The sequence below is a fragment of the Populus trichocarpa genome, chromosome 10, assembly GCF_000002775.5.
Source record: "Populus trichocarpa isolate Nisqually-1 chromosome 10, P.trichocarpa_v4.1, whole genome shotgun sequence".
Classification (NCBI taxonomy): domain Eukaryota; kingdom Viridiplantae; phylum Streptophyta; class Magnoliopsida; order Malpighiales; family Salicaceae; genus Populus; species Populus trichocarpa.
Genome location: NC_037294.2, coordinates 11,537,388 through 11,640,780, shown reverse-complemented (window position 1 = coordinate 11,640,780; position 103,393 = coordinate 11,537,388). Strand labels below are relative to the sequence as shown.

The window sequence follows — 103,393 nt, the reverse complement described above, 5'->3', positions numbered from 1 at the left end:
GTTTTATAGCAATGCTGTATAATTAATTTATTTTCTAATTTTTAAATTTAACTATTGGTTAATGTTTTATAATAAAAATGACAAGTAAAAAAGTGAAAAAAAAATAATTTAAAAAACAAAAGTAAAAACCTAAAATAAATTTATTTTTAGACCAAAGTAATTTTTTATAAAAAAAAACAAGAGGTGTAATAAAATATATTGACAATTAAAAAGAAAACTAAAGGATATGAGAGTTTTATTGTAGCTCTATACACAAATTATTATGAATTGTTATAGTTAAATTATTTTTTTACCTTTAAATTACTTAAATTTAAGCCTTTTATTTAGGGTTATTTTGGTATTTTCCTCCGGCTCGGTGGTCATTAGAAGATTGTTTAGGGGTGTATATGTCTTTTCAGATTTTTTAACACGATAAAAATACTTTTTCACCCTTAAAGTCAACAAAAATTAGAATTGTTGACCAATGACTTTCCTAACTTTTCACAATATTTGTAATTGTAAAAATTCTTCTTTACCTCTAGGATAAAAAAAAAAAAAGAACAATGTGTTGTTGGACAAGGGTATTTAAGGTTTTTTTAGTTTCCATGTATAGAAAAATAGTGTTTTTCGTTTCAGAAGAGACAGAAAATAAGCTTTGTCTTTGGGGTATTCTAGTATTTTCACATGAGTTTTTTTATGTGTAATTGAGAGTACCATAGAAAGTGTTTTGGTATTTTCATATTTTATTTTTATTTTTAATTGAAAAGCTGTTAGCACGCATTCCACACACCTCATCGAGTAGACGGCGTTACGCGCTATTATATGGCGCGTGTATCTCTATCCGGTGATCAAATATGATCATTCACTGTCTTTCTGAATGCACAGTTTAGCCCAAATTAAGTTGCCTTCTTTGAAGAAAACCACTTCCTACCTTGCATTCTTTAAAGAAAACCATATCTAAAATACCAAAATTCTTGCCATGATTGAACTACTAAAATCCAATGGGTGCAAAAATACAAGCATTTAAATGTGGAGTGAGGCTGAAATAATACCCAAAAAATAAATAAATTAATCCAGTGATATCATAACATACTTATTTGGCAAGCGGGCAACTACGAGTAAGATCTTCTTTATAGAAAAATGCCCTCATATGGACTTTCTTTAAAAGTGATATCTGGCATCGAGAAAGATTACACCAGGAGAAAAACTACACTAAAAAAAATCGTTAAGGTACTAATAATATTCAGTGCAGTGATCTTATAGACTATTCACATGGCAAGTAAATCACTGGTATAAAATTATTTATCACTTGTGCCAGATTTTATTGTCTGCGTATAGTTTTCTAAAATTTAAATACCGAAACTTTCTCGGTATCCGTAGTCTCGTGATCTCCCACTTATAAATATTCTCTCTCCATGTATGCAATAACATCACGCAGGCTGGCAGTTAACTATTCATGCCCTGCATCGAGAGAAGTTCATGTTCATATTTTAGCTGAAGAGGAATGAGGAGAGCTCGACATTTACGCACAGGAGCCTTTTGGGTATGAAAAATAAATAAAAACAACCTTGTATTTCTATTGTCTTGGCTTCTAGTTATCATTCTCTGATCATGAGTTAATTAGTAAATTACTCCATACATCTTGCCTGTTGCTCCTTTCCTTTTTCTTGCATATAAGTAGTTCTTTTAGCGTAAGCATCGTGCATGTAGATTCTGGATCGAGGGAGCGAGGAAAACTTAGCATCAACAGGGTATTTGAAAGTCTAGTAACGGTTATTTTTAGAAATATTTTTGTTTGGAAATGTATTAAAATAAAAAAAAAAAAAATTTAAAATTTATTTTTAATATCAGCACGTCAAAATAATTTAAAAACATCAAAATAAAATATTAATTTAAAATAAAAAAAAATTTAAACAAATCGAATCTCGCTTCACTCTCCAGGTTCATACGGTAAAGTAGGCCTGCTAGGATTTACTTCTGTATAATTCTTATCAGGCCCAGCCAGCTGAAAATTCTGACCCCGAGCCCAGGTTCTGTTCCGGCTACATTATGTAGTGAAAGGGCAGAGGCAGAAACAAATTGAAATTCAATGAATACCAATTTTAACTGAATTGTTAAATGAATTTTGTTAGATAGTTATTTTAATGGATATTATAAATCCGAATTAGTGTGTGTGTGTAAAATATTATATATTACTCTTTTATTTTATTTTATTTTATTTTATGTGAAGTAATAAATGTTATCTAGGAAATGGATGCTGAAATTCAATTAATAAAATATAAATATAATAAAAATTAAACCTATTAATATTCATTACCATTCCTAATCTCAACATCCTGTGATGGATTTATGTAGACTAAATGCTCCCACCTATCCGTTAACCATAAAAAATAAATAGAAAGAAACAGACAACACCTTCCAGATTAGGGTGTAGCTACTGCCACTGCTAAGAGCAGTTAAGGTTGTGTTTATCACACACACTTTTAAAAATTTATAATTTTTTTCAGTTTTAAGCTATTATGTTTTTTTGTATTTTTATTGTTTTGATGTATTGATATCATGAATAAATTTTTAAAAATAAAAAAAATATTATTTTAATATATTTCAAATATAAATTATTTTAAAAAACAATATTTACTACCCTTTCAAACAAAACTAAGAGGCCCGAATACCCTTACACATGTAAAACCGGCTTGCACGTGATTGCCCGTTGAACGAGTTGAGGGAGGCCCAGTTACAACCTACCCATCTTCGAAACCCGAAGTATGGCGGCACTGTCCACGAGGTAGCAGATCCGCTACCAGACAAAAATAAAAAGCTTAGAATATTCCACCCATTCATGTGCTTAACATTACATGAACCCAAATCTAAATTGTCTAGATTTTCAGTTTTCTAACATATAAATTATCATTTGAAAATCAAACATGTTTGTTGAGTAAAAATTAAAATTTATTCATTTTAAATAAATTTAAACAAATTATTGAATTAAAAAATACTATAATTTAGTTTAATAATACACATACAAAATATGTTTCAAATAATCATAGAAAAAATTAGAAGAAATAGAGATTTTGCTATGCAAAAATCATTATGTGCTTACTCACGAATCACCATGAATTTCAATAAAATTAAAACAAGGTTGAATATCGAAAATAAAACCTAAAACATGAATAATAATAAAATAATAATTTTTAAAAAATAATTGTTAAATGAAATCATTACTTAAAAATAATCATTGGTCGAATAACCCATGATGTCGTCTATTTTTATATTTTTTATCCATGTTTTTATTTTACATAACATTTATTGTACATAACTAATAACAAATACTCGTGTTCTTTAGAATTTAAAATTATTTTTTAATTTATTATAATTTTTTATCAAAAATCATTGATTTTATTATTGGCGGGTCTCTAAATCTCATGGAAAGGTTGAAGGAGGATAAAATTGAAAAAAATATACAACTTCATAAATTATTTAAAATAAAATAAATAATAATTAAAATAATAAAGATAAAATCCGAAGGATAAAAAAATTGAAAAACAATAAAATTAAAAAAACATAATTTTATAAATCATTTTAAATAAAATAAATACAATAAAAAAGAATGACATAATATATAATAAATAAATAAAACAAATGAAAATAAAAATATAAACAATATAGATAAAAATACTTAGAGTTACATACATAAAACTGAGACATTTGATTTATAAGTACATGGCAAGTGTCACACGCATTTCACTTACTTCCATTTAATGTAATTCAATTTTTTTAGACAATAAACATACCCACTCACATCAACTTTCATCTATATTTTTTCGTATTTCTTCCACTTGGAAAAGATAATAGAATTAAACCTCATTATATTTCAATTGAGTTACGGGGAATAAACTTTTTCATACGTACGTGCTATTTTTTTTCAAATGATACACGCTAGTTCATTCCATCTCTCCACTTGCAAAGAAAAAAATTCTTCTTAGAAATGTAAAGAATGTTTGAAAGTATGGTGATAATTTATTTTTAAAATGTTTTTTTATTTAAAAATATATTAAATAATATATTTTTTTAAAAAGTTATTTTTAATATTAACATAATAAAAAATATTTAAATAAAAAAATTTAAAACTTAACCCACTCGGGCATGTTTGAAAGTATGGTTGTGGTTGTTTTTTAAAGTTTTTTTCACTCAGAAAAGTATGTCAATAATATTTTTTTATTTTTTAAAAATTATTTTTGAAATTAGCTCATTAAAATAATTTAAAATTATAAAAAATATATTAATTTAAAATAAAAAAATTAATTTTTTTAAAAGCATTTTTCAAACATAATGATAAACTCCAACGCAAAACAAAACGGTGCTTTAACGGCATATGTTTACAAAGACAGCAGGGGAAAAAAGAAAGAAAGAAAATACTACTCGCACTACCATATAGCGTATGCTAGTAAAAAACAAAGAATTAAATAAATAAACTAGAAGGGGAGCGTGTGAAAGTGCGACCATTTCAAAGCGAGGTTCTCGCAAATCAGGAGTCCAATCTCTAATCCTGTCTAGGGAGACAAGAGAGAGAAAGACATGAGTATGGCGATGATGTTACAAGGGAGCACTGCCGGTGTCTTTCTTCCTCTCCTTATGCTGCTTCTGGTCATTCTCCTTATCCTCATCGCCTGTAAACCATGGCGTTTCTTCTCGTCCCTTTCTTCTCCTTCTCGCACTCTCAAGGTACAACAACAACAACATCTATAATCTAATTCTGTTCTTGCTTCTTCGTTTGCTTAGGTTTTTCCTTTTTACCACAAATGTGATGTCCGGTTTGGTTGGTGGGGAATCGTAGGGGTTCTGTTAGGGCCGACTCGACCTTACTTTTGTTTATTGCTAGATCATTTTTTGTAAGGATTTGAGAACGAAAATAGAAACCAGTGCGGAGGGTTTTAATTTTATTGAGGTTTATTTTTTGTAAGTGATGCTGGCTAATATTTGGTCTCACCAGACTCTTTTTAAGAATTAGGGGTTTGATTGACGCTGGAACTTGTGCTTGCTTGTCTATACTCATTTGTTTAAAGATTGTCCATTAGTTTGAGTAGGATCTGGTCAATTGATGGTTGAGCAATCCGTCCACTGTGCTATCAGTTAGTTGATTGTGTTTCAGGCAGCGAATACAGCAAGCATTTATTTGTCATGACCATTATATATTTTCTCTATTTCTCGGACGAGGATTTTAATTACTGCTTAAATAAATGGGATTTGATTGATTTCATATCGGTGTTACTTATATATGGTGTTTTGCGAATGAGCTTGTTAATTTTAGTAATGGTTGCATTTGTTTGCTTGTGTGGAGATGATCTTTATGGGAAGAAGGATTATAATCGTTACGGTCTCATAATCTTACATAAACTTGCAGATATCTATTGTTATTGCATTTTACTTTAGCTGACAGAGTGTGAATGTGATGAGTGCGGTATTAAATTTTTACCTTGTGGGGCATCAAACTTTATGTTTCGGGACATTTTTTATCAAGTAGCTGATTAAACTTGTTTAAGGTAATCATATCTGTATTCAATGAGGTATGTATAGGAAACTTTTTCACTTATAATACCTTTTAAATATTTTAGATCTAACAAGTTTATCTTATCCTTGTTTGTGCTCATCTCAAATATGAGAGTCAGGGCTTTTCTTTAAACACTGAAAAATGATGTACTAGTAATTGTCCATATGTTGATTTCAACGCACATAGTATCAATGCACTAAGGCTGATGAAATATGTATATATTTCAGTCAATATATTTGCACCAATACTAAAATCTTGTACTTACTGCATGCATATCATCATGCATCTCACTTTCTGATTGGCTCTGCTCATGCCTCGAAACATCTCCATTTTTTAGGTTGGTGAGTTAGAGAGGCCCCTTGTCTTGGATGATGCAAATGCACGTGATCAAGGCAATGAATTAACAAGAAGTAATGATCTAGAGGGAGCATATAGTCAAAATGAAGGGCTATCGCGCTCACCTTGGACTCATGGACTTGTATATAAGCAGAGGCTTCCTTCCGCTTCTCCCCAGTTGAACCAAGGTAAGTTTTATGGTGTGATTCCTATTCCTTTATATCAATTCATGTGCTTATTTAATTTTTCTTCTATTCTCTAGGGCTTAAATTTTATTCTCTACTACTCCAGGTGATAGCATTGTTTTAGATGTAGTTTCGGACCAGATAGAGGAGCTTTCAACTGGCCAAACCTTCAGGTGCCTTTCATTGACAGAGCCCTTAGCTGAAGTGCAAAAGCATGCTAGACTGGAAGATCAGAATCCTAATTTGAAATATGGTTTGGAAAATGATTTACTTCAAGAGTTTGTGCCAAAGGTCATCACTGATCAAAGTAATTTTTTTCTGTCACTTGTGGGAAAGAGGTTACTTCTTGATACGTTCCTTTATTTGTCCAAATGTGAAAAACATGTTATCATATTTTTCTGTTAGAAATGCAGGAAGTTGTCTCTCTCTGGAAGTTATCTCCGGTCCTTCTAGTGGGCTCCGTTGCTCTGTACAGTCAATAAGTGGCCCACTGACCCTTGGGAGGGTTTCCAGTGACTTGCTATTGAAGGATTCAGAGGTGTCAGGGAAGCATGCTATGATCAACTGGAATGCGGATGTAATTTCTTGATAACTATTCCACTTTGATTTTAGTTTGGATCTGTGCTTTGCATGTGGCACACTGCTTATCATAGACTTCCTTTTGGGTTTTCAGAAAAATAAATGGGAATTGGTGGACATGGGTAGCCTAAATGGAACGCTTTTGAATTCTCAGTTGATTAGCCATCCTGATTCTGGAAGTAGACTTTGGGGTGATCCTGTTGAGCTTTCAAATGGAGATATAATAACGCTTGGCACAACCTCAAATGTTCATGTAAGCCAACCTGCTTGTTTATCAAGTTGCATTTTAGCATTTTAGCATCTGTGATATGATGCAGATTGAATAGTTAAATTTAACCATGCATGAATAACTGAATTTATTTTAGAATCATGAATTCATAACACTTACGTCCCTCGTGATTTCTCGAGACACCATAACTTTACCCAACTTGATAGGATTTAAAAATCTTGCTATTGAAATTCCATAATTTTTCTGACTAGAGAAGAGAATGAAATTCCAAATTTTACACACCATTTCCAAACTCCCCACTACCACCTGACTATTAGATTATGCTCTTACATAACTATCATGAGTTTCCAAAACAAAGCATACATGAAGCCTCACGATAACCTCAACAATTTCCGTAGTTCCCACTGCTTCATTGCTGTATGTATGGCAGTGGCTGCTTCATTTATGTTTTTCATGATTTCTTTTCTGGTGATGGATGTGATATGAACCTGAAATCTTGAGGAACTACAAATATATATAGCCTGTTTTGTGTTGAAAGAACAGTTCTTGCTGCATATTCTCTAACTGTAAAGATATCTTCTCTGTGCCAGGTTCATGTGACCTCTAAATTTGAGAGCCAAACACCCTTCAGCGTGGGCATGGCATCAGATCCCATGGCTTTGCGACGAGGAGTAAAAAAGCTTGCCATGGAAGATGTGTGCTATTACCAGTGGCCCCTTCCTGGCATTCCCCAGGTATTTTTTATTTTTTGATCTTGCATATGAAGCAACATTTTAATGTTTTTTTTTTGCGGGGAGAAGGGATGTATAAATATTTTGTCAGGAAAGTTAAAGGATCTAAATGCCTACCTTGCAGTTTGGAGTATTTGGTATCTGTGATGGACATAGTGGAGTAGCTGCTGCAAAATCTGCTAGCAAGTTAGTGTTCTCGTTTCAGTTTTAACATATTACCTTGATGTAGATTAAACCAAGATCATTTTCCTATTGTCACCTCTAACTGTGAAAGTCTGTGAAAGCAAACTACCTCGCACACTTGCACGCTTTACTTGTTGTTCTTGTACAAGAAGGTGGCTGGTTGAGATTGTCATTTGATGTTCACTGGTTTAAAGAATATGCTCTAAAAGAAACCACTTTTCTATTGCGTCTAATATCCTGTGGTTTTCTTTCTCTTCTTTTTCCCTTATTCACTACTCATGAGTCCAATCTTTGCTATCCTTGTCTATTTTATCCCCTGATTCTGCATTTATATGATGAATTGGCTGCTTATCATACCTTTATGGTAATTTAGTAATTACTTTTTCATTATGTTTTTTTTTCCAGAATGCTTCCTGAGAAGGTTGCCAGTATTCTGTCAGATTCTCTTGTAAGGGAGAGGGTTTTATTGCAATGTGATGCCTCAGATGTTCTTAGAGTTGCATTTTCTCAAACTGAAGCTGATATGAATAACTATTATGAGGTTTTTCCCCTGGCTTTTCTTGTTTTGTTTGTATCTACTGATTATGATTTCTTAAAGTCTTAATTTAAAAAGCTTTTCATGTTTGCATCCAAAAATTGTTTGGGATGGTTGAGGAAGGTCGAAACAAGTTTACTCCAATTGCAAATTAACCCCATTAGGTGACTTGAGCTATACCACACTGCCTTTGTGATACAGGATGGCTGGTTTTTGAATTTTCAAACAGCCGCCTTAGTTGTTCATCAATGGCCAAGTCTGATCTGCTGCTTTTGATTGTTTCTTGAATTGTGACAACCACTATGTAGGTGTCCCTGCATAATAAAAAGTAGCTAAATGAAGTAGGCTAATCAGAGGCTAGTGGATGACCAGTTGGTAAGCAATGCATCACAATTACTATTTTACGATACATGATGTTTTGGGATCAAATTGCAGGCTAGCAGTATGGTTTATGTCTAGACACTCACTATTGCTCCTCTTGCTGTATCTTGGTTTATTACCTGGTGCAGGAGAGCACATGTAGAATTCAGCTAGAACTTCTAACACATTCATATCTGCTTAATGATGAAACCTTAACTGGTTTCTTATTTTCATGTACCTGTTTTGTGGAAGGTCATATTTGGGCAATGTGTTGTTTTAACTCTTAAATGAACCGGCTAGTTAGAATATGAGCATTTTGTGGATTGTCAAAAGATCATTACCGGGGTGTTTTGTTCAAAGATAACTTGGATCAATGAAGCACCTCAGGTCCTTGGTGATGATGCACTTGCACACTTTTTTTAATAGAAATAAAAGGGGGATTGAACAAATTATGTTACTAATTTTTATAAGAAGGCACTTTCTCTTCTTTATTCTTGTATCTTTATTCTTGTATTTGGAAAGCATGGCTGGTTGAATTCAGAGCAACATTGCACTTAAGTGGATTTAACTCTTGTTAACCTGTTGATTTTCTAGTTTAACTTGTATCGTTTCCTGATTCAAGTTAAGAGAAGAGTGGTGAAATTGTAGATTGTTTACTGTCACCACTGTGAAATGATTTTATTACCTACTTTTGAACCTTTTTTGTGCATCAAAAACTTAAAAGATTATCATCTTGCATATTATAATGGCCAATTCCCTGCAGGGTTGTGCTGCAACATTGCTTCTGGTTTGGGCTGATAGTGATGAAAATTTCTTTGCACAATGTGCCAATGTTGGAGATGCAGCTTGCATTATGAAGTATGTTTTTATATTCTCATTGTAATTTGAAGAGTGCCGACAAAAATCAAAATCCCAAAAAAGCTGTAGAATGCTTCGATTATAACTTAAATCTATACGAAAATGGAATCTTACAACTCACAATCAGGCCTTGATAAGCTATCAAATAGTGGTCCTTGTTTAACAGTCATCCTAAAAAAAGCTTATCAGGAGTACCAATTTTCCTTGAAAAGCTTTTAACTCTGACACAGAGTACTCACCTTTTGAAAGGGACTGCCCTATTGGCTGCTGTTAATATGAAGCTACACCAATCTGATTTAGGACATACCAAAAGTTATGGATTTCTAAATATAACATGAAAAACAAAAAAAACTTTATTTTTTGCTATCATAACTGCATCTTTAATACCATATTTTCAGTGTTGATGGGAAGCAGATTAAGATGACAGAAGATCACAGAGTAAGTAGTTACTCTGAAAGACTTCGACTTAATGAAACTGGAGAACCATTGAGAGATGGAGAAACACGGCTTTATGGTAAGTTAAGGGGTGACATTTTATGACATGTTTCATATCGTTGTGTAGATAATAACTCACCCTTACTTTTCCCTGTTCAGGCTTGAACCTTGCTCGGATGCTTGGTGACAAATTTCTGAAACAGCAGGAACCCCGCTTTAGTTCAGAGCCTTATATAAGTGAAACTGTACATGTTAAGCAAGCGAGCAGTGCTTTTGCACTATTGGCGAGGTGATTTCTGAACGGAACTTACAAATTTTGCTGTCTATACAAATTCTGTTTATTATATATTTACTGGAAGTGTGAATCTGGATCCTTCAAAAATTGCAGCGATGGCTTTTGGGATGTTATTAGTTTAAAGAAGGCCGTCCAGCTTGCCATGCAGGTTAGCCTCCTTTCATCTTCTCATTCTAACATGATACATGTTACTTATGAGTTTGTGGAAATTTTTATATTCTAATGACATTTTGCATTTTTTTATCTATACAGGCAAAGCAGAAGTATTCTGCAGATGGAGAGAATGTAGCCGAGAAGGTTGCAAGCATTTTGTTGACCGAGGCTAAAACATTGCGAACAGAGGATAACACCTCTATAGTTTTCTTGGACTTTGACAGAAAATTTAGAATATCTTGTAAAGTTGATTCTTAATGTAAATTACAAGTTTTAGTGTACATTTAATTTTTTTTTTCCTGGAGTCGTTTTTCTTTGAGCTGTAGTCTCCATCTATATACACTGTTTCCCGTCAGATGGGTATATGCATCGAGATAATGTGTTCAGCAAAATTTTAGCTTCTCGACTTGAAGTTGGTGCACAACAGGCTATAAACACGCTGGTCTCATCACTTTGGGAATAAACTAACAGTAACAGTGTCTCGACCCAAATTAGCCTTGGTAACTTGCATGGATCCGCCTCTACCCTAATCGCTAAGGACCAATTCCGGAATTTCTGTGGCTTTGCAAGGATGTTGGAGTTCGCCATAGCTGGTTTTCTGAGTGTAATGTTTGAAATAATTTTGATTTTTTTTTTTTGAAATCAGCACATTTAAAAAAAATTGGAAACTAGTACAGGCTGAAAAAGACTTTGGAAAATAGTAAGGAGCTATGGCATTTTAGTTTTACACAAACAGCAAATAGGGGAGATTGAGGAAAAGAGATTAAAAATATAATCTGATGACATTTTCATACCATTGAAAAAACTTAATGGGATAAATCCATAGGTATCAAGAAAAATTATTAATAATAATTGGATGTAAGTCACATGTATGATGTATCACATGTATGATGTAAGTCACATGTAAAGAGAGGTTATCGTTGGAAATCTAGTGACTCTCAAATCTTTTTCTTTTTATTTTCACTCTCTTATCTTCCTTAGTTGTTTTTTGTTAAAATTAAAATATAGCAGTTCCTGAATAAGTATTTCCTGAATTGTGATATTTCAAAAAAATAAAATTCTAAGATCTTTTTCCTCGTGTTGTTTCTTCAAAATTTTCTAACACGTGCTGGAAAGGAAAAATACCCTAGAATTTCAAAAGCCATATAACATTATGTAATTAGGGCACGTGACTCTAATCCGAGCGTAACTCGAGGAGCATTCACTTTTGGCATTGCTGTTGTCTGGTCCACGATGGAACGTGCAACAAGCAGACAGATTAACCTTACGGGAAAGACTCTCTTCTCTGATATTTGTTCACCGTTTCCTCCCATGACATTGTCTTTTTTTCAGACAAGTGAGCAGAACATGAACCGTGCGTGTCCACTGGGCCAGTCAGAGTCGGACCTTCCAAGGAAGTAGTACAATGAGTAGAAGTGATCTGAGATACGCAGAAAGGGTGACTTTGTATTGCGAAAAGAGTCGCTCTCTATTCGTCAAACGTGGCTGAAATTGGTTTCGTTGGTGTTCGTAGGAAAAAATAAAAGCGAAGAATGTGAATATGATATCGGAGGGTGATGTTGGTGGCACAGTCGGCTTTGAGGTTAATGGCGAGTTATTGAATAAAATTATAAATAACATGTTTTAAAAATATATTTTTTATATTAATAATTTTTATTTATATTTAAATTCTTTTATTAATTAAAGATTTTGAGTTGTTGTTCAAATAGTTTTTAGCTTAAAGTGGCTCTAAATAATGAACATAATGCATGTTGTGATAGCTGGTGTGATATAATTGAATTGAATATCAAAAAAGAAAAACTACAGGATTATTGTCTTGTTTTCAAAATAGTTTTTCAGTTTTAAAAATTATTCAAAGAAAAAAAAAACAACAGCCTTTTATTTTATAGACACACACAAAAAATAAAGGAAATGTGTCAAAAAAACCAAACATTTTATAATAAAGGAAAATTAAATTAAATTAAATTAAATTAAGCATGATATCAAAAAATTAGAGAAATAGTTTTTAAAATAAGGGGAGGTAATTAATTCTTTTCTCGAAAATCAAAACTACAATTTAATTAAGTTTGCCTTTGCATTTGCATTTTAAAAATATTTTTAAAAAAGTTTGAATTTTTAATTTTATTTTATTTTAAAATAATATTTTTTGATAATTTTAAATTATTTTAATGTATTATATTAAAAATATTTTTTTAAAAATAAAAAAATATTATTTTATATATATTTAAATAAAATATATTTTAAAAAACAACCGAAAAAAACGTTATAAGTTAAGTTAGCTTACTGCACACCACAAGCAAAGTACAAACTGCCCCAACCTCTAATAAACCCTTGCCAAACGCGCGTCCTGTCTCTACTCTACTCTGTATAAACCCCAACGAAACAAAATGGAGAAGAAGCAGAAGAGAGCGGAAGCCGAAATTCAAGCAGAGAGAGTTGAAAACGACAAAGCAGAAAACGAGCTCGAGCTCACTAATGGCGATTCTCACAAAAAGAAGAGGAGGAGGAGAAACAAAGAAAGAAATGAGAGGGATAAAGAAGCAAAGGAAATACCTACAGTCAGCATAGCCGTTTCTGGTTCCATCATCAATAATGCTCAGTCTCTCGAACTCGCCACTCGAGTACTTTACCCTCTCTATTTTAGCATTTCTATTTTTTCTTCTATATTCAATTGTCTTTAATTTTCTGTTTTCGTTTTCAGTTGGCTGGTCAAATTGCTCGTGCCGCGACTATATTTCGAATCGATGAGGTTTCTATATTGATTTTCAATGGCTTCACCGTCTGTTTATTAATAAATAATGCATACTCATTATTGATTCTTTGTTGAGAAAACTAAGCAATGGTTATGTTATATAAACAGGTGGTGGTGTTTGATAATAAGAGTAGTTCTGAGAAAGAGGATCCTACTGTTACGACAAACAACAATTCCGATGAGAATGAGAGTGGTGGGGCTTTTTTCATAAGGATCTTGCGGTATTTAGAGACTCCGCAGTATTTAAGAAAAGCTCTCTTTCCAAAGCATAATAACTTAAGATTTGTGGTGTGTGAGGGACCAATTCATTATTGAATCCTATTTGTTTCGCGTCAAGTATTTTTCCTTTGTTGCTTGTTCAACTAATGTTGTTTGTACTATTGTTCTTGTGTTTTCTAGGGAATGTTGCCCCCGCTTGATGCTCCACACCATCTGCGCAAACATGAATGGGCTCCGTTTAGGGAAGGTAAGCTTTCCCCATTTTCCTCTTATTGTTTTCAAGGATATTCACTTGATACTTCTTTCCCCTTCTTTTTGTATTTGTGTTTGATCTCCGGTGATCTTTATTTTTTTTTTAGATTAACTTCATCTGTGCACTGTTTATATTCGTACTCTCTGTTTAGCGCCAACTTTTGACGTGTCTTACAATAACATTGTAGGTGTCACGCTAAATGAAAAAGTTTCAAACTCTGGGGAAACACTAGTTGATGTGGGTTTAAGTAAGGTAATGCTCTATCGAAGTTTCTGCAGGCTAATCTGTGGCTTTCACCGTTTTTTGTCCCTTTTGGTTGAAAAAAAATAATTTGAGGACCCACAAATCATGCATGCTATCAGCTGTCTATCATTCACATAGTCAGAGTTGTGTAGTTTCTTGGTGACGGTCTTCTTTCAATTATACTCAAGTCACTTTAATCTTGATAAGAAAATATGTGATCACAATCAGATAGAAGTTTAGATGCTCCACCACTCTTTGATCTTGACAAGAAAGTTTTTGATCACCATCAAATTGAAGTTTAGATGTTCCACCACTGCTTGACACTCTTGCTTTGATTTAATTTCATGATGGAACTCAATTTTGTGCAAAGAGGATGTAAACACTACAAAGTCAATCCTTCATCACTACATATCTTGACTGCAGTTGCTAAGAACTAATGTGAGTGACGAGAGTGTACATTATAAATCCTCTTTTTCTATTTATCTTTATAGCATTTTCAATACCTGATGTTACCTTCTTATGTTTCTGGGTGTGCTTTTTCCATTTTCTTCATTTATATTTTATTTCGTAGTACTAGTTTTATGTCTTATGGGTTAATTTATTAGTCTTTTTTCATGCTGATTTTAATGCTTTCCCTTTCAAGTCTAGATAGGCAAGTGGTCTCCGGTAAGTTTATGTCTTATGGATTTGAACTAAATCATGCAGAATGTTGTTGTAAATCAAGCGCTTGAACCTGGAATAAGAGTAACTGTGGCTATGGGAATCAACCGCAATTTGGATGATGGTAAATGGATTTCTGTCACCTTTTCCCTTTGCTATAAAGTTTTGAACTTTGGCTGAGTTGTTTCCCATCGTTATTTGGGGATATTTCTGAAGAAAAAGGTAGAAAACTTATTTCTGATTTTTAATTTATTGAACTGATGTTTTGAGCATCAAAGATAAATTTAGGCGCAGTAGATACAGATCCTTTTCTTTATTTCCATGTTAGAGCCCCTTTGATTCAGAAACCTATCCTTTTTTTTTCTTTTTCTTGGTTTTTGGTCCTTATAATGACTCCATGTTTTATCATTAACCTATATTAAGCACTAGTTTGCTGTTTATGTTAACTTTGGTACAATTGTGAATTTTATATTGCATTTATCTAGATTCACCACGCCAGGTTGTCTCATTATCGAAGCCAAGGGAGGAAGCAGGATTGTATTGGGGGTATAGAGTGCGATATGCTTCTAATATCAGCTCAGTATTTAAGGATTGTCCATACAGGGTATTGATTCTTTAATTTTTTAGCTTTTTTTTTAGCTTTTTTCTGTGTACCTTGGTATACCTGCACATTAGTTTTTTGCCTATCATTAATTGAAGGCTTTTATCAACTTCTATGATGTCAATCACAGGGTGGCTATGATCTTTTGATTGGTACCTCAGAGCATGGTCTCATTATTAACTCATCAGAGCTTTCTTTACCAACATTCAGGTATGCTCTTGTTCTACATTAGATCCTTGGTGTAACTTTCTCTGGTTAGCTGCTTCTTGGTGACTGGAGGGGATTTCTATTCCCTGTGCAGTTCGTTTAACTTGTTGCTTCTGAAGAGCCTTTACCTTTCTCCTAATAATAAAAATGCTCCCATATAAATTAGAAAATGTGCCAACACGATACCATTGCTGCCTAGAGGATTTACTGTTATCAAACAGGGTAGGCTGAATAGTAAAGAATAAGAGATATGGTTCTCAGTGATTTTTTCTTGTAGAATGATTGGACAATTTTACTGCTGATGCATTGACATGTTTAATGCTCAGCACTCAGAATTGTATGATGACTTTGTTTTTAGTGCTTGAGACAGCAGGCTGAATTGTGATTTTTGTAATATATGGCTGCTTCTTTAGGTTTTCAGATAACTTAGCATATGCCTTTGGAGGCAATCATTAAGTACTGATGGGCACACCTTACATGTCCTGTTAAGAAGTTTTTCGAGCGTGATCAACCTGCCATTTCTTTCCTTTTTTTGGGGATTTATTTATACATTAAGAGAACTTGAGCACAAGTATACAGTGCATATGAGGGTTGCATAAACATAAAAATGTTCCAAGAAGTTCTTGAAATTATCCTGTTTAATTGTTTTCAGAGCAAAACTTCACTACTGTTAGGGTATGGGATGTTGACTGTGTATTCCTCTATCTTGACTGTGGGTCAATTTAAGGCACTTAGCTTTTTAATAAAATGATTAAATAAGGATTCGCTTTGAGATGCAACCAAAATATTTAGTTTGGCAAGTGATAGGCATGCCCTGCCTTTGGAGGATTGTGATCTCCATTAGTCATATTCTTTTTAGCTCTGCCATATGCTGGTATAAAGTAGGAACACCTATTCATTTTATTCAAATGTGATCCATTGATAATTTCGTTGTATTTTCCATCTGTTAGGCATCTGTTGATTGCTTTTGGCGGGCTTGCTGGATTGGAAGAGAGTATTGAAGAAGACAGTAACTTAAAAGTATCGCTTCATTGGAACATCCATTGCCATTAGCTAATCATTTTGTTCCTTCTTCTTTTCCTTTTCCTTTTGATTTTATTTCTTTTTTTCCTTTTTTTTTTGGATAGGGGTTCGGGGGGTTGTTGATTTTTCTTTCAGGGACATGTTATTCACCTCTTCTTCCTTGGTATATGGTTTTCAAGGAATAAAATTTTATCTGGGAAAAAAACACCTCACTTCTTCTCATACATCCATGCTCCTTGTACTCGATTCAAATCTGTTTGATGGCATATGCTTAAGCTGGTCATCGCCAACCAATGGTTGATTCAACATTTTTGTGAGAATTGTGTACTGAATACTGGTTTTGGTGTTTCTTATTCTTTCAGGGTAAAGATGTTCGTGAAGTATTGGATTCATACTTGAACACGTGTCCCCATCAAGGAAGTCGGACTATTCGAACCGAGGTGGTACTCTTTGATTGGCCTGTCGTCTATGTACCCATATACGAAACATGTGATCTAAATAAAATATGTATCTTCTTAACATGAAGCAATTTTCATATCACTTCAGTATTTCCAAGAACCAATCAGCCGAGCAATGCAAAGAGTTCAACATTGAAGTTACCAGAAGTCAGCCAGGTATAATGGCCATTCTGCTCTTGACCCTTTTGAGTCTTCTAAAAACAAATTTTGAAGATCCTGGAATTAGCTGCTTGCAATGTGGAAGATTGAAGAGTTTTCATTTCCTTACTCTAGTTTAAGCTGTATGGTTGCAAAAATTTGTAATTTCTTTCTAGTATCTTATCTGAAAAATTTTGGTGATAGTTGTTCAATCCTTCAATGCCAATATTCTTAATTTCAACCAGTAACATGAATTACAACTGATTTATTACATGCTATGCTTTGATGAGGTTTCTTTCAAGCATTGGCTAGTGTTGACTAGCAATTCTACCAACAACCTGATTTCCTACTGTCCAGTTTTACTTGGATCGGCTTCTCATTTTCATTTTAATTGCCACCGTCCAGTTGTACTTGGATCGTGCTTCTCATTTTCATTTTGTAGATATTTACTTATTTTGGCCTGCTTCAAATCTTTCTCGTTATTACAAGAGATTTATCTTAAGTTATGTTTATTTATTGTTAATTAAGTAGGAAATATTTCTTGGACAAGTGAAGTCTCAAAATACTGGGGTTTGCTTCCCTTATTTTCTCCTCAATCTCTAACTCAAACTGTTACCATCTTGATAGAGATTGCAAGCATAACCATAGCAGTGTCATTCTTACAATTTTACAAGGGCCACAGCTGTATTCTGTTGGTGGTGGTTGTCAAGAAGATTCGTTTCAAGTAGCTGTCGACTTTTAGTGACCGTTTGTGTAAGTAACAAAACTCTTTCAGCTTCAGGACAAGGAGTAGCTGCTGTGATGGGATGCTCCGCTTGTCCACTGATTATGATGCTCGCCTTCTTCTGTTCGATCCATCCATTGGAGAGTACAGGGCACTGCCTCTCCCTATGTATCCAGCTGGTCTATGTGTAGTATGTGGTCATTATAATTATTTGGGATTGTTATCCTGACCTGATTGGTCAAATTTGAAATTTTCTGATCAAATTGTTTATCTAGTTTGTTTTGTTTTGAAGTAACACGGGTAATTTGATGAATTCAAAAACAACTTAAATAATCAGTAAAAAATAACTTTAAAAAAAATATATATAATATTTTTTTTTAATATTAAAAAAATAACATATTCAATTAATTTGAGTTTCATAATTTAACTTTTCAAGCTTGCGATGTATATTATAGACTCGACTAGGTTTAACAATTTTATTTTTATAAAACTATTATCTATTTGATGATATGATAATAAAAATAAGAATTTGTAAAATTAAGCTCCGATAAAATATTAGGGTGATTATTTGTGATTGTAAGAATTTCTTGGAAAGTAAATCAAAATAAATTTTGAATGTCAATTTAAAATTAATCAAATATTGAAAGATAAAATTTAAAAAATAAATTTAAAAATTATTCAATTGAAAAGGAAAGAGAAAAAAAATAAAAGATGAAATTATATATATATAAAAGACTAGCTACTTTAAAGTTCATATTAATATTAAAGAAACCCTGTATAAACAATGAAAGAGCTGGGAAAAGCCCCAACTCTTTTAGTTGTATTGATAATAAAGTTGTGAGTGTAGCTGACAACACAAAACAAAACAAAAAATCATACCTTCAGTTAAGGAAACTCGTGGAGAAATCTTGGAGATTTCCCTTATTTCCATTTTTCTGAAGGGATTTCCTTGAATGGATGTCTTGATTGGCTAGCAGTGGCAAGACACGTGTAGTTGCCACGCAACATTTATGCTTTGATGAATCTGGAGACAACTGGGGAGGTTTCAGCTCCTCCGTTGTTACTGGGAGGTGCAATTGTTTTTTTTTAAAATAAATCAAGTACACTACCTTGCAATATATTTTTTTCAGGGGTGCTGTTTTTTTATAAAAAATAAATGTGTCTTGTATCTCAGTTTTTTAACATAAGCAATGATTCAAGTTTAAAATATTATGTTTTCCGGATACGATATTAAAAAATGTTTCAATTAAAAATTCAAAATAATTGTATTTTTAAATTTAATAAAAAAATATACATTTAAAAAAAAAAATCAATCCCTCGCAGCATAGCTGGGGTAGACAAACCAATCAGTTTTCTATTTGTGCAAGTTGTCTTAAGCATGCATCCTAGCAAAAGGTGATTTATTATTCTAATTTGACTCTTTATTCGATTTTAGTGTTAGTTATGAACCTGGTTTACTGTGAATTAATCTTGCTGGAGAATATTGTATTATCAAGTTATCTTAGTTCATAAAAAAAAAAAAATTTCATAATTTTAATGAGTAATCTTCTATTATTTGTGGGTTTTCTCTCTATTTAATTTATTAATTGTATTAGGGTCTGTGGTACTGTGAAAGCAGCTCCATTTCTTTATATAAATAGCATTTATAATAAGGAGATGATATGAGTATTTTTTAAAATCCAAAACTTTTTCTCAGCTATATAAATATTGATATAGCGGACTCAGAATTACTGAAAGTTTATATAATTATTAACTTTAGAATTTATAAGATTAGTCGAGATGAATATAAACTAATCTGAATACTCATATTAATTTAAAAACAATATTAATACAGCGAAATCAATAATTTGTAGTCTCGTGCGGTTATTTTTTAACAGAATAAATGTTCTAATTCAAGACATTTTATAAAATAGATTTAGTTCTCGTAGCTTCTTTTATTAGACTCCAGGTGATAGTGTAGAAATTAAACTTAATTATCATCAGCCTAGCAAAGCACTCGGTCAGTTTAGGTGTCTTTTTGGATTTTACTCCAAACGATTCCATCGAACTAACCATATAACATATCCAATATATAGTGGAGTTTTAATAATATTGACACATATCCCAAGTAACCTTTGGAAGTATATCGCTATATATTGACAAAAAAAGGTACCATTGAAAAATTATTAGGAACATTCAAATTTGTATTATTGTTGTTCGTAAAAATTGCGATTGTTTTTTAAATATTTTTAATTTTAAAATATATTAAAATGATTTTTAAAATTTATTTTTAAAATCAACACATCAAAACAATTCAAAACATAAAAATAAATTTTAATAAAAAAAATAAATTTTTTAGAAACACAGGTTACCTCCGTTTACAAACGCTCTTTTAATTCTGTAAAGTTGTGATTTATGAATGTTTTTCATAATTTTTTGTGGAGATAAAAATTCAAGGAAAAAAATTATAAAAAATTCAAGGAAAGAAGATTAAATTGAAAAATCACATGATGGATCTCAAATCAAATGAAAAGGTTATTTTTGAACCATTTATTTTTCTTTTTATTCTTCTATAATCCCTATAGTTTCTAAAATTTCAGTTCCAGTTTGAAGATTCATTTTATTTATTTTCTAGTTCTAAAGTTTGAGGAGTAAGAGAGAAAGTCATTAAAAAGGAATAAATAAAAGAGAAATTCATTAATTGACAATATCTTAGTGACAAACAACCCATTTTGATATTAACGAGTTCTATTTAAAAAAAAAATTAATTAATGTAGTTTTAGACCTTGTCTTACTTGAAATTATAGATTAGGGTAGAGAGAAAATCTCTTTATTTTTTTTAGTTTGATTTTGTATTTTTTTATCAATTTAAAAGTGTTTTAGACTCGATGACTAGTTTATTGGGGTTAATGATATTTATTAAGTGCATAGTTATTAAACCTGGACCGGCTCAGCGGGTCGACCCGGGACCCAGTCAACCTGATGGCTGGACTGGTCTAGGTAAGCCAAAAGACCGAGGTAAACAAAAACCTGGCAAAACTCGGTTGACCTAGGTGACCCAACAAAACCTGGTTAAGACCCACTTTTTTTTTTTAAATGTGTTTTTTCTCTTAGCCAAAGAGACTCTTTTTTATATATATTTTTTAGTTGGTTATTAACCATTTTCAAGGTTTACTATATAAATACTAGAATAATGTTTTATTTTTTCAATGTGAGATTTGAAACTTTTTAGTATATATATTTTATATTCACATGAAAAAAAATTATGTTTTTTTAATGTGGAATAAAAAACCTTTTTGATTTAAATACTTCAACTTCAAAGATAACATAGTATATTTTCAATGTGGAATACAAACCTTTTGAAATAATCTTTTAAAGTTCATTATTTATAACATGTATAGTCTATATTCATATTGATTGATTTTTAATTTTTTCATATAAAATATTAAAACTTTAATTTGTTTTAAAAAAAATTATGGATTGACTCGGGTCAACCCGTGTAATCTAGGATTCGGTTCCTTGACAGGGTCAATCTCCATATGGAGTCTAATAACCATGATTAAGTGTAAAAATAAGTTTTTTTTTTTAAAAAAAAAAGAAAAACTTAAAGCAAAATTTTGACTAGTCGAAATCTTGGCTGATAGATAATGTATTGTTTGCCCTTTAAAAAAACAAAGAGAGATCCAATGAATGGACCTGGCCTAGCAGGGCGATACATGTTTGGCCTTCTTTTAGTTGGGCTAGATGCTTCGGCTTGGCTCTTTTGTGTATTTTTGTTTCTTTTCTTTTCTTTTCTTGAATTTAATTTGAATGCAACATAAAAAAGGTTTAACGTGATGTTTCAATTATCGTTCAATGTAGTCATGATTCTCAAGTACTATTATATATTGTTATGGGAATGCTAATTTTTTTCCAAATATTACGTGCCTACTATAAAAAATAAAATAAAATAACTCATGAATATTCTATTAAAATAAAATTATTATTTTCTGAAATTTTAATATATGTTTTACATGATTTTATCACATTGATTAGTTTTTTTTTTTATTTCCTTCCAGCCATGTATAAAATATTGAAATATTGTTATAATATTTTTTAAAGATTTTGATTTTATGATCATGTTAGGATTTTATTTAGAAATTAAAAAAAACTAATTCTCCCCAGTAAGTCATTGTGCAATGAGACTTAGAATATTATTCATTGTAATAATATAATTATAACCTTATCTTAGAAAAAAAAACCCCTCTGAATTAAGTATCGGAGGCAAAGTTGTTTTTTCATCATTACAAGATTGTCTTTAACATTTTGTATAGATTTATATTTGTTATTTTTCTTTTTTTTAACATAAAAATTACTACTTTAGCTTTAAAATAAAAAAAAATCTAATGCATTCTACCGAGAGGTGTCTCAGTCCTTTTATTTTTTTTCAAAATATAATTACTTTGATGCTCATGAAAACAAAAACAATGTAATTTTTTTCATAAGAGTTTATGGGTCACTTTACATTGGTTTATTGTAAATTTTGAGGTTGTTCAAGGATATTGATGTAATTGTAATGTATCAATATTATTTTTAAAAAAATTTGTTGACGAGTGCAATTGCGGATGGCCCCACATTGTTTAGGCAACGCATGCAAGACCGTTAAGCCACCAAACGCTGCCTTCCAATATGGTATTTCGAAGATATTGATGCTTTTTACATGATGGTGTAGTGTGTGCACCAAAAACACCTTTGATTTGATATCAACAACTATTTTTTTCTTTTTTTTCTTCTTTTTTTTCTCTTCTCTTTCTCCTCCTTGAATTTTACACTAGTCCCTACAAGGTTTCAAACTAGCCTTTTCAATTTATTTTTTCTTCACATTTAGTCTTTATCCTTTTGTTTATTGCTCCATTTATTTTAGAATAAACTATAAAATTATAAATATTTTTTAATTTCACCCCAATTTTTTTTGTAATCTATCAAATTACAAATGCTTTTTAGTTTCACCCTTACTATTTTTTAATATATAAATAATCCATCAAAGTACAAATATTTTTTAATTTACCCCATGCTATTTTTTTAATATTTAAACTTTTGTCCTTATTTTTTAATTGATATTTATTTTGTCTGGTGTTATTTCTATTATTTTTCTTCTAAATTTCATCATTTTTAGGTTTTTCTCTCTCAAATTTTATCCCAATTTTTTATGTTACTATTGTTCTTATTAATATTTTTTTTATTAATTTTATCGTTCAAAATTAAATTAGTCAAAAATTAAGCTTTCTAATTAAACTCAAGTTCACGATTTCACGAGTTGCCAATTTTTTCTGTTACTATTGTTCTTATTAATATATTTTTTTTATCAATTTCATCATTCAAAATTAAATTAGTCAAAAATTAAGCTTCCTAATTAAACTCAAGTTCTAGATTTCATGAGTTGCGAGTTTTAAAGATTGTACTATATTTAGAAGATTCGCCTGAGTTAGTTTTTTTTTCCTTGTCAAGTGGTGTTTTCCTATATGTATTTAGTTTTGTTTTGTGATTTGTTTGTGGTTTGTCCTTTATTGGGTTAGCCCCCCTACAATTTGTTTTTCAATTTCAACCATCTTATTTTTTATCTTGTAAATAATATATCAAATTACAAAGTTTTTTCAATTTCACCCGCCTATGATTTTATAATCTTTCAAATTCGATCCTCATTCTTTTAATTGCTATTTATTTTGTTAATGATCATTTTTTTTATTTTTTTCAAATTTCATCCTTGGCTTTTTTCTCTTCAAAACCTACATGTTTTTTTTGTTTGGCTTTTGCAAGTTTTTTTTATTAATATTTTTCTATGATTTCATCAATCATAATTAGTTTAGTTGAGAATTAAGTTTCTTGTTTGAACCTTAGTTTAAGATTTATCGGATTGCGAGTTTTAGAGACTAGATCATATTTAGAAGGTTCACCTGAGTTTTTTTTTTAAGCTTATATTTTTTTTATTTTTAAAAAATTTACTTTATTATTTTATAGTTTATTTTTTATTAGGTTAGCTCTGGATTCATGAACAAAAGCACCAGTTTTTTTAAGTTAAAGCAAGCTATTAGCTGGGCCAAACAAAGACTCTAACCGGGAACTCAAGTTCATGATTTCACGAGTTGTGAGTTTTAAAGATTATACTAGATTTAGAAGATTCGTCCGAGTTTGCTTGGTTTTTTTTTTCCTTTTTAAGTTGGTGTTTTCTTATATATATATATGTATATATATGGTTTTGTTTTGTTATTTGTTTGTGGCTTGTCTTTTATTGGGTTAGCCCCCTCTACAATTTATTTTTTATTTTTCAATTCCAGCCATGTTATTTTTTATCTTGTAAATAATATATCAAATTACAAAGTTTTTTCAATTTCACCCGCCTATGATTTTATAATCTTTCAAATTCGAATCTCGTTCTTTTAATTGCTATTTATTTTGTTAATGATCATTTTTTTTTTATTTTTTTCAAATTTCATCCTTGGCTTTTTTCTCTTCAAAACCTTCATTTTTTTTTGTTTGAATTTTACAAGTTTTATTTATTAATATTTTTCTATTTCATCCATCATAATTAGTTTAGTTGAGAATTAAGTTTCTTATTTGAACCTTAGTTTAAAATTTATCGGATTACGAGTTTTAGAAACTAGATCATATTTAGAAGGTTCACCGTTCACCTGAATTTTTTTTTTAAGCTTATATATATATATTTTTTATTCTTTTAAAATTTTACTTTATTATATTTTACAATTTTTTTTTTATTAGGTTAGTTATAGGTTCATCAACAAAGGTTCATCAACAAAAGCACCAGTTTTTAAAGTTAAAGCAGGCTATTATGGGCAAAACAAAGACTCTAACCGGGGCAGGCTATTAGCTGGATACGGTAGCAGATAGGCTAACAAGGGCATCATGGTAATGTAACAGAAATAGAGGCGTGTTTGGTGAGAAATACACAAAGAAGGGAAACACGTAGTAAACCCAAAAGTCCAAAACGTATGCCGCCCCCCCCTATTCTCTCTCCAAAAAAAAAAAAAAAAAAAAAGAGAGTAAAGAGCGAGAGAAAACGCCGAAGACAGGAAAGGAGTAGTCTTTACCAAGTTATAGAGTCAGTTAGCTCAAAGCGGGTGTCTGTGTCCCCTCTTAAACGCAGGCACAGCAGCGATACTTCAAAAACAAACCGTTTAAAATAAAAACAAGAGACCGTTAAAATCCTTCCCGCCAATCGCCATGGTTGCTCAGCTTGAGCACCACCTTCAACAAGACTCTCCAGCCGCCTCCTTCTCCTCCTCACTAGAAGACCATGTTCAGAAGACAAAGTCTCTGATCTCCGCCCTCAATTTTGTCTCTCGTAATCTCCCCCTCCCTCTTGATCTTTTCAACACCGTCTCTTCAATCTATTCAGATGTCGGTAATGCTGATTTTGACGGTGGGGCCCAAGAGAGAAGCCAATTGGTATGTTTTCTCGAGATGCCCTTTTGGTTTCGGGGGTTTTGGGGTTTGTTTAATTTTGTGAATTTGGGTGTTTTTTGGGGCAACTTGGATACTCTGTTGGGGATTCATGTCACAAGTTTGGAAATTTGGGGTTTTTGAAGGGGAATTTATTTATTTATTTATTTTAGGATTTTGTGGTGTAAAGGAGAATTTCGAGGTTAGGGATTTTGGTGTCATGTCAATTTTGTGTTTTCTTCTCTGCATATGTGAAATTGCTTCTTGTTATGTATGGAAATATTATGGATTATTTAACTAATATTGCATTCCTTTTCAACCCCAATATTGTGATTGTGTCAATTAAGTTATGCAGGGTAGAGAATTGTTAGGGTTAGGTTTCTTTGTGGTTGCCAGCTAGGATTTTGTTTTGTCATTTTTAATCTTTGGACTAGATATGTATGTTTGGTGTCTTTGTAATGGACTATCAAAGTTGACAGTATTTATTAAAGATATACACGTTTATTGTTGAAAAGTCCTGTGGCTTCCCTTTTCTTTTCTACAATGGTCTCACTGGTGTGTTACCTTGTTTAAAGACTAACATGTGGACGAGTTTTGGTTTTCTTTTCTGATCTTCTGATAGGCCTTTTATTCTAGAGTTTTATAATCTCTTACATTGAGAAACAAGACGTCAACTTTTTATTTTCCCAAACTGTACAGTGTTTCTTTCCAATGGAGATTTGCCTGTTAACTGCTCTAGCTGTTTGAAGTTGATATTGCAATTGAAGTCTGTAATTCATGTGTTAATTTGTCATTTCTGATCTAGCTTCTGGTGGAATATGGATTTAACATAACACAGCAGGGTAACCCTGGGATTTCCATCAGAACTGATTTGATGACTGGATTTGAGGATGCACTATCAAAGCAAAGGCTAAATTGCATGTCGGGTTTTTCTCTGGCAGAATTGAGGGAAAATCGATATCAAAGCCACATCCTGCATCGCTTGAATGAACTCGAAGGTTGCTATTTCTTGTACATAATCTTCACATTCAGGATTTCACATTATTTTGTCTTGCTCATGAAATGCTTCACAAGGTAATTTTAATTCAGCTTGCTTGCTTGTCCTCGTGATTTAGCATATTGTTGGTACTTGATTAAGATACCTTATTCACAGAGCTGGGCTGCTATGCCTGCTGATATTGGGGCTTAATGATTTTTTTTTTGGCTGGCAGTTATTTTGGCAACTTGTTAATAATAGTAACAGTGTCCTTTCTCTATTCGTTGATTTGTCCTTGTAGACAATCCTTGGAAAGGATTTATTGATGAGTTTTTATGTGTTGGATCAGAACTGCCTTCAACCAGAGGTGAAGACCTGCAAATGAAATGTTTACTCGAACTTCATGGACTCAAGGTAAGTTCAATTCGTTAAAAGTGCTCTGAAAAGTTTTGTCAAGTTCGTGCTTGCCTTTTGTACTTATACTTGATAGAGTACAAGTTGCAATCTGAATTGGATGCAGGTAACATTTGGTTCTTCTAATACCGTGATTGATGCTTCTCCAAGAAACCTGTCTGCTTGAGTGGTGAAACAAATGAATATCCAGAAATATAATAAATCTGCTTTTCCCCTTCAGAAATAGGAAAAGCTTAATTGCTTATCTTTCAGGATTGATTTCCTTAAGGATTTTGGAGACCTGTGAAGAGAAGCTAGATTTAATTAAATTAGATTAATTGTGGTTGACTGGTTTCATTTTAGTATCTTACATTTTTTGTTAGACATGTTGCTAAAGGGGCTTTTGGATCCATGGTGATAGAAGGGCTCTGTTCACTGTTTTATTTGGAAATTGAGGGATGAATTTTTTTCTGGCAGCTAGCAGAATTGCAAAGCAAAGTTCAATCTGAAGTGAGTTCAGAGTACTGGCTTCGTTTGAATTGTATGTTTCCTGACAAGCAACTTTTTGATTGGGGTATGATGCGGTTGCCTCGTCCTCTATACGGTATAGGGGATGCTTTTGCCATGGAAGCTGATGATCAATTCCGAAAGAAACGAGATGCTGAGGTTATTTCTTCTAATGTTCATTTTCTCTCTGTGAAACCATCTCACTTACAAATGGGGGATTTTTGGAATCTGGGCATTTGTATATAATATCTGCTAGAATATCCTATTGTCTGATTAACTAAGGTGGCAATCTAAAACTTGATAGTGTTGACTGGGGTCCTGAACTGCTATGCTGGTGCTATGCATCAATCTTAGCTGTCAATCATTGGCATATGATGTCAACTGAAATAAAAGTCATCTCTCTCTAAAGATAATTTTCTTCTCAGAAGAAACATAGCAAGTTGAGATGAAAAAAAAATTGAGCTTTGAATAATAAGATTTACAATGCAATATGATAACTAAGAAAATAAAATTTGTTTGCTGTTGAATATATTGTTTTCTGTTGTATGCTCTCACTTGGTGAAAATCTTCAATGCAGAGGCTGTCAAGGTTAGAAGATGAAGAAAGGAACCATGTGGAGACTAGAAAAAGAAAATTTTTTACAGAAATACTTAACGCTGTCAGAGAGTTCCAATTGCAAGTTCAGGCTACTCATAAAAGGAGAAAGCAAAGGAATGATGGGATCCAGGTATTCTATTGTCTTTCTATCTTGCCACTTACTTCATTCCTGCTAATATAAAACTGAGAAGCGCAGACATTTGCATGGATGGGGGATTTCTGAACCTTTATACATGGAATTTATATGTTTAACTGAAGGGATAGCCAAGGAGGAGTTGAATGAATCAGAAGTACACATTATTAGTAAGGGAGAGGGGATTGGATATCACATCCAAAGGAAAAGTTTAGATGGCAATCTTCAAAGCATTCTTATGTGATAGTAATATGAAATTAAGTCTTCTTTGCCATTAGAATGTTCATGTAAAGCTAAATTGAGTTCTGTGATGGATCTGTGTCTTGTGACTAATTACAGAATGTTAGAAAGAAACTAGTTAATGTAACTTTCAATATTTTTCTGTAATTCCAGAAGATGAGATCTGTTGTTAATTTATTAGGTTGACTGTTTATTACTGTTCTTAGAATAGCATATGATAGATGAATGCAAATCATGTTACTGTTTTTTGACAGGCATGGCATGGAAGGCAAAGGCAGCGTGCTACACGGGCAGAGAAACTGAGGCTCCAAGCCCTGAAGGCTGATGATCAAGAAGCATATATGAGGTTAGTAAAGGAGAGCAAGAATGAACGACTTACAATGCTTCTTGAAGAAACAAATAACCTACTTGCTAACTTGGGAGCTGCGGTCAAGCGCCAAAAAGATTCCAAACATTCAGATGGCATTGAACCTTTAAGAGACTCAGAAGCTGATTCTCCGGAGTTGGATGCTTCAAGGAATGAAAGTGAACTGGATACATATCCTGAGGAAGATGTCATCATTGATTCTAATCTTAATGATGATACTGGTGATTTGCTTGAAGGCCAACGACAATACAACTCAGCCATTCATTCGATTCAGGAGATGGTAAATAGTGAATCTTTATTCCCTGCATCATTTTATCTCTGGGTTTTCCTATGTGGATCTTTTGTTTGATTTCCATTGTTTAAATTCCAATCATTTTGCGTGTCTCCGCAATGAGTAAGCTAGTTGGCGTGTCGTTTAGATTGCCATACTCTTGTAAGAATGACTAGATGAGAGTTAATTGGTGCTTGCAAGTGAATGCTCAAGGATTAAGCTGTTTATTGACTGGTCCCTTATAGCAGTTCCCTTAAGCTTGAGTGTTTGGCAACCTGTCCTAGCTTTTGAGTCCAAGCACATGGAATTGGGTCTTAGAAGTGGCTGTCTTGTGCAAAAGATTATGTCCTGATAAACCTTTTCAAGATCTTGCTTAAGCGGGTTTGGTCTTCAGGATTGCTTTTCCCATTTATTTGAGATGGATAGACAGTTGAGTTTCGTTGCATGGATTGCTTCATTTTGTTATTTCTTTTGGTTTATAGATAATATGGTTGATTTATGAAAGCACAGCTAATCAGCTGATTTCAGCATCAAAGGCTAACTGTTGCCTAGTTTGAGGACATGCAAATTGTGAGGGTCCTATGCTTTGGATGTGGACAGGCTATGGGAATTTTCTCTCCTACATTTTGTAATAGTTTATGGCTGTTAAACTGGAGATTTAGGAGTTGTAATTTGATGAGGCAGTGCAAATTATTGTCAGTTGCTGAAATGATGTCTGATGACTAAAGGTTGGTTGGAAGAGATTGATATGAAGTCTTTATCTGCCAGCAGCTAAATAATAATGAGTTTTGGGGTTTATTTTAAGAGGTTGTTTAATGTATAAAGAGTTGGAAAAATATGTGAAGATATCGTTTATGCTAGAATAATGATGGGATGGGTTTGGAGGTGATTAGAGAAGGAAAGGAGGAATTTGGAGGTTGCTTATGTGCTGTGAACAATACTTGGTAAGTGTAGCATCAGAATTTGGAGAGAGAGAGGAGGAAGAGACAACGAAGCTTTCAAAACAAGGGTAGCAAGAGGAATGATATCACACCAGTCAAGTTTGCTTCTAGTTGCTAACCAAAACACTTTGGGTGTGTTTACTTGTGGAAAGTATTTAAACTTTGCAAAAAAACAAAGATTAAACTGCTGCAAAATGTGCTTATTGGTTAGAGGTGTAACTTTTTGTTTGAAAATAGATTTCTGCTTTCCACTTTTCTGGAAAACTGGAAAGCAAAAATTATCTGCTCAAATGAAGACCTGCATTTTTTTTAACATTTTTTCCTGTTCATTAGAAGATCCATCATACCCTGGACTATACAATGGGAGGTAACCCCCCCCCCCCCCCCCCTAATAATCTGTTCTGTCTCTGCCATGAGCAGAATTTGAACCATGTTGCTCAGTAGTCAGTACCACTCCAACCTGCTAGTTACACCTGTTGGCTCTTTTAATATAGACATTCCTGGTATTTTCTAGTTTTTGCAGCTATGTTTTGTCGTCATGGAGATTATAAGAGATGAAGATGAAAAAAGTGTTTTTTTATATCCCAATAAACCTAGTGTTAGTATTCCACTATTGTTGGTATTTATTTTCTTAGATTCTGTGTTTCTAGAATTCGGAAATTTTAATTGTAACATTCTAACAAAGCTGGTGGTCATCATGGAATCAAAGAAAAAAAACATTGACACTCAGAGTTCCTATAAGATTGCAGACTTAAGGAAGCTGCCAGTTACACCTTTTTTGTCCGAAGCAGCAAATATTATGTTTCTGCCTGCCCATCATTTATAGAATAGGACTCCAAATTACTAAATAATTTAACCTGAAACTAGTAAGGATTCAGCATACGAGACCATGTTAAGTGCCACCTTGGTTGAACTCTTTTTGGGGCTTTATAGTAAGAAAAATCCTAGAACTGCCAAAATATGATACAAGTTCAGAATAGGCAGTATATCTTCCCATCGCAGCATCTTCATATATGTGGCTTATATTGAGCTTTGATCCCTGGCGCTGTTTAGATCATGCAAACATTTTAAGGCGTGGAATGGTGATTGTAAATTCCAAGCAACTTTTGTTGTTCATGCTGCTGTTAATCAGAGAATCTAACTGTTTGTACATTGTAATGCAGGTAACTGAGCAGCCATACATACTTAAAGGTGGACAATTAAGATCATACCAGTTAGAAGGGCTTCAATGGATGCTGTCTTTATTCAACAACAATTTAAATGGAATTTTAGCTGATGAAATGGGGTTGGGGAAAACAATACAAACAATTTCATTGATAGCATATCTCAAGGAGAAAAAAGGTGTGTGTGGGCCACACCTGATAGTTGCTCCAAAGGCTGTTCTACCGAATTGGATCAATGAATTCTCAACATGGATTTCAGAGGCTGAGTATGCATAAAGACTTATTTACTGTGTTTCTTTCTCAGGGTGCATTTGCGTGAGTAAGCATGCTCATGTGGTGCTTGCTTCAAAATTTCTAATGTATTTTCTTCTTCTTCATCCAGAATTAAAGCTTTTCTTTATGATGGATGTCTAGAGGAGAGAAAGGCAATAAGGGAACAGTTATCAAGAGAGGGGAATCTTCAGGTGTTGATCACGCATTACGATCTAATCATGAGAGATAAAGCATTTTTGAAAAAAATTCAATGGCAGTACATGATTGTTGATGAAGGTCATCGACTAAAGAATCATGAGTGTGCTCTGGCAAAGACTATTGGAGGGTATGGTGCTACATGTGTACTAACCTGCCTCATTTTTTATTTTGAAGTTTATGTATGTCCTCATGAGCTCTATGTTTAGGTCTTTTAATTGTTTAAGCTGAATCTCTTTCAATGTTCATTTCTTTGCTACATGCATCCATTGTTTGCATGGTTGCATGGCATTTGGTCATGTCATTATAAAATCTTAGTAGCAGCATGATGGTTGGCTAGGTTTGGATCTTAACAGTTTTTGGATAGCAAATTGTTTTTGGATTGAAAAATGTACTTTCCAGAGAAAGTGCTAGGAATTTAATTAACTTTTGCCTGCTGACTGTATGAGCATACTGGATCTGTCCAGTTGATGCCTGGATTTGCGGGCAGCATCAGGATACTTATTTGAATTATTCCTTTTCTGTTGCGACACTGATTCTTTTTTATGAAATAATTGAAAATTATTTTTCCTATCATCTTTTTTACTTAATAAGATTCAAATTGTGATTATCTGGGCACTGGCATGATACTTTACAATGTGTTTTGAGGTGGTTGCTCTTTTCTGTTGAAAAGTTGTAAAGATTTCTTATGTCCTCAGTTTTATTGGAATCCAATAATACTTGGACATCATTTCATAAGACATGGTTAAGGCTTTTCTAATTGAATTTTAACTCGCATGCAGCTATCAGATGAAGCGCAGACTTTTGTTGACTGGGACTCCAATACAGAACAGCTTGCAGGAACTCTGGTCCTTGCTTAATTTTCTCCTCCCGCATATTTTTAATTCTGAGGATAAATTTGAAGAGTGGTTTAATGCTCCCTTCGCTGATCGGGGTGAAGTTTCTCTCACCGATGAAGAACAACTATTGATTATTCGTCGTTTGCATAATGTAGGTGCCCTTGAAATTTCAAATTTGTTTCGCAGTCTTCTTGGGCCTTTATCCTGATTCATTTCCATGATTCTCAGGTTATAAGGCCATTCATATTGAGGAGGAAAAAAAATGAGGTGGAGAAATATCTTCCTGGGAAAACTCAGGTTTTACTAAAATGTGATTTGTCAGCATGGCAAAAAGTTTATTACCAGCAAGTTACAGAGATGGGCAGAGTTGGGCTGCATACTGGTTTGTCGCTTCTGCTACCCAAAGTTTCTTCATGTTCCTGAGTTCTTAACAGTCTTTGTTTGTCGGTGCAATTTTGAATTTTTTGTCATTATATGCTATGATTGTTTGGCATTTCCTGGGATCTATGTTTACTGCCTTTGGAAGGGAAAAGCTGCTAGTTTTTTTGGGTCTTTCCCACCCCTTTCCTTTCCTTTCCTTTACCCTCACAGAAGCTCCAGAACTCATTTGAAATGCTAATTAGCTACCACTACGATTTTTTCTGTGAAATAGCTTGATTACCTGTGTATTTGTTATCATCAATCATCTTCCACTTTCTACAGAGAACTTGAAGTCATGTTTTTCCTCTATATATCTGCCTGCTATGCTTGCTCATTTTCCTCATCTGATTTACGTGTGTTTTTTCTTGTGTGTGACCTCATCATTGTGTATCTTGGTGGTGTTTATCCATCTTGTGAAAGTACTCACATAAAGTGTTAAAACTTGGAACTTAATGAGAAAACATCAATTTACAGGATCTGGAAAATCTAAGAGTCTGCAGAATCTGACGATGCAGCTCAGGAAGTGTTGCAACCACCCATATCTTTTTGTTGGAGATTATAACATGTGGAGGAAGGACGAAATCATGAGAGCATCAGGGAAGTTTGAACTACTTGACCGCCTTCTCCCAAAACTTCATGCAACTGATCATAGAGTCCTGCTTTTCTCACAAATGACTCGTCTTATGGACATTCTTGAAATTTATTTGCAACTTCATGATTACAAGTATCTTAGACTTGATGGCTCAACTAAAACTGAGGAAAGAGGAACATTACTAAAGAAATTTAATGCTCCAGACTCTCCTTACTTCATGTTCCTTTTGAGCACTCGTGCTGGAGGTCTCGGTTTGAATTTACAAACAGCAGATACTGTAATAATTTTTGATAGTGACTGGAACCCCCAAATGGACCAGCAGGCAGAGGATCGTGCCCATCGTATTGGACAAAAGAAGGAAGTCAGAGTTTTTGTTCTGGTTAGTGTTGGATCGGTTGAAGAGGTGATCTTGGAGCGTGCGAAACAGAAGAAGGGCATTGATGCCAAGGTCATCCAGGCTGGACTTTTTAATACAACGTCCACAGGTATATCCTACTCGAATTCCATGCATTTAGCTAGAAAGTATCCATTTAGTCAAGAAGGAAATGTTTCTTTTGTTTGCTATTGCTCCAACCAGGGGCATGCATTTACTCTCTTATTGGCAAGGTGTTATTGCTTCAGTCTGCTGGATAATTTTCATAATTTTTGCTCTGACAACTGTGGATCATCCATGCTTCAGTATATTAATGTTATTTTGATAGGTATGCCATCATTGATTCGATCTAGAAAAAGTTGTAGCATCAAATACATGTGCACATTCTTGAAACCACTAATTATAATTAATAATTGAGCAAATAACCAGGACTGCAGTGAGCACATTGGTCTGGACATATCTTGGACTTGCTACAACTACTGAATAGGATAAAGCATCAAGTCTGTATGTTGGCTGACTTGGTTCTATATTCTCCAGCTGTTTTACAGTCATGATTTCAGTTATTGAAGAACTGTGTCATAGGAACCTGTGGTCTATTCATCTTCCCATCTCAACATCATGTTCTCCATCATTTATGGAATTAGTCACTTGCTTCTTTCGCTTTTCAACTGAAATCTTCTCATAAATTTTGATGATTGGAATCATAATGAGCTGGACTCAATCTCTGCCAGGCTTTTTTTGTTCCTTTTGGATGAATTGAACAATGCATTAATGTGGCATGTCTTTGCTAGTGCAGCTCAGGACAGAAAAGACATGTTAGAGGAGATTATGCATAGAGGAACTAGCTCACTCGGAACAGATGTCCCAAGTGAGAGAGAGATCAACCGCCTCGCAGCCCGTTCTCAAGAAGAGTTTCGGATTTTTGAGGATATGGACAAGGATAGAAGAAAAAAGGAGGATTACAGATCTCGTCTCATGGAAGAGCATGAGGTACCTGAATGGGCATATCAAGCACCTGATAACAAGGAAGATAAGGCCAAAGGTTTTGAGCAGAATAGTACTGGTGTCTTGGGAAAGCGGAGAAGAAAGGAGGTAATATACAGTGACACATTAAGTGATTTACAATGGATTAAAACTGTCGAAAATGGAGAAGACATGCCCAAATTGTCAGGTAAAGGGAAGAAACAAGAACATACTCGGTCTGAAGCCAATGATTCTGCCAGCAATAGTGCAAGAACAGACAAAAAGGTTCTGGAAATGAGGAATGAATACACGCCTGTGGCAAGTGAGGGCACAAGTGAAGATACCTACGCTTCAGCCCCCAAAAGACCCAAGTCTGACGAGGCAGTCTCCCAAAAACCAGATTATCAGGTTTCAGAAAAATCTGAACAAGGTGGTGGAGAAAGTGGTTTGAACAAGCATATATTTACTTGGAATACCTATAAGAAGAAGAGATCCAGTTATGTTATTCCAAGTTCATCATCAAACACTAAAGGGCAGAATTCCAACGGAAAAGGAAATGGTTGGGCTTGATGTAATTGAGCAAAATATCGTCACAGTTTAGTGATGGGATGATCCGAAAGCATCCCTAAGGCCTCTGCCTTTCTGATTGCTGCTGCATTGCGCCAGGATTTCTTTGGGGCTGCCATTGTTGTCCTATGAAGTCGCCTCCTTTAAATGGGTTGCTTCCAGTACTTGCTCCCATGCCTGCTCCTCTATGTCCATTGATTCTAGCATTTGTAACATCAGCAGTCAATGCATCATTTTCCCAATTTAATTGCACCTCTTATTATCATCACATTTCAACCGCATACAAAAGGTGAGGGCATAAGATCGCATGGTGAAAGGTGAACCTAGATGTCTGCATGGCTATTACCACTCTTATATTCGTTGGCACTTGTAACATATTGGCAATAATGTGAGATTCCCTAATTTATGAAGTGCGCATTTATTATTATTTATGGCTTTCAAGATTATTTTTCATGTGGGAATAAGGCTTTTGGCGAGGAAGACATCTGGAGTTCATCCTTGGATTGGAAGATGATGTTTTCTTATGAACACACTATACCTGAGAATGATGTTTTCCTTTTGAGACAGCAGCAAAACGAGATGATCCAGCCAAAATACAGAAACTAAAAAACTGGTAAAAATTCAATACCGATAGCCTCGCCAATAATGAAAGAAAAGGAAAAATGCGAGGAAAAAATTCAAGTTTGCTTTCCAAATCTTAACGGTGTCTTTTATTTTCAACTGTCAAACCTCGAGAGGCTATGCTCCTGCTCAGAAACCAGCATGCACCTTTTCGACATTCATCACAGTTCTGATAGTCTTGGAATTTTGATCGAGTAGGTGGGAAGCTAAAGCGAAAGACTTCTCTGAAGAGCCAGGAAACTAAAGTAACTCGACTACTGTAAATAGATATAGCATGTATGAAATGATAAGAGAACAGAAGCTCAACAATGGAGAACAGAAATTGAAAGTCTGGGCATTATTATCCACTATAGAGTGCCGTCACATTTTAATCAACTACTCTGGAAGCCCCAGACGGACAAAATGTGATACAAGGATGATACGGAAACATGGAAAGATCTCCCTAAACCTATGCTACAGACAACATCAATTATGATTTGATGCCGATCATAGCTCACAGCAACTGTCCTGGTCATGCAAGCTACGATTCAAGAGAACAGTCAATCCAAAATGCTGTCACTGTCTCCTACATCAATGTGTGCCAAAGATAACTACTAATGAAACAGAATCTGCTAAAGAAAAATACTAAAATAAAGCACAATTTTATTCCTCTTTGTTAACTTCAAGTTTCTCCAGTTTCGTTTCCAACTCATGCTCATCACCTTCACCTTCTCCAGACTCTTCCTCATCATCACCTCCTTCAGGATCATTCTCATCAAAGGATCCAAGCCTATCTGGGAATTTCTCAAACATTTCCTTCACCTCATCAATGCCTTCATCTGAAATAAAATTCCCATCAATATTCAGAAATTTAAACTCAGGCTTCTGCACCACTACCCTTGCCAAGACTCGAGCCCCAGCCCTTCGTATAGAATTGATGCTCATATCAACTTCCTTCAGCTGGAGATGGCCTTCTTCCAAGACCTTACTGATCTGGATAGCACCTTCATCCTTGAGTTCATTTTCAGCCAAGTTCAACTTGGTAAGATGTTGCTTCTCTGCTATACAAGCAGCTACAATAGGAGCAGCTTCAGCTGTTATGTCATTTCCAGCTATATCCAGGACTTCCAGTGAGGGAGCTGATTCCTTTAGAGCTCTAGCTATAGCCATGGCACCTTCATCTTCCAAATTAAGATAGCTCAAATAAACTTCTGTCAAACCAGCATATTTGGAAAGAGCTTTACTCAGAGCAACTCCTGCTTCCACTCCAAACATATTGTCTCGCAAATCAAGCTTCTTCAAATGGGTGCAAGTGTCAAGAGCTTCTGATAAGGCAACTCCTCCTTCAGAGCCTACCCTTGTGGAGGAACATCGAAAATCTTCCAGTAAGGGAGAGCGCTTCACAACCTTAGAGATGGCAAGTGCTCCTTTGTCTCCAGTCATATTGTTATGAAACTGAAGAACCCTAAGCTTCTCTGTCAAAGGAATTAATTCACAGACCGCTTCAGCAGCTTCCTCTGAGATGCCATTGTTCATTAAGTAGAGCTCCTCTAAGCAACTCTGTGACCTAAGGAGTGCCCCAAAAGCCCTAACACCCTTCTCACCCAAGGCATTATTTGAAAGGTTCAAGGACTTGAGAATGCTACCTTCCAAAGCAGTGGAGAATATATTCATTACTTCAAGTGCTTCTGCCTCTGGTCTTCCAGCAATAAAATCTGACAGGTCAACTTCCTTCAGCTGATTCTTAATGGAGGCCAGAATGGGTTCAGCAACACGAGCTGCTTCTAGACCAAAGCTTCTATTGCTAAAGCATATTTTAGTGTAAGAATTTCCTGGCTCTTTTAATGGCTCAAGTGTTTCCTCGGCCTCCTTCTCCTCAATAAAGGATCGCGCACCTTTAGATATATCAAACACGGTGTCACGGGGTGCACTAACTTCTTCGGACACCAAAACTTCTTTGTCGTCCTTACTAGAAGGGCCTCTTTTGAGAACTTCCAAGATTTGCTTGCTGCATTCCTTGGCATAAAGCTGTACTGCAGAACTTCCGTCACCATCTGGCTCCTTTTCATAGTGTTCATTTGCAGTAGAAAAAGCACCATCTTCGATTTTTTTTGCATTCTCCTCAGCCTCCTCCTTGCTCAGACTGCCATATTTCTGGGTGAAAATCGACTTAGTAGTGAGATTGTCAGTAACACGAACCACAAGCATTTGCCTTGTGTTCTGACTAGGGGGCCACAGCTTTATTGAAAATGGTCGGGGCTGTGACTTTGACTCAGTGGCATCCATTTCAGAGAAACCTGCAGACATTCACTGACAAACTTTTTCATGTTATCCAACGGCCCAATTGAGAAAAGAAAAGGAAAATAAGAAAAGCTGAAATATTCTTAACAATGAACAAAGGCATATTCACAAAATTAAGGTTAGAAAACACTCAACCATCCAATTCTCAAGCTTGATGAAAGTAAAGAAACTAAAAAATACAAAATATCAAATAGACAAAATGCTTATAGAGGTAGTAAGAAAGAGCAACCCCGGGATAATAATGACTACGAACTAGATTCTATATCCAAGAAAGTATATCTGAACGTTATTTTATTCCCAACAAGAGTCATCAAAGTGAAAAAAATAAAATTTTAAGCATCTAAAATCTACCAAAATGCTAAGAAGGCTGATTCTATCAGAAAACCTAAAAAACCTCCATTAAATCACAAACATAAGGAGAGTCACGCGACACGTATAAATCATTTCCAGACCCCAACTAAAAAAAATGAGATGCGATCAAACTCACCAGAAGGTGCCTTCGCATAGCATTAATATATTATTAATTCAACGAAAATAATTGCACGGATATCCTTCCTACAGAATTCCAATTTTATTATATCTAAAATACGTCACTACCTTTTACATAAAAGAGATTCAATTTTTCAGTGGAAATGATATATCCCTCCAATTTTCTACCTATATTACTCGTTTATATATCATCTACCCATTTTTCTATCTCGCAGACAAAAAACACTATCAACTTATTAACATTTTGGGTACAGAAATTGCTAATAAATAATAATATAGCAAAATAATATTAAGAAAAAAAACAGAGAGATACGCAAAAGCGAATAAAATTAGCGAACGAATAGTATAATAACACGTGCGAGCAAAGAACCCCTAGATCTAATGCTAGGACGATAAAAAAAAATCTTTATTAAATCAAGAAAAGAAGTGGGAAATGTAACAGATCTAGCGATATCGTATCACAAGTTATATCAATCAGTCATAACAATTAGAAAGCAGAAGAAGCTTAAGAAATGTAAGATTTAAACAAGCGAGAAGATAGGATTGGAGAGAAAAAGAGGGAAAGTACCTTCCCCTTTCTCTCTCTTTCTGTGCGAATCTGTTTGTCTTTGATAGCGCGTTAACTGTGTATGCTTAATATTATTATCAAGAAGTAAGTACCCCTAAGAGCAGAGGCAGCTAAATACTCTATGGATCTTTATGTATAGTGAGAGAGGGTGTGTGCGCGCGTGGAGGGAAATGGAGATTTCGAGTGGGAGTGAAAAGCAGGAAGGGACTTTCAAGTTCCCACACACAAATACTATACTCGTAGTAGGTTTTTTCAGGATTTCTCTCTCTGGACGCACATACCTCGTGTTATTGGACTGTCTCTCTCGGGCTCTGCTCGCTTCGTCACGCTGCTGTTTGGCGTTATTTTGATGTTGGGCCTGACTTTGAGCTTACAGGTTGACTAGATTCAATTGTTTTGTTTTATTACCCCCTGGTTTAATGGGCCTGTGATGCTTCAAAACCAAATTTGCAAGTCCTGTCAACGTGGATGTGTGTAATGCTCGTACGAGCAAATGTGCATTTATGCATGAATTATTGAAACCTAGATGATGGCAACTGCAATCACTTTTGACAATCTCTTCAAATTTTATTTTTTTTTTCACCGAGAGGAAAATTTGCAAATTAATGAAAGGTTGGAAGCGATGTTAAATATATCTTGTAGATTATAGTGAATAGACATGGATTATGTTTTGTATTGTTATTTATGTTTAAATCCGAAATAGTTACTCAAATCTAATCCGGATAGAAATTGATTTTTATACTCGAACATGATGTAATTAAATTTCGGGTACTTATTATATATATATATATATATATATATATATATATATATATAATCTTTTAAAAAACATTAAAATTATTTATTCATCTTGAGTTGAGATGGGGTAAACTAAGACCCATAGCCCACCTGAAAGTTGACTTCTTATTTTTAAGTTTTACCTCTTGAATTTTATCAATTTGTGTCCTTATTTATCTAATTCGAGTGAGGTTATCATCCCTAGTGATGATTACACAGGTGATGAGGAGTTAAATGAAAGGAGGCAAAATGATATGACTGACTCCATATAAAAATATTAAAATAAAATAAAATAAACGATATGACTAAATAATTGTTGATACAGCGCAACACATTATTTGGTGTTTTGATTATTATTATTATTTTTTAATTTGACTGATGAACAATTTTTTTAAAATTTATTTTTTAAAAAAATTTATTTTTTAATTTTCTTTATCTTTGGTTATATAACCTATTCCATGAATTTAGTTTTTTTTTTAATTTCAAACTTTAATATTAGATATATTAAAACTGGGGCTTCATGATTTTTTTTATTTGTTTTCTATAAATTTATTTTGATCTCATGACCCGAGTCATGGATTCAACAGTTAATCCCGGTTGACTTTGATTATTTTTTTGGACGCTTTTTGCAGTTGATTTTTTTTAATTTCACCCTTAAATATTGGATTGGTTAGAAATTATGTTTTATAATTTTTTTATTTACTTTTTTTATAGATTTTATCCCAATCCCATGACCCGAATCATGAGTTTGATAGGTTGACTCGATTCATGTTTTTGGGTTTATATATATATATATAATTTCACCCTCCAATAACTCAATCTTTTTATTTTATTTTACCTTTCAATATTTGTTTTACATGAAGTTATCAGGATTTCATGAATTTTGTTTTTTTTTTCCTCAATTTAATACTTTAATATTAGATTTGTTGTAAATAGAATTTCATAATTTTTTTATTTATTTTTTATGAAGTTATCTTGATTTTTTAATCTACATCGTGAGTTTAATGGAAATAGAGATCAAGATAGTTTAGGTTAACTTGAGTTTTTTTTTTTTAATTGATTGGACTTCATAATTTTTTTTATTTTTTTTACAAGGTTATCTTGATATTTTGACCTTAGTTGTAGGTTTGGTGGGTTAATAAGTTAACCCGAGTTGACTCGAGTTGTTTTTTTTTCACTTTTTAATTTTTTTTATTATAATTTTATCATTCAACATTGAGTTAATTATGAATTAGTTTTCTTAATTTATTTTTAATTTGTTTTCTAAGAGATTATAATAGACTAATGATTAAAATTGTAAGTTTAAAGAGTTAATTCAGGTTAATTTAATATATTATTATTTTATATCTAGAAAAAAATATCATCCAATATATTATTATATTAATATTTGTTTTTTTAAATATTTTCCAAAACACATAATATTTTAAGCTAATAATTATTTTTTTTATTAAAAAACACGTAATCAATGATTTGATTGTTTTTTCGCATAAAAAAATTATCCTGGGTAAACGATCTAGTTATCAGTTATCACTATATAAAAATACCTGGCTTGCTGTCCTAAAATCTAATAACCACCCTCAAATATCTGACCGTAACTGGCAGGAGCCCAATATCCCTCGGGCATATAAGATCTTCACACCGGCAACTGGGAAGACAAACTTGAGTACCTCGACGAACAACACTGCATGTTTATTTTGCAGGACTCTACAACGAACTTCAACGGACAGTAAACTTTCATAACCAGAGAAATCCACCAAAGTGATTCTTACAGGACCGTTTGGAGATGCGAAAACCATCAATTTGACGCTTATTAAATCCAACCGCTTTTCCAATCGCATTACCGAACATATAGTATGACTATCCGCAGAGGATGGCTCAGCAGAACTGTGAAAGTCGGGAGGGGGAGGCGCCGATGTGCCTCATGCTAATCATTCACATGATCAGAGGAGCATGCCCATGGTCAATCAATGGGGCTTGGATCAACGAATGTAACCCAAGCCTGCAGTCTAGATTGCTGGTTTGTTGTATGGTAGGGGAAATAAAAGGCTAGTTACTGCGCTTGATGTGGGAACAATTTACAACCAAACCGTTGGCTTTCCTTCTCCGCAACTGAGCATTTGTGGTGACTTCAAATTAAGTTCAGGCTTCCGCATGCTGATTTATTTATCTATTTTATGAATGAATAGTTTCACTATAAAAAAGAACTGAACTCAGTGAGAGTACCTCATTACAATGCAATACAGTTTTGTATCCACCCTCAAGCTATACAAAGAAGCTAAACAAGGCTCTACTTTTCACAAAACTCAGAGAACTTGGTAGTTCTTTGCTTCTTCAAGGATTTTGGTGCCAATTAGCATCAACTGAACAGATCGAATGAATAATCTTCAAGACTTGGTAGACTGATGTATCCTCATATTCCTCTCCGTCCGCATGCTGATTTACTACAACTCCAACATTGATTTTTTTTTTTAGCATCACAAGGCATTTCAAACCACCGAGGAAATTGTTTTCCCGACCACACGGTTCGAACTATTGGACGTATATGGCCAATTTTAAAGAATGTTCATTTGAGACCATCATCCACATATAGCATTGGACAAGCTCATTTGTCACGGCAGAAGTTTAGCCCAAAAAGGAACAAGTCAAGCTCGGACAGACTCTAGTTCTTTAAAGTTGGAAGAAGACATTTTGGATAGCAATATCATCCAGTAAACTCCTAGTGAAAACAATTTGGTTTCAATGATAACAATATCATCAAGCAAGCTTTCAGTCATTACAGTCATATGGAGCAGTTCATTTAGTTTTCGATAACTATCCAAGATAAAAGAGAGAGAAAAAAAATAGAAACATAAATGTGTTTGTGCTTGGTTCTAGAGTGAACTTCTGCGTGCACATACATTTATATTTAATTGTTTATTCCTAAAATACCCTTGAAAAAACTCTTATTTTCAAAGTTATCCTTCTCTTTATTCTCTTCCATTCTAGCTTTCCCTGCCAGTGCTGCTGCTTGTTCTTCTTGTTCTTGTTCTCAACTCCCCGTAAAGCCCAAACTACCTTTTCTTTCTAATTTCAGGTGTACGCCTCTTTTTACTCTCGTTTCCTTTCTGAATTCAATATCCCGGCACGCATAAAGAGCAGGAGCAGTTGGTGTTGTTGCGGCAATTGCTGGAAAGAGCAGTTCCATGCAATCCAAAACGATATGAATATTCAGAGGAAGAAGAAACGACAGAGGTGGAGGAGGAATTGCCTTGAATTCAAGAGAAAGCATTGGACTTGGTAGAATTTAGTATTGCGTACGCTTGTTTCTTGATTTACACTCTGTTTTCATTGTTTGCTATATTTTAGCAGTGATGATTGGTGGGAATGCGAATCGATGGGATATTTTTGGTATTGGCTCATTATGTAGTTTTTGGATTGTGGTTTTTATATAATTTTTGAGTTTGATGTTAATATTTGTGGGTATTCATTATTGTTGATCGAATTAGTTTCGCTAATCCCAACTTTTGGCATTTGTATGATTATCTGATATTTATATAATTTAGTCTCTCCACAAATCAAGAAAAAAGAGATTTTCAGGTATTGTCTTGATTAGAACATTTTCAGGAAGTATTGTCTGTGTTGATATGCTCTCATTTGTTTTTAATCCAGCAGTAGGTGATACATTTATGTACCATTTTAGGAGATCTCGAGGAAACTTAAAAACAAGAGTTCTAGAGAAATTATAATGAAACACAAAACAAAGATGCTAGAAAATAGCTATTAGATACGAGTATTGATCATCGATGATGAAGCACTTATTCCTTATCTTGGCAAGGGAATGGTTAGTGAACTGGTATGGAGTGGTATGGAGTGGTATGGAGTGGGATTGAGAAGCAAAGTGCTTTTTGTATGAAATATGGATCCATAATGCCCAGGATATAGTTATGGTGGCTGGTTTTGGTAGGAGATTAGTTCAGCTTCTATGATGATACATCTTTTTGACATGGATGAATTGTTGGCCACTGATTCTTAGAGCCAAACATCAGTGGCAGTCGGACTACTTGGTGAGAATGGAGGGTGGGGGGGTGTTTGATGCTCGAGCATCCTGCTGGTGGTGAACAATAGTTATGTCAATTAATTCATCTATTAGGTGGGAATGCTTGTTGAGCAGCTAGAGTAAATACCAGATCTGTTGCCAGCCAGGTTTCACAGTGAGAGCTTAGCTTTTTGTAGTTAATAATGAACATCCAAATATACATGCCTCTTCTTCTGTCTCTTATTTTGTCTCATGAACCTTAAAATGGACAAGATCAAGCCATATACCTCCAGGCTCAAAGGTGCGCCAAAGTTAAAGGGCTAATACAAAAATATAACCCAGCGAGGCACTAAACACTCATCACACTAAGTAGTCGCTCAATCTACCATGCAAAGGTGATCCTTGTTGCATGAGCATCGCGGTTCATAAATTTGGCGGAGTAAAAAACCGAATTCACAATGAACAAAGGATTGACGGTAGCCCTGTCACTAATATCATGCCTGGGAGATATGAAATGTCGAAGCTGACGCAAAGAAAAGCTCTAAAATACCAGATTCGATTGGAATATCCAACCAGATGGCTTTTCTTTTTCTTTCATTTCTCCAACTGGTGTCGCCCTATACGTGGTATTCGGTGATCAACCACCATCGTATCAGTTGGTCTTTGCAGCCCCTTCACACCTCATAGTTCAGTTAATTAAAGCACAGAAAAATGGACAAACGGATCATCCAGCACAAAACAGTATCCACAAAATATTAGGCATTGACACCTCCACAAACCAGGAATCCAGCACCAACTGGAGAATCCCAGCTAAAGCATAAACTAATTGCATAAGCAAAAATCACAATCAACGAAAAAGATTCTCCAAGTAATTAGTCTATATACACATCAAACACCAAATTCCTAACCTGTGCTAACCCAACATTCTACAAGCAGATTTGTCCTTACCCACATGTTTAATCCAGTACCAAGACTCTACTAGTCCCTATAATAAATTTGCCAATTAAAACCATCTGTGTTAAAAAAGAAAAATGCCCATTTACAAAAGCAACCGCCCCAACCTTCCCCAGAATGAATAATCTTAAAAAGGCACAATTTTCCCTGAAAAACTAAGCCTATATTGTATTATTGTAAGTATTATGCAAGTACTCTATCACAATTATATGCAGCCAAATATGGTGCAACTTAATTCACAGATAAGAATTAAAAGATTCCTAAACTCAACTTCCATAAGCACAATCAAGAGAGCAAATCACAACTAATGCATGCAAACAATTAATCACAAGCAAAACCAAATCAAAAACCAAGAATTGCAGTTCGTTGAAACTTAATAAATTCATACGACATAAGAAAATCCATAGCAGTAATACTAATAATCATAATATGCCTTGCATAAAATCCAACAAACTTAGAAGCAAAATCCATAAGCATGGCATAACCAAATCAAAACGGTTCGTCCAACAAAATCAAAACATAAAACCTCTCCTGCTGTCTTGTTTGCTCAACGGTAAGATTTCTGGAACCTGGCTCTGGCACCACGTCCACCAAACTTCTTAGTCTCGCACCTTCTAGGATCAGCAACAAGCAAAGTCCTATCATACCTCACCAAAATGTCCTTTATCTCCTTCTTGCTCTGCTCATCCACATACTTCTGGTAAAACGCCACAAGTGCCTTTGCTATGCTCTGCCTGATCGCATAGATCTGAGACGTGTGTCCTCCACCCTTGACACGGATCCTCATGTCCACTCCAGCAAAACGTTGTCGTCCTAGGAGAAGGATTGGTTCATAGGCCTTGAATCGGAGGATTTCAGGCTCAACTAGTTCGATTGGGCAGCCGTTGATCTTGATAAGGCCGCGACCGCGCTTGCAGTGGGTGACTGCGACTGCTGTTTTCTTCCTGCCGAAGCACTGCACGGACTCCTTCGGCGCCGCCATGATTGGTTGGCTAGGGTTTTCTTTTGGGGGTTTGGTTGCAGCCAAGCGCCTAAAAACTCACGCGGGGAAGTGGGGAAGAGGGGGTCGAGGAAAAGAGGGTTATAAGGGGGAGGGTGCTTTTAGGGTTTTGAGTTGATGACGTGGAGGGCGGGGAGGGGTTTCTGGGGGTAATTAGACGGTTCTGATTGGTTTTGTGGAATGAGGGTGCCAGCGGCCCATTAATTTATACAAGAGAAAGTCACGTGGGCCTTTATGAAGGCCAAAATCTAAAATTAATAGGTTAGGACGGGAAGGCTTGAATGGACCTAATTGGAAACCTTTTTGTTCTAGCAAAGGTCCATGCTAAACCAAGACTGGTGGGCTTAGACCTAAATTAATGGAACCTATGTGGCATCAATTCTTTATTAGAGAAATGGCAATTTAAGGTGCTTGTAGTCTGATTCTTTACAGAGCAAGAATTCCTTCTTCGGCTATAATCAAGCTAAAATTTTGTTAATTTTGAATTTAAAATAAAATGAGAGGTATATTAGTTCATTCATCAATATTGACCACACTTAAATTATTTTTTTCTCAACAATATTTTCATAATATTCATTTATCTATCTTTTTCTTTAAAAAAACAAAAAAACAGAAAAAATTTAAGATAGATGAAAATGAATAAATAATTAATTTTTATTTGCAATTACTATGCTGGGGAAATGATATATCCTATGATAGGATACCAGTCCTAATAGTGAATGACGTTTTTAGTTATCGGTGGTATCTGTATTAAACGTTAACGTCTTCATAAGCCTGTTATTGATTAGCGTCATATGAACAGAGAAACCAAGCTTCTCAAGAATTTAGTTTCTGCAAGCTGAAGGCAGACTCAACGCAGAAGCCTCCACCATGGAAGTAGACCAAGATGAGGAGTTTCTCGTGAGGTTCAGTGAGCTTTGGGAGGTGGAGTCTTGCTGAGATAGAGAGGGTCTCGTGAAATGGTGATGTCCTTGGTTAAGACTCCAGTTTCTGTCTTCTGAGCCTTAAAATGATGCAGGCACTAGTGGAGAACCTATTAAGCGCTCCGCAGAGCCATCCTTGAAAACCCGGACAAAAGGGAGTAGCTCGCGGGCCATTTCCTTACCAGCAAAACCCATAAATGAAAAGAGGGAGATATGAAGTGTAATAAGGAAATGAAAGGCACAATTAAGGATTGATGAACTGGGGTTGTTGTTTTTTCGTTTAAAAATATCTTTAAAAAAATTTAATTTTTTTTTTGTTTTAAATTAATAATTTTTATATTTTTAAATCATTTTAATATACTAATATTAAAAATAATTTTTAAAAAATAAAAATATTTTAATATATTTTTAAATAAAAAATATTTTGAAAAACTTCTTTCAAAGCTAAAAGTTAAAACTCGAGAATTAGTTGAGCATCTATAATGATCGACCAAACCATGTTGAGGAGCCAATAAAAAAATCATACCCCAAAATCTTTGCACCCGGAAAGGGTAAATAGTGGTTTTACCTAAACCCATGTACAGGGGGGGATAGAATTCAAAGATAACGTGGCACAAAGAGAGTTTCAAGAAATATAGAGCACAAACGTCTAAAAACGGAGGGTAAATTTGAACTCCTAGAACTAAAAGTGACTAAAATAGTTTTTTTTAATAATTTGGGAGGCCCATTGCCCCACTCCTCCAAGTCCACCCTCAGCCATGTAGTTCACCTTAAAAGTCACTTTCCGAGACTAAAAGTCCTTCAAGGAAAGAGATTCTAGACCTGGGATCTTTTCCTAGTTTTTAGTTTGCCAAGAATTTGCTTCAAGCAACGACTCTGTTATTGCGCACAAAAAGATGCATCTCCCGCTAATGCCAATCAGAGAATACATGAACATCGCAATCATGTTGGAGGTGGCCCGTGTTTCCATCAACAATCTCAGCGGAACTAATGTGGAAAGTTACAGAGTGCTAACATGCAACGTAACTCAGGCAACAGGAAAGATTAAGAATTTAGGAGCCATACTATTCACCAACCTATTAGAATATTTCAATGGCTCAGCATCAATGAGAACATCTACCACTTTCTGTACAAAAATATCTAGTCAGATACGAAGAATCAAAACCAGCCGTCTAGAGCCGCGAGTTATGTTGGTTAGGTTTGGTGAGTGCTTTGTCAAAGTAATCACGAATCTCGGGTATTATACGGTGGATTAATTGAGAGTGCCTGCAATATCAGTATACAAAATAACGTCAAGAACCAGTTGAGAGTTTGGAACCGGTTCTTTTTTTGTGTGTGTAACAAGTGTTTTCACATTCTAGAAAATTATTGGACAGTTCCAAAATTAGTGAGTGGAAAGATCTATGCTAGAAGATAGTTAATTGGGATAGACACCCACTGATCTTAATTTTTGAAAATTTTCTTCCCGGCAGTGGAATTTTTTTTAATCTGGGATTACAACATCATGTGGATCCCAGAATAGAACTCCTTTTCCTGTCTTTTCTAATGGAATCAGAAGCAAATATTTATGTGTTTATGTTCATTGCCATGTGGCATTTTTTAAGATAGCAAGAGCGCAGGAGTTAGGCAACAAACCTGGGCTTATCACTCAATTTATCGAACTGCTCCAAAATAAACAAAATGCATCTGTGCCTCAATGAAATAGCATGGAAAGCTTCCGAAAGTTCATACATGCTTGAAATGTTTTCCAATGTTATATCCTTAAGCAAACATAAAATGTTTATCAGACATCGGCTTTCAACTGGTCAGCAGCCCTGAGGAGATCCTGTGCGATACCTAATGTAACATCTACTGAACCTGTGTATATGAATCTGTAGAAAACAGAAACAAGTTAGGTAACTGTTCGTTTTATGAAAGCGTGAACTTTACATTCCAACAAACCTCATCATCAACTCAAAAACCTCCCATCTGATATTTGGAATTTCAATGTCCCTTGCATCCTTTTCCTGTTAGACGCAGAGGAATTAATCAAGATGGACATGAATGCTGTAACCATCTTGGTTGCCTGATGCATAACACAGCAACTCAAGTTGCCTATCCTATCTAGATTTCAGGCTATGCAACAAAACTGAATACATTACTTCGTATCCCATTGAGTTTGACGTCCACAATAAGGGGACTAACACACAGTATAACTCTGAACAAATTGAAAACAGAAGCCAATGATTTATCTCAGTTGAATGAGTTCAGATAGCAACAGAAGATTGGGTGGCAAAATAAAGTTTGAAAACAACCATCTCTCGCACCCTTCCCCAAGAGGGACACAAAGAATGGTTGGTAAACCATGACATCCGCACAATTACAAGATCTTACCCGGTAACCACCATCAAACATTGCCCGAAATGCATCTGAGGAAGCAAGCAGGCAAATTCTGTGGGCATAGAATCGTCTACCTGCAGTACAAATTAAGTCAATTACATAACTCATCAGGGCAAGCAACAAAATTGCTTTGCACTAAAACGAAAATCGCAAGTCAGGCATCCTAAACAAGTAATACAGCAGTATCTAGAACTTATAATTTACAACCTTCGACGAGAAAGGTGACGTCCGACAATGTAGCATTGTTTACATACTGCTCTCCTAAATACACCTGCGAAAAGAATTAATTGTTATCATACACAATTCAACAGTCAAGAGATTTTGAAGTATAGATTATCTTTCATGATGCGAAACAAATACTACGTAATAAAACAGCATCAAATGGAAATGCATGATAAAAAATTCAACATGCAATAAACATGCTCGAAAATTTTACTTGACGTTTATTTAAATTGTTCTTCACCAAAACTAGAACGATACAACCATAAATTTCAGAATACCCACGTATTCATACTAGGAAGCATACCCAACAAATAGACATTTTTATTTGTTTACACAGCAAAACAAAATGCATGAACAAAAGACCAAAGAGTTCAGAGAGGAAACACACCTGCGGTGTTGGAGAAGGAGGAGCCGCATCCACAGGAGAAAGAATCGTTGCTTTGTTGGCCAACCTGTAAAGAGCTATGGCTCCATCAAGTTGTTGCTTCGGGCTTGAAGAGCCAAGAAGCCCAAGGAGTAAATCCAATCCTGCACTCAAATAAATAAAAATGGTAAGATTTTTCTTCTTTCTAAAATTTAACATCGCGTGTAATTAATAAGAATAGGACATGCCACTATTATTAATGAATATTGCTCTCTGGTCATCTGGGGAACAAAGATGTGCAAGAGCTAGAGCAACACGTCGTTGGACAGCCTTCTCCGCTACACGCATTAGATACAATAAGTGGTTTAAAACCTACATATGAAAATTATACAATTTCAAATTCGAGGCTCGGATATAAAACTCTGAAGAAACATAAACCTGCTACAGTTTCTACAACTGGATATCGCCAAATTTAATGACAAAAGGAAGAGGGACAGGGAAAGAGTAAATAAAAAAAACTCACTCTTCCATGAATCTTCTCCTCCAGTCTTTTCAAAGTCTTGGCTACACAATCTTTTGTTGCCTGGAAATATGTAAATAATTTATATTGGTCATTGTAGATCAGATTAAAACACAATGGGAAGGCATACATCTTGGTCCCAACATGAAAATATTCAAGCTACCGTTTGCTTAAAGCAATATAGCATCAGCAGCATAGGCGTGTATATGAGCATAGACATAACAGCTACGGTTCAAATATAAATGAAGAAAGTTGCATACCTGAACACTAAACTCTCCATCCTGCAGCTTCTGAACACCTCCCACACTGATAAAATCAGAGACATTGTCCTATTGGAGAAATGAAACACCACAAGATCATAATAGATTAGAAAGACTTGCAGTTTAATAAAATTCTTATTAAAATGGAACAAACAAGGTAGTTTTGGTCAAGTTCCAAAGAATTCAGTAATTATTCCATTACCTCATTATCTGCAAGGCCATACAGAGAAAATGCAGCATTATGTTGAAGAGATCCATTCTTTGAATCCAGAAGCTTCAGTAATGGCACTAGACCACCATTGTGGGCTATACCAGCTTGGTTGTGTGTGTCCTGAAATTGAGTAATTTTTTTAACCTGAAATTGAGTAACTTCTTCAACCCAAAAAGAACCATCCAGCCAAAAAAATTCTGTTGAATTGCAAATAAGAACTTGCTCAAAGATATTATTACTTCTCAAGTCCTCCAGATTTTTAAGTAAAACAATGTGTTGCAGAACACTTGCACATTTGATGAAAAATAATTTGAAGTACAGCAATTGGTCAGCTTTTAAGGAATAAAACAAAACAAAAAGTTAGCTTAACAGCAAAGAAAATCTTCAACGAGCACATGGTATGAACATTTGCAGATTACAATGCGAAAAAAAAAATTGAGCTTACAAAAATGATTAGCAATTAAGGAAAGGTGAAAAAAAGGGCAACATCCCCAATTGCAGCAGAGAGAGGAAGGAAGAAAATTGTGATAAGAGTAAACAAATACTTCATTACTCTGTTTGAGAATTCAACTTGCTTGATGGAAAAGGCAAAGAATACAAATTATAACACAAACCATATTATGTAACTATAAAATCATTAATGGCCAGATCTACATTATTTTGGAGGAAAAAGGTGGCTAACTCCACCAGCAAATGTAACATTGTTTCATCCATAACTGGTATCTTTGTACTTTTATACAAATAGAGTAAGTGAAACAAAAAAAAATGGTAACCTGTGCCAACCTCCCCAATGCAAATGCTGACATTTCTCTCAGTTGGACATCGGGAGACTGGAGCATCTCGATCAAAGGTTGAACAGCACCCCTTTGTACAATGTGCACCTGCAAATAACTTTTTCTTCAATTTACCAAAACAAAAGAAGAGCTCGCAGAGAAAACAGAAATAGAAATGACTGGAAAATCAGAAAAGGTCAGGCAAACGAGCCTCGACAGATTAAGGTGCACTCTTTAGTGCGTTGTCTATCAGTTCAAGAGCTACAGATAGATGTGAAAACTCAGAAACAATAAAAGAACAAAAATATACAGGAGACAAGCTAGATGAGAGTAGAACTGAAGGGGAAAATACAAAGGGTGTTACAATGCACCTTGCAATCTGAATCTGTTGCTGCAAATTGTCCAAGTAATAAAGCAGCCTCCCTTTGGCTCTCAGAGCAGCAGGAGCTGCGCAAAAGAGTAAACTTAAGAAATTGCGAAAGAAAATAACATGAGCTGGAAATTTTAAGAACTAGGTATCATTCAAACTCTGCCAAGCCTAGCTTAAAGAGAGTTTCAAGGTGACAAGTTTATGAGACCAGACAAACCTAAGTAAACCAATAACAGGTTGGAGAGCCCCAGCAGCAAGAACTTCTCTTTTTATGCTTGGGGATGAATGTACCAGATTTCCAATCACACCTACCTGCAAACATGAAAAGGTTGATGAAAACAAGAAGTTCGAAAAAAATTCCTCACCAATGCAGATTTCAAAATTAATCACAGAAGGCAGTTTGAAATATCATACTGCTTCATAGTGTATGGCAGCAGCATCAGATCGTAACATTAATATAAGGGCGGGAAGAGCATTGCATTCAACAATCTGCAATATCAGAAAAGAAAAAAAAAATTAGCATTTACTCCTTATACAACCAACCTGATAGAAGTCAAACTTGCTAAAGAAGGTCCAATCACCTGATTCTTGTTCTCATCATTCTTAAAAGCCAGGGTTCTAAGTGCCCCAGCAGCTGCTCTTTGCACCTTTGTGTCAGTGAATTCAAGCAACTCAACCAGAGGAGGAATCCCACCTTCCATCCTGCATGTCCAGTTCCAAAGACCTTAAGAATACTGAGCAGACTGCTGAATACAGAATTGAAATACAATTATCAACAAAATTAGCAAACCTAACACGAGTTTTAATGCTGCTGTTCTCATGAGCAAGATTGGTGATAGCATCAGCAGCCCTCCTAATAACACTATTCACAGCTCGAGAATCAGAACCATCCTTATGAACATCCCTTTGCCTCTTCAACAAGCTCACAAGATGTGACAAAGCCCCAGCGTCAACAATGAGTTGCTGATGCTCTGGCTGTCAGAAAAAGATAGGAGATAAAAGTAAGATTCGGGGGACATCACAGGTTCACTCATTATATCTAGATTATTTGCCAACCAAAATTTTCAAAAGCCTTGAACCAAATATGTATTCGGGATACAACGTGAACATTTATGAATCATTCAATGCTTCAAACATTAGATGTGCTTCATTCAAATGATGTTTTAAATGTTATTTTTAACAGTTTCAAACATTAGATTAATGCCTCAAACTCCTTCATAAGAACCTACACATTGATTTAGTTGCCATTGCATAGCCAAGCACAACCTACATTTTTCTTCAAAACAAACTTGAGTATATATACAATACTACATACTTTAGTCTTCAGCACATTGTGTGCTCCATATGCTACCCTTGCTTTCCTTTCATGGCTTCGCTTGTGACATTCCGTGGGCAATATTCACATAATATACTACAAATACTCCTAACAAGGACTGGATGTGTGCCACTACAACTACAACGTTCATACGAAAAAGTAAATGAACCGACTACCCAAACAATCCCTTCTTGTATGCTAATTTCTTTGTAAGGAATTAAAATAACTAATTTCACTTAGTACATGATCACCAACACAGCTATATTCCTTTAACAAAATCATCATATCATAAAACATTTTCCAACAAGTTCTCTATGCAGAGATAGAAACCTCTTAATCAAAATCTTCTTCACTCCACTATCCAAACACCACATCCAACACACGGATTTACAAAGTGATTGAACTAATTCACCTTGACTGCAAGCAGCCCAAGCGCAAAAGCACTTCCTTTCTCGACTTCATGCTCAAACGGCTTCGAATTATCATGATCAATTTCACTTGACGGTGGTACTTGAAGATGCTTAACCAGTGCAGGAACTGCACCTCCTTCAACAATCAAGTTCACTACTTCCTCTATAACAAAATTCCTCAATTTATAAGCAAGACATGCGAAAATACACTTATTTAAAACTAGATCCTATTTCATGAACAAAAAAAAAGATCTAGAAATTTAAGGAAATAGCGGTTACCGTTTTTTGCGAGTTCTGCGAGGACGTGAGTAGCGCGTTTGGCGGTGGCGCGATGAGCTTCGTCCCATGAGAAGGTAGAGTTGAGGATATTAACCTGAGCATAAACCTCGTTCAATATCACTTTCCGTGCCTCGCCGTAGGGAGCTGCAGCGGCCTCCTCCACCGCCGAGATCTCTCTCTGCTCCTCCTCGATTTCCTCTTCAAGTTTCCTTTTTTGCCCCTTCCTCTCAGGGAGCCTCTGATCTTGGTGCTTCTTCAGCTCCATCCACACGTAGAAAGTGAGAGGCTGCTCAGAAATTAAATTTTAGGATTTTGAAGGGATCACTGGATCAGGGGTACTTTCGAGATTTAGATTTTTTAAAACGCTTTTATTTGTACTTTTGTTATTTTCGCTTTGTTTCTTTTCTTTACTTTTTAGTTTTTACTTTCCTTTTTCCTGCTCTGGTGAAGGATGTTGAGTGCTAAATATGTCGGAGTTTAAACCGGGCACTTCACTTTCCGGCTCTAGTTAGGTGGGAAGTGCGCCTTGGTGATTGATTTGCTTTAAATTGCTAGCGTGCACTCCCGCCGGAGAGGTGGGGAAAAGCAGTGAAATGCTCTAACGTGCGCATGCTAGGTGAGTAGGTAGAAAAGAGATGGGTCCACACCAACGTTGGGGTCCACCTGGATTGCATCGGGGAAGTGAATGATGCGTGGCTAGTCATGATTCATACCGGGATAATCGTGGGTGCTGGCAACAGTCAAAGAAACAAGGGAAGGGAAGGGATTGGAGTGGAGAGGAGAGACCTCTTTTGTTTGTGACTTTCCACTGGACAAATTGAATATTTTAAGGCTGCTAGCAATGTTTATGGCTTTTATTTTCTGCAATGCCATGGTTCACTTGTCTTGCAAGATATCAGAGTATGATACTGTTTCTAAAGCTTTCTTTGAGAATCGACAGAAGAATGGCACTTTATAAAGTGCATTGTCCAGGAAAAGAGTGCGCCACGGCTACTCATGGATAGGTTTGGTCTGCATATACAGTTAAAGTTATTTTTGTTTTTCTGTTTTAAAAAAAATTATTTTTTTATTTTCTATTTACTTTAAATTAATTTTTTTGATATTTTCAAATTTGTATTAATATTAAAAATAATTTTTAAAAAATATTATTTTTTCATTTAAAAAATAATGACAACCAAATTTCTAAATACCCGCAGGAATATTTCTAGAAATGCAGTTGGCAGCATGTTTTTTTTTAAATTTTTAAGGTGCTCTTAGCAATGTAACAGCACCTTCTTTTTTAGCAGTTGGGGAAGATACAGTGAAAAAAACGTTTTTTTTTAGGAACATGAACAGATTCGTTTGTTTTTTAGGAGTAGGGGAAGGTAATATAGATTAAACACAGATCTAAAAATGGAAGATGTGAAGGTGTCTTGAAATGATTAACTACTATCTTTGAAGCATAGTATTGCTTTTGGAGTGTGATATCAAAGTGTTTTTTACTTAAAAATATATTAAAATAATATTTTTAATTTTTTTAAAATTATTTTTAAAATCAGCGCATTAAAATTATCTAAAAACACTAAAAAATATTAATTTGAAGTAAAAAAAATAAAAAAATAATAATTTTTTTTAAAAGTGTTTTTGAAACGCAAAAATAAACAAACTAGCTTGAAATTTTATTGGATTTCACTTAAAAAATATACGGAAAGTGATGATGCTTTTATAAATAACCATAAAAAAAATGTATACGTGAGTGTCAATTAAATCAATAAGTATTTCTATTTATCTAGAGAATAAAAAATGATGCAGTGTTTTGATTCTTGGTTATTTCTTTTTATTTTTTTTATTATTTAAAACAATTTGTTTACCAATGTTTTTATTGTTTAGAGGATATTTGATTTGAATTATTTTCTTGGGAGCAAGGTTAATTCAAACATTGGACGATAGATCATCAATCATCAAATGGTTAGGTAATTGCAGTTGTATATGATCAGAACAATCCCGATATTACTATACAGTCATTGAACGTAGCTATGATTTTTTTCAACGTAGTCGATCAATGTCATTTTATAAAAATGATTGTAATGGATAGAAAATCAACTTTATGATGACATTGATCATCTCATCACAAATTTGTTCATGATTTAAGATAAAAATCACAAGTTAAATACAATTAAAATTGTGATTTGGATGGGAAAGTTCCGAGATGAAAGAGAGCAAGAAAATTAACAAGAAAAACCTAAAAGAATAAATAAGTTTATTGTACTTTTCTATTAAAAAAAAATCTTTCCTTGCAAAATACGATTAAAAAATAGAGGATTTTATTTTACTCCTACTTGCAAAATATTATTCCCTTTATAATGTGTTGAGGGGAGGGGTAAGTAAAATCTCATTTTCTTTTAGTGTTTTTTTGCATAGTATTTTGTATTTCCTTTTTGTTTTTTCTTGTTTCTTTCTAATTCAGATTCTATTTTTCAACATTAGATTTATTATGGTTTGGGCTTTATAATTTATTTATTTTAATTTATTATTTTACGAGGTTATCTCAACGTCATGATCCTGATTGCGAGTTTGACGGGTTGACTCAAGTCTTTTTTCCTTTTCTAATTCACTTATTTTTATTTTTAATTTTATCATTTGATTTTAGATTGTCTAGGAATTAGACTCCGCGATTTGTTTCGATTTACTTACTGTAAGGTCATCTCGGTCTTTTAACTCGGGTCACGTGTTTAACGGGTTAACTTGAGTTGATTCGAGTTATTTTTTGTTATTCTTTTTATGAGGTTATCTCATTTTCATGATTTGGACCATGGATTTGATAAATTAACTTGGTTGACTCGAGTTTTATTGTTTATTTTCCTAAATAAATTTTTTTTCTGATTTTATCATTTAACACTGGGTTGATTGGAGATTAGGTTTTGTGATTTGTTTTTGTTTGTTTTCCATGAGGTTATCACCATTTCATGACTTGGGTCTTGGGCTTGGCGAGTTAACTCATATTGTCAATTGTGGATTAGGGTTAGGGTTAGGGTTTTGTAGTTAGATTAGGGATTTTGATGAATTAGGTATAAAATACAATAACTAGTTGTGAAATACGTTAACTGAGTTGATAATTTCATTATTTATGGAGAAAAATGATGAATTTGGGTCTTTGCCAATTATATTATGGTCAGGGTTTCACTGGATGAACTTTTGTTTAAATTAAGTGCCCCGATGAATTTGGATTGTTGATAAATGAAAATTGGGTTTTGTTTTGTTATCTGATAGAATATCTCGAGGTATTAGAATATTGTGCTTTTATAGTGGTATAATTGTCAATACCGATAATGGTATCACCTGCATAAGAGGAAGTAATGAGTTCTTAATTGTTATATTAAATATGTTTTTTATCAAACTACTAGAATGTTATGTGATTGAATTTGGTGGAACATGTTTCAAATTGATGTTAAAGTTACATAGATGATGAAAATTAAAGTAAGTACAACTTGTTATTTCGATGCATCCATTTGTAATGACAAAAATGTGAATCCAATGCTTAGGTTTGTTAACAATAACAGGTTGCATATTATAAAGCTTTGCTTTAGTAGTAGACTTAGACAAACAAACTCCTTTGATATGGAGTTCACTTGGATGCCAAGTTACACTCAAAGAACCACACAAGTATCATGAGCAGCTAGTCCCTCTAGTTTAGATGTTAATGTAAATAACCTAATGTCGACATAATAAATTATTGACATAGAAGCTCGACTAGATATGACAACTACTCCATATTGTTACCGGGAACCTAAAGCATGTGATGGCAAAGACGACCATCATATTGATAGAGTCAATGAAGATGGGAAAGATGAAGAAGACGATGAAGATAATGATGATGAGTTAATTGAGCCACCAAACCAATTCACGAGACATCATGTTCTTGGGTTTGAAGATGCAAGTAGGCATGTCCAAAATGTATACAATGACCGAGTTTTGATTAATGGGAATTCAGGCTTGGCTTGTCATATGATGAATTAGGGCTGGACAAAAATTAAAAACATGGTTAAATGAATTATCACAGTTAAACGGTGACATATCAAGAATTCACTGTAGTATAAGATTCGACATTCAACTAAAACTTATATACAGTTGTAATGCATTCAGGAACCAACATGTATATGGTATTCGCACAGGGGTATTGCCAGATGCATGATTCATTTGAAATTTCAAGATTGAAATGGTCACGCGCATGTCAAAACCCATTGATTTTGCAACACTATCGTCTGATTGACTATGATCTCATTGGCGAGGTGATGTTGATAATTGTGAAAGCTAGTATAAGTATGAATGTTGCAAATATTCAAGTTAGTACGCATATAGATTATGAGCATGACGTCTCTTATTACAAGGCGATGGTAGCTAAGTAGAAAATTATTTATTTATTTTAAAAAACAAAGTTTGTAAACCTTGTGGAGTCTATGATCAAAATCGAGAGTTTGACATATTAAGTCGTGATTTTTTTATTGGTCATGGTTGTCTTTAGACTTACCAAGTCGACTACGTCGCGTAAAAACAACTCTCACATGATTTATTTTGAAACTCATGTCAGGCAAGGAGTTTAAATATAGAATCTTTAAATTTGACTTCTTGGGTCATGTTTAATAACAAAGCAAGAGAATTCCAGGTGCCCTATATGTTTTTTTAGGTTAAAAAAAATTTTAATCAAACCCGCAGCATAGCTCAAGCTAAGGAACTGGTTTATACACTAAGAGAAACCAGGGTAAAACCTTTTTTTAAAAAAAAAATCTTATCTTTCAATTTTTTCCCCTTTGATTTAGTTATTTTTTCTTCAACTTTATACTTTAATATTTCAGCAACTCTGAATTAGTATTCATAACTTATTTCTATTTGTTTTTTATAAAGTTATTGTAATCTCGAACAAATATCTATATACTTAATTAGTGTTCAATTTTAGGAGTTATTATTTTTGTTATTATATCATAATGTAAAAAATAATAAAAAATAAAGTTAAATTTAGTGGGGTCTATAATCCAAATTATGAAAAACCCAAACAAAAATATAATTGAGAAGTTTTAAAACCGACTCATGAAATTAAGTTTAATAACAATAATATATAGTTTTATATTATCTAAATATAATTTTTTCTATTCGAAAAATTTTTCATCTGACCGCAATGTTGTGAGGGTCATTAACTAGTGTTTTACTAAAGGGATTATTCATGCTTCAAGCCCCCAGCAATAAAGAAATTCTTGAAATTTCAATTGTCGATCCAATACAAAGAAATTGATCTTCTTGTTTTTTCTTTTTAATCTTGTTTCTTACCAAGCCAAGAGGATCTCGCTATCGTACAAAAATACCAGTTGATCGTAAGAAGAAGAAAATGCTACAGATGGATTACCTTCAGTAGTTGCTTGTCAAATTGTGAGTTATAGGAGGAGAAACGCACGGATACATGATAGGAGGTTGATACGTGGCATGGAAATCAGAAACAGGTCAGAGGACGCATATCATCTCCTTCTGTCTTGCAGGACGCAAACGCAAGCGGCAAGACGAGCCAGCGGACTCGCTGGCTGATTACGCCACGTCAAGTTCACATGCAACAACAAGGCTATGGATTGAAACGAGGAGGGAGACTTCATTAGCCAGCGAAATTGCAAACAAACGCTGACTCGAAGAGTGGGGTCAATATTGTTAAAATCACGAGTTAATCGTGTAAAATTGATAAAATTAGTAAACTCAATAAACACTCAGTCTGATTTTATAAATTTATTAAATTTATAATATGAACGAAGTAAAGTCTAAAATTTAACCTTAAAATATCTGCTGACTAATTTTGCGAGATTGAACATATTTTTCAAACCATATATTGAATAAAGCTCAAATTTTATAGGAAAATATTAGATACATGAAAATATATTATGGTAAATTTTCAGGTCAAATGAAGTTAGGAAACATAATATTTTATAGGGTCAAAATTAATAAACTAATATTGTCAAATATGTCAAATAAGATCTTCGTGTATTGTTTGGGACATATCTAGAAATACTAGTGGAATTTTGTTTCAATTAAAGTTGGGATAAAAACTAGACATCTGAAACTTTTCAATTGTATATCGTAGGCTCAATAATTCATCCAAACGAGAGAGAACACCATGTTTGAAATCAGAAGAGAACGACATTTTTGAAATTATGACTCAAATCTGCAAAAAATAAATATTCAAGCTACATAGAGGAATTTTAATATGAAAACTTTTTTTCTATTATATATATTTTTATTTAATTAATTTTAAATAACTATTTTAAATTTGATTTTTTTATAGTGCATTAGACATTGTTTAGAGGTTTATTTCATTATTTATATTAGTTAATTACTAATTTAAACTCATTAGCTTGCAACCCAAAAGAGGTCTATCAGGACTTATTTGATGAGAACAACCAGGTTGTCACTAGATTTATGTGTGTTTTCTATCTTTTGGTGATTTCCTTGTATTGAAAATTTTTGTTATGAGACTTTTTATTTCTTCATATCATTAATTTATTGATTCATATTATTTATCTCTCTCATTTTATTTAAATTACTAATTAATTATAATATTATTGACTTATTTTATTATATTTTAATGTAAATTAATTTTCTGACTATAATTATCAATATATAATTAATTAAAATAATTATTTATAATTTTACAATTCAAATTTATATTATATTCTTTACATCAAATTAAAAAAAAAAAATTTACAACCTCGGTGGGATTTTGTTCTACTCTAACGTCACTGTCTGCGTTATATTGTATCTTTTCACCTGATTATAGAATCCAATGAAAAATGGACAGACGAAGATGAGAAGTTCAAGGGGCGCGCGTGCCATGGCCACGGGTTCAGACAGTCAGTCAACTCTGCCCTCGCTTGTAAATGGCATTGCTTCTTTGGGCCCAACAGCAGGGAAAATATATTTAAGACGATGGGCCTGTTTATAGCTCAATTTCAGGTTTGTATTTCTAACTGCTATATTCATTTATTTCTCCCTGTAAACAGTTTTAGAACTCAACCTGTTTTTTTACTTTTTTAAAAGATGAAACAAAATATATATATATTAGTTTTCCATCTATAGGATACCAAAACCACCACCATTGTAGGATATCGAGCTGTTTTTTTTTTATAAAAAAAAACCAATAATATAATTTTATATTTTTAAACCAAGTACAGGCAATAATTTGACATTCATATGTCTTTCAAACGGTTTTTAGAAAAGTAGAAAAAACATATTTTTTTTAAAAATCAATATCAGGAAAAGTATCAAATGGGACCAAAATTGTTCTGTCATAAATTACTCTCTCACACCGTCGATTTCTTATCCTTTCAATCCCAACCCTCCTTCTTTTCTTTTTCTTCCTTTAAGATTCACTCATCCTTATGGCCACCGTTCTTTTAATTTGTTTATATATATATATATATTTCGGAAGAATAATCCACTTTATTCTTGTATAATAGAATAAGTCTTCAATTAATCTTTATGTCCCTGATTTTATTATCCTGGATGCTGATTGCAGGATTCACCCTCAAAAGAAAAAAACAACACTTTTTTTAACAACTAGGCAAACCCCTTCGAGTTATATAACAGTCAACTAGTCACGCTTTTTAGAAAGTGATTTCAATTAAAAATAAATTTAGGAGAGTGAATTATTTTTTAATATTTAGTAGAGTTACAAAAAATAAATTAGAAAATATTTTTTTATATTTAGTATCGTTACATATAAACATTTTTTATGAAACAAACATCACCTGGGAACTCTATAATTTCAAAATCGCAGTTTTTTCTCTCGAAGTACCCAAAACCAAGATTCCTTTTCTATGATGGTTCAGATGTACAGAGAGCAAAGATCTCGCAGGCCAACCAAACACGAGAAAATCTTGACAGGGAGCAATGCATATCGCACATAAATAGTATCCTTTCCGCGGCCCTGTCAATTCGGTGGTTGCATCTCCACTGTGCCCGTGGAGTGGGGTCTTGTAGTTAGGCCGGAGGGTGAAGATGTTATCCACTTCTCTAGTTTGACCCACCTAATTGACTTACTTATCGTTGCAGCAAGGATCAAGAAGGAGCGACGACGAATTAATTGCTGTAACTAGCTTTAATTATTTTTGACGAAGTTTCAAGCTACCAGAAAACAAACTCAACGGCATCCATTCAACATGCCAAGTGCTAGCCGGTGACTTCAAATAAACGACGCAAAGGCATCAAGAAAATGAAGACAGTTCGCCGACGAGGTTGTTAAGTTGGAGAATTGTTGTTGTATGAAAAAAAGAATCGCACCGAATTTACATATAAATCGAGGTGATACATTCTTTTCACTGCACTCAACTGGTTGTTTAATATTCTTTTGAGATTCAAATTTCTCCACTTATCTCTTGCGAATTTCCTTAATTTATGCATTCTTTATGATCTGTTTATTTGCGACTCTATTTTCTTGAAAATTTTCAAAGCTTTCTCTTTCCTGGCTTTTTTCGACAACTCCCGCACTCCTCCCTGGACTCACGGGGATTGAGCCGGTCCACGAGAAAAATAAAGTTTAGAGTGAAACATAAATACTTGAAACTTCATGAATCAAATATGTAAAAAAATTGAGTGCCAAAAACTACGCATCGTTGAAAACAGGACCTTATATTATTAAATGAACGGTAAAAGCCCGTCGTTGTCTAGCATACTAGTAGCAATACTGGAATATTGGCTACTGCCTGTGTTACTGGTCACATTATTTTTTTAGTGAAAAAACTGTTAAGGTCATGCACAGACTAACTTATATAGCCCAGTTAATTTGTTATATCTAGAAATAATTTAAATGATTGATAAAAATATAATTTGATTTTAATAAAAACAAAGCTAATTTTTTTTTTAATATTAAGATGATAACATATTAGGTTGATTTTGGTCAGTCCAAGTTAACCTAACAAATCTATAATTTGGTTCACAAAACCATAATAACCCAATTAAAAACAAATTAAGAAAACCATCTAGGTGGTGGCCCAGTGGTAAGAGCTTGGGACCAAGAGGTTTGCTCCCTCTGTAGTCTCAGGTTCGAGCCATGTGATTGCTCATATGATGGCCACTGGAGGCTTACATGGTCGTTAACTTCAGGGCCCGTGGGATTAGTCAAGGTGCACGCAAGCTGGCCCGGACACCCACGTTAAACTAAAAAAAAAAAACAAATTAAGAAGACTATGAAGTTTTTTTAAAAAATAATTAAAAGAATAAAATTGAAGTTGGGATAACTCTATATAAAGCAACTTAATTTTGATAAATAAAAATAAAAAAAATAACTCGAGTCAACCAATGTTAAACTATCAAACTCATATCATGAGACTAGAATAACACAGTAGAAAACAAATCAAAATAAATTATAAGACTCAATTATTAATTAACTCAGTGTTAAGTGGCGAGATTGAAAAAACAATAAAAAAAGACTCGAGTTAACCCGGTTAGCCTGCTTGAATCACGAGATTAAGATAACCCTATAGAAAATAAATCAAAATAAATTATAAATATTAATTTTTAATTAAATTATATATTAAGAGATAACAATAAAAAATAAAAATAAACTAAGAAGGTATAAAGAAAAAAAAACAACATCAAATCAGTGTTTGTTATAATGTTCCAATGAACAGTAATTTACGACGACAGAAACATATTCTGTCACCTACAGTGATTATAATGATAAATATATCCTTGTTGAAAAAATATTCTGTCACCTACAGTGGTGATCTACAAATACAAGAAAAATGGACAAGAAACTAAACTCGCTGGATCCAATCCCTTGGCCCTGCTTCCAAATTTAACAATATCAAAATAGCATCTCGTATATAAACTCTTAGAAATCACTTAGATTGTTGTCCTTTTTGGGTTATATCAATTTTTTTATATATATATAAAATATATTCAGGTGCTATTAATATAATTTTTAATAATACAATATTAAATGATGAAATACAAGAAAATATAATAAAAAAATTAATAAAAAAAACACATGAATCAACTAACTAAATTTATTATTCGAGTTACGAGACCAAGATAATCTCGTAAAATGCAAACCAGAACAAAATATGAATCTCAATTCTCATTCAATCCAATATCCAAATGATAAAATTAAAAAAAATAACAAAACTTCCAAAGTCAAACAACCAAACCCGCAACTTGGATCACAAGACCATGATAACCCCATATAAAATAAATAAATAAAACCTATGAAACCCGATTCCTAATAACACCAGCATTAAATGATTAAATTGATAAAAATAAAAAAAATCACTCGAATCAACTCATATTAACCCGTCAAACTAAAGTAAGTAGACCAAGATAACTTCATAAAAAACAAATTAAAAAAAAATATAAATTTCAATTCTCAATTAACCAAAAGTTAAAAGATGAAATTAAAAAAAATATTCAATTAAAAAGGGGACAGAAAAAAACATAGTCAATCTTGCTAACCCGCAAAACTCGTGACCGGAGTCGTGAAATCATGATAACCCCTTAAAAAACAAATAAAATAGTAACTATGAAGTTCAATTCTCAATCAACCTAATGTTGAAAGATGAAGTTGAGAAAAAAAAATTAAAAAAGGATAAAAAATTACTTGATCCAGCACGACTAACTTGTAAAACTAGTCACCCAAGCTATGAAACCAATCAATTATCAAATAAAATCAATGTTAAATAATAAAAAAAAAATTTAAAATAAAAATAAATAAATAAATAAAATCATCAAAATATTTGAATACTAGAGTGAAAAAAGTCTTGACATTGAAAAGTCTTAACATTGTACATGCTAACAACAATAATAATAAATATGATTGTTAAAAATACAATTACTAGTTTGTAGCTGTTGAAAATAAAATTTCGAGAATTTTAACAAGTTAATTCATTGTTTTTCTCTCAAAATTTAATGATTGTTGAAAAAATTTATGAATACTTACTGCTGTTTTTATGTTCAGCACATAACGAGAGGAGATTGAAAATCATAAAAAAACCTTGAGAAAACGAGTTTATAATCCGATGTAAGAAGACGACTGAGAAGCTCTTTATGGATCAAAATGGATTGGAGCCCGACACTTATGTTGGCCGGAACCTGATAAACTCCGAACTTCTTGTCGGAGCCCTCGAGTTTTATAGCCCGAAATCTGAAAAATATAAATTTTTATTTTTCTTATCAAATAACCTAAGCCTTTAATTTCAGAATGAATAATAAATAAATGGACAACTTTCGTGCTGTTTTGAATTTCTGAAAGAGCGAAGCGTCTCAACTCTCAATGAGAAAACATATCATTGCTGGTAAAAGTAAAACACAGGCCCAATTGCCATGCATCACAATATAATATATTGAGCACTAAATAATTTTATATTAAACGCTTGTTTAGAATTATAATAGCAATTATAATTTAAATTTTTTTTTACTTGTAAATATATTAAAATAATTTTTTAAAAATTTATTTTTTATATCAGCACATCAAAATAATTTAAAAACATGAAAAAAATATTTTTAAACAAAAAAAATCAAAATTGTAAGGAATACGGTTTGCACCACATTCTCAAACATAATCAAGACTTGTTTTTTTTTTTTTAGTGTGGTATGTGTTTTAATTTGAAACTGTTTAATTAATCAACATACATTATATCCCATTAAAAATTTTTTCTTGAAATTTTAGTTAAAAAATATAATTGTATATCTTTTAAATCATAATCACAAAAATTATCAATATACAAAACACAATCCAAGTAATAAAATTGAACTAAATCCATGTCTTCTTAAATGATTTCTTAATTAGACAGTGTTTAATATTGTGGTAGCGATTAATTTTTAATTATAATTTATTTTTAATATTAGAATATTAAAATAATTCAAAATCATAAATGTTTTTTAATATATATATAACATATTAAAAAAACAATTAGTTTTTTTATTTAGACAAACAACAATTTAAAAAATACTTACCATGTTATAAAATGAAGTGGTAATATTCGAGACATGCGAGATACACAGTAAGTCAAATTTTATACTCCTACTGGACACAAGAAACATTGGCATCTCAAACTCTCTTCTCAAAAGAATTTCGAACATTTATGTACAAGACGTGCCTGGATAGCACATGATACCTCGTTTCTTTTTACAATGAAACTAGAATTCATTGAAAACTGGGGTATAAAAATCAATTAAGCCGTGAGTTTATTAATGGAACAAATTGATAATTCAAGTCGGTGGTAATAATAATAACTTATCTGAATAAAAAAATATCAACCTGCAAGATTTTTATAGAAAAAAATAAAAGATAATTCATGGGTATATTCGACGTTGTTTGGACATTAATAATTTAATATAAAATTTAAATAATAGTATATTCAAGATAGACAGTAGGGTTATTAAAAATATATTTTCGACACGATACTAAAAATGCAATATAAATTGGAGTTGCAAGAGCAAATCATAATATTGTAAGATATTTTTTTTTTCCATACATAGTTTAAGCACGCAGTAATACATGATTTAGATAAAATTTAATACACAGTTCAAGTAACTTGAAAATACAATATATTTACTTATGTCCATGGATTTTCATTAACCAGCAATTAACAAACTCAAAATAAATAATTTGTTGGTGTGTCATGTACACTAAAAATAGTTTCATTGTCGTCATCTTCCTCGTTATTCCTTGAGCATTCACTAATATTATTATCATTTAGAGGACTATTATTGTCACTACTAGTACCAACACCAATGTTGTCAATATTATTTAATTCAAAACTCTTTGAATTATTTGGATTGACATCTATTTGGATCTTCAAATCATCTCTCTAGTATCATGTTATCCATTTCAGTATTATTCGAAATTTCTTCTTCATTACTTTCATCTTCTTTATCATTGTTTATTTGTGTTGCACTATTAATGACACTAAACAAATAAAAAGTGAGATGAAATATCATGTTTTTCCCCTCAATTATCAAATCATTATCGAACGACAGGTCATCTAAAACTACACCACGATCATTGGCTTGCTTTTCGAGTTGGTTGTTATTCAATTTAAAATTACACATTACAAATACCAAGTTTTTTTTTTTGGTGCAAGCGATTTATTCGTTTTGTATGAATCTAAATAAGTCATTCAAATTTATAACTTGCATGATTATTATCAAATATTTAAATATTAAAAATAATAACATAAAAAAATTCACCATTTCAAATGCATTTTAGTCACGCATACATCCAGATGAAGCGCAAGTCAAGTTTATAACTCAGATTGCAACCTTTATAATTATAAACATTCATTCCCATAAAAATCTCACCACTGAACTATGGTTTTTTTTTAAAAAAAATCTTTTGTTGTCTCGATAGCCTCAATACCAAACAACCTTTTTACATCTTTAAATGATTCAAGTTGCGAGTTAATTTTAAAATTTTTGATTGCATCAGACACTATCATTGAAAATATCATTACAATCTAGACAAAACTCAATTGATAGTGTCTTTCTAAATATATTTATATTTGCACATGATAAAATGTAAAATAAATAATTAATAAGATATATATATATTTTTTTTATAAAACAAAAAATCACTTGTATGATATAATTTTACAAGTCAACTCACAATTATAATAATAATAACCTTGATTGACAGAGCATACAATAATTTAATAAAAAATTTGAATAGGTATTTTTTACGCCACGTAATTCAACTTGGCTAATATCTAAAACAAATTAAAACAGATTCACTTTCAAATTTAAAAAGATACGAGGACCATCACAATTAACAACACTCTTAACTTTTATCAAATTGACGCATTATAAATTCCTTTTTAAATATTATACTTTTTTTTTATAAAAAATACCCCCCCTCGTCCCTGAGAGAAAGAAATGCTTCCACCTCATTAAAAAAAAAGAGCTGATCCGCATAATGATCCTTGTATGGAATTCACATACGGGAAGAAGTCAATTTCTTACTACCTACCCTGTTTGTTTTTATATTTTTAAACTGTGTTTAAAATATTTTAAAATTATTTTTATTATTTTTATTTTAAAATAATATTTTTAGAGTATTAAAAATAATTTTTTAAAAATAAAAAAATATTTTAAAAGACAATAACTACACCAACACGAAACACCTGCGTCACACAACTGTACTGGTATCTGCTTGACCTGGCCCTCCCATTTCCCGCGTCACCAAAATTCCTTCCCTCTTCTTCACCTCCTCTCCCTATTCCTTTCTTGCATCCCATGACTCCCCAACGACCCATTCAATGCCCATTCCACAATGACCTCCACCACTACCATATCCAACAAACCAAACCAAACCCATTCAAACAAAAACGGAACAAGCTTCTCTCTCTCTCTCTGAATTTCCAATCTCGTTACAATTAAAACTTGGATTTCTCCGTCATGCCCCCTCCGTCTCTCATCATCTTGATTTCTCTTTTTTCTCTCCTCTCCCTCTCTTCCTCCCAACCTCCGCCTCTTCTCCGTAAGTAATAACAATCCCTTCACTTCTCTCACTCTCTTACACCTTTTTTTCAACTACTTTCTCTAATCTTTTTTTTTTTCTTTCATTTCTTTCAGGTACTTTAATTGATTGCGGTGCTACTGTGCCGTCAACTATCAACGGTCTTCAATGGATCCCAGACACCGGCTACATCACCAGTGGGACCTCAAAGAACCTAACAATCCCAGTCCTCCATCAAACTCTCTCCACGGTCCGATCATTTCCTCTACAAAACAATCTCCACCGCAAATTCTGCTACGTGGTCAGTGTTTTCCGCGGAGCAAAATACATGATCAGGTCAACTTACTTCTACGGAGGAATCAACGGCAATGATCCGCTTCCTGTTTTCGATCAGATTGTTGATGGAACTCTCTGGAGCGTGGTGAATACCACAGGGGATTACAGTGACGGCATGGCGTCTTACTACGAAGGTGTTTTCTTGGCTCGAGGGAAGACTATGAGTTTCTGTATTGCTGCTAATTCGTACACGGAATCTGACCCGTTCATTTCGGCTTTGGAGTTCGTGATTTTGGGAAATTCCTTGTATAATTCGACTGATTTTAAACAGGTTGGACTCAGCTTGGTTGCCAGGCACAGTTTCGGTCACAAGGAGGTTATCCGGTGACTCATCGACACCTGCTATTGAATTGCGTGCTTATTGGCTTGTTTATGATTTCTATTTCTTTACATATGTTGAATAGTTGCTCTTTTTTTTTCCAATTAGATATCCTGATGATCAATTCGACCGGGTTTGGGAGCCATTTGGAGAACCAGTAATTCCACCTAGCAAAAACGTGTCTGTTTCTGGTATCTGGAATCTTCCTCCTTCGAAGATATTCGAAACGGAATTTGCAATGGGCCGGTCAAGTCTTCAGGAACTGAGGTGGCCTCCTGTGCCACTTCCTAGTTCAATGTACTATATTGCTTTATACTTTGCAGACGATCATAATTCCTCTACAGGGGGATCGAGGATGATTGATGTAGGTATCAATGGTGTGCCGTATTATAAGAATTTGAGTGTGACGCCAGCTGGTGCTGTTGTCTTTGCTACCAAGTGGCCTCTTAGTGGTCCTACCACGGTTGCTTTGAGTCCAGCTACTGGTTCGAGCGTTGATCCATTGATTAATGGTGGAGAGGTGTTTGAAGTGATTGCACTCGGAGAAAGAACACTCACAAGAGATGGTATGGTTACTAAGGACCTGCCTTTTCTATTGGGGTAGTGTAATCAGTTTGTTTTCTTGTCCTAGTGGTGCTCAGTTAACACTTCAAGTTAGGTAGATTGGGGTTGGATGCTTTGAATTTGTCGCTTGCGTTGATAGTACTGGTTATATAGAATTCTTATTTGTTGGTGCAGTAATAGCTCTGGAAGCACTGAAAAGCAGTCTCCAGAATGCTCCTCTTGATTGGAACGGTGATCCCTGTATGCCGCTTCAGTATTCATGGACTGGAATTACATGCTCTGAAGGCCCCCGGATTCGCGTGGTTACTTTGTAAGTTGGGTTTGGTCATGAGAGAGTGTTTCTATTACGTACTGCTCCTTAGTCCTTGACAAACAATTTATCTTTTGTTTTCTTCTTGTTTCCAGGAATCTGACAGGCATGGGTCTTTCAGGATCACTCCCGCCAAGTATTGCCAGATTGACTGCATTGGCTGACATGTAGGTTATCAAAACTATAACCGTCAATTAGCAGAAATTGAACCGGGATTTCTAGATTGACGCTCTCTTGTTTTTAACAGCTGGCTTGGGAACAACACTTTATCAGGATCAATACCTGATTTGAGTTCACTAAAGATGCTGGAGACATTGTAAGATTATCCTCCCTTTTCCCTTCCCCTGTTATTTTTCCCTGTTCCGCCTAAAATAGGGTACTTGGTTGCAGTTTTTGGTTAAATATAACATAAATAAGACTTTACCTGACATTGTTTTCATATTGGAAAGGCATTTGGAAGACAATCGATTCACTGGTGAGATCCCCTTGTCACTTGGAAACATCAAGGGTCTGCGAGAACTGTAAGTCTTTTTAGCTCAAGAGCATATGCGAGTCTCATCTTATCATGTTACACGTTGCTTTCATGGCTTGGCTTATTATCCACTTATTTGCAGTCAATGCTGTTCACACCTTAGGAGTTTGTCCTTCAATGTGCTTTTGGTTGTTATGCTAAATAAATGGAACCCCAATCCAAGAGTCTATGATTTAAGTTTTTGGAAATCCTTTACCGTTCAATCATAGATCTAGAACTTGGTGCTATTGGAAATGTGGAACCATTCACTGAACAATTTAAAAATTGTGTTATTGCACACATTGAACCTTTGTTGCTATATCTCATCATGATTTTTATAATAAGGTAGTGGCATCTGCATGTTTACTCCAACCCTCCCCCAATTGCATAGCACACAATCTCTTCTAGGCAATAGAAGTACCAATGTGGGATTTGCATAGATTATCACACTTGTAACTAAAATGTCAGAGTAGAATCCGGAAGCACTCATCTTTGAGATTGGTAATTGACCATTTCTGACTTGGTGGACATCATATTCATACAAATTAAGACATTTTATACGGTGCAAGCAACTTTTAGCTCAACACTGATGTTCTCACATGGTAGTTAATGAAATAGACATAAGAATATTTTGAGGAGTTGATGTACATGGTTTAGTTTCCAGGTTATGATACCCAATCTTTTTGCATGTTTGGGCCATTGTCACTGATTCATTGCAGATGGCTTTTGCGCCTGTATGATAAGAATTATCCCTGCCAAAATTATTTTTAGTTCATAGACCTGTAAGTTTCTAGATAGAAGCGCTGGATTGAAAAGGAATCGGAAGAACTGCTATCCGACATATTTTGTCATCGTCACTTTCTCTATTTAAGAGTGGTTACAACAAGTTTGGGTATCAGACTCACGTTGCATTTACTGATTTAAGGGTATCTAGTCCAATGGCCTTTCATTGCTGTCACTACCCATTACGTGTTTACTAAGTCTTTCAACTTAAAAACCTACATGGTAAAAAAATCTGGATGGTTAGCCATTTTATAGCTGGGTTGTTGACTTATTCTTCATTTTTGCTAGAAACCCAGACGTGTTTTAATTTATCTGCTGCTGATGAAATTAATGACAACACATTTGAACGTTTCGTCGCAGTGTTTTTTTTTGGTCATATGTAGTTTTTTTTATTCAATTGCTTATGTGGTAATTCTTTTTTTATTCTCGATTCATCTGACTTGGTTGCTTTTGTCTTTCAGATTCCTGCAGAACAATAATCTGACTGGTCAAATTCCAAATAATCTTCTGAAACCTGGGCTGAACCTTAGGTAAGTTTGCATGAACCGATGTTGTTTTTTTATATCATTAGTTATTTACATGTAAAACCATTTGTCAAATAATAGTGCTAATTCATTTTTATTTTTATTTTTTAATTAGGACGTCTGGAAACCAGTTCTTGGCCCCACCACCCTCTTGAGCAAAACACGGTATGGATACCCAGTGCAAAAGCGGAAGACTGCATTTACTGAGAAGCCGATTTTAACCATTTGTTTAAATCTTGATTTATTCTATTTAGAGATTTACAGCGTCTAGCTAGGCTTGGAAATTTTTCTAGAAGCTTTGTCATTGTCAGGTCCAGTTTCAGTCTTATCTGTTTTTACTTAAGTCGGTTGTCCATACCAAGTCAATCTGATTGTGCTTTAACTCGGCACAGTTGGATTATGCTGTCAACCTGTACACGTAAACAACTGATCCTATAAAATTCATTCTTTGTTGTATACTTGTTATCTTTTTTCTCTTCTTACCTTCCAGTTTGTGTAATTTGAAACACCTGGCCCCCATGTTCTTATAAAATGACGAGGTTTGATGGTTTGCTGTTAATGAACGTCTTATATCAATTACTTTCCCTCTGCAAATGACCCTGCAATCTCTTATTCTCAGGCTCTGCATCTTTGCAGGTGGCATGGCACCTCTCAAGTTTCTATCCGTAAGCAACTGAAATGTACTTAATTGTCTTCTAAGCAAAAACAAAGTGGAAGAAGATATTATTTTGTCCAAACCATAGGTTTTGTCGTCATTTTCATTATAATTCATCGTATCCATCATAATTAACAGTCCTCTGAACACAAAAGCAGGGGAACAAATTGAAGTTTGAAATGAAGTAAATGGACTGATAAAAGAGATGAACGTAAATACTGAACGATCCAACGGTTCTTACAAACTCGATCTACTTTTTTTTGCCCCTTCCAATCTTCACCTTTCTAGCCTCCCTTTCTTAAGGGGAAACAAAGGCGGCAATGCACTGCTCTTCACCGGTGTGCAAATTGGGACATTTATCATTGGCCTTATTCTGATACTGGCTGATCTTGTTCTCTCCAGTCCTTTCTTTATCCTCTTCACATGCTTCTCTCTATTCCAAGAACCGTGCTTCCCTTCTTTAGTAACAATGTCTGCAAGGGCCGAGCTAGAAGTAGATGATGTCGAAGAGGAAGACGAAGAGGGGGACAAAGAAGAAGCACGTTGCTTCTTTAGCCGTAGCAGCTCTTTCCACAGAACAGTGCACTTTGGTGGCCTTGGAGATGGGTCTTCATCAACAAACCAAACCCTTGGCTCTTCCTTGCTCATCTCCTCCCCTTCCCCTTCCTCAGCTTCTTTAGTTTTGAGGCTAATTTTGTTGAGTTTCTCAGAATGCTGCATTTGCCAGAAGGGAAGTAATCTCCCTTCGAAAAAAAGTTCATCTGCTGTTAGCATGGTCTGGCTGCTCATTTTGCTTGAAAGGAACTCAAATTCTGCATTTCTAGCTTTTTCTCGCTCTGCTTCTCCATCTTTCTCAGCCTGTGGGTTCGGACTAATTGGAATGAAGTTCTTGTCATGAAGGAAATCAGCAGAGAAAGAAATTCGGGGGCTTGAAGGTTCAATGGATCTAGATGTTGCTTGAACAGTTTCTAGGGAGATCATTTTCTGTGTCTAGAACGAGAAAAACGAGGAAGTTTGTGGAGTTGACCGTGGAGAGGTGTGGATGAAGAGGTGCATGGAATTTGTGATAAATAAAGGGAAGGAGGTGCCTGCTTTATAGTGTCGTGTAACTTTTTGATCTCCTTTGTTTTGTTATGTGAGTAGTCTGAACGGACAGAGTATAAGGTGTTGTTTAGAATATGGGTAGCAGCACTTGGACACCCTGGGAGGAACTAAAGACAAGGTTTTTATTGCTAGGATAATAATTTTGCATACGATTCTGAACTCTTTGTACAGTCTTGTTTTTTAAAAAATCCATGGAAAGAAAGAAGGAAGGAAAAAATTGACGGGAATTCTAGTCGTTTCAATTTTCTTTACAGTTAATTAATCTCGGGAGAAAACTTTTCGAGTTCAATCTCTAGCCATGTGAGGGCTGGATCAAAGATAACAGCCTGAGATGCATTTCAATGACCAAGATACCCTCTGAAAGAGCTTGGCTTATGCAGGTATGATATGTTATTTACTGAACCTGGGATGGGTTTCTGGTTTCATTGGAGAGGGTGGATATCATGTCTATCTGCATGCCAATTCTTGAAAGGCTTCCACGTAAGATTTGGACAGCTCTGATGAATTTCAGACAGCTAATAAACACAGGAGTTATCTTTTAGGTGTTATACATGTTCTGTGATTTGATTATTCACAAACACATTATTTCAGGCAGTCTGTGGCCCGCCTCTGTTCTATTATTGAGGAGAGACAATAATGTTGAAAGCTTTAACAGATCGAACAAACAACCAAAAGATCCTAAAGTAAGATAATTATTCTGTCGCTGTCTCCCTCCTCTTTTAGTAACTCCACAGCAGGACGTAAAACTTGTCTAATCTTTATTAGATGAGCGACATATCCACAGAGTCTCTCAATAGTCTAGTTTCCATGCATTAAATCAAAGCTTTATCCTCTGTCATGTATTCACATGTTCCCTTCCTTTGTCACGAGGTTCCATCAAACATGTTAAGGTGGTTTACAAGACATGCATTCGGATCTGATGTCATGAAGGGAGCAGCTTGAGATGCCTAAGCAATATGGAAGTGGTGTTGCACTGGGCAGAGTAACTTCTGTTTTTCCATGTAGCCAAGAAAAAGAAAGAACAAAATCAAGATTATGAAACTTTTTGAACAGCATAAGAGCTTGATATTGCAACTAAGCCAAACTGGGGCCTGTGGACATTGAAGAGTAGCTTAGCTGTTCTCTCCTCTTACTATTTTGGCCTAACATAATGAGAGCTAGGTTACTGTTGCAATTGCAGACAAGAGTACTGGCTTCAGACAGGGAACTTGATAGTAAATACTTTTGGGGAAGGGGGCCACAAATTATATGATATCTTGACAAATTAAGAGAAGGATCGACTAGTGACACTTTGCACAATTCTAATAGGATGGAAGAGATTATTGACCCACGAAAGACTCCAAGGCAAAGCAATGTGGCTTAACTGTTCTTGAAGCGGGGGACCATTGTCAGTTTGTATTAAATTAAGCATGAATTTAGTCTGTTTAACGCAAATATTAGCTGTTAATTACAACATCTTGATTTTAGATACCATAATAATAACTCAGCCAGGAAGGGTATAATGGCTATTAGAGACGAGTGAGAGAGAGAGAGAGATGGCCTACTAGTTTTGACTCTGACCAAGCATGTGTTGACCGATGAGTTGAGGAAGGCCACTCATTGTTAGGTAGGCACTGCCAGGCAGTGAATTTTGGTTGGTGAAAGTCGCCTGCTTGGCTTCCAAATCTGTGAAAAATAATTCAAATAGCGACTTTAGTAAAATAAATTTCTTGATGGGAAGGTGAGGCATTTGCTTCAATGTCAAGCAGAAAAATAGACATTTCAAGGGCGACTCTTTATTCTACACGCAGCAACGAAGACGTGATTCCAAGTAGAGCCACTACTGTGTCTGGCAGGCAAGAGTAGACTTGTCCTTTATTGGGCATTCTTTTTTTTGCAGCCATTACACAGAGTTTTATAAAAAACAAAAATTATTTGAATTACACTAATCGTTTACTCTATCTTAATTGAAAAAAAACCCAAAAATTTATAGCAGTTAACCTTTGTGCGACAAACTGCAACCAATATTTTCTTCCATGTCAACTATGAATCAAGAGTTAAAATCCTAAAAAGTAATTTAGATTTTGAGTTTATTTTCTAATGGTCCCGAATTCAAATCTTTTCAAGGTTATTAGAGACTTAGATGATTATTAAATTTGAATATCATGAAATTAGTTAAGGCATGAATAAACTGCAGGAAATTCATTTTGATAATAAAAAAATTAAAAATAAAATAAAATTAGGGCCAGCCGGTTATATTCCTTGTTAATCCTCTCGCCACCCTCACCGAAAATATAAAAAGAAAAGAAAAGACTGGTATGACAGGCCTCAACGCTTTGCCTTCCTCCATTTAGCCTAACGTTAGAGCTTGGGCCTTGGCCGAGGCCTGTCTTAACAACGATACACGTGACCTTTTCCATATTATCCATTCCATTGTTTGGTTTCCTGACCTCTTCCTGAGGCTGTTCGGAATGACAGGGAGTTTCATTAGATTTTTTTTTTTTTATTAAAAATAATTTTTTTAAAATATAAATTATTATTTTAATGTATTTTTAAATAAATTTTTTTTAATGGACAGTTATTACCGAGTTTCATGTATATTAACCAATAAATATTGTTTTAAAGGGCAACGAAAACGAGAATCACCTCCGTGATTAAGGAGGGGTATTGGGAATGGCATAACTCTATTTATTATCCTTCGAATCCAGAAGGAAAGAAACAACGAGGTAGTATTGACCTCTCAGCTCTAGGGCTCTATGCCGGGGAGCCAGCACTGCAACGTGGATCTTGTGTACGTGGCTCATGCTGAGAAGAGAATGATTCATCAATTGAAAGGCTGTTTGCTAGGGCACGTTCCTTGTCTTGGAGGGGTGCGGGTCCAAGGGTGAGTAGCTGGAATCATATAAGGGCTGTAGGAACGGCTGTAGGAACGGTTCACCCATAAAGGGGGAAGGCTTAGTTAAAAGGAAAGGAAAAGCTTTGACGACTGGGCGGACATACCGAATAAGTGGAGAGAAGGAATAGACCTAGGAAGGAAAGCCCCTCGATACAAAGGAATTGACCCCGGACAGCAGGTAAGGAAATAGGACAATTTCTCAAAGGCTTCTCCGATAAAGACGATCGGGAATGGGGCTCCCTCTCACCAGAGTCTTAATCTCAAAGAAAGGGAATTGGCCCTGATACGGCTTCGAAGACTGTCCCAATTTTCTTCCTGTAAAAGAAAGGAAATTCCCACGATTCAGAAGTTGGGGCAGGAGTTTCTGGGCCTGTCTTCTTGTTAGATTTTGGGCAGTTATCACCTGATGGCTGATACTGGGGCAGAGACCGTTGAGCCAGGCACATCTTCAAGAACTCCACTCAATAAAAACTCACAGATTCGATATAGGCCAAGGAAAACTCAACAGAAAAACAGAAAATCCACTTTCAAATTATGAGAACGGCACCGGTAAAGCACGGATCTAACTGGAACCGAACAATCACAAAAAAACAATCCATATAACCAAATAAAATTCACACAAATCTTTAGATTTGAACACAAGTGGAAATGTGTGTATGAGTAATGTATGTTGTTTAGTATCTCTAATTGTTATAATATATATTGCGGTATTATAGTTATTTTATTATATTTAAAAATTTTCTTTTGATTTAAATTGTAAATTATAATATTTCAAAACTCGATAGGGGTAATTTTCCTGATAAAAATTAGTTTCACTAATCTTTTTAATTATACTATTTTGAATACACGTAGAAATGAATTAAATTAACAATCTTGACTATTTTACCTTTAAAATTATTATTTTTTTGTTATAAATTTTTTTTTCTTTACAAGGTTCTTTTATATTTTCCACTTTTTAAGTACTATAATTGTAACATTTTTACCACCTTTTGAAAAGAAAAGAAAAATCCCCTAATGTTTGTTAAATACAAGTGTGAGATGCATACTGTAATTACTTTTGATGGTCCTTGACAGGCCAAGAGAGAGTGAAGATGAATGGATATCTATAAAAGAAAGTGAGATTTGGGATCTAAGAGAAGAAGCGAGAACCTACTTGGATTTTGAATTACAATAATCTATCACCACATTTAAAGCAATGCTTTGCATTCTGCGCTAGATTTCCAGAAGATGACGAGATGAGGAGGGAGCAGTTGACTGGTTATGTCAAATTAATGGCTTTCTTTCTTTCAGGAAGGAAATGGATTTGCACGTTACGGGTCTTGGGATATTCAATGGATTAGTGGGAAAGTCATCCATGCAAGAGGTCCAGGACGATGGATGTGGCAACATAACATGATCTTGCACAATTCATTACAGTGCGATAATTTTATAAAACAGAAAGGAGACCATGAGTTTCTTTAAAAAAAAAAAAAATAGAATTTGTGCTGTTAAGGGTATTTTTAAAATATTATTTTACTGTCGATTTAAAGGAATTATCGTTGCAAATCAAAGCGTCTCTCGTTTAATTTATTTTTAGTTATTTTTTAGCAATTAAATTCCATTTAAATCAATACCCTTCAAGGATTCTAAAACTAAAAAATTGAGTCAACTCTTAGAAGAGGCACAAGCAGGCTGTTAAGGAGCGGAATACACAATGCTACCCTTGGAGGGAAAGTGCCGCTAACTCCATTGATAGATCGAATATTGCCATAAAAGCTATACAAGCCCGCCTCTAAATCAGCCGAGATTAACTCAAACGGAGGCTGTAGCAACTCACTTGTGTTCACCGCCACGTCACTACAAAATACTGGGTCTTTTTAAGTAGTTTATCACCAAGATTGATGGAAAGGTCAAACGGATGAAGCTATGAAAGAAACTCGAAACGGATGATGGAGGTAAATCGAGACAATACATGAATCTTAAGGAGAAATTCAGTGCGCAACAATTCACGATGCTAATTAGGTTTCAATATTTCCACGAAGGTGAGCAGGAAATTTTGCTGGTCTCCTGATAAACACCTCTGGCTGGATTTCAAGCGCTCGAATGCCATCATCCATGCTGTTCATAATGCTTGATTAATTGATTTGGTCACTGTTGATTGCCTTATCATTGCTCTCAACAGACTGAGATTGGCTAAGTATTCTCCTCCTGCCTGTCCCATTGATAGGTGTGCTTGATGATCTAATTCACTAAAAAAGCCATGTTCGATAGAGTTTCCATTGCAAGGCAAGCTAGAGATCCAAAATCTACAGCAATAATGATGTTGCTGCTCATCAAAAACCAAAGACAAAAGCATTATATAAATCATGGCTGCTTCTACGCCTGTTTATTTTATTTTGGGCTTCTGCGCGCGCGTGTTGTGATATTTTGTAATTTGTATTGCATTCACTCACCCTTTCTAGACCTGTGCAGTTGGACGACAACATAACAGACCCCATTTTGAATTCTGAAATAAAGTGAAGCCGCCCCTATATATATAGCGAGAGAGAGGGAGGGAGGGAGGGAGGGAGGGAGGTCGGCCCGCCTATGATACGCTCTTTATCGTTGTGTATAGATTTTGTATTTTGTTTATTGTGGTATAAAGTAAAATAATTAAACTATTAGGTGATAAACTACAATATTGTCTAGTGAATAAATTTATTGTTGCATTATTTGATTTAAAATGATTATATCAATCTAATATAATATTTTTTGTAGTTAAATTAATAAAAAATATTGAAATTTGGAATATCACATTAATTTAATATAGATCCTGTATTTGTATTTATTTCATTTTAAGATTCACATAAAAAATAACTTATTCATATATCTCATATCACCCACATTATATATCAAGATAAAACATTCATTATTAATATTCTCAATGATGTATATTTCTATAATATAAAATTAGAAATTAAGTAATGCAATGCAAAATGTTTTTTAAATGAAAATATATTAAAAATATTTTTATTTTTATATTAGCATATTAAAATTATAAAAAATATTAATTTGATATTTTTTCAAATAATTAAAATATATAAAAAAACAAAGATTACAACAAAAAAAAAACTTTATTATAATTCTTTTAAAATCCTAATCTTAAATAACAACAAATCACATATCTTAGGAATATGATTTTAAAAAATAATAATAGCACACTAAAACCTCGTGCAAATTAATTGCGTTTTTCTGAAGAAATTTCTTACTCCTATAATTCATCAATTTTTACAACGGATATTTTTTATGTCTTAATTAATTATTTAAAAAAAAGTCGAAAACAGTGGATTAAAGGGAGGGTTCAGATCAAAAGGGAAAAAAAATATGAGATAGTCACTAATTAAATTGCCTAGACAAGGAAAACAAACTAATTTATTTTAAAGAAAAAATTTCAAAAAATAAATAATAGGATCCAGATTCAAGTTTTTATATAATCCATGTAATCGAATCAGTAATTCAAATCATTAGTTAAGGTCACTCTAAAATTTCCCAGATTTAAATGGTAGGAGTAATTAGAGGCAAATCCTGGTCTCCTTCACTGGATCAATATGAGATGTGGAAATATAAATAGAGGCTGGGTCCATAAACAACTGATCTTGAGGCACCCTTCCGTGGGGTGTTTTGTGACCCATTGTGGATCCGGTTCATTATTAGAGGGTATGGTGAATAAGCGTCAACTGGTCCTCTTTCCAAATGTTGGAGACAAAATAATCAAAGCAAGAATAATGGGTGGAGATCTGAAAGTTGAGGTGGAAGTTGCGAGAGGAGAAGAAGATGGCTTATTTAGAGATTGAGAGAAAGCTTGGGGGAGGGGGGCGCCTGGGTTTGATTTGGCTTCTAGGGTTAGAAGAAAAGTTTTTTTTTATGTGTCGGTTGAGATTGTTCAGTTCGATCTGGTTTAACCGGTTTAAGATATTTGAAACCGAAACTAAACCAAACTAAATATTTTTTGAATTTTTTATTTGATTAATCTGGTAATTATTTTGGTTTTATTAGTTTGATCAGTTTTTTTATAACTTATTAGAGCATCTCCAATAAAAAATGCTATATTAAAGAGCCAAATTGATAAAATAACTTATAATAGAGTGTAAAATAAACTCACATTCAATGTCTAGCAATTTTGTAGTTTCCATACATGTGAATTAATAATAGGCATTGCCTCCTACTTATTCTAACATTACAATTCGACCATTTTTTGGAACTAAAAGAGGATTGATATACTGGTTTAATTGCATTTTCAACAAGATAAAATATAATTGACCTCAAATTAAAACAGACAATCAAAAATAAATTTTAAATATGTCACTCTATATTTTTATCAATATCAGCTACCATTATTACTTCTTTTCAATTTTGTCAAAGATAACAACATAAATAAAAATTATCTTCCTTAACCCATATCAAAAACATAAAATAACAAAGAAATAAAAATCATCACAAATATCAAATTAACAATAAAAGATCTAAAAAATCAAGAGATACAAAAGACAAAATATAAAAAGCTTTTAAACAAGCATACCTTTTAATTTCTGCTAATTAACACAACCGATGTTATTAATCAACCGGATAATAATTGATTATTGTTTTTCTAAATTTGAGAGAAGGGTGAGGTACAATACAAGTTTAAAATTTACAAGTTTATTTCCTTCTGCTTTTAAAGAAAAAAAATAAATTGTTGGCCAACGGTTATAAAAATAGTCGTTGGCCAACAGTCATTTTCTTTTACCATTTTTACATAAAAATATAGAAATGGCTCTTCAAATGATGAATATCTATTTTAGCTATTCATTTGCCTAAGCCATTGAAGTGAATAAAAACATAAACAAAAGCTAAAAGAACAACTTTTTAAATTGCTTCTTCATTTAGCTCTCCCGTTAGAGATGCTCTTAGCTTGTAACTTGTCTATATATTTATATGAAAGTTTATTTTAGGTAATGTTTAATATTGTGATAGTAATTATATTTTAAATTGTTAATTACTTAAAAATATATAATAAAAATATTTTTTAATTTTTAAAATTAATTTTAAATATCAATAAATTCAAAAACAAATTTAAATTTTTGGCAAACTTATGGCCAGCGGTTTTGGCAAACCGGATCTTAAACGACAAGTGGAAGATCCAAAACTTAAGGTCAACTTTAGTGACTTGTAAGCCCCATTTCCCAAACCACAGGTTCCATCGCTATCCCTTTTACCCCGTCGTACCATGTAGGGGTGTTCACGGTCCAGTTCGGTTCGTTTTTAACTTAAAAATTCAACCGAACTGGAAAATAATATTCCTTATCAATATGACCCGAACCGAACCGAGAACCGGTTCAGACCGAACTAATTTTGTGCGGTTCGGGTCGGTTTTTTAGTATTAAAAACCGGAAAAACCGGAAACCAATTAAATAGGCTTTTTTTTACTGCTGTCGTTATACCAAAGCCCTGTAATTCCTTCATTTCACAATGAATCAAAGATCAAAGAGATGCTTAGATCTGCAAATGCATGTGGAGCCATTATAACCACCAAAAAAGGTGCAATCCCTGCTCTTCCAACACCAGATAAAGTCCACAAACACAAAATTCTATTACTTTCCACTCAATAAAAAAGGACTCCATTCAGATGAAAAGATCTAGATCGAGCTTGAAAAACTGAAACCGGTTCTTGATGTGTGGGTTGTTGTCGGTGGTTGTTGATTGGAGAAAAGTGAAGGTTGTGGACGGCACTGCTATATGGAAGACGATCTAGATCGGGCCTGAAAAACTAAAACCGGTTCTTGATGTGTGGGTTGTTGTCTGTGGTTGATGATAGGAGTAAAGTGAAGGTTGTGGATGACGCTACCATGTGGAAGACCAGAGAGTGATGGTAAGAGGAGGTGAGAAGCTCTGGTGTAAAAATTCAAAAAGAGGATTTAATGTTAGGTTAACAGGAGAGAAAATGAGAGAGAGGAGAAGAGAGGAGAGGGAGGCGGCTGGAAAGTGATGAAATGAATTAGGGTTAGGGATGTTTGCTTTTATACCTTGTTTTTTAAGTTTTTCAGATTCAATTGAACTGGTCCGGTTCAATCAGCTTAAGCTTTTTGAAACCGAAACCGAACCGGACCGAGTGGTTTTGAGTATTTTTTAATCGGTTTATTCAGTTTTTTCTATCGGTTCGGTATTTTCGGTTAATTTTTTCTCGGTTTTTTCGGTTTAATCGGTTGGTCGGTTTTTTTGAACACCCCTAGTACCATGTATTCGAAAATAGGGTTATGGTTATTTTAAAAATATATTTTATTTTAAATTATATTAAAATAATATTATTTTATTTTTTAAAAATTATTTTTGACATCAACGCATTAAAATAATTTAAAAATACAAAAAAATATTAATTTAAAACAAAAAAAATAAAAATTAATTTTAAAAAAATATTTTTAAAATACAAAAATAAACAGAACCATAACAAACAAGAATAAATGCATGAATCACAGTTGATCACAAAACAAAATAATCTTAATAGCTCCTTCAAAATTAGAAACACATTTCATGGTGTATAGCTATTAAACTTAGTTTAGTTCTCTAAATGTGATATGAAGTTTGATTGAAGTCAGATTTTATTTTGAATTATTGTAGATATTAATCTGATTAAGTTGAAGTGATTCAAGGGTTAGTTTATAATCAAATTGGCTTGATTAAAATTGGATAAAATATAACCAGATTAATTTTAAAAAATTAAATAGAAAAACATGAAATAATATTATTTTAAATAAAAAATTAATATGAATAAAGTCGATGATTTATTGAGAGACCCCATGGTCGAATAATTCAAGCCTGAAATCAGATAAGATCTTGCATGCTTGAGCCACGCAGAAGTTCAAGGGGCCTTGGATTTACTGGCAAGGTAAAATTACAGAGCAAGGAACTCAATATAGATCATAATTCTCGTATAAGTGTCCTCACCCAAGCATATATCTCTATCATCAAAAGTACGTGACTATAAATGGCGATGATATCCTTGGAGGGGCCCATCATATCATCAGCCCGGGCCCCTTAGAAAACAACATACTTGTAAAAATCTCAAGATGATCCGTTTATGATAAGAAATTGGCTGTTGAAATCGTCTCTCATTTCTCGCCATAAAGAAGCTACACTAACCAACAAAATCATGAATGCAAGGCTACAACAACTCGAAACTGAATCGCGAAATAATCGGTCCCGTACTTGTACTGTATCGGTGTATTGTATCATTGCCTCGCTCGTTTCACTATCATGCACCAGCGATCTTTTTTTTAAAAAAAGAAGAATTATAGGGTTAAAAAACACGGGTGCTATTTGCTTATTGTAAAGGACACGCAAAGTGCAATCTCAGGGACAAGGTGAAACTAAAATTCTAGAAACAAGGGTCTACTTAAAATTTGATATTAAATAAATAAGGGTGGATTATTGGCCCACAGGAAGTTTTTTTTTTGTTTTTGGTGGGGACGGCTAGATCCATATTTTTTACGGAATATGCGCTAAATTAATTTCAAGGGTGCGTATAATATATATATATATATATATATAAGATTTCAAAAGTAATTAATTTAGAAACTTATCGAAGTTGGGGAGGGCACCTCTCTTGGACCCCCGAAGAGTCACGGGTTCATAATTCTTCATGTATTTGCGCGCATATACTGATATGAAACATCATCCGTCATCCGACTATAATGCAAAAAAGGGACATAAAGTGTTCGGAAGAATATTCAGGTTAATCTGAGATGGATTAAGCTATGCTCACTGATCATCGTAGGATCCACAAGTGGAATCATATGATCAATATTATGTTAAATAAATTTATTTCATCATCAAACCACATCAATTGCGGATGTGGGTAGTACTGTGCTGCAGATAGACCGGGTGTTATTGGCGAGTTTTTATTTTATTTTATATCAAATCGGTAGAAATATTTTTTTGTCCGACTTGAATGGATCTGAAACTTCTAGTTTCTTAATTTAATTTAATTCCAATCTAAAAGTAATTTCTACAATCTGCGCTCCATTAACTCGATCGTACAGATACTGGACCTCACATGAGTATAATTTCTTATATATATATATATATATTACATGTATTTGTTTTCTAGCTCAATGATTGAAAACAATTTAGAAAAGGAATTAATGGCGTGTGCACTTGCGGACAACATGTGATTTTGGATTATTAAAAACCGGAACAATAATGTTTCCAATTTGAATTTGAAAATATCATAAATGAGAAACTTCAACGTTGCTTCAGCTTTATGCATGCTATGTAATAAATGCACCGTCTTTATCTATCAGAAGAGATTCCGGAAGGCCTGAAATTTATTCATTGTTATGCACATGGCTCGCTGATTCCAGGAACCACAATAAAAAAAAAAGAAAAAAAAAGCCAAGGACTCAGATACCATGCATGCATAGTTGCTTACTAGAAAAAATGGAAATACCTGGCATAATTAATGGCTCGGCCGAAATGGCAATCACTGTTTTTTTGGGGACCTAATGACAAGACGTTTTCAGATCTAAAACATAAAGGCAACAAGATCACCAGGCACAAAAAGTAATTATAACGACAACCCAACATGTAACTGTTCTGTTCATGTCAAAAAAAGAAAACAACCTAGGGAAATGGAGAAATGCAAACAAGTTAATTAAACAGTTGGGACTTGGGAGTTGCTAGAGTTGAGTATCAGATTAGCTAGTGAAAGACAAAACCTAAAAGACCTCAAATTACAGGTTCCAAGGCTAACAAACTTCGATTTTCATGTCCAAATTAACTGACAAAATTAAAATTCAGTGTTGCACAAGTACACCATATGCAGGGAACACACATAACAGTACTAAAATTAAGTAAAATAAATTAGCTTCCTGATCAAGAGTTAATTAAATCTCTAGCTTGCATTAGATTTCATTATTGATCATGGTCTTGTTTTGCATCATGGAGTTCTTGCAATGAGCAATCGCACCTTGTATAGCACTCTGCAGCTCCTCCATTGATGATGCGTCTCCGTAGCACATGCCACCACCTGCAGATGCAGCAATCCTACTTGTTGGACCAGCTGCTGAACCACCCATAAACCCGTTTTTACTGAGCACACCAGAGTGACTAGGAGATGACCGCATTGAGGATGGACAGCTAGAAACGCAGCTTCTCCTTCTTGGGTACCTCAAATTTCCCGAGAAAGAATGAGAAAATACTCCAGTATTAGCAGTACTTTCCTTTCTCGCATCCTTGCCAGAGATCACATCATCAATATCTTTCATAGATCTCTCCAATTTCGTTGACAGAGTGACAGTTGTATTAATTGCTGTTGATGTCGGCAATATTGAATGCACATGGCCTCCCATTTTTTGCTGTTGTTTCTGAGATAGTTTCTCATACAATGGCTTCACTTTCTTGAAGTACTTCCTTATAACCTCTTTTGCTGTAACGCTTATTCTTTTCACTGAAGAACCGGGTACGTTATCATTTTCACGGCTCTTGTTCTCTTTCTTGAAAACAGAAGAGAATCTTGATAGAGAGAAGTACTTATTGCTACCCTTCTTATTGATCTGTGAACTCAAGTGAACATCGTTTTGAAAATGAGGGTGGTTGTTATTAAGCCTCCTGAACTCATCATCTTCGGTGACTGAACTAGGTCTTGACGAGTCACAATCTCCTAGCAAGACCATATCACTCGTAAAGGATGAAGTAGAGTCATTGGAGCTGCCAGTGGAGTCACGGGAGGCGGTGGTGGTGGTGTCAGAGGAGGAAGAGGTGCTTGATGAAGCTAAGAGAAGAGTACGGACCATGGAGATGCGTGGAGAGAGATGGAGAGGCAAGAGCTGGCCCTTGTAGAAGAGCTCATCAGCTGGGCAAAGAGTTGTTGAGGATTTGCGTGGAGATAAAGAGATTGTGAACTCAAAGTCTGAGGAGGAAGAGGAAGAGAAAGAATGTGAGGGTGACGGTGGTAGAGTTTGAGACGATCTTGTCGAAACTTTCTCGCTTCTCTTCCCCATCTTTGCTGCTAAAGCTACATGTTATTTGCGTATAACATGATGCTGATGGGGATAGAAAGAGCGAGGGGGAGGAGGTTAATCTGAGATCAAAACTGAACGACAGAGGAGGTTAGGTGGGTTCTTCTAATTACAAATGATTTATTTCTTGTTAGAAGCTGTGAAAGTTTCGACCCAGGACTTCTCAAGGACGATGGGTTATCGTAGATGTAGTTTGACAATCAGGTAGCTCTTATATTGTTGATCAGTATATATGGATGGGGTAGCGTTTAGTTTGACCTCACACGCCGTGGTGGGGTGTGTAAAACAAGCGCCACCAGTAATGTGGTCAGTGGTCCATGTATGTTTCAGTGCACTGTACGTTATTTTAGCTGGTTATGTAAGTCCTGGATCTGGGTAACAGAGGAGATAGAGGTCACATGGGAGTTTGTTACGTCTCTTTCTTTCTTCTATGTGGCTGATCAGCTAATAACGTGTGATATTGCAAGTGTTCTGATTACACGAAGTGAGGCGTCACGTGCCTCAAACGTGAAAGGTGGGGTTGGATCATGGGTCAGCCCAGAGAAGTGTCTTGTAAATTGCTAGTGTATTTTTATTTTCCAGTGTTTCTTTTGTAACATGCATTTAACATTGGGACAGCAGAGACAAAGGCAAAATGCATGCTGTAATTAGTGTAATCAGTAGCTGCTGACTCATATGATAACTGTACTGTTCAATATTTAATTTTTTACCTTCTAGGTACAGCTGTTTAAGGTTCGCAGGCTATGGATTTGATGGTGATTACTGATCAAAATCATGGTTAGTTGCATTATTATATGCCGGCTTTTGTGACAACAAAAGCTTGCTAATTATTTCGGTTCTGTATAATCCGCCAGCATGCATGAAATTAAATGCCTTCGAAGGGATTTACTGTAAAACCTTGAGCTACATCTCCAGTATCCTACTTCTCTCTTCTAGATCTCACCAAATCTTTTCCACCACATAAATGAATCCTTAAAGCTGCATGGTATATGCTCTGGAAATTAAATTTGGGACTGTTTTCAGAACTAGATCTCTGGCCTTAATTATTTGATCAGCCCCGTATATATATCAACTCGATCTATAGCCTCGATCGAATACTGGATCACTTATTAAATGAGGAAACGATAGCGAAAGATCTCGCTGTTAAGGTTAAATCAAGCATTAAATCCCATTTTCCAAAACACGGTTTAACCATTTATTAATCTTCCTGTCGTACGGAGGGATTGGATTACAACAAGGATTGTATTCTAAAACCTAATGCATCGCTACGATGTTCAATAAATCTGCTGCTGTAGTGCACAGAACAAGATGTTCTGCAAGTATGATGTTTAAAAATGTAAGTGAAAAAAGTTGCTTCCTTTTAAGCACATTGAAGGAGGTGCTGGAGACTTTAAAACGATGAAATCTTGAGGCATTCAAGGCACCGGAAAGCATAGTATTATTAGTACGTGAAGAAATGGTCTAGTACTTGTTAAACAAACAAAGATTAGAGGAATGCTAGCTAATTTCTAGTAGATGTCAATGATAATCTGCCATGCCGACTGGTCCCTGAAGGCCTTTAGCCTCGAGGGACCATCGCAATTATCCAAGCAAAGAAGAGTGAGAATTATGCATCTATATCTTTCATATAATCTAGAACTTTTTTTTTTTTGTTTTTATAATACTTATAACGTGGAAGGATTACTTTCATGATATGGCCCAAAACGCATGGCCAATTATCCAGATTCAACAAGGGGACCCGAAAACAACTAAGCATGGATCATTAGGAAGCCGGCTTTCAATTAAAAATACATTTTCGATTCGGAAATACTGCTGTACGCAATCGATGCCCTGCTTTGCTCTCTTTCTTTAGCACAAACAAACACTAGTTTATGGGCACAATTGGGCATTTTGCATGTTGCAAGCTAGATTATCTTGCGCAGGATTAAGTTTAGAATGTTTTTGTGCACAAAAAGGGATATTTCTATTAGTGATATGCCTAGTACGCTTGGACTCTAAAGGAAAATCAAGTTCTTGTTAGTATATTTGGCAAATTGAACGAAGATCAACGCCATTATAGTAATCCTATATAATTCATAGGCTAACCGGAAACATGAATCATTGTTTTGTTTGCTCGAGTGGACAGATAATGCCTTTAAATAAGCTGGAAGTTTACTAAGGATTTTGTCACGGGACTACTAAAAAAAAAAAAAAGGAAAATGTCTCGGAATATTCTATTGGTGTAGAGAGAAGATTCTGTCATTACTGAAAATTGTCAATGAAAACAGCGATGAAATACTATCGTCAGAAACTAGCTCGTCAAGTTTTTTATTCAGAAAAAAAATTTCAATACCGATAGAATCATCGATAGAATATTCACACCTAAAATTAGCTTTCATCGTCTATTTTCCATCGAAAAATCCATTGAAATTTCCCAATTGCCAACTAAATATAAAAAAATATTTAAAAATTAGAAAGTATTAGAGACTCTGTTGGAGTTTTTAATTTTTTTTGTTTGTTATAATCCCCAATCCAAAAATCAACCCACAACAAGAACAAGAAGTAACTCCAAAAATTTTCAACAAATTTAACAATGGATAATGCTAAATGGATTATGTACGTGGATCAGTTGAAAGATTTAAATAGTAAATTCATATAAATAGCTCAAAACAATGAGATAGATAGAATTGCATACATAAACATTACAAAGAAAAAAAGAGTAGAAATGTACAATAAGAGATACTAGTAGGAACCATTAAAATTCCAATTGAAATACAATAAGATCAAAAAGGTGAAGTACATCATATCGGAGGTGTTGAAGATTGAGGAAGAGGAAAAGGTACGCATCTAGTCGCACTTAGTTGGGCCCAATACATTATATTTTGTTCTAGGAATTGTGCATTCATCTTCTCTAACTCGAAAACCACTTGTTCCTTAACCTTTTTCTCCACAATCTCATTAAACTTATATGATTAGTAACTTGTGTTGTAATGTGATATGTCTAGAGTTGAAATTGTATGACCCTCTAGGGTTCTCAAAAAGATGTCATATGCAAATTATAAAGTTGATTCATATCGGGTCCATCACTTACAATAGCCTTCAACTACACTTGAGGATCATGAAGAGTATAGGTGAAAGTGTCTTCATCGAATTTCTCAACCATGTTGGCATTATATCTTTTTTGTAAAACAAAAAAAATCAAGTTTTAAAATTCAATTACATTTCATATTATTGATATAAATAAATAATATTAAACCAATTATAATTATCAAAACACTCACAACGAACATATCCACTCTTTTATCAACAAACTTTTTTTTATTTTCCCTTTATCCCCTTTTTTAATATGATTTTCCTCATATAGCTCCATTCAAGTCGGTTCTCAACCAAGCTTTTTTTCATCATATAACACTGAATCGCTCCTCTAGTATCCTTGCTTATCGAACCTTGAGTTTTTTATTTTAATTTTGTATACTAGATCTTGATCGATATGTAAACCTTTATAATACTATAAATTCAATATACATCATTCAATTACAGTATGTGATATATTTTTGTTTATACCTTTTTCTCATCTATATGTCATTGACTTAACCTTTTTCGTTGCTCTTACGTGGATGTCATACAAAAAATCATGCAACCTAGTACAACTAATAGCTAACGTATACATGATTTAAATTTAGTAAATATAAATTAGGTAAGAAAATAAATAAACATACAATTTTATAACAATATAACACTAACATGACACTTAATTATAAAGAACATATTGGTTATTGGTTATTTGAACTTACCTTGTGAGCGCTGAAATTCCAGCCTAGATGCAATGCTTTTAAACCCATTTAATTGACACGGGACCATTTCAACCATCTTTCTTCAAACCCATCAACCCGGGCTGTTCTTGATGGTTAGCTTGTATTTATTAAGTATTTCTTTAAATTATAGAGGGTCCCTGCCTAGTTTCTCGTTAGTTTTGGCGGGCCCAAACCTTGAAAAACGCTTCTCATTAGAGATGCACCAAATTGCTTAAATTTAGCTTTCTGTCATGTGTAGCAGAGGCCCAGATTCAAGTGGGTCATTAACGGGCCTGTCATTGCTGGTCTAGTACAAATCAGACTTAAGTGAGCAGAGATAGCAGGGCGGCCTGCATTGGACTCGTGCCGCCAGGCCGAAGCAGCATAGAAAAGGGCACGTGACATGTTATTCACATAGCCACCCCTGCTATGCGTTTTGTTATTATTATTTTCAGTCAACTTCACATAGAAAGAGAGAGGAGAAGCAAAAATAACAACCATCATAATCAGGAAAAAAATGGCACCGTAGGTGGTATTATTTGTTTAAACTTGGTTAGCTAAAACGTGTTGTTCGAGTTGAAAATAAACTAAACCTAGATTTTCCCCAAAATTAACTCAAATTTTATATTTTCTTTTTGTAGTGATAGAGAAAAATAAATATTCCTTCCATATAGAAAAATATTTCAATCATTTCCTTTTTTTTAGCAGTTACATTTCCTCTTTTTTTCCATTTTTTTCACAATATTTTAATCATTTTGTCTTTTTTTATTTATTTTTGCATTTGCAGTTTAGAAAAATACACTTTATATCTAATTAACCTAGATTTTTAAACCTTATAAAATAATGTTATCATCCTCGTATATATAATATATTATATAAAAAAATAACAAATCACTCTCTCTCTCTCTTCCTCGTTTCTCTCTCTCCATGAAAAGGAAAAAAAACAATAAACTCTTGTGTTTTTTTTCAACTTCTTCCCGAGAAATTTATGGTGCCGGGGATTGACCGATAATATCCTGTTAATTGTTTCCTTAACTGACTTTAAAGAAAAAAAAAAATTACTTAAAAAAAAATTCTACGTGGAAATATTATTATAATTTTTAGTGAATCACTTGTTTTATTTTTATATTTGTCTTTTTTTCAAGATAAATTCTAAAAATAACTACTGTAATATTTTTGTTTTTTTAATTAACATGGTTGTCTGGGTCAGCTTGCACGTGCCTCGACTAATCTCACGAGTTCTGAAGTTAACGACCATATAAACCTTCAGTAACTGATATTAGCAATCACAAGACTTAAATTTAAAATTACAGGGGATAAACCTCTTAATTTCAAACTATTATCACCAGACCATATACTTGATGATTAATAATGTAATATTGTTAGTTACTCAATAAACATAATAAAATTTCCCTTCCTTCATTGGTTCATTAAATTGATCTCCCAATTACACTATTCCATGTTCATGGTTAAGTCGCGGGGTTATTAGCCTTCAAAAAAATCACGTGTTCGATCTAATCCAGATAATTTGGATTATAGACGAAGAAGAAGAAGAAGAAGTTATTGAAGAGAAAAAACTATAATTCGCAGTTCATGAAGGGAAATCAAAAATGAAAATCCAATCTGAATCATATAGGATCCAATAGGGAGTATTTAGATTTGAACTTGGGCCTGGATCTGAGAGAAAAACGATGAAATAAGAAAATGGGGATGTGTTTACAATTATTTTTGCCGGTTATGTGCTGGTTTTGGTACAAGATAATATGAGTTGGGGATGGGTTTTTGGCATTCCAGCAATAGCCATGGCAAAGGAAGCCGCAAGCTAAGTAAATTGGAGCCAGAAACAAAGCGGTGTCGTCTGGTCCGTGTATGCGTGTGTCTATCTCTCCCTCTCGCTCTTGTCGTTCGTTTAGGCTGCGTGGAACTTCTCTTCTCAGAGACTCAGACAATCCACTCCTGCTCAGGCTCGTCTCCATTACTTTTGTATAGTTACCCTTTTAATTTAATTTTAACATGTTAGTCTCCACGGGCTTGCAATATGCTACCTTTTTTTTAAAAAAAAAGGTAAGATATCATTTTAAAACCTAAAGTCTAATATAGTTCTAACTTAAATTCCTTTTAAAAATAAACGGAAAATACATTTCCTTTTTTTTTTTCTATAAAATGGAAAAAAAAATTATACCATAACTTTTTTTTAATATAATTTAAATTTGATACTAGAGAAATTTCAATTAGTGGTCTAGAATTTGAGTTATACAAGGTTTAGTATGTGTTTAAGATTGTGGTGCAAAATATGTTTTAAAATAGTTTTTTGTTTTAAAATACATTTAAATTTTATTTTGACATCAACACATAAAAATTATCAATATTGAAAAAAACATTAATTTGACGTGTTTCCAATTCAAAAACAATTTTGAAAAATATAAAAAAAAATAGAAGCATAAATAATATGGTTCAACTCACTTTTCACAAAAAAAAAGTATTAAATTAGTGTTTTTCAATGATTTTGGTATGTTTATATACAAAAAATTAAAAAATATTATTTTAATATATTTTAAATTAAAATATATTTTTAAAAAGTATTTTGAAGTGCATCATTAAACACACAACTACTCTTATGTGATTGTAATAGTTTTGTAATATAGTGCGGAATGTTTTTTAAAAGTATTTATTTAAAATACATAATTTTTTATTAAGATGTTTTTATTTAACCATAAAAAATAATAAAAACATCAATTTTATGATTTTTCAAGTGAAACATAGTTTTAAAATACATTAAAAAATAAAAACTATTGTACTATTTAACCCAAAAATCTAATATTTCAATCCAAAAATACTATAAATATTAAGAAAAAAAAGGAAAATAAATAAACTTGCCAAAAAAAAAGGAGGCAAGGTTTTTTACCTACCAACGTCCACCCAACTAAAATCTCACCCCAACCAAACTAAAAAGAAAAAAAAGAAGAAAACAACCTAATTCTGGATAAAACAAAAGAACAAATTAGGTAACTAACACACAAAAATAATAATAAAAAAAATCATTGAATTGAAATAGAAGCAAAAAATTGCGTTGTTTTTAGCTCAACTAGTTGATCGATTCGTAATATCAGTGAAACCGATATATCGATTTTTAAAATAATAATAAAAATTTTAAAATTACCAAAACTAGAGGTCTCAACTAAATTTTTGATATCTAATAATTTGATGGTTTGCATAACGATGCAACGACTATTATATGGAAAACAACATCTGAAAACTTATGTGAAAATTTGAACGCGATTTAATTATTGGATCAAAAGTTATGAACATTTTGAGTTGTTTTTTTGGTTTGGCATAACCAAATCTCATATTAGACCTAAACCTGTACCACTGGTCCATAAATGCATATGTGAGGCCATGCATGTAATCTTTTCGGGCAAATCCTCACTTGGTTATAACAGACCCACACCTAATTTCTCAAAATCACCCACTACTGCGTGAATAATAATTTTTTAAGATTTTATCCAAGTTTATTTTTGAGTTTACAAGTTAGATATAGATAATTTTAACTTATAAATCATATATAAAGAAAAAAACTTTATAAAATTATGATTTTTTTTATGTGAAATAATTGATCAATTAGTATGGCTGGATTTAACTAGTCACCTAAATAAAATAAAAAATTAAAATTTGATCATGTTGTGTTTTTAAATTACAGCATAATATTTCATTAATTTTTTTTGAAATTATATTATTCCATTATTTTTTTTATATATTTACTTTGCTAATTTTTTTTAACAAAATCTAAAAACACAAAAGACAAAAAAGCAAAGCAAGCAACCGCCTGACCTAACTCAACCATTAAGTTGTATCTTTATATCTTCTCTCCTCCTTTTCAAATCTCCATCTCTCGTTTTTTTTTTTTTTTTTACCACCTTCCTTTACGCTTTCTCTCCTTTAATTCAAACCCTCTCTGCAATCTAATAATCTCAGCCTCCTCGCCCGATAAAAACCAAAATCCTTCGCGTGGTTTCTTAATATTAATCACGGAATTTTCAGATCTATATCTCCACTAATCACTGTAATTATTCGTGATCTTATCCCTCTTACTACCGTTCAATTGATGTTTTTGACGTGCGATTGGCATATATGAATGAATTTTTTTTTGTGTTTTTGAAAGTCTTTCTGTTGTCTTTAGTATTCTGTAGAACTTTAATTCGGATTAATTAGATCAGTGTATTACATATCTTTCTTCGGTTTTTTTGTTCATTAAATGGCTGTTTTAGAAAAATAATTGGTTTCCACCAACAAACTTAGCTTAGTACAGGCCTTTGATTTTGAAGAAATGCTTAAGCTTTTATCTGGATCTTTGTTGTTGAAGAAACTAGTATTTTCATGTTCCGGCTCATGTCAAATCGATCTTTTTAAGGAAAGTTCCAATGCCTATAAGCACAAAATTTTGAGAAAAACAACTACACTACAAGTGACCTGACTTACTTCGTGAAGTTTCAGCTTTTCTGGACGAGTTTATTATTTTTGCGGTTCAATCTTATTCTTAGTGTTTTTTTTTATGTTTTGTTTTTATGGCTAATTTGTCAGGAAAAATGTCTTTTGCACGGAATTATCGTTCACAAGGAGGAACATGCCATGATGATCGGTGGACCTCTTTCAATGGAAACAATTTCAACCATAGAAACAGGAACGTCAATGTGAATAGGAGCAGCAACTACAACTACATCTGGAATCATAGCAATTTCCGTGATTTCTCCTCGGGGAAATTCAGGGACCATGTCAATGGTTATGCTAACCCTCCTACTGTTGGACCAGCTTTTAAAAGGAGAAAATTTAGTGTGGATACTTGGGGAGAGTGTGGTGGGAGACACTACCCTCAGTACAATGCATATCAATGCGCTGATCAATCAACTTACAACAATTCAGCCCCTCTGATCACAAGATCCAATGCTGAGGTCTCTACATCTACATCTATGAGTTGCAAACGTGACCGCTCAAAACTGGAAGAAGATGAACCAGTATTTTTGTCAAAGGATGAGATTGAGAGATACTCCCCATCAAGAAAAGATGGAATTGATGCACTACGTGAAACACATCTGCGTTATTCTTATTGTGCCTTCCTTCAGAATCTTGGGCTGCGGCTGGAGTTGTAAGTGCTCCACCTGGAATGTGTCGAGTTATTATTTTTTGTTTGGACGCTTTCTTATCAGAATTTTAATGTTATTAACTTACTCCTTTGATTCTTGTAGGCCACAAACTACTATTGGCACCGCCATGGTTTTGTGCCACCGGTTTTTTGTTCGACGATCACATGCTTGCCATGATAGATTTGTGAGTTCTTAATGCTTATGCTTGAATTTTTGACTACCCTGTTACCTTCTTGGAGGAGACTTTGCGTACTGTCATTTCATAGGGGAAACTATTTTACTCTAGAAACCTTCCCTGAATTGTGTTGGCACTCTCCTTGGCGCTATTTTTATTAAGAGAATATTGTTATTAGCTGTTTAGAACTTTGAGCTGATAAAGAACTAAACAAGTATTATGTCTAAACTGATGGTTAATCTATGGAAGCTTGGCGTACTCTCTTATGTTGTCTTGATTTGGAAATTGACAAGTCCTCTTGGCTTATGATCCCTCCTCTGCTTAAGGTGGAGTTAACATTCGATTCAAAACAATTCTTTTGACGCAAGGATCTGGGTTGTGTAGCTGCTTTGTTCACGTAATCTGATACTGCAGCATTCTGCATTTGTGACTTTAAAAAAATTAGGCAGACAGCAATGACTTGTTTATTCTTATCTTTTGGCATTTTTAGATTTGTTGCATCTATTTTTTGGTCCTTTTATTTTCTGATTTATGGCCAGTAATGACTTGTTTAGTCTTGGTAAGATTTTTCATATACTCGTATGAATGCCTTCTGGTGATGCTTGGAATATGATTATGCGATAAATCTAGTGCACGTTTCTTTTTGTGATGGTTATGTTTGTCATATTTGTTTTGGGCTTGTTGCAGTTAATTGCCGTTGCTGCACTTTTTCTCGCTGCAAAGTCTGAGGAGACACCTTGTCCTTTGAACAATGTAGTGAGAGCCTCTTGTGAGATTTTCCACAAGCAGGATATTACTTTCTTGTCATACCTGCTCCCTTTTGTAAGTATCTTGCAGGCTGATTCATAACTTCTTATCTGTTAAATCTATTAAAAGGGGAAAAAAATCTAATTTGCGTCTGTTTTAAAAACATAAAGTGGATAACATAAAATATGCTCATGTCAATTCATGAATGGAGCTCCTATCTCGAAACGTGTTGAATTTACTCCTTGGTTATTTTATACCTTATTTCTTGCACAACATGAAATTTCAAAGTGACAAGTATCTGGTAATCTAGCCTATTTGTAAAAGCGGCTACACTTGTGCATTTTACTACTGATTTTTTTTTTCTTGAAAAGTTGCAGCTTCAAGTCTTTAGCATGCTAACATGAAATGAGATTTTCTAAACAGGATTGGTTTGAACAGTACCGAGAGCGAGTGATTGAGGCTGAGCAAATGATTCTGACTACACTCAATTTTGAACTCAATGTGCAGCATCCATATGGTCCCCTTACATCTGTCCTCAACAAATTAGGTCTTTCACAAACTGTGTTGGTGAATCTGGCGCTAAACTTGGTCAGTGAAGGGTAAGTGCACTACTTTCAATATGGTATATTTTATTGGTTCTTTAGATTTGTATTGGCGCGGTTCATTTATATCAGCTAGTTTCAGTGTCAAAATGAACTAGCTTTTATAAAATGAACTTTTGTATAATAATAATAATAATAATTCTGATCATGCTCCTTTCTTCAGGAAGCAATTTGATTTGGACCATCTTCTTGTAAATATATTATATCTGGATTTTCTCACACTAGTTCAGCTAAAGACATGGTTTAAGATTTAGCAAGTGATCTTGCAGTTATGATGGCTTGTCTGTGTCTATAGATGGACTGGTTTGTGTCTAAATCCCAACGAATCGGAAGTTGTGGGGGACTCTTTGTACTTGGGCCATGGAGAGTATGTGCTGGGTTCTTCTTTTTCTCTTTTGGTTCAACATAGTGTTCTACTAGTCTCAATGGTTTTCTTTCAAGTAACTACACTATGTAGTTATTCTGGTATGGGATATTGATGTTTTTGGCATGGCATATAATTGCAGGGTCTACACAAGATTAACGTGCTCACCTGTATGATATTGTTAGCTGGCGGATTGATATGCTGTGCATGGAAAGTTTTTAAACATCTGAAGTTGCTTTGCCAAGATGTTGTGGATCACATTACTGTGATTCGCCATACCCCCATCAACCGGGTTATTTGCTAAAAAAGATAGCCTCAGAACATCCAAAATCTTTTTTGCATTCAACTTTTTCTCACTCTCTTCTTCCTTTTTCATACTTTCATTTGGAGCAAGTTGTCTAGCCTCCTTTTACAAACTTAAAGTTTGTAAGACCTGGCTGCTTGTTCATTTAGCATCCATTCACCCTGATTTGGAGGAAACTAAATTGATTTGACAATGATCAAAATCCATAGTGACTGGGATATCGTTTGTTCTTATTTTCCCTCCTTAATGATTTTTGCCCTTATTTTCTATATGGCATGAGTCCCCTCTGATATCCTTTTTTTTTCTTATCAAAAAAGAAAAAAAACATTATGCATTAACTCCTTTTTTCTCCAAATTTGGTGGCACTTTTTTGGTCTGATATCATTAAGATAAGGTTATTTTAGAATAAAAAGTTTAGTAAATTGTTCAACAGGTGTAGATACCTGAGTGTGTCAGAAGGTTGTGTAGCTGCATAGTGTGATAGATTGAGTTTTGATGTGCCAGTGTGAGGGCACTTGTGCACCTTAAAGTTTGACTGAGTATCACCGTGCTGGTGTTTTGTGATGGTTAGCTAGTGGAAAATTGTTTGATGTTGCCAGCATAGATAAAATTGAGAAAGGAACAAACAGCATGGTAGCTCTTTTTTTTATTCTTTTATATACAAGGACACTCGAATCCAAGTCCATTAGGGGATGATGGTCACAGTAAAGTAATTGATCTATATGGCTCATGGGCACAGATGTCAGTTTCTCGGTGCTGGTAAACTCACATATATAAAATGCGTAGTTAAATTGTTTGTTTGGAAACAATTGGCACACAAACCTAAGACATGTCAAAATCTGACAATGACCATATTAGGACACATATATTTGTCGTGATCTTAATATGATGGATTCCTTTAGTTGTGGCGCGGTTTCAGTCTGATACCTTGACCCTACCCTATTATTGACCTTTGCTGTTTCGAAGACCTCTAAAATGGGAATATCCGTGTGGTTTTTCTGTGCACCTGTTGTCAATTAAATGGACTGCATAAACCTCCATGACTATGAGCGGAAGTGGTGCTACTGCTTGTATCATCCAGGAAAAAAATTAGATGTGGGCATCCTTATACTTTTTTGTTATTGTCATCTGCTGCTATCATTATAATTTCTACCAATATTGCTGTTGTTATTAATATACCTGCTATTCTGGTGCATGACTCACATGGGTGTGGTGAGCTGGGTTGTCTTTTTATGCTCAGCTATCAAATGGCACCTGGAACAGGTACCAGCCTGCTACATTTTGTGTTAAATACATCCAGGCATTTGCAAATCAGAGTATGTTAAATGTTCTTTAGGAATTCTAAAAATATAAGAAGCTTGAACTTTTTCCCCTTGGTAAAATTGGAGTCTGAGACCTGCTCCATTCTCACTCTGCCCTTGGGGCTATGCTTGATTAAAGGAGCGATACTATTGAGCATGAACACTCAATCTCCTTGGCCCAGGGCTCCTGATCTCTCCCATGCTATGCTTGGGGTGGCAATATCAGGCCAGAGGTTGTTCTTTGCCCGGCTTAATTAGCTCCATAGGTGATCTCTGCTTCCTTTTCGATTCATGGTGTTGTTGACTGGCCAATGTTGAGCTACATTGGAAAAATATTCCCTGTAAGTTAAAGTCTTGAAATTTGGATTTGTTTTTCTTTTGTAGAAAGATTGAAGAAACAACACCTTTCACGGTTCAATGCCATAAGCTGTTCTTATTCTTGAAGGGGGACTGTAGGATGGGGGGCCAAGTTAGCAAAGCAATGCTATAATATCACGTTTTACTATATTTGCCCCCAGCATTGGGCCTTGACCTTGACCCCTTCGATATTCTATCCCATTCATCTCCAGCTTCCTTTGACCCTTGAACCTTTTCAAATCCAAACATACTTTTCTACTTTTAACCACTATCAGTTTAGATGATCCCTTGTATCAGTTTGGGCTTTTAAATCATTCACAAGTATGGTTCAAAAGATTTCAGAACCCTTTCATATAGCCCGATATTATATATATGGAGTAATTCAGTTTACAATATATGTATACAATTATGCCATATCTTTTTGCTCGTGGATTTAAATGTTGCTTATAGCTGGCTAGAGGATATGGGATGGTGTTATTCCATGTCTGGGGCAGCATGCCTGATTCATGAGCATTAGTTCATGTGTTTTGACAAGCCTTTCCAGATCAAGTTGTGGAGCAGAAGATGCAGAATGTGCTGCTAGTTTCTATTTGTTTTATTATTTGAATTGTGTATGTTTCTGGAGTTATAAAGCCCCTGCTTCAGAATGGGCCTGGGAGTTGATTTGTTTATAAATGAGTGTGTTGTTTGTTATAGTTTTGGTACTCTATCAGCAATCCTGCAGAGTTTCTTGCAAAATATTCTTCCTGGGTTTGCTGCTTTTGTGGTGGGTAAGAGAAAAATGACTTGACTTGCATTTTTTTTTTTACTTGAATCCTTAATGATATATTATCTGCTAGTGTTTTGATTTTCTCCGATTGTTTATCTATTTTACTTTCACTGCTAATATGCCTCTGATCAAATCTAGCAATATGATAAGTTGCACAAGAGCTGTGGTTTCCATATTAGTGCCGTGAGGCTGGTTGGTTTGACAGTTTTTTCACCTCTCATCATGTGCTGGCTTCTGGTGGTTTTAGCACACTTTATAAAAGCTATTATTTTGTTTTGCAGGCTTCGGAGTTCCTTATGGCTTCAGTTTAAGCCCCATCACATTGCTGCTGGTGCTGCCTATCTAGCTGCCAAGCTTCTAAATTTTGATCTTGCTTTTTACCAGAATATCTGGCAGGAGTTTGAAACAACACCAGCTATTCTCCAAGGTAGCTCCACACAACTTTCATGAGTTATATTAATTCATTACACTGGCTTAATCCCTTGTACTCAAATTCAGTTACTGGATAAATAGTATAAAACTGGTGATTTTCCGAATCTTTATATATGCTGTTCAAATCTACAGAGTCAACTTAGCTGTGAATAATGGACTGGTTCTTTCATTTCTGGATCAGAATCTTGCTTCAATTTTGTGACATTTTGATGATGTCTCAGTGGAAAAAATCAGTAAATTGTTCAGGGAGACAAACTCCCTTTTTTTTTTCAAAAAAAAAAATATTAAATTGTAGTGGCAATAGAGGGTGAAAATTGGCTATATGGGTTGGCTGGTATTCACCATTTTAACTTTGTATGCTTGTAATATGTGTCCACGTATGTCCATATGCATGCATGCATGTTTGTCTCCGTGCGTCCGTAGTGAAGTTTGTGCTTGCATTTGATGAGCTTTTCTTAAATTAACTTCATGCTAAATATTTCTATCAGACTTAAAAAGCTTTTCATTGCTAATTCATTTGTATGTGACTATACGATGCAGATGTATCGGAGCAGCTGATGGAGCTCTTCTAGTGAAATAGCATAGTTGCTTCAGCATGGTTCACCCTGGAGGGTGATGCAGTTTAGGTGTTGTAAGTATAGCCAGGTCAGAATATGCGTGTTTAATATGGTTACAAAGATCATCAATATTGATTATAGTGTGAGAATGTCATGCAAGAGAGGTGAAAAGAGATGCTCATTTCAAAAAATTAGCTGTTGAAGTACAGGTTAAATGGACCTGTAGTTCATCGTGTATGTCAAGAGTGTCGGTCAAATTGAACGACAAATTAGCTGAAAGCTTAAACTTGGAAAGGTGTCCATTGCCAGTTTAATTTATGCCCGAGGTTTCAATAGATGTTCCTCTTGGTGAGAGAAAGCATTAGCCTATTTGGTTCCTTTTCTTGGAAGGGTCTTATGCATGATCCTCATGCAAGATTGGAGTTGGTAGAGTGCAAAATGAAGGTCTGTTCTGAATCTTTGCTTTAAACACGCCACCAAAGCTTTCAGGTGGATTGCAATGCTTTTGATATTTGAGTTAACCATTGTTGCAGTGATTATAAAAGGTGATCGATTTTGGCATTATGGCTAAAATAATGAAAAAAGTTGAATATAAGGGTGTTTGCTCCAATAATTTTGGTTAAATACAAAAGGATTCTTTGGAATCAAGGGGGGGATTTTCCCTGTCGTATTGGATGGGGATGATCTGATGCCAGTGTGTGTTACTAGGTTGCTCTGTCATGTGTTGGCAATTTCAGTTTGTGCCACTTGAAACTTCTGTAGGCCTCTAATTCCTACGCCAAGGTAGTATCGAAGCAAAAAGAAAAAAATGTTGTCAGGAAAACTAAATGGAAGATTTTATTTTTTTGGAAAAGAAATTCAATCAAAATGGAAAGGGAAAAATAGAAGGGTTTGTGGAGAACCTTCCCTTCAGCAAAATTCCAGTACTATCTAGAAAAAAACAGATTCAAAGGGGTTGGAGTGAATCGATTGAGCTTACAAGACAACATGGAGGAAGTACCACTATACGAACAATAGGAAATCCCGTGGGACAATAGGGACCTTTAAATGATTCTTCGAGTCTTTATTCTTTTTGAAATTTTATTTTTCTTGTACTCCTTAACATGTTGGTGTATCTTGTGAATGAGAAATGGAAATTTTGATCTCCTTGATGTTCTCTTTGTATCCAAAATGACTGGAGGGTGGTGGTTGTCCTGACTCTCACTACTTTCTAATTTATTTCCTTGTGGCGTTTTTTAGCCGCTGGCATTCTAATTTTTCGTGGAGAGAAACCAGTCGATGCATTCTTTTACTTTTAAGCTGATGTCTAATTTTCTGATGGAATCAAACCACACGAGGGATGGGATTGAATGGTATAAATCCCAGAGAAATTTCAATTACGAGTGATTTTGATTGATGGGATGTACAGACTTTTGCGAATTTTAGTACTCGGCGCTGCTTAGGTAGACAAACATGCTTGCTTAGGCTTTTTTGAAACAAACCGAAGTTCGACAACGCAAAAGTTTGACCATGACCACAGAATTTGATTACGTGGATTAATTAATTTGTGCAATAGCTAGGGAGGATGTATGCCTATGCTAATTTCATTTTAATACAAAGTTTTTAATTTACGTCGATTCATAGAAAATACATTTTATCTCTCGAAAGATATAGTCATCATTAATATTATTTAATTTCAAATAAATAATTCTAAGAATGTTTCACGTTGAAACTTACTGTACCTCCTTTGAATTGACATCTCAACCACTGAACTAATTTCACCATAACGACTAGCTGTCACGATTCGCACAAGGAAAAATGCTATTCAGGTGCCCGAAGAATAGTCGGAAGATCTCAGACCCCCCTAGCTCTACCGATCAACAGTCCACCCTCTGTACGCTTTCCCCATTACAGAAACGGAGGAGGTCCGTTTTGTGATTCCATGTGTCTGTGTAACTTGCTCGGGGGGGAGGGTCCGATTTATTTTTCAGCACAAGAAAGAAAAACAAGTATGCAGTAAATGTGTCCCCCGAAGAGATGGTGGTGTGGTGACAATAAACGACTGGTTTCCGGGTGCAGTAATTGTCTGGGACGGTATTCTGTTAAAACCAGCAAGAAATAATTGCTGCAAGGATTCTTTTAGAATTCAACGCCATTGATTAGGCCTCAATTACGCCTTTCTCTGTATTGTAAGCAAACTTTACATATAAAACTTTCATACAACAACATGCAAGGGATTGCTTTTTTAACAAGATACCGATCGTTTGTTAATACATGGAAACCACATTTAGCTACTTGATAGTTGATAGATCCGTTTATACAAATTTTTAGTGCAAAATACTTGTTTATAAGTCATTTTTCTATTAGAGTTAAGATTGTAGTAATGGTTGTTTTTTAAAATATTTTTTAATTTATTAAAATAATATATTTTTTATTTTTTTAAATTTATTCTTGATACAGCAAGTTAAAATGATTTAAAATCATAAAAAAATAAATTTAAAAGAAATAAATTTTTCCAAAAATTCTTTCTAAAGCAAAAACAAACAAACTATAATTTACATTGCAGAATTTGTGGAAACAGAGAAAAGAAAATAAAAGAAAAGCCTTAGCTGATTGGATTAAATTTAATTACTGTCTGACAGGAAGGGTAGATTTTCTTTCAAGGATAAAAAGACTTCCATTCTATCCATTCTATCCTGATCAATGCAGAGTCCTATCCCTTCTTCGCCCCCCTTTCTGACTATGACTGTCAATTGAAATTATTGGAAATCTGACTTTACCTACAAGGACAAATCTAGAATTT

General features: G+C 34.2%; 10 protein-coding genes across 19 annotated transcripts; 5 read left to right on the top strand and 5 right to left on the bottom strand.

The window, feature by feature from the left end:
• The first annotated feature begins 4,439 nt into the window (after positions 1-4,439).
• Positions 4,440-10,703, top strand: LOC7459037 (protein phosphatase 2C 70). The gene is made up of 13 exons (XM_002315754.4): positions 4,440-4,701; positions 5,865-6,051; positions 6,155-6,355; positions 6,462-6,625; positions 6,722-6,880; positions 7,447-7,590; positions 7,712-7,773; positions 8,176-8,311; positions 9,429-9,523; positions 9,922-10,037; positions 10,118-10,247; positions 10,347-10,401; positions 10,506-10,703. Exons 1-13 carry the CDS (start codon positions 4,555-4,557, stop codon positions 10,662-10,664), a joined length of 1,755 nt encoding a protein of 584 aa, XP_002315790.3. The 5' UTR covers positions 4,440-4,554; the 3' UTR covers positions 10,665-10,703.
• Positions 10,704-12,706: 2,003 nt separating this feature from the next.
• On the top strand, positions 12,707-17,954 carry LOC7459036 (uncharacterized). Of its 2 annotated transcripts, none has more exons than XM_052456359.1 (12): positions 12,707-13,027; positions 13,108-13,155; positions 13,267-13,446; positions 13,558-13,624; positions 13,818-13,882; positions 14,579-14,657; positions 15,019-15,137; positions 15,265-15,344; positions 16,292-16,361; positions 16,727-16,804; positions 16,911-16,978; positions 17,588-17,954. In XM_052456359.1, the coding sequence occupies exons 1-11, from the start codon at positions 12,794-12,796 to the stop codon at positions 16,956-16,958; spliced, it is 1,068 nt and encodes a 355-aa protein (XP_052312319.1). In that variant the 5' UTR covers positions 12,707-12,793; the 3' UTR covers positions 16,959-16,978; positions 17,588-17,954. The 2 variants fall into 2 exon arrangements, with proteins under 2 accessions (XP_052312319.1, XP_052312318.1); XM_052456358.1 differs by having other exon boundaries at positions 16,727-16,805; positions 16,888-16,978.
• Positions 17,955-24,677: 6,723 nt separating this feature from the next.
• On the top strand, positions 24,678-35,337 carry LOC7474225 (probable ATP-dependent DNA helicase CHR12). 4 transcript variants are annotated; one of them, XM_002315751.4, is made up of 12 exons: positions 24,678-25,106; positions 25,942-26,098; positions 26,426-26,490; positions 26,947-27,135; positions 27,554-27,703; positions 28,201-28,593; positions 30,689-30,954; positions 31,071-31,286; positions 31,939-32,146; positions 32,224-32,377; positions 32,890-33,492; positions 34,177-35,337. In XM_002315751.4, exons 1-12 carry the CDS (start codon positions 24,882-24,884, stop codon positions 34,911-34,913), a joined length of 3,363 nt encoding a protein of 1,120 aa, XP_002315787.4. In that variant the 5' UTR covers positions 24,678-24,881; the 3' UTR covers positions 34,914-35,337. The 4 variants fall into 4 exon arrangements, with proteins under 4 accessions (XP_002315787.4, XP_024466564.2, XP_024466563.2 ...); XM_024610796.2 differs by having other exon boundaries at positions 25,939-26,098; XM_024610795.2 differs by having other exon boundaries at positions 25,906-26,098.
• Positions 35,338-35,840: 503 nt separating this feature from the next.
• Positions 35,841-39,122, bottom strand: LOC7474224 (RAN GTPase-activating protein 2). 2 transcript variants are annotated; one of them, XM_024610798.2, is made up of 2 exons: positions 38,869-39,122; positions 35,841-37,820 (listed from the first exon to the last, which is right to left on the bottom strand). In XM_024610798.2, the coding sequence occupies exon 2, from the start codon at positions 37,815-37,817 to the stop codon at positions 36,174-36,176; it is 1,644 nt and encodes a 547-aa protein (XP_024466566.1). In that variant the 5' UTR covers positions 37,818-37,820; positions 38,869-39,122; the 3' UTR covers positions 35,841-36,173. The 2 variants fall into 2 exon arrangements, with proteins under 2 accessions (XP_024466566.1, XP_002314715.1); XM_002314679.4 differs by having other exon boundaries at positions 35,841-37,807.
• A 5,836-nt stretch (positions 39,123-44,958) lies between these two features.
• On the bottom strand, positions 44,959-45,720 carry LOC7474223 (40S ribosomal protein S16). The gene has a single exon (XM_002314678.3). The coding sequence runs from the start codon at positions 45,594-45,596 to the stop codon at positions 45,162-45,164; it is 435 nt and encodes a 144-aa protein (XP_002314714.1). The 5' UTR covers positions 45,597-45,720; the 3' UTR covers positions 44,959-45,161.
• A 1,743-nt stretch (positions 45,721-47,463) lies between these two features.
• LOC7459035 (ARM REPEAT PROTEIN INTERACTING WITH ABF2) lies at positions 47,464-54,161 on the bottom strand. The gene is given in 19 exon segments (XM_052456357.1): positions 47,464-47,803; positions 48,173-48,321; positions 48,324-48,408; positions 48,479-48,543; positions 48,911-48,990; positions 49,124-49,187; positions 49,527-49,666; positions 49,751-49,874; positions 50,026-50,085; positions 50,283-50,351; positions 50,485-50,613; positions 51,267-51,374; positions 51,638-51,713; positions 51,854-51,948; positions 52,051-52,125; positions 52,218-52,338; positions 52,427-52,611; positions 53,364-53,524; positions 53,641-54,161. Coding segments are annotated over 19 exon segments (2,145 nt in total). The 5' UTR covers positions 53,906-54,161; the 3' UTR covers positions 47,464-47,709.
• A 13,675-nt stretch (positions 54,162-67,836) lies between these two features.
• On the top strand, positions 67,837-72,007 carry LOC7474222 (probable LRR receptor-like serine/threonine-protein kinase At1g67720). The gene is made up of 9 exons (XM_024611274.2): positions 67,837-68,122; positions 68,218-68,761; positions 68,865-69,322; positions 69,495-69,630; positions 69,726-69,797; positions 69,878-69,946; positions 70,080-70,151; positions 71,386-71,454; positions 71,564-72,007. Exons 1-9 carry the CDS (start codon positions 68,041-68,043, stop codon positions 71,601-71,603), a joined length of 1,542 nt encoding a protein of 513 aa, XP_024467042.2. The 5' UTR covers positions 67,837-68,040; the 3' UTR covers positions 71,604-72,007.
• A 164-nt stretch (positions 72,008-72,171) lies between these two features.
• On the bottom strand, positions 72,172-73,430 carry LOC7474221 (uncharacterized). Its single transcript, XM_002314676.4, has one exon. It carries the CDS (start codon positions 73,082-73,084, stop codon positions 72,380-72,382), a length of 705 nt encoding a protein of 234 aa, XP_002314712.3. The 5' UTR covers positions 73,085-73,430; the 3' UTR covers positions 72,172-72,379.
• An 11,391-nt stretch (positions 73,431-84,821) lies between these two features.
• LOC7459034 (probable membrane-associated kinase regulator 1) lies at positions 84,822-86,307 on the bottom strand. Its single transcript, XM_002314675.4, has one exon. It carries the CDS (start codon positions 86,072-86,074, stop codon positions 84,977-84,979), a length of 1,098 nt encoding a protein of 365 aa, XP_002314711.1. The 5' UTR covers positions 86,075-86,307; the 3' UTR covers positions 84,822-84,976.
• Positions 86,308-93,745: 7,438 nt separating this feature from the next.
• Positions 93,746-101,132, top strand: LOC7459033 (cyclin-T1-4). Of its 5 annotated transcripts, none has more exons than XR_002984514.2 (7): positions 93,746-93,925; positions 94,444-95,005; positions 95,106-95,187; positions 95,866-96,000; positions 96,349-96,524; positions 96,691-96,894; positions 97,034-99,546. XR_002984514.2 is itself a non-coding variant. In XM_052456356.1 (7 exons), the coding sequence occupies exons 2-7, from the start codon at positions 94,449-94,451 to the stop codon at positions 99,966-99,968; spliced, it is 1,089 nt and encodes a 362-aa protein (XP_052312316.1). In that variant the 5' UTR covers positions 93,746-93,925; positions 94,444-94,448; the 3' UTR covers positions 99,969-100,048. The 5 variants fall into 5 exon arrangements, 4 of the variants coding, with proteins under 4 accessions (XP_052312316.1, XP_024467172.1, XP_024467171.1 ...); XM_052456356.1 differs by lacking the exons at positions 96,691-96,894; positions 97,034-99,546 and adding exons at positions 99,550-99,623; positions 99,904-100,048; XM_024611402.2 differs by lacking the exons at positions 96,691-96,894; positions 97,034-99,546 and adding exons at positions 99,904-100,049; positions 100,595-101,132 and having other exon boundaries at positions 93,747-93,925.
• The last annotated feature ends 2,261 nt before the right edge of the window (positions 101,133-103,393 follow it).

What these genes read in the sequence shown, in the direction of transcription:
- LOC7459037 (XM_002315754.4), top strand. Translation starts at nt 4,555, where the DNA reads ATGAGTATGGCGATGATGTTACAAGGGAGCACTGCCGGTGTCTTTCTT. An exon ending in GATGCAGCTTGCATTATGAA is followed by an intron (nt 9,524 to 9,921) that starts GTATGTTTTTAT and finishes CCATATTTTCAG; the next exon opens with TGTTGATGGGAAGCAGATTA. An exon ending in GCTTTTGCACTATTGGCGAG is followed by an intron (nt 10,248 to 10,346) that starts GTGATTTCTGAA and finishes CAAAAATTGCAG; the next exon opens with CGATGGCTTTTGGGATGTTA.
- LOC7459036 (XM_052456358.1), top strand. Translation starts at nt 12,794, where the DNA reads ATGGAGAAGAAGCAGAAGAGAGCGGAAGCCGAAATTCAAGCAGAGAGA. An exon ending in ATAATAACTTAAGATTTGTG is followed by an intron (nt 13,447 to 13,557) that starts GTGTGTGAGGGA and finishes TGTGTTTTCTAG; the next exon opens with GGAATGTTGCCCCCGCTTGA. An exon ending in CTTTCTTTACCAACATTCAG is followed by an intron (nt 15,345 to 16,291) that starts GTATGCTCTTGT and finishes TCCATCTGTTAG; the next exon opens with GCATCTGTTGATTGCTTTTG.
- LOC7474225 (XM_024610795.2), top strand. Translation starts at nt 24,882, where the DNA reads ATGGTTGCTCAGCTTGAGCACCACCTTCAACAAGACTCTCCAGCCGCC. An exon ending in GAAAGAAACGAGATGCTGAG is followed by an intron (nt 27,136 to 27,553) that starts GTTATTTCTTCT and finishes TCTTCAATGCAG; the next exon opens with AGGCTGTCAAGGTTAGAAGA. An exon ending in CAGAGTTGGGCTGCATACTG is followed by an intron (nt 32,378 to 32,889) that starts GTTTGTCGCTTC and finishes ATCAATTTACAG; the next exon opens with GATCTGGAAAATCTAAGAGT.
- LOC7474224 (XM_024610798.2), bottom strand. Translation starts at nt 37,817, where the DNA reads ATGTCTGCAGGTTTCTCTGAAATGGATGCCACTGAGTCAAAGTCACAG.
- LOC7474223 (XM_002314678.3), bottom strand. Translation starts at nt 45,596, where the DNA reads ATGGCGGCGCCGAAGGAGTCCGTGCAGTGCTTCGGCAGGAAGAAAACA.
- LOC7474222 (XM_024611274.2), top strand. Translation starts at nt 68,041, where the DNA reads ATGCCCCCTCCGTCTCTCATCATCTTGATTTCTCTTTTTTCTCTCCTC. An exon ending in CCAACCTCCGCCTCTTCTCC is followed by an intron (nt 68,123 to 68,217) that starts GTAAGTAATAAC and finishes CATTTCTTTCAG; the next exon opens with GTACTTTAATTGATTGCGGT. An exon ending in ATCAAGGGTCTGCGAGAACT is followed by an intron (nt 70,152 to 71,385) that starts GTAAGTCTTTTT and finishes TTTGTCTTTCAG; the next exon opens with ATTCCTGCAGAACAATAATC.
- LOC7474221 (XM_002314676.4), bottom strand. Translation starts at nt 73,084, where the DNA reads ATGATCTCCCTAGAAACTGTTCAAGCAACATCTAGATCCATTGAACCT.
- LOC7459034 (XM_002314675.4), bottom strand. Translation starts at nt 86,074, where the DNA reads ATGGGGAAGAGAAGCGAGAAAGTTTCGACAAGATCGTCTCAAACTCTA.
- LOC7459033 (XM_024611402.2), top strand. Translation starts at nt 94,449, where the DNA reads ATGTCTTTTGCACGGAATTATCGTTCACAAGGAGGAACATGCCATGAT. An exon ending in CTTGGGCTGCGGCTGGAGTT is followed by an intron (nt 95,006 to 95,105) that starts GTAAGTGCTCCA and finishes TGATTCTTGTAG; the next exon opens with GCCACAAACTACTATTGGCA. An exon ending in CTAAACTTGGTCAGTGAAGG is followed by an intron (nt 96,525 to 99,903) that starts GTAAGTGCACTA and finishes TTTGTTTTGCAG; the next exon opens with GCTTCGGAGTTCCTTATGGC.